This window comes from Fringilla coelebs, assembly GCF_963513975.1.
Source record: "Fringilla coelebs genome assembly, chromosome: 2".
NCBI lineage: Eukaryota > Metazoa > Chordata > Aves > Passeriformes > Fringillidae > Fringilla > Fringilla coelebs.
In genome coordinates this window covers 105,970,311-106,114,489 of record NC_140029.1, presented here as the reverse complement: position 1 = coordinate 106,114,489, position 144,179 = coordinate 105,970,311, and the positions used below count along the sequence as shown (strand labels likewise).

General features: G+C 39.2%; 1 protein-coding gene across 2 annotated transcripts; it reads left to right on the top strand.

Annotated features, from left to right (window-relative positions):
• Positions 1–50,584: 50,584 nt before the first annotated feature.
• Positions 50,585–138,942, top strand: USP25 (ubiquitin specific peptidase 25). Of its 2 annotated transcripts, XM_084226565.1 has the most exons (26): positions 50,585–50,809; positions 71,885–71,962; positions 73,060–73,204; positions 82,090–82,213; positions 88,177–88,339; positions 99,986–100,072; positions 104,635–104,772; positions 105,634–105,710; positions 106,490–106,563; positions 108,033–108,181; positions 110,410–110,537; positions 111,287–111,382; positions 111,683–111,844; positions 114,250–114,458; positions 114,667–114,737; positions 118,155–118,383; positions 119,642–119,839; positions 121,285–121,424; positions 124,137–124,250; positions 126,022–126,117; positions 129,414–129,592; positions 130,355–130,433; positions 132,284–132,363; positions 136,893–137,016; positions 137,693–137,888; positions 138,338–138,942. In XM_084226565.1, exons 1-26 carry the CDS (start codon positions 50,765–50,767, stop codon positions 138,508–138,510), a joined length of 3,354 nt encoding a protein of 1,117 aa, XP_084082691.1. In that variant the 5' UTR covers positions 50,585–50,764; the 3' UTR covers positions 138,511–138,942. The 2 variants fall into 2 exon arrangements, with proteins under 2 accessions (XP_084082691.1, XP_084082692.1); XM_084226566.1 differs by lacking the exons at positions 124,137–124,250; positions 126,022–126,117.
• The last annotated feature ends 5,237 nt before the right edge of the window (positions 138,943–144,179 follow it).

Sequence of the window (144,179 nt, the reverse complement as noted above, 5' to 3'; positions counted from 1 at the left end):
CCCAGTCTGCATATCAAAGAAGTTCTCATTACTAAATGAACAGAATGTTTCAGTTAATCCAGTAGAGAAGGGGTACTTAATTAATTTCTACCGAGGTCTGCTGGGAAATTCTTCTAAGGTCTGTTAATTCTTACTGAGATTTGATCAGCAGGAAGCAATGCACTGGTTCTGCTCTGCCTTCAGGATTCACAGCCACTTTCTGAGGGAGCAGGGTAATGGGAGGAACTCCTGGGCTGCCTGCAGATAACGTGAGGTTTGGGTAAAATATGCTCATGAGCTGGATGAGAAGCTGCTATTTAAGTACCAGCATAGCACCATGTCTTCAGAGATGTAAATTAAAGTTACAGGTGAGAGCACAAATAGAAATGAATGGTTTGTTCCACATTATAATTTTTTTCCAGCAGAAAAGCTTGCTTAGCAGGTTCCTGATCTCTCCCTTGTCTCACCTCCATCAAGGCAATGACCACCACAATTTCCCAGCCCTTCAGCCAAGCTGCTGCAGCTCTTTGTGAAGACACTCCTTGAACCCGGTCAGGGAAATCATCCATTTTTTAAAAGAAATCAGGAAAACAAAAAGGAACTATTTCAAGTGTAGCCACATATGGAGCACACTGAGCACTTACAAAACCGTGCTGCAGTGGAAGTGGAACAGGGCAAACAGCTGTAAAATCCTTCTATGAGCCTCACTCTTAGAGCAGTCTGGCACAGAAACACACAGATGACCACAGCTCCCAGCAGAAATTCCTCCAGATCATTGTTTCACGACGAGTCCCACATGCTTTCCATGATGAAACCCAGTATCATATTGTTTTTCAAGATCATTGTGCTTCCTCCAAGCAGAACTGCAGACACTGGAAGGATGAATCTGCAGAAAATTATTCATCAACAATAAGTCTGGTGTTTCCAAACACAAGGGCATAAGAGATGCTTTGTTTTAACCCTATGAAATTGTTCTTGCAGCCTTTTATTTGGTGAGGGTTTCAAATTCAAAATTTGAATTTGAATTTCCCCTGTCTTACAGAACCCTGATTCACACCCCACACAGGTACCAGGTGCCAAGGAATTGAGGCACATATCGAGACAGCACTATTAAGGTTACACAGGCAGCATTAATTCTGGCATTTCCCAGTTTTTGCATGATTGCCTGAACAAGCATGATCTACTGTCCTGTGGCCTGCTGGAGGGAACCAGATCTCAGCCACTTTTTGTCTTCACATAACTTCATTAGCTCTGTTATAGAAATGTCTAAATCAAAGTTGTTCATGTGAAGAGAAAGCAACTGCTTTAACTAAAAGCAAACTTTCTCTGATTATATACAACGTTATCTGCATGTAAGTTAAGCACGAGAACTGCAGTTATCAATACATCTAGTGACAACTCACTGCACTGTCCAATTGGTTTGGTTGCTTTGTCTCAAGAGCCAGCCAGGAGCTAAATTAATCCAGCTAACATTGCTTGTACTTTTAATCTAATGGAAAAACTGAATTTCAGACTTTTAAAAGTGAAAGGCAAGCATCTATCCATCAGTGGTACTACCTAATACTTGCTCATACTGGGTAACTGTGGGAATAATAGCAGACAATACATTTAATTTCTAAGGCTGAACAATCAGGAACCATTACAGGAATGTGGAAGACACGAGTAAAGCAATTAAGATAAGTGGAATGTCTTTCATTACTTGTACCAAACAAGGGAACTATTCAGAAAGACGGGCCAAGTTGGCGAACTTGCTCAAAATAAATGACCGATGCAACTTTCCATGTGTGCTTATTGAAACCCAGACACTGCTAGCTGGGCTGGCTCCTTGTCAGCCTACTCCTGTGGCACTCAGCTCCTGTTTAAATAAGAACATTACTTGTTTTGAGTGAAATGAAAGTTAAACTGGCAGTCTGAAATGTGAAGTAAACGACTACATTTTGTTTGTAGAGAAAGCTGAGCACTTATTTGCAAACACATAAGGAAGAAGTGGCTTCTGTTCAGTGGGACTGCTCCAGTGTGGGTAGGCACTCATTTGCTGAAGTGTTCACAAGATCAGATCACAACATCCAGAAACTCAGCTGCTACACCCAAACATTTTTCCCACAGCACCCAGTTCTTAGTCACCGCTCTCCAGGGAGAGCAGACGGTGTAGAGCAGAAGTCATTGTGGTCAGTGTGTGGCTTATTTAGCAAAAGAACTTATCTTGCTCATTTTCCATGATTCATATTTCAGGAATGCATTATTAATTTCTGTCAGACTAGATTTATACTAAATCAAGAGCTGCAGAAAGGCTTGTCACTTGTTCTAAAGCCTAGTGTGAGAACACCAACCTCACATATATACAAGGTAACACTTAATTTGGGATCAATAGTATTAAGTTTATCAGTGATCAGTATTTTCAAAAGATACAAATGATTTGGTGTAGCTCCTTTCCTTTAGAAAGATTCCTTTAGGCACTGTGACCCACTCAAAAAGTGAGTCCTCCACCCTTCTGAAAAGCCAGTGGCTCCCTGAGATGTGTCAGAAGGGTCTCCTGAAGCCCCTGCCACTTTGGAATATCTTTGCCAGTTATTTTAGTTATTCTGAAGAGAAAATGCCGTCTCACCTGCTGCTGTTTGCTACCACGCCTATGGAGCCTGAAGTGCTTTTGGACATGACTAAATAATGACATTATTTCCTGTCATGATGTTTATTTAGGCAGTAGTAGACCGACTGGTAGTGGACAGTCTTCAGACCAATGTTCATTCAATTCATGAGCCTGAAGGAGAAGTAAAAGGGTAGCTCTCAAACACCTCCACACCCACTCCCAGCAGATTCCAGTGGAGAGAGCAGCATTTCTGCCTACTCACTGCTGCCCAGGGAGCCTCCCTGAGCCCCAGGGCTCCTGGTAAGAACTGAGGGGAGAAGCAGTTCCAGCTTCCAGCAGCTTACAGGAGCCACTGGCTCTGCAGAAAGAAGTAAGATGCCTTCATTAAACAATGCAAAATTTACACTACAAACTACACCAGGAGAGCTGTGGAAAGAAAATGCAGTAATATTTTTTAAATACCTCGGTCAATTCATTCAAAAAATATACATTGGCAGGAGGAGGGGAAGTAGTTTAATAATTTTAATGGCCAATACTTAAGAAAAGATTAAAGGCTTAATACATTAAAAAGGAAACTCTGCTGATGGTAATCAGTTCTGCTGCTTTTATGCATCATTTTGTTCCGTGTTTGTGTATGAAATGAGGTGGGGAGGCGGGGTGAGGGAAATTTGAAGATTTAGGAAGATTACTGCTTTCATGAGAGTGTTTTATTGCACTTTGGCAGTTCTGGATTTAACCAGAAAATCCAATTGTGGAAAAAGGATGAAACAATCTGTTTTTCCTCTAATCAATCACAAGGTTGCAGGACACATTAAAATAAATTTGTGACCGCCATTCTTCTTCCTTCCCACTGCTGTCGTAGCAAATGATGATCCAAAAGCTGACTGACACTTCCCATATCAGCCCTGATGCCTGCTGCCCTCCTTCTTTTACCAATTCTTATTACTACAAACAAGTAACTTCAGAGCTGTTGCAAGAATATGGAGAAAAACCTTCTGGCAGATGAAGCATTTTAATAGTAATAAAAATGTGACCCAAAAATATCAGCAAAATTGCAATCAGTCACATGAAGCAGTATGAACAGAGTAACAGATACTGTGAAGTTCTCCACCTAGCTTTTGCCTACAGCTGCCTGCTATTCCTAAGCTAGTTGATACCTCAGATAAAGCAAGCAGCAATGAAAATCAAAAGCCATGTGCTCAGATCAATATGGATTGCAGAATCATTCCCTGCCATTGCAACAAACAGGAGCTGCACAAGCCACAGAGCTCCTGTGCAAAGTCTCAAATCCAACATAAGCAGAATTTAATGTCCCAACTGAGGACACCTGGAATGTGCATCACATGTAGACCACTGGCAGGCTGCTCTTGGTACCCAGTCAAGTTGGTTCCTGTGACTGCCCTGGAAATACAGACCAATGCTGAGGTACAACTCGTTGTCCTGTATTCAGGAATCTAAATTGGAATCATCTAGGCTATTAGAGAGTGTTAAAGGCACTACAGCAAATCCTTGCTGAGGAAGCATTCTCTTCTGCTGAGACCAGGTATAGAATAGATAATCGGTATTTAGGAAGTTAAATTCAGATTAATTCCATCCAACATTGACTTTTAGGAGAAGCAGTCATTTAGTTACTACTGTGCCAGTGATCCAAAATGAGACCTTTGCAAGTATGGAAGATTGCAGACTCAATTTTAGTTGATTGAGGTAATTAACACTATCTTTGGACAGCAATTTACAGTATCTCCCTAATTACTAGGAACAGTTTTCCCCAGTCCACCACAGATAGATCCCTGAACCCGTTCACAAGAGGAAGGTCCTCCCACACTTTTTTTTCCTGGGAACTATTCCCTGATTCTGTCAAAATTTGTGGACTTGAACTACTGCAGTATCAGAGCCCAACTGCGACATCTGCACTTGGGCTGGACAGCTGTGATGTGAATGAAAAAATCCCTTGGAGAATTCCAGTAACAAAGAAACCCATCTGGGCATATAAACATCACCCACAGTCAAAGGGTCTATGACCTGACAAGAAATCATTAGGATTTGTTAGGGCTCATATCCTAATACCAATGCTCACCCATGTGAACGTTGGTATTAGATGGTACTGAGTAATTATCTTTGTGCTAATGTCCAGATAACAATTAATTGGGAAAGTGAAACCACTGGTAGGTGTGGAAAAAAGTGCTGTGTTAGATTCTTGTGTGGTATTTGTTTTCTGCCATGTTTTCTAGAGCCTTCTCATTTATCTTTTCTCTAGTGCCTTTCATGAGCTAAATATAAAAGTGGTGTACAAAGGTTAAAAATATAGAGTCTCTCATGCTTCAATGAAAATGTTCAGGTGTAACACTGAAAAACATGGTTGAAAGAAAATCTTTGCCTTCCAGCATGGAAATAAATGCGGCATAAGAAGATAATTAAGCAAAATACTATGGCCTGTTGCTCCTCAAAACAAAAGCAGCAGTGGTCAGGAAGGTTTTGCTGAGTAACATTTTAGTGAAGGAGAGGAAATTCAAAAAGAAGCAGCAGACCATACATAGACAGCTTAAAGAAGCACTGGAAATGCACCCTTGAGAGAAGCCTTCAGACAAAATTCTGGGCTGAGAGCTGAGTAGCAGAGGGCTGAAAATATAAGAAAAAACCCCACCTGTTTGAAATCTCCCATGTGCAAATGAATGGCTGTGGTATATGTTTTGTGTAAAATACCCACATAAAAAAAAATCAGCAAAGGTACTCTGCAGATCATTTCTTTTTCTAATTAAGTCACATCCTTGAAAATTAAATAAATTTCCACACAAGGGGTAAGACCAAACTCTTACCATAAATCTGGCTTTATATAGGACACAATTTTTCTACTGTTCATTCACTACAATCTTATGCTTGCTTGTATCCTTAATAAAAATAATATATACCCCAAGTTTTGATAATACAGATATATGGTGAATATATGTTACTTCTAAAGTGCTCACCACATAAATATTTATCATGCACTTTTTTTTTCTGTGCAAGAGCTGCATTTAACTTCATCAATTCAATTTCATTTTAAAAAGACTAAGCCAGCATATTGAACTGATTTCTGGCACAATGGTAAGATTTTTTTTTCTTTACTGTCATTTTAATTCATTATATTACTGTGCTATTTTTAAAAGGTCCCATTTATATTGTACATTGCGGTTCCAGAGATTAACAGTTGGAAACTAAAGATTAATTTACAGGAAATGCAAGAAAGGTAGCAAAGTGTAGTGATACGAATTTTCTTTAGAGTTATTTTGGATATTGCACCACAAGATCTTTACCATGGCCTATTCTGTGCAGTTTTGATTTTAAACTTTTTAAGTTGGGCTAACTATTCTTGACACTTCTGTGAAATAACATAAGTATGCCATAAGTACAGCTTCATTCTATTTTATCAAATGCATTGCATGGTAAATTCTGCTTACAATTTAAAACAGGGAAATGAGTTGCTCTCAAGTACCAACAGTAAAGCTCAGAGTAGAACATTACAATATTTCAGTTACAATTACAAAAGCGAACCCAGTGCAGGTGAACAGCAGCTGAAATTTATCACCACCTGATGGCTGTTCAGTGGACCATGTGAAGGGAATTAACTTGTCTGTCCAGTTTGGAGCTGAAAACTCTCTGTATTCCAGAACCTGCCACCAAACCTGGCACATTCATTGGCAGAGATCAAGGGTTAGGTGGGTGTTGGCAACACAAGTATTGCTGTGCTTTTAACTGCTGACAGACTAAGTGCAGAACTTGATTTGTCAGAGAAGATGGCAAAAGCATTCAAAAGTTTTTTAATAGCCCAGAAAACAAACAAACAAACAAATAGAAAAACAACCAGCAGACAGTTACAGCATTTGCACAAATTTTCTCAATTATTTTTTACTTGCAGTCATGGGCCTGGGCACTGAAAAGAAAATCTGTCTCTAAAAGAATTATGTTCACGCAAGCATGGGTTATGGTCTTGGGGCAGAAATTAATGGGAGAGATTCTCTGGCCTGTGTGATACAAGAGGTTAGACAGAGCGATCATGATGGTCCCTCTGGCCTTTTAAATCTAGGAATCTGTGATCGGTAGATGGAAATCAAACTGTTTGCAAAATCAAGCAATTTCTCTTTTTGTTTGGTCTACACAATGGCATCTGCATTTGACATTTTATGCTGTAAAATAATACAGAGGTGAATAGGCTATTCTGCGCGTGTGTGGGCATTATCCATTCCCACAGAAAGCTTTCTGCATCCCAGGCTGTATCACAAGACCCATTTTAGGTCCCCTTCTGCTGTCAGTATGGCAGACAGCACTTTATCACTTGAGTAATGAAACTGCGAGAGGAAGCAAAATAGATCCGTCAGTGCTCTGTGGATTTTAGGCTTGCACTTGAGGAGTACATGGGCAAAGGCAAGGTTATTCTCTCTCTCTCCCTGTTCTTATTCTCTCTTCTCTCACTCTGATGTACGATCAGGCTCCTTGCATCACCAAAATAAATGAGAAGCAATTTCCCCACCGATATGAGGAAAGGCTGGATGGGGCTCTGAGCACCCTGGTCTAGTGGAAGTTGTCCCAGCCCACAGCACAGGGGTGGGGACTAGATGACCTTTAAGGTTCCTTCCAACCCAGGGCATTCAATGGTTCTATGATTCTATGATTACACATGTGCACAGAACTACCAATTTTCCAACCACTGTCAACAAAAGTAAGTTTACCAGTTCTCCTGACTGTTCTGTTGGTCCTGATGGAGTGGAAACAAAAAGTGACAGAATTAGTTTGGAGAGGCTGGATTTTCATTTACTAAGGCTTTGATTTTTTTCAAATGAGAAAAATTCCATAAAAAAAGAAGCCATAACACTGTCAGTTGGATAGAAGATAGCACTGCTAACATAAATTGATAGACTGCCTATCCAAGTGAAGCATACAATTAGTTCTGAATACCTTTCTTTCAAAATTGTACTGATAATTGGCAATCTTATTCACCTGAGTTTGCATTTGGCTAAATGACAGAGAATTCTATTAACTGATGCATTTTTTTAAAGTTCATTTTCAAATAGCAAGATTTACTATTTGTGAGAGGCCAGCTTTCTTTCTATTAAAAATAGAGAAAATTATCAAAACTATTCTTAAGGCATGATTCCCATTTCTAGTACACAGTGTTTATCACAAGATTTAGGATTTTAGAACATGTTTAGGAGTTGCAACTCAAGCTATGTGAACAGCAATATCTCCCTGTATTTTCTTGACCACATTTTTTTTTGTCTTAGTTCCTGCTTATTTATTTTCCTCCTCCCTGTATTCTGGCACCACTCTGCATCTGGTCATGTTGGGAAGCAGCCTTAAGAACCGACAGAGCTTAAAAACCCAACCTAAACTGAACAAACAATGAAACCCAAACAGTAAAAGGGAAAAATAAATAAATAAAAAAAAAAGCTTATTTCAAAACTTATTTTCCATGATCTGGGCGGTCATGGGGCAATGGATAGAGCCATTCTGGCAGAGCAGAAGAAGGTTACACATGGGGCAGGACTCCTTTGATCTGCTCCAATCATCACCTCTGCCTGGAAAGAAGGTATCTGGACCGTCTTCAGGCTTCATGAGTGACTTATGTAAGGAGATAATTTCAGCCTCTCTAGTTTTGCATGACAGGTATTCACCCTCTTTGCACTTCAGTAACTGGGCCATTTTCTCCTTGTCTTTGCTATCCCATCACAGTTTGCCACAAGCAGGTTCAGAATTTGATGGTCAAGTTATTCTTTGTAATATACTTTATTGCCACTGATGAAAACCACAAAAAGGAGAAAATATCGGCACTGTGTACTAGATGCTACCTGCAGTGAAGGAGAGAATAAACCTCCAGTACAGGACAAAATTGGCTATTATCTTTCCAAGCTGTTCTCAATGTCTTCTGTTAGTCTGGAAAGGAGCAGGATAATGGAAAGTTGTGGATTTAGCAAAACAACATCTCTAAGGAACAGCTTTTCAGATCAGAAGCCTGGCTTCTGTTCCCCCTCTTAGAACACACGGCCATACGACGACCTATGCCAGGTACTTCCCGGGAAGGTGTGTGTTGGGGGGGGAAGTTTTAGCGCCTATTTTAATCCTTCCCCTCGGTGACACCTCATTGTTTTAGACTTGTAGTGATAAATGTGATAATGAGTAATGACATCTATTCATGGAATGTGTGAAAGCAGGTCTGAAATGTCAGGATTTAGCGTGAGGAAAATGTGTCTCCAGCAAGGTCAGCTGCATTGACTTACTTCAGCCCATCCCTCATTAAAACACAGTCTGGATTTCTCGTAAGTCTGGGCAGAGCACATTCTCAGTCTCTCTGTCTCCTTCCCCCTGTGCCTGCAGTTTTTTTAGATGGTGCTCAAAGGCCAAATTATGGGAATTTTCAAACTCATTGTTCCCCATTAAAATGCTAATTCCGCCTGCGATTCCTATTGTTTAATCCCTTGAGTGCTCTCGGACACACAAGACAGAGTGCACATTCTGTGAAAGAGCGCTCACCCCGTGTGTTTCCCGTCCCACTGCCAACAGCCAGCCAGGACAAATGGTGTGGCTTGGCGAGGGGACAAGAGGCTTCTGTGAGGTGCAGCAAACGAGCTGAACCCACTTGTCACGCTGACTGTGCTTCTGGCACACCGTGGATGCACCTCCCCTCCTCCACGCTCATCGCCAGAGTGCAGAGTGCTTTCTGACAGTGCAGCAGCCACAGCACCCAACTTCTGGCACATCCTTCTCCTCTCACCCTGCCCCCAGGAAGTGAACCTGTGCAGAGAAAAACCTTTGGTAAAGGGAATTCTTTTTTATGAAAGCAAGATAGGGAAGGAGGATGGCTTTTAAAGTCTTTATTAGTGTTGTTGTAAATTTATATGGAGCAGGGGCAGTGGTCAAAAAATGTACTTGGAGCAGAAGGTGATGAAAGGATATGATGGTTCATGGTCTCTGGGGCATTTGACTCTACAGCATTGGTGGATTCTTATGGAAAGCCTTGATCTGAACACCCCTGTGCCACAGACCTAAAAGTGCCAAGCACAGTCCTGGTATATTGGAGTAAGACCAAGATTTTGAATCTGACACCCAAAATATCACCAGTGGTGAACACCAACAGCAGCAAGCTGAGCCTGTGTGGGTAACTACTGTTAGATGACATAATTGTGCTTCTCCATTGGTTTTGGTTCAACTTCTGTACACCTTAAGGCAGGTGAGACTAGACACTGACCTTTGCTTCCAAAGAAAAATTAAGATGTGACATTTTCACCTAGAAAACAGGATCTTTCCGCTTACCATGATCAGCAAAGGACTTATTTGCCACCTATGCATGTGCCTGGCAGAAATAAAGATGCCTTTTTTGCAAGAAGAGGAAAGGAATCACAGATAATGAATTAAAATCTCCATGATTGAAATATTTTCTGCAAGACTGTGTATTCTCATTTTCATTCTGATACCTATCACTGTAGAAGACATCTTCGTTCTACTGTATAATATTTTGCCATTTTGGTTACAACCATGATCTAAGGATAGAAGTGAGGAAAGGGAGAAAATGCAACATTTATTAAGTCAAATAATCTGGAAATTATGCTTCTGGATTTGGCCTTAAGGGATGGCAAGTCCAAAAGCATCTCCATTTTATTAAACTTTATCAGTTTGTCTAGGAAAATATGTACTTTTTTTCCAAAATACTGCCATTAAACTTTCCTTATATTTTCTGTGACTATATCTAGTCTTTTAGGTCTCCGTTAAACCACTGATAGTTCCTCCTGCTCTTCTGACTTCAGTAATTTCTTTATACTTCCTGGACCATTTGGTTTTTATTCCATAATAAAATTATCATCCATGCTTGGCAGACACTGCCTGAGAAGACTGCATACATGCTCACTAGCTAGCTTAAAAATGTATTTTGACAACACTGAATAGCTTATTGTGTCTTTTTGTTTGCTTTATATTAATTTGTTCTGATCATCACTGCCTTAAATTAACTCTCAGGAACTTTGGCTATATCCAGCTAAAATTATATTTGATCATATGCAAGTAGACAGGTAACAGAGTTTAGTTCTTAGGTTTGAACCTAACTCAAGGAGCCTTGCAACTGGACCGTGCTGCTCTCTGGAAATTTGCACTCTTTTATTCTCTGACTTCCTTGAATTTATACATAGGAGAATCCCTTTCTAAACTGTGTCCATTGTACAGACCATCCACGTCATCCAGCATCAGGTAATTAACACTAAGGTGATCTGCCTTGTTTTTTAACAATGAAAGATACCCTCTTCTTAAGTCCATCAAGAAGAAAGGCAAGTTAGTTAATTAGTATTGTAAGGTCTGGGTAATAGTTTGCTTTCTCTAAGCTTAGGTCTGCCTTTTGAAGATCTCTTTGCTTTTTATCAGTATTTTTCAAAAGCAATTACAAGAAAAAAGCCAGAAAATCATATTTAGCAGTAAATAATTTACATATTTTTTATGCTACTGAAAGAACAAACATCTGTAAAATTGTTGTAGACAAATATAAAATATCACCCTTGAAAGACAAAAAATATACAGAATGTTAAACCATCATTTTGTTGTTGCTATTTCATATGTTTTATTGCAATAATTATCATTCCGTTCTCAATAACTGCAGTTAGGACATGGTAAAAAAATCTGTTAGACACAGGCAAAACAACAAATCATCACACTGTGTTTGTGACTCTAATCCATATTAGTGTGACAGGATCTGGCTTTAACATAAATGTACCAGAAATGTAAGAATATGTTATAACTTGAATATATACAGTAGATGTTGCTCAGTCTAGTCTGTGCTATTTAGAAAGTGCTTAGAGACTGTTTGCACGAACTGATGGATTCCCAATATATTGTCTCCATAATTTTCAGCGGCTGCACCCCTTGAGTACAATCATTTGTAGTGTCATAGGGAACAGCCATGTGACTATAATGTCCATGAGGAGGAATAAAAAAAAAAACAAACCTAAGTTTGCTAACACATCTTTTATTGGTCTAATTCTCTCAGGCCACCTGTTCTGTAGCTGCATAAAACCAAACAGCTGTGAACCCAGTGAACTCCAGGAAAGTGCATGAATCCAACACTGCAGATCAGGAGCCTGGATGTGACCTAACTCCAGTTTCAGAAACAAAACAAATAAAAAACCAAAGTGGTGTTTGCATGACATTTTTAGTGGCCTGAAAATCTGCCATATCATGTTGCACCTAATCTGCAGCTGACAGCATGTCCTGATCCTGCCTGCCCTCCCAGCCAGTCCCATGGTACCCCCAGCTCCCTGGCAGAGAACCCAGTGCTCTGGCACCAGCTGCGGTGGGTTTTGTTCAGGTCAAGCCGGGTGATTAATTCAACTCACCTTGCAGCCACACAATCATTATACCTGCTGGAGGAAAGGAATAGGGGACACACAGTCAGGCACAAGAGGATTGATGGGGGACATTAGCCCTTTCATTAGCATTTCCCCATTAAATGGGGCAGGTTAACATGAAAATGGATGCTGAGAAAAAGCTACACTTCATTTCTCTGGTGTGTCAATAATCTGTATAAAGCACTAACAAATTTCCACATGCACTAAAGTCAAAATAAAACAATGTGGTCACAGGTGAGAATCATGTTTGGTAAACTTTTAAGTGTGAATGTGTCAAAACCAGAGCAGAATGATAGAAAAGGGTGAAGATATGTTGTAGAGTGCAACAGTATGTATAAAATATTACACAGGCATCAAAACAGAGTGAGATTTTCTGTGCACTTCAGTTCAATCTCACAGCTTGGTTAATTGATTTGGATGCTGCTTCAAAAATCTGCTTCCTATTTAAAGCTAAAGACAGAACATTTGAGACTTCACACGAGTCCCTCAGCATTGACCTCATTCACACATTTTATAAAGTAACCACTCTGACAGCAAGGACCAAAGGACCGGGTCCCGAAGTCTTTATGTGAGAGCTGAGCGTGCCATTTCAAAGAAAAGAGAGTCCTCTAGCGGTGAATTCCGAGTTCTACGCTCCACGTAGCCTTTGAAGGATTTAGTTTTTAACTGGGTTTCTAATGCAAAAAATACCCCAGCTTACAAGTCCGTACTTGAAGGTACAGTCAACATTTTAATACCTACGAGTTCATGCTCAGTGTCAGCTTCTTTGACAAAGCTTCTTGTTCCTTTTACTCGGGCTTTTTTTCTTTTATTCTTTGCTTGTTTCTTTGGTTTGGTTTGGTTTCAAGGGGATTACAGCTAGATTAACAATCAACAAATATATACATGCTTTAATAATCTTATTTTTTCTGCTATTAAAAAGAACTGTCATCTGATGCGACTCTCCCAACAACACGAACCATCAAATGAAGAGTTGGCAAATTGCTCAACCACTCTTGCAAATAGCAAATATGCTTCCAGGAACAAGAATTGGTTCACAAGTAATGTACCAGTAGCAGAAAGTTAAATTAGCAGTGAATATCAATCACAATGAAGCACTCAACCAGCTCTCGATGTGACACAACTTGAAGGGACACAATGTACTTTGAAAGGGCACTGATGTAATAGGATGAGACACGGTGACCTTTGTATGGTTGCCTTATTTGCTACACAGGCAGCAATCAAGCAACTATAAACAGCCCTGAGATTTTGTTCCTGACCTCTCCTGAACATTTTTCATTTAATAACGTGTCAGTGGCTTTTACATTGTCCCTTCCTGTTTGGACTGCACAGAGGTGGGGAAAAGAGAGACCAAGACAGATGGCAAAAGCCTGATCTGGTAGGGAAAGGCTCTCCCCTGTGAAAGACCTCTGTGAGTTACAGGGTTTAGCAGACAGAACCTGTACTTGCATCAAGAAGAAGAGCCAAAGAAGTCCAGTTCATATTCTGTTTTTTTTCTCTGACATATTTCATCTTAGTCTGGTGCTCCTGTTACCAGTCATTTATCTATCTTACACCAGATAGGGAATTTCCTGTGCAGGGTGCAGCCTTTATTGTACCAAATTTATTGACAACTCTTGCAAATTTATCCCAAGACCTGCAATTTCTGGAAATATTTGCAGAGACCAGCTGCCAGACCATAAAGTTTCAAAAGAAATGCCAGCTTTTATTTAAGGAAAAAGAGGAAGGTAAAAAACCAACCAAACAAAAAAAAAAAAAACAACCAAACAAAAAAAACCAATCAAACAAAAAACCAATCAAACAAGCAAATTAAAAAAAAAAACAAAAAAACCCCCACAAAACAAAGTTGAAGTCTCCATATTTAGAGTGTAAATGCAAAAATACAGACAATATTAGTCTGTTTCATACTTTTAAAAGCCCTGTGGCACTGCTCTGAGGCTTGAGCTGTGATTTCCAACTGTCTGGAGCTGCCAGTTCTGTGCCTGTGATAATTTCTCATGTGGAGACTTTATTCTCCACCACACAGCTCTGGCCACTTCTTGGTTGCAGGGCACAAAGTGAATTTGGCAGACAGCAAGATCTGTCTGTGTGCGTCAATCACGCTTACTAAAATGTCTCTCCTTATTCATTACATCCAAATGCTTTGTGAGTAAACTAAGAGTGAATCGCAGAGCAGAAGATGTTCTCGTGGTTGGAGGGCACAGTTTGGCTAGAAAAATGGAGTAGGAACACTTAATTCCCACAGTATTTTTTTCCTCCTTGCCTCAAATGCTGAAGTACTGGGAAACATAATCTCCAGCAGTATTCCAGAACATTTGCTTTTTTAGTATTGTACCTGTGCTATCTCCCCTTTCATTTCCTTCCATGGCAGCTATATGCAATTGCTCACCTGGGCAATTGGAAATCTGAAAATGCAAAGACAAAATAAGTATAAAACAGAATTTTTCTTCTAAGTTCAATGATGAATAAATAATAAAATAAAAAATCAAAATAAAACATTGTAACATCAAGAAATAAAACATTATAAACATAGTCTTTACATTATTTTTCTTCAACTGTATTCCTAATATTTTGCACCCTTTTCCTCTTTTTTATGTTCTAGGAGATGTCATCTCTGGGTGTATGTGCAGAGACACAGGACTCTGGCAGTAACCTGTGTTCAGTCTCATTTGTTGTCATGAAAATTCTCATTAGGGCTAATTTCATCCAATAAGAAAATTGAAGCCTACCTTAAATTACATGAGATTTCTCAAGTAAATTTTAGCTGGCAACAAAGTACACTGCCATTCCCATGACTTCTCACGGAGTTTTCAGCTCATGAGTTTTCTGGGTGTCAGGCATTTCCAAAACTACAAACTTTACTCTAGCAGGCCTCATCTCCCCTCTCAAAGCAGGAATAACAACTACAATTCTTCATTGCCCCATCATTACCTTAATATGCTAAGCTTATGCCCAGCTTAATACTTCATTAGGAATGGAAGGCACACCTAACCTATGGGGGCAGACAAGGAAAAAAAAGGATCTAAAACGCTTTGAATAAATTTGTAGAAAATGTACTTGGAGTTTTTTGAAGCCTAATTGTGCTGTGCTTCTAAGAGACTTTGAGGGCTTTTCCCACGGATCCTCTGAAGACTTGATCACTAAAAAGAAGATAAATTAGATTACAGCATAAAGTGAAGTCTGCATTTGGTGCTTTGGGACTGCATGTTATACGGTGCCAGAGGTTTCCACAAGCGTGAGCAAGCTGTGAATGCAGCATTATCACAGAAAGTAATATAAGAAGAGCAGACAGAGTCCTTGAGAGACAGCAAAGCTGATTTCAGGTCTTTTCCTCAATTTCTTAATATGGTTTTCTCCAATGAAAGATAACCACTACCCCAGCTTTGACTACTGGTGCCCTAGAAGAAGCAGAAACCACTCCCTTGCACTCTGTTTTAATCCATTGGCTTGCTCTCACCACCTTCTGGAATGACAGCCACAAGCACTCCTAGATTGAGGCACAGAAAAGGGAAAAATCAGTTTTCAATATGAAGGAGGGTTGTAGGCCTAAGTTTCAGTAGTGGACTGGTGTTAGGGTTCTTTTTCCTTTTCTCAGGGAATTTTCTTCCCATTTGTTGTCAGGGAGATGGTGAACGGACAGTGATCTAGAAACCGGATTTGGCTGAGTGCCTTATTTTTGGAATGGTGCTGGGGGAGGGGGGAAAGCAGGGTGGTTTTGGCAGTTTCTTGGCAGGGTGGGGAGCAGTTTTTGCATGGGTGGGACCATGGTGCTTCTTCACCTTGAACCTCTCTAGCACACCAATTTTCAACACTGCCTCGGGGTTCTGCCTGCTGCTGGCTTGTGAGCCCATTCCAAGAGTGGAAGAGAGTCCTGCCTGCTCCATTGACTGAGATTTCATCAGCTGTCCCTACAGGGAAACCATCCCAGCCCATGTGGGTGCCTGGGGAAGTTGTCCCCTACCCCACTGAAGCTGCAGTGTGGAAAGCTGCCTGAAGCCAGAGCAGCATCCCCACTGGACCTCTTCTCTGAGATGTGGGAGAGGATTCATCAAGGACTGTCCCAGTGGACGACAAGGAAGATGATGATGATGACACTGAGAACAGGTATGTGTGAGGAACCAATTTAATCTTTACTTATGCCTCAGCATTGTCTGGTTTTATGTTATAAATCCATTTTCTAACGCGGGATAAAATTACTATACACATATGGGGAGCCTTAACACATGCCACATGCAGGAGGCAGCTTGGCCATGTGAAGGGGCGGAGACCACTTATCACTGTCCTATTTGCTGAAAAATCTCTTTGCCCAGGATTCTTCTGGGAAGCTGAGAAGCCTCAGAGAAAAAGCAAAACAATATTATTTCATTGGCTTCCCCTGTGTTTTGCTGCTTTGGAATGTGTTTGGAGATTGTTTATCCAACAGGTGGTTGTTTCCTTGGTTTCTGGTGTGTTTTGATGTGGGGAGATGGAATGTAAGAAAATAGTGCAGAAGGTAGTCTCACACCTGAGGAGTTGCTGCAGAGCCAATTACTAAAGATTAGAAACAGGCCCCGCTCTTAACAAGCCACACCTGTATCCAATAAGGGCAAGTGCTACAAAAGAGCAGGTTGGCTAGTTGTGAGGAGAGAGCTGCAGTTTGCTGGCTAGCTGTGAAGAGAGATGGTATTTGTTAGCTGTGCTGTGAAGAGGGATGGATATGTTGGCTGTGAAGAAGAGGAGTCAGATGACTGCTGCAAGGACCGGGGACAGGTAGTGCATGGAGGAGCTGTGTTGCAAAGAAACTTCAAGGAGGTACGAAGCCTTGGAGGTATGAAATCCCTTGCACTGTAATGATGCTAGAATTCATGTTAAGATGACATTTTGACTTATTGGTCAATCATGGCCAAGCTGTGTCGGGACTCTGGAAGGAGTCACGAGTTTCCATTATTATCTTTTTAGCTTTCTGTAAGTATCCTGTTTGTATTTTTTAGTATTGCATTCTTTAATATATTCTAGTATCATAAAATAATAAATGAGCCTCCTAAGAACATGGATTCATAATTTCCTTCCTGATATGGGGAACCCCACTAATATAAGAACCACTGACATTAGGGTCTCTAAGGGGACAGCCCATTTAGAAAATGGAGGGAAGCTCTGTCTCTGGGGTGACTTTGCCTGGCAGCCCAACAGGGGAGAGAGAACTTCCACTACTGAGCTGCAAGCAATTCCCCTTAGAGGCAAGGAAACTCCTGTTGCCCAGGAAAATTTTCCATAAAAGCAGTAAACTGCACCACAACCGGGTTCCTGTGGTTCAGCTAACACACCTTGCAAAGCAGGTGTTATAGATGCACTGCAGCACTCTCCTCTGGCGTTTCTGTTGGAAGTGTAGGGTTCCTGGCAAGGATCTTTCAGATAGGTAAAAAGCTGCTTCTGCTAATTGTGAATTTCAGTGAATGAATTTCAGCCAGTTCTAGGAACAGAAGGTGACAATTTGCATCTGTGCAAGATGCAGTGCCGCAATATTTTCAGAACTAATGTGGTTACTGCTATTACTTAACATGCTTTTTTAACCTTTTTAAATAAAGAGAAAGCACAAGTGTGGGAAAAACCATATTAGATATTTTCATCTGTTAATTCAACTGATTTCTAATCCACTTAAGAGTACCTGAAGTCACTAATGTGAGTTAAGGCCTTGATTCTACAAGCAGTGTGCAAAGGCTCTACTGGTAACAAAGAAACTAATTATACATAGATATTTTAAGTCTTTGCATAGATATTTTCAGAATGGTGGCTCATATGTACTGCTTCAGTTTCAAACTCAATAAAAAAGAATCTCTGTAAGATACAGTAAGTTACCATGTCATATTGTACCAGTACCATTGTAGCTATCAAAATTAGCACAGTTAGAAATGTAAAAGCTTAATTTCCTAATGAGTAAAGGCACAACATTGTGTTGTTCAGCTCTGAGCCACAGTTCCTTTTTGCAAGTTATTGTAGTTAGACTGAAAAGTTGTTCAGTAGTTTTTATACAGTATTTCATTTTCTTTTCAGCCATGTAGCATGTGTGAGACCAGCTGCTGATGGAGTATTTTTCTGCTTCTGAGCCTTACTAGTTTAGAATATGGAATCTTTGCTTTATATCCTTTATGGAATCTTTTTGGTTTATATTCTTTATGGACCTCAGTTTGACATCAAAATGCTGCTGCTGAATCAGTTCTTGTGTGTTTTCAGACATTGAGTTTAATCCAGTAATTCAACTCTTAAAGAAAGATGATTTTTAGGGACTTCACAGCACAGAGTCATAAACATGTAAACTTTGGTAATAACAAAATTGAAGCCTCTTATCTGTATGGTAGTGTGACATTGCAAAAAAGCCTTTTTTTGTTCTTGTTGTCTTTATGTATATATATATTTAAAACATATATATGTATATGTAACATACATATATATGTATATGTAACATACATACATATATGTGTGTATATGTATATATGTATATATATAAAAAGAGAGAGAGATAGTCTAGTAAGGAAGTGTTATTCCTTTTCCATATCTTTGCCTGGAAGCCCTGTCACTTCAAAGTTATAACAATTTGGTGGGAGGGAGTCATCTTTCTATCCAGGAAGATTCCCACCTTCCTTGGCAGACATCTATGTTTTAAACCAGGACAATTGACTAATGGGGACACCTTGTGCCTCATCATTCCCATTGCAGTCCACTTTCTCCTCAGAAACAGGACAGGCTGTTGCCATGACCTTCTTCACTTTAACCTTTGCAGATTCTTTAGGTATCTGATCTAGTACGCAAGAGTGAAAAAAATCTTTTTTTGTCCTAGTAAACCCATAAACTCAGAAAAAATACATAAAGCACACAAAACTTCACATGTACTAATGTGTTTCTTGAAACTGTGGTGCTTGACATCACTCCATTTGCAAAAATTGTACAGTGGTACAGGTTAGTTTATTACCAATGCAGAACCCCTAAGTAACATGTATCACCTTTTTATTTGAATTGCCCCTTTGACCACACTAAACATTGTCTTTCCTTGATACTGGCAGCCTATAATGATATCTATCTGTACACAAGTCATTTTTGGTCATATATTGGCTTTTCTTGGTTAAGACAGTTCTAGGTCAATTGCTCAAGTGAAGTGCAGAAAATACTGAATGGTTTGAACATGTGTTTCTACACTTTCTGCTGGGAGGACTTGCTTTCTGAGGTGCCCCATCTGTATTTCATGTGCTTCTAAAGCAGAGCTGGATTATTCTCAACTATTATAGGTAGAACTGGGAGCAATATGGAAGATTCTCCAATGCCAGCTCTTACACTTTTGATTTGAAGCCCCCGCTGAGAGGACCTATAAAGGTTATGGTTACAGGAAAATTTCCTCTGGTTTTTAACAGGTAGAACAATGAGCTCTGTGCATTGTAGACAGTCAAATCTGTTTGGCCTGAATCATCAGATCACTGGCAATCGTGCTGACCAGCTTCATGCTAACTCTTTCCTCTTGCTAGTCTGACAGTTCATAAACACTTATTGGTTTTTTTTAATACTAAGGGGAGATAAATGCTTTTTACTTTTTTTTTTTTTTTTCCCCATTGAATTGCATTCTGGTCTTCATAAACAACAGGGTCCTGACATAGTACAGTAGTATTATTAACAAATAATGCAGTTTGACCAAGATGAAGTACATGAAATGAGAAAAAAAATCATGTATCAGGCAATTCTGACAGATTATTAGCTCATAATGTACATCAACTGCTTGCAATATGTAAAGAAAATGAGTGCCTTATGAATGGTTTTCTGAAGACACATCATCAATTGTTCAATTCCTCAAATATATTACAAAGAAACCAGAATCACAATGTTTTAAGATCACTTGCTGGTAGAGGAAGCAACCCCAACGTTCAGTCTCTGGCAACAAAGAAGGAAATGTGTCCTGTCCCATCCATCCCTCCCTGTCTCCCTCCCTGTCCCCACCAGCTGATGAAAACCAAACTTCTGAAAACCAAAATTCATTCTGACAAAATGAATTTAATTAATTTATTTACTGTCCTCTTTTTCCCCTTTGTTACAGGGATGCAGAAAACTTCTACAGTATGAGTGCTCTGGGCAAAATATATATGCTTTGTAATAAAAAAAGAAATGCATAGGTAAGGAATCTGGGCTGGAAAAGTATCACTGCAAACTGTTATGAGTCTTAGAGCTCATGAGATACAAAGCAGAGGGGGTGAAGGGTTTACAAAAGAGATCATCTCAGACAATCCTTTATGCAGGCAGTGTACAGGGGGGAATTTAATTGGTTCAGAGGTGGCTCATTATTTTTACATAAACAAGTTGTTTCCATTTCCAGCTAGCTGAGTGCTCCTGCTGCTGGGCACTGAAGGAAGCTCAGCAAGGGCACAGATGTTGAGAACTGTGGTACGGTAACTTCAAATGATTTAATGTCTATACTGTAAGAGAAGTTAATTTATCATCTGAGAATGAATTCAGAAAAGAACTTCTTATTTCTGCTAATAAAATATCTTCTTCCTAGAAACCTAGTTTCAGTTTTTCATGCAGGCAGCAATTTTTATTAATCTCTACCATTTGACTGACACATATTTCAATTTTCAGATGATTTTTCTGCAGTGCTGGAACAGTATATTAGCTGAAAAATACACTCTGGAATGTGAGTGTAAAGTATGCATCCATTATGCAGCAGCATCAAGGCAGAATTAGACTGCACTTTGAGACAAGATATAGTATCTGTCACTCCTGTGAATGAGCCTTGATTAAATTAAATTCCCTACAGGGACAAAGGTTCAAAAGTTCCTGGTTTAATAAAACATACGGCAGAAAATGTGGGAAATAGTCAAGTATGTGAAGCGTTAGCCCTGTAAATGGTTCTGTTTCCCAAGTACGTGCATTTCCCCTGTACACAGCTACAAATGCTTTGTTCTTAAATAACTCGGTGTTTGCACTACTCACAGAATGTGTGTGAAATATCCTCAGTGGGCATAGGTACAGCTTTGTGTACACTTGGAATGATGAACAGAAATTTCAAGATACCACTGCAAACTGGAAATTCTGGGGCCTTTTATTTAACTGAAATATATTTAAAAATATAAAAGCCATGTATTATTTATTTTGCTATTCAGTTCAACATAACTCTAGGCACATTTTCAGCCATTAGAGAGCCCTTTTATCTTCTCTGAAATCTTCCACAGATTATGCCTCAAAGAAAAGCTGAACTACTTGTAGCTTGGGAAGATGATGGGAGGTAATTATCACAGTTCAGGGTACGGATTTCACATAAGCATTTGACAGTGCTGAGCAAATATAAAACCATTACATAAACCAAATTTTATAAACTATATTATTATATAAACCAAAATACAAAATCATTCCAGGTTCTGGAATGGAGGATGACCTGCTCAGAGACAGCACTGATGATCCTTGTGCTACAATAGTTGGATGCATAAATGGAAGGAGATGAGAGATGTTTGGGGGTTTAACCTTCTTAACTGAAACTGTGGCCAACTGTAGTGCGTGTTGTTGAACTTTTCCTGGTTTTCCCATATTAAGGATTCAAATTGTTTGGTAATGTCTTCTGAGAAAAAAACTAAATGTTTTGATAAAAGAAACAGCTCTTCAACTATTAATAATTTTCATGGACTGCTTTTCAAACTTGTTGATGTCTCTGAATTTTGAGTCAAGTGGTTCAAGGAAAAAAGTTTATTTCTCATTCCTGCCAAGAGACAAAAATCCTACCCAGAACAACAACCACCACATAGAAACAAAACGCTTCCACAGGCTTGTATTGAGACACAACACCATCAAATATAAGAACCAAGAGGATAATTTTATACACCTTTTTAATATGCATTTCCACAATCATTTTTCCTAAAACCAGCAGACTTACCTTCCACAGAAGAGCATAACTGATCACCACAATCACTGTGAATTCTGTCAGGACACTGTCAGCATTAACAGGTCTTAATTGTTCCAGCTTCCCTGCAACCACCCTCCCTTCCCCCCAGACCTCCTCTGCCTCTGTTCTCCAACAGGGATTCCCAGGTGGGTCCCAGGTTCATGTCATCACTTTGTTTCCAATCTTGTCTCATTCCTGCTGTCCCTGGATGGCCCTACCCCTGGTTCATGCCCTCTCCTCTGTCTGGGCTCCTGACAGATGCTGTCACAAGCCCCTGGCTCTGCTCACCCCAGCTGGTGAGGGCATTGCCTGTCCTAAAGCTACCCTTGGCCCCTGCTCATCCTCCCTTGGGACCAGCCCCACTGTCACTGTTCCCTGACAAACAGGACAAAAGTTTACTGAACTTACAGCAAGGGAAGTTCTGGATAACCATTAAGAAAATTTCCCAACTATGCCTCTTTTTTTAAGGTCCCTTCCAGTCCTAATTTCCCAGAACCTGTGAGGTGCTTATAAAAGTCACAACTGAATCTAAATTCACTGGTTGTAAAGCTAAGGGATTTCAGGTTTTGTTGTTTGGGGGTTTTTCCCCCTTCCTGAGTGACTCCAGGCTGTATTTGCATGGTTCTTCACAATTACAGCTGACACCTCCTCTTCAAAACTCTGTGGAATTGCTGCTCTGCAGCAGACCTGTAACTGATATTATAACAAAATTTCAGTTAGCTGACAGCTTTGGCTGACAGTGGTGGTCCCACTAACCAGCAGCTCCTCTTTAGCTTTTCTCACAGAATACAAGCGGATCTGCAGAAAATCTGCTCTTGATGCCAGTAAGTACATCTTGAGACTTTTCTATCTGCCACTAAGGTATATTTTGGCCATTTTCAGAAAAAAAAAAAAAAGTAGACTAGATAAGCCCATCTGGGATTCTTAGAATATCTGTAACATTCCAGAGTAACAGATTTTGCTATTTTGCAAAATACCACTGTAAGCTTTCCTGCACAATGCATTTTGTATGAGGCATGAATAAATTTCCTTGGTACTGAGATACCCAGCTGGGGTGTCTTAGGCCACAGCTTGTGTGACACAGCACCATGGCATCAACATGACGGCTGCCTCCGGACAAACATGTTAAATTAAAATAATCATGAGCACAAACTGGAAAATAAATGAGTTAGCTTTGTATTTGCAATGGAAATCAATCAGGGCACACGAGAGCTTTCACTTTGATGTTCTCCCAGATTTGTATAATAGCTGTTTTGATGTTTGCCTGAGACATGCCTCCATATTTTTCTAGCCCTGTATCAGGAAGGTGAATACAAATGTAGAAACTGACTCTCTCTTCTCCTTCATTTAAGTCTTCCATTGCATATTAACACACGGAAAGCAACCCAAAAGATGTATTACTTCAATTAAAGGAGTCACATACAGGCAATATGATGAAGTAGGAGATAAGCACTATGTGTATGGTCAGAGGAACTATTCTGGTTACAGCTGAGCTGAATCAATATTTTACTGCCACCACCTACACACAAACACCCCCTCACCTCCCCAGAACTGCTCGTTTTCACCTTTAGCTGCTGCCTCAGCCAAAGATGCCTGCCATTTGGTTTGGGTTTTATTTGCTAGTTCCACTTTGAACAGGTTGAGGCATGCAGGCTCTAAATCAGTTCTGAGAAATGACCCAACAGAAAAAGAAGAAAGCTCTTTATAAGAAAAGGGTTGTTTCAAGCCAGCTTAATCTGTTGGCGAGAGATCAACCAGGCAAATACTTAAATGAATAGTACTGAGAGATGAAATCTCTGTTGGCCTTGAGGTGTGGAAGGAGGAAGGGGTCAGGGAGATAAAAGATTTCCTTGAATCTGCCACCTGCAGCACAGCTCGTATCTCCATTCTGTAAGGTAAAAAGCATTACCTAAAAGACAGAAATGAGAAGGAGATTCCCTTTATGGCACTCTCATTAGCTGTCTTATTCTCAAATGACTGAAAGGACTGATTAAATCAGTTTTAAGTCAGCTCTACTATTGGCTCAGCTCTATCAGTGTGGGGTTTTTCTGCAACCAGGAAGCTGAATCCAAGTGCTGCTAAATTAAGATATTAATGAAGTTGCTTTAGATTATGTTTATCATCAGGAATTTGTATCTGCCAGTTTAGCCTCTCCTTTGTGAAATGATATGCTCTTAAACTTGTCAAGAAAAATATTTGTCATTTTAGAAAAATCTCCAAGAACTAACCCATCTGTAATTATTAGTGCTCTATGCTCTTCATCTTACTGCCTGCCTTCCATGTCTTCTTTGATGAAGTTTTCTCTAGCATTCATAAATAATTGACACTGTTGATGATTTTTCTTAAAGTATGACATCTATCAAAGACCTTAAGAGAATGGCAAAGATAAAATAGTACATAGTACAGTTTCTTACCCAGAGGAGAAATAAAAAAATTCCAATTCCTGAAGATGCATGCCAGCTAGGATAGATTTTTCATTACTATTTCATTTCTTTACTATTATTACCTTCCTCCTTTGTCTATCTTCCTTTCTGTTTTTGTTTGTTTGGTTTTGGGTTGTTGGGTTTTTTTAAAACATTACTAAGGGTTGATCATTCCTGTTAACAAGCAAGGCAACACTTGAATTCTCCTGCACATTTGGGGTTCTGGCTTTTGTAGAAATATAAAGTAAATTCTTCTCAGAAAGATTTCTTCTCAGTAAAAATTTCTTCGTGGACAAAGTTGTCAAGCATTGGAACAGACTGCCCAAAAGTGGAGTCACCATCCCTGGAGTGACAAGAGTGACAAGAAATTACTGGATGTAGCACTCAGTGCCATGATCTAGTTTTCAGGCTGGAGATCTATGAAAGGCTGGACTAAACAATCTTGGAAGTCTTTTCCAAGTAAATGATTCTGTGATCGTGCCTGAAGGGGCTTCCTGCCAAATTTTCTGCCACTGAACTGAAAGGAAGGGGCTGATTTTCCTGTCAAAGAAGAAAACTCACTCTTGTAAGTTATGACTTTGGCCTTCAAAAAAATGGGCCTGTTTTCCTAAGGTGAATGCTTCCCTATGGTCTGAGACCCACAAACCCAGAGGGTCACTTTCCAGTGCATCATGTGAATACCCAAATACTGCCCACTAGCTTGGGTATGAGTGGGGTTTTTTTTCAGAACAAATTAGAAATATTTCTAGCTTGACCTTTGAAGACAGTCTAGGTATTACACGGTATTGCTTCTTTACTGTTTATACTGAACCAGATCCTTTTCATGACTGACCCTGTGTCTGAAAGTGAAGGGCTGACCTGTGTTAGTCCCAGCAAGAGTTACACTGGCTGCCAAGTTTAATCACACAGGACCAGGCACTGCACACTAAAAAAGGAGAACAAAAGTTACAAGATTCATACGCTCCACAAACTCACTGTAATCCTAAAACTAGCTATGAAAATTTAATCTAGTCATCAAAACAATACGTAACTTCTTGAGAACATCACTGCCTTGGCTGGTAAAAGAAATGGTCAAAAATGGTCTTCTGCAAGGTGTTCATCTCAGATTTACACTGTGGTTTAACTTGCAAAAATTTAAAAAAAATACAACTGTCAGACTGAGAGTAGTCTCTGGTAGTTGCTAACACCTCAGTGGAGAAAAGAATTAAGAAGCTATTCAAGAAGATTGGGCACACCTGCAAGATGTCTGTACTAATGTAAGTCAGGAATAAAAACCTGAAATTAGGTAGAGGGCAGTATTTACAGGTCTGAGCCTGAAAAAGGACACAGACTTTGTATGCTAAGACTGTAAGTTTTAGAACTAAGGGCCCTCTTCTGGAATTAAACAGGTCTAGCATTATGAAGGCAGTATTTTTTTCTGACTAGAAACTGCTATATTGACAGACAGTACAATTGTCCTAAGACAAGGCAGCCCCACTCCACTGTATTAAGAAGGAGATATTACTCAGGAGGTGATGGGAGGGTTTTATTTATTTATTGGTGGCTTGTTTTGTTTTCTCAGCATCAATGGTGAGATCACTGTCAAATGCTGTGTCCAATTCTGAAATTAGCACCTCTGAAAAATACTGAAAAATTTGGAACGGCCTCAGAGAAGAGTTCTGAGAATGACTGAATCTGGAAAGGTCAGAGAAGGAAAGAAAGGAAAACTGTATGTGTCAATAAGTATATAGTAGACTACCGAAGCTGCATACAGATAAATGAAACCAAAGGTTTGTTTTATTTGTCTTAAAAACAAACAAACAAAAAACCAAAACAACAAAACCAGCTTACTCAGGATTTCCCAAACCAAGCAAAAGCTCAGTTGTTTTCAGTCCCTGATGTTACCTCCAATGGGAACAGTGGTTTTCTGAAGAAAGAGCTGGGGTGAGACCCAGACGATCAAAGGCTAGGGCTGCCCAGCAGGGCAGGTGAGAGACCCAGGCAGCTCCTGCGGTCCCTGCCCGGGCACGGCAGGACACACAGAGCCTGCCTGCTCATCCTGAAGGCAGGACAGCTGCTCCCAACACACCTGGGGCCACACCTGGGCACGGCGGTACAGAGCCCCAGCCGTAAGAAAAGGGCTCAGCTCTGTCTTTGTTGCCTTTCCCTCAGCCTTCCTTGCCCATGGCTTGTATCCAGGTGCTGAGCTGGGATGAAGCAGTGGCATAAGAGGGCACAAGGGTATGGGTGAGCCAGGGCTCTCTTGTGTTCATGCACTGTCGCCCCAAAACAAGCCGATCAGTGATCGTGTTCACCCTTACAACCCAAAAGGCTGGTTGTAAATCAGCGAGCCTGACTTATGAAAGGCTTAAATCCGTAGTGAGCAAGTATCTCCTTCACCCCTGGAACAGGTGGATTGACTTAACGGCATTAACTACAAACATAGCTGCCTCTCGGGCGTCTCGGTAATCCCCTAGAAAACACTGCAGCGGGCGAGGCAGGTGTGTGCTCCCCGGAAATTACCAACGACTCCTTCGGCGGAATCTGCAGCGAATCCCAAATAGTGCTGGCCCGACCGGGGGCGTGAGGGCACCACTGCACCCGCCACTGCCGCAGCTGGGTTAGAGTTCACCCCAAAGCGGTGTAACGCGGCTGGCCTGGATTTCCTCCCGGTAGAATTTCCCCCTGGTGGGATTTCCCCCCAAAGCCGGATCCTCCTCACGGCCGGCGGACGCTCCGCCACGAGATGGCGGCGCGGGCCGGGGCTACGAGGCCGGGACCGCCCTTCTCCGGCCGCCCTTTTCCGGCCGGGACCGCCCTTCTCCGGCCGCCCTTCTCCCGCCGGGACCGCCCTGTCCCAGCCGCCCTTTTCCTGCCGGGAGTGCCTTTTTTGTGGGAGTGGTTGCGTTGTGGCTGTGCTTGCCCTCCGCACGCATCCGCCCGCGGGAGGGGGAGCCGGGCCCGGTTCGCCGTGAGCCCCGTGCGGAGCTCGGAGCGGGAGCGCTGTGTGGGCTCGGTGGCTGAGAGGGCTGTGCGTTTCGGAAAACAGAATCACAGGGTAGTTCGGGTTGGAAAGGGCCTCTGAGATCACCCGCTCCAAGCTCCCTGTCAGGGCAGGGTCACCCGGAGCGGGTCTCCCTCCAGAAAGGGAGACTGTCCCCTCCCTGGGCAGCTGCTCCAGTGCTCTGCGATCTCTAGTGCAAAGTTCTTCCTGATGTTGAGGTGGATCTTCTTGTGTTTTAGTTTATAGCCGCTGCTCCTTGTCCTGTTGCTGGGTACCACTGCAAAAAGCCTGGCTCCAACCTCTTGGCACCTCTTGGATATATTTGTATGTACTGATAAGCCCCCCTCTCAGCCTTCTGCAGACTGAGCAGGCCCAGCTCCTGCAGTCCCTCCTCATAAGAGAGATGCTCCAGACACATTATCAGCTTTAGTCATATGGGTATTGACCTATAATTATTTTTTTTTTTAACTATTTGGAGCATTGGAGATGTCAGATTTGTGAGGCAATAACACTCGTACTATGGTGCCATTAGAATACTGCCTTGGGGAGATGCAAATATAGAGAGCTAGCTTGTGTAAATTCCTCATGGTAGTGTATTTAGCTGGATTAGTTCCTTCAAACAAATCTCCTGAGGCTTAAGTTTTAAATTAAGATAATGAGCAGTCCTGCTGAAGTTGGACAAATCGAGAATTTGATATGGAAATTCACTGAATCAGGACTAGCCTTTTAAAAACATTTTCTCTTTGGAATGTGGGTGGAAAACCTGTTTTACCTTCTTTGGGTTTTCCCAGTGTGCCTGTATCCATAGCATGACTGGTCAGCCTGTCAAAATGTGTGAGAAAAATAGTAAAGATGCTGCCACAAGATATGGTTCTGCCTCAGCATGACCTTAGATATTTGTTGGCTTTAGCAAAGTTCTGCTCTATACAAACGAAGGTCTGAAAGGGATAGGGGTATTAATAATTTATTGTAAATCTGTTATTGATGGCAAGAAAAGTAAGGTCTCTAAAAATGATTGCAAGCCGTGGTGTTTGTCTCAAGGATTCTATTACTCAAGCTGAGATAGCAACAAAGCACTTTGAAGGTTAATTATGGGCCACATGATGGCAGCAACAGGTGAGATGTGGTAATCATGTCATCACCAGAGATGCTTTAGAGACTTACATTTCCAAAGGTCTATATTTAAAAGATGAAGGGAGATACTGCAAAAGGTAGGAAGTGGTGAGAGAGAAAGCATGAAGAAAAACTCACCTAGTGAGCAGTTAGAAGTGACTCCTGAGTCAGTGAAATACCATCCTGCTTATCTAGCATAGGGCATTTCATTTTAGCATATAAAAGAATTCAGGTGTCAGAACAAGCTTACAAATAGAGATTAAACAACTGAACTTCATTCACACTTTCAGTTGTTAAGGAGAATATATGCTGATTTACGGTGGCTATTAAAAATTACTGTATTATTTTGATGGCTTATATATGGTTCTAGCCCTTTATTGCTGACCAAAAATCTGAATTCTTAAGATAATTTTAAAGTCAATTTCCTATGGTGAAGGAAGTCTTGTCAGATGTTAGATGGACCCTGACTAATTAAGAAACTGCTTTCAGGCTCTGCTTGAAGATCAGGGGTTGTTCTTGATTTTCATCTTAATAAGAAATCATTGATGGTGTAAAGAGTTCCTTTGGTTATTAAAATATGACCTGAATATTGCAACCTGTTAAAGGTAAGGGTATGTTGATATGGAAGTGGCACAGAGAGGAAAAATTCATCACACTTTTCTATTTTTTAGTTGTTTCCAGTTCATACCGTCTCTGCAAATCAAATTAAGAGATTCTAACATTCTTATTAAATTTGCTGGTTAGGAGCTGAGGAGCATTATTAAGTGCTTGCATTTGCTGCTTGAAATATGACAAGAAGCAAAGATGTGTAAGACACCAGTAAAGAGCAATTTTATGCCTGGTGCTTTCAAGCTCAGCTCTTTAGATACTATTTACATGTCATTACTAGTCCCTCTTCATGTTCTTGCTACCTGCAGAAGAAGAGACACTGCACAGGCAGAGGGCATTAAATAATAAAAAGGATAAAATTCAAATGTAGGAAGAGGCAGAGTAATAATGAGATTTATATAATGCTCTTTATCTTGAGTACTTCTTAAAGCTGAAGTGAATGCTAACTGTAAATGAGGTGTTGCTTCCTTCCCTAGCTCAGAAATCCCCAAACTGTAGCGCTATTAGCTGTCAGTCAGACTGTGCCATAAACCCCTAATCTGTCTCTGAGGCCCTGTGCATGTGTTAGGTACTGAGGGCAGTGTTACTAAGAGGTTACTCATACCCCTCTCTCACATGATGTAATTAATACAGAACAAGTGACTCCAAAACCTAAGGGTGGCCAGAACGGAGTAGCTGTGGATTGTCCCAGATCTCTAAGAATGTGTGAGTGGATGGTGTTAATAGCCTGATTATGTAGCAGCAAGGGTTTAAACATAGATTATGAGGCATATGATTTTATTCCTTAAGGGGCAACTAATTTGACAGTGAGCACCCTTTGTGGGGGAAGATAGCTTTCTAGAGGAGCTGTGGGGCTGGCCAGCTTTTATTTCAGAGAACACGTAAGTCCTGTTGGATACTGCCAGTTCGTGCCTGATCTGTAGTGCTCTGAGAGCATTTACAGGCACCCTGACTCAGCAGGGTGTCTCCTGCTCTTACTCTTTTTTAGGGCTTAGTGTTTTACAAAGAAAGTTCTACCTTATTTATACCACTTCCATCTGTAGCAAGATTTGTATCAGATGTCAGAGGCTCACTCCTTAGAAATCTTGCATAGCAGACATTTATGTTTCAGAGGAATGGCACTTAAAAAAATCAGCTCCAAAAACTTAGTTGACCTTCTGTGAGCTGTGTTAAATGACCTGTATTAGAACAGAGAGGCAGTAATTTTGTGCTCAGTTTTAGTTGCCCAAGAAAAGGTGCAATCATACAGAAGGATTCTGAGAAGACTGTTCCTATAAAGTTTTATGTTTCTTAAATTTTTCCTTTCCAGTTATTGATGAGGTTGTCTTTGGAAGGTTGTAATTGTTTATAACATAATTTCTTTTCAGTAACACTGCTTCAATTCTCTCACTGTCAGAGGTTCTTAAAGCACAGTTGTGCCTAGTACTGTAGAGATGGAGCTGTGTCACAATTTCAGAGGAAGTTCAGCTTTCTTTGGGCTGAAAAGCTGGAAAAATTTTAGATACTTCATGATTTGCAAAAATGTTTCTGAGTTCTCCTAGGAGGTTTCTTTAAAAAAATTCATGTGATATCTGCACAGTAAACTAAATTATTATAACACCAGGAATCAATCAAAAATAATTTCAAGATACAAGAAGACTGTATATATGCAAATATCATACAAGATATTTCATAACAACCCCTTCAAAACTGTAATTTGCAACTTGAAAAGCTAAATAATCTGATTTTCTTAGAAGTGTATTTCAAATGCCTCTTGATTTGGAGCAACTGATATCTCCTAATTTGAGGGACCTTTTCAAGTCTGGACTAATCCCCATTTCCTTTTTAAAACCAGATGGATTGTGTAGGAGTTGCTGCTGTGAAGATGCATTACCATCTCAAGAGTGGCGGCTAAGAAATTATTTAGAAATAATAAACTGGAGTTATCAATACTTGAACTAGCTTGAATTTAGCCATTGAAGTAATGGAAGTGGCAATGCAAGAATTTGATAGGAATAATTGGCTCTCAGCAGGTAAGCTGGATAAAACTCTGTTCCTTCCTGCCATGGATGGCCTTTAATATAAACTTCTCACACTTGACCAGCCAGTTTCAGGTTAATTTGGCTATCTCTACGGTGCTGCTTGCTCTAGCTAAGTTCTCTATGTGTAAAAACTGCTCTAAGTTGCTGGCCTAAAATGGTTTCTGGATCCTCTTTTTTTCTTTCTTCTTCATTCCAAAATATAGTTATACATGCTCATTCATAAAGCAAAACATAGTTTTCTTTTAGGAGCATGGCATTTAATTTCTTTAGTCCAAGCCTATCTTGTATAAAAGTTAAATTCCCGTAGATTAAAACCCTGCCTTTTTTTAGCTGAAAGAAGAGATTCAGATGTCTCATCCTTGAGATCACCACCTCAAGCCTCAACGTTGAAGATATCTAAAAACAGCAGATGAATTCCTTACTGTACCAGCTGAAGCAGAATGAGTTAAGTATGGTGCCAAGGTAAATAACCTGTTTTAAGACATGTGTTTTATGTCAAAAGATCCCTAACATTGTACTCAAGTAATAGTCAATTATTGCTATTGAGAGTGTTTACCGTACTGGAGTGTGTAGTGGTTTCTTTTCCATATGCTTAGAAAATAGGTCCAAAGATAGACATTCACGTGAAAAATGTCCAGATTTTTATTGCTGTGCCATCTGCTCTGAAGAGGTCTCTAGTTTCTGGTTTGCATTAATGGCATCACAAAAACTTCTGACAAAGAGGAGGGAAATAGTGACAGGTGATTCAAAATTATTTCTGCAATAGCTGAAATCTGTAAATTTGTCAGATGATATGTATTTAAACATTTGTCTCAAGGAAAGTTAACATTTTGGAGCAGTGGTTTGAATGGAAGGGCAAGCCACAAATTTGGCTGAGAAGTGAATGGACCAGTCTGAGCCGTACTGTTCAGGTAATATGGTACCTATCATATTCCCTCAGAGCCTGCTGATTTCAAATTCTTCAAACGTGATTTTCCTTTTCTTCTACGTGACAGGAAAAAAGTATGTGTATGTATATTGTGTGTGTGTCTAGAACAGCTTAGTGGAAACTTTAGTTCAAGGAATGAGATCTTAGTGAGAAAGTTTGTTGGTATGGGATGAGATTTTGTCATCCACTTTTGCAGAAAAGGCTTCCAAAGCCTTCTTGGGAAAAGTTATTTTCCTTGCCATGATCATTTCTGTTAGGAGGATGTCATGATGTATTTGTAGCTTTCTTTGAATTCAAGAAAAAGTTTACATATACAGAATTCCAGTTATTTATAAAGATCCAAAATATTGTTGTATGGGTTTGGGAAGGGATGGCTAGATATCAGAGTTTTGATGGCATCATCATTTCTTTTAGTTTCAGCAAAGTGGCAAGAAGGGGTTGTGTAAGCCTTAATTATACCTATTAATTTAATTTCTCTTTCTCTTTTGTTTCTACTTAAATAAGTAACAAAAGCTAAGTAAAGTTTTAGAAATTCTTGTGAATGTTTGAAATGTTTTCCATAGTCTCTGCAATGTTTTTTCTGTAGGTGGAGTACTGGAGAAATTACTTTTTAAAAAAGAATGCTTAAAAAGATCAATGCTTTGTAACCGAGGGTGGGACAGAGTCCAGCACAGGGAGAGAAGATTCTCCCACAGGAACTACCTGATGTTGTTTAACAACCTGGAAAAGAATCTTGCTTGTTTGTGGGTCTTTTGCACTCAGAGTTTGGAATTTGGATTTCTAGGTTGTTAAAGAGGGTACATAACAGGTAGAATCATAGGTTTCAAGGGGTTTCAATAGTAGTTTTCAATAAATTCTGTGGTGTTATGTTGCTGAAAAAGCTCAGAGAATCTGGGCCATAAATTACTGTCTATACACTGCCTTATTGAGTGTACAGTGAGCTACAGGTTGGGGGCCGAATGGCTGGAAAGCTGCCTGGCAGAGAAGGATCTGGGGATGCTGGTCAGTAGTGGCTGAAAGTGAGCCAGCTGTGTCCAGGTGGCCAAGAGGGCCAATGGCACCTGACCTGGATCAGCAATAGTGTGGCAGCAGGACCAGGCAGTGATTGCATCTCTCTACTGGCACTCTGCTGAAGCCACACCTCAAATCCTGTGTTCATTCAGTTTTGGGCTCCTCACTGCAAGAAGGACATTGAAGTGTTGTGTATAGGTCCTTCTTGTAGGGGAGGTTTAGATCAGGTGTGAGGAAACTTTTCTTCACAGAAAGGATTGTTAAGTATTGGAATAAGCTGCCCAGGAAAGTGTTGGAATCACCATCCCTGGAAGTATTTAAAAGATGTATAGATGTGGCACTGAGGGACATGGCTTAATGGTGGCCTTGGCAATGCTGGGTTAATGGTTGAGCTCAAAAATATTAAATGTCTTTTCCAGTCTGAACAATACTATGATTCTACCTGGGGAAGAATTGACCAGATGGAAGTCAAGCTAGAACCTGTAATATCAGTTTTTATCCTAAAGTCAGGTACTTACTCCAGACAGTTCTAGACACCTGGTTTCAATGCTGAAAACTACACTGTCAATCTCACATGTTACTGATAAAGAGCTCAGTGTTCTGGACTAAAAATATTGGAGCTCCTGCAGGAGTCCCTCTCTTGTCACTCTGTAGCAGGGTATAGCTGACTGGATACCATTTCTTGATCACAAGCGAGGTACAACCATCTTAAAAACCTTGAAATAACTCCACAATAAAAAAAAAAACCCAAGGAGAATGCATTTATTAAAAAAAAACCCAAAAGTACGGCATTTGATATATTTTATTCTATGCTAAGCTGTATCTTTAAACAAAAAGGTTACAAAGGTAAACAATGTCTCAATTTTAACATCATAGTTACAGAGAAACCTACTGACTGATTTTCTCTGCCCTCCCCCTTTCTAGTTATACAAATGCCTTCATTTTGGAAGGGGGAGGGGACAGAAGCAGTAATAAGAAAAGAGAGATGTATCTGCAGAGTCTGCTGAGGAATAAATATATCCCATTGATTTCTCCATATGCCATATTTCAGCGAGGTGACTGCCTTTTTCCCCTGTGTGTGGATTAAAAAGTTGTTGTAGAGGCAGTGGAGGCCCAGCCTTGCCATCGCCCGTGTCTCACAGGGTTTCTGCAGAGAACAGGATCATACGTGGCTGATCTCACATCTTGTCCTGCTCTGAGTTGTAACATCATCACAGCTTCAGAGCACACAATGTGTGGGACCAGTGAGTGTCATTGCCTGACTTGGCCTGTGGGAAACCTGGAAATATCAGTGTGTCCAGTTCCGTTCTTCCTTGTTTGGGCTTTCTCTGCAGTCTTCTCTCCCAACCTTGAATGTTGCCATAGTGTTTCAGAAAGCTGCTTCATGTGAAAATGGCCTGGCCTCTCCTAATTACAATAGCTCCTTGTTCTGCTGCCAAGAAAATAGCATCATCAGCTACTTGGATTATACAAAATATTACAGAATGAAGACAACAACAGAAATGCACTGTTATTTTTCTTTCCTTATATCCTGCCTTGTGACAGGAATCCCTCCCCCTAGTAAGTTTATTGGTTAACAATAAACAAAGGTGCTTTTAACAGCTGCCTCTGTCCTCTGTGGAGGGGATAATACACTATAGCCATGGCAGTATTTAAAACTGGCTTACCATCATCGTTTTGTTTCTTATTAGGAAACTTCATTTGACTTATAACCTCTCCTAAACAGAGAGGTTATAACCTTTTTCTTGCCTCTATGTACAGTACTGACTATTAAAGAATAGCTTGAATAATTTTTTTTAACTGTTTTATTAACATCAGCAGAGGTAATTGTTCACTGAAGAGATACAGTGTCACCACAAAACTCCAGAAGTGACCAGAAGTTGTAGTTTAACTTGGGGATTTGGGCTTGCTTCTGCCTTTCATTCCTATTAATAGAAGGTATTGTTTCTCAATTCTTTTGGAAATTATGTAAATGTATTTGGCTGAATATAAAATTTTAATTTATTAGAAAAGTTTTTTTTAATAAAAACTTAGGAAATTTTCTACTTTGCCCATGGGAAATGCTTTGAGGAAGGGATAAGGACTTCACTTTCCCTAGCTGTAGGTTACTAATTTTGGTCAACAAAATTAAGGTTTTAATTTCCAAAGATCCCCATAGTAGTCCACAAAGAAGAAGTGGATCTCACAGGGAATTCTTGATCAGAAGTCTATTTCAGGTATTCTGTGCCACCCTTCAGGGGAGGCTTGTGGAGGGGAGGAGGGAGAGAATTGTCTCGGACACCCTTTGCAGTATGCGAGGGGTGGATGTGCCTTGGCGGTCTCAGTTTTTCAGTGCTGGAGGCTGGCTGGGGGCTCTCCTGACAGGCTGCCACGCACAGATGGAGAGAGAGGTGCCAGTTTCCACCTGCTGTTGTGCCCTGTCTCTTCCAGAGCTGCTGCAGAAAGCATGCTGAGTTGGAGCATCTTGTGAGCCCAACACCTGAACTGGGGGCCACCAGTTCACAGCCACCTTTTCTTTGGGCTATCAGTCCATCCTTTCTCTTCTCATACAGTTTCTCTGTTAACAGCTGTCTTTTGTTTTTCAGAAATATTGTACATGAGGTATCTGCCATTTTGGGGTGAGATCTTGCTCATGCTTACAGCAAGCAAATTACATGACATTAAGTTCTGACTAATGCTTTGTTCCAATTGTGTTTGTCAGCTGTGGGTGATAAAGTCTGCATTCAGAAAGCACTGGCTCTGCCTTTGTACATGAAGAGTGGTCTCAGGAACATGCTCCAGCACTGCAGCCCCTCTGCCCTGCCATGTGCTGTCCCCACAGCTGTCTCAGGCTGCCCATGTGGAGCCTGACCACTTGGGTCTATGAGAATGGAGCTTCTTAGCTGTTTGAAGTTGTGGGTGAATATTCACCCATAGGATTCAGATATTCAAAATATGGGTGAATATTCACCCATAGGATTCACCATATCCTATGGGTGAATATTCACCCATAGGATTCAGATATTCAAAACATCCCAGTTTTGGATCTACCCAAAACTGGACTTCGAGATGCACTGACTGATTTAGACAATTCTCTAGGTGGGCACTGACCTCCTGCATCTTTGTCATGAAAGTCCTGCAATTTCATGTTCTTTTGCACTGCACTGCTCCATCTTGTTAGTTTTTATTAAACTTTTGTTCAAACAGGATGCTTAAGTATCTGGATCTTGAAATTCATTGCCTGATTCTTTAATAGTCATCATTCTCATCCGATAAAATTGCTCAGCTCTTCTACAGCAATTGAGACAAATAAAACTTCCTTGATTCTGAAATTTTGATGGGTGCAAAAGTCGGAAGGATACTGTCTCTTCTGACTCTAATGGCTGTGCTGTTGCTTTTGATGTCAGCAGTGTTAATTAATTTGTATTTTATTTAAAGTAGCTGAGAATCAGATTTTGCCTAAAGAAAATTTCATTTATTGAAGGCTATTTGAAATTACTGGTTTAATGAATGTATTGCAACTTAGCCAATAACCAATAACCTCATCTTCTTTCTATGCAATTCCAGTTCTGCATAACAAAAAGAGGGCCATATGTATCCAGGGGAAACTGAATCACTTAAGCAGAAAATAAAGTCTGTCAAAACACTACATAACTGCTGCACACACATCTTTTTTAATTGAGTTGGGTAAATTGAGAGATTTCTGGTGTATTCTGAATGTCTAATCCCTGGACCAAGTCAAAAAATTATCTGCCGCTCCTCAAGCTAAAATATAAGTCACAAGTCAAACAATTAGTCCTTCAAAAGAACAGTGAATATTTGTAAATTGGTGATGGTTTTAGGCTCCTTGATTCAAGTCATCTCATGAATTTAGTGTATTGATTAAGAAATGCTGTGTCAGGAGCTTCACTGCCACCCTCCCCACAGAGATGGAACTTTATGTGCTAAAGTAAAGGCAGACATGAAAAGGGTTTGAAGTGTACAGAGCTAAGCAGACCTGTGCCTGTATCCAAGAGTAGCTCTTGTGGTACATTTGGCTTAGCACATGCAAAAGACCTCTAATATTTCTATCTTGTAATGAGAGCTTTAAAAACCTCCTCTCATAAAGAAAACACTTGAAGGGAGGTGAAGAAGCCTCTTAGTGATTCATTTCAGTGGGTCATTGCTCTGCAGTGGTTCTCTAAGCTGCTATGGATTTTAGCATTTTCTTGAACACAGCTGGGTTTTCTTTTTTCCCTGGCATTTTTCATTCAGATATAAATAGTTACTAGAGCAATATTACCAAGAATAACTTTAAAGAAATAACTGATGAAGCCATAAAAAAAAAATCCTTAACTAAAGCTTCCCAGAATGACTGCTATCATTTTCATGCCTCTTTTCTGAGTGCTCATGAGCCTGTCTAGGAACTGTAAATTTAGGGAAAGAAATAGAAAGGTGTATGATGAGTACAGCAGATGGGATTCGTGTATCTTTTTAGAGATTCTTTTTCTTAATGCAGCATTATTTCTGTCAAAATTGAAATGCTTTGAAAAATATGCTAAGTTTATGTAAGTCTGTTCAAAGGAGAACTGATAAAGCATTAAAAAGTCCAGCAAAAAAATATTTTGACCATTTTTACAAATTATTAAAATGTGAAATATGTTATTTAAAAGAATAAAAGAAATCTAAATTCTAGGAAATGTTTTACAGCAACAGAACAACAAAATATATTTGGTTTAAATGGGGAAAAATTGGAATTGGGGAAAAAAATTCTGTGAAACAGAAAATCCAGTTCCCAGGCCAGGTCTGTTTAGTGACAATTTCCTAAATCTGCAAATAGTTTTGATTCATAGAATTGTGAGTCATGATTCTGTAAATACTTTTGATTGATGGTTTTAAAAGGAGATAAGATTCTTAAATGTCAACCCAGAAATGTAAGTGGATTAAGATCTCCTGAGCCACCTGCTTGTTTTAGTGGGGATGGCTTGATCATTGTGTGGAAGCCCTGTTCCACATGTTTCTCAGAATGGTGCCTCAGCACTGAAGCTTAGTTGTGCTCTTCTCTGAAAACTGGGTGAAGAGATTTTCCCAAGCAATAAGTATCAATAGCCTCAGACTAATTATGCTTTTGCAATAAGGCATAAGGCTCTCAATTACCTGAAGTGTAGGTAGCTGTTTTGCAGGAGGAGGGGGAATGTTAGGGCTGATGGGGTTTCTCTTCCCGAGTTATGTGTGATGGAGCTCAGCTTTCCGGGGGATGGCTGGACACCTGCCCATGGGTAGTGGGAAATGAATTCCTTGTTTCCCTTTGCTTGTGCATATGGCTTTTGCTTTTCCCCATTAAACTTTTATCTCAACCCACAAATGATCTCACTTTTACTCTTCTCATTCTCTCCCCCATCCCACTGAGGGGGAGTGAATGTGTGGCTGTGCAGTGCTTAGGTGCTGGCTGGGGTTAAATTTTTGTGTATTTTCAATTGGGTAGTACCTTTGAAGCCTAAAAGCATGTCAGATAAGCTGTTACCACATCTCACATGTCACCACGGAGTGCTGCAAGACAGGTCTCACTGGGAGCTGGCCAGCATTGGCAGTGGAAAGCTAGGAAACTGTTATTATAAAGACCAACTTTATAACTGGAAGAAGTGTTGGTGAAGGCAGAAGCTTTTAATGTGAAGGAAGCAGAGCCCATTCATTAGCTCTTCTTGCTATGTAGAAATTCAAGCATAATATAAAAAGGACTAGTTGTACTGTGCAGCTCATCTCTGTGCGATGAGCATTGCACCATGCTTTGACTATAACACCCACCAAATGTAATAATCATCTATTGGCCAGATTATCTTTTTCCTCTGGGGAGTTTGACCTATTTCCTGTTGAAACAGATTTTTCTTGTGTCACATCCGTGCATTTCCCATCACTCTGTAAGCTGAAGAAGAAATAAAGTCTGACAAATTAATTAGCTAGAGTTCTCCTATGTAGGATACCATGTAGGAGTGTGTAGACCTTAGTGGAGTATTTGTCACCAAATGAACATGTCTGTGCTAGTTTAAAATGCCCTTCAGGCTATGCTTGAATTATTTGTCTGTTCAAACGAGTTACTCCTTATAGTGGGTGGACTCAAGAATCTTGTCCTTCATCTTCATTTGTATACAGCAGATTCATGGTGAAGTAACTTAGTCATATGAAGGAATGCAGATAACACCTCCCTTGTATACCATGCAGAGCTGCTGTAAGCCAAGGAATTGTACAGGTAACAGACTAGAAAAACCAGGCCTGGAATGTCTACCAAAACAATCGGGTTGCAAACTCTGCATAGTCAAGTTAAAAATCTAATTTAGCTATTTGTATGTGTTCTTAATCATACATGTAATGTGTACAAGTTCACATTAAAGTTAGTATTAATTATATCTTTCAACTCATGCATCTAAATGAACAATACTTTGCTTAATGAAGCTTTGTTTTTATAAATATCCTCCCATTATGCAGCAACTGAATATTCCTGTTTTACCTTGGCTTTTGTGTGTGGGAGAGGCACTCTGGAAACTAAATATATCCCATATTAATTAAACTATACATCTCAGAAGGATGGCAGGATAATTCTTCTTTATAGTTTTATAATGAGATTTTTCTGAACATGAAAAAAGCTCAGCCAATTCAACATTTTTAGTTCCATTTTAGATCTATCTTTACATCAGTGAGAGTGAGCAACAATTGGCTCCTGTATTTTACAACCTGGTACTTAGGAAAAAACACGGTTTTTGAAACTCAGTTTAGCAAATATTCAGAAAACAGGAAGAAACAATGCACAGGGAAAGGGGAAATGGAGAACAAAACATGAAGAAGATGGTAGACATTTTTGGCACTTAAAGAAATGGGAGGAAGAGAAATACTCATGAAATACAAATCTGAACATGAAGGTTGCTGAATCCTAAGAATGACTTGCAGTATGCTAGATTATAATTTTCCTTCTCTGTTATGTTTCTTGCCCTGTTAATGCCCCACATCTCCCACATTTGATGGCCTTTGTGCTTATCTCCCTTCCTCGTACCCCATATGAGCCAGCAAACTTACCCAGCCCACAAAGCTGGCATATCCCATGTTTTGTGCCACAAGCCATTTGCAGAGGGTTTCCATCATCCAGGATACAGCTGGTGGCTCTGATTCAGAAATGCTGAACACAAGGGCCGGATTTTGCTCTCAGGTGTCTGCAGTAACCATGGAAAGGTTTCACTTCTGCCTTTGATTTAACAGAATCCAAACCTGGAGGTATTGTGAACTGTATGATGTGAATTCAATGAACTAGAATTTTCCCACTGAATTACTCTACTTACAAATGGGAGAAGTTGCCAGTTTACTTCACCTGTCACACAGGTATCCTGATTCATAACTTTTGTTTATTCCTTGAACAAAGCAGTTTAGCCACTCTTGCAGCCCAGGGACAAGGAGGGGGACAGTCTTGCAAATTGTGCTGAGGTTGTTAAGAGGCAGAACCTCTTCAGCTGTTTTGTCTGCCCTGTCCCTTCCACAGCTGGCCTGCAGGGGTGGAGCACCTGCACGTGCCTCAGTACAGTGTCTTCTTTCTTGGCCCAAACCAGCTTTTGTCAGCACATTAAAGAAAATTGCTGGACTTTGCATCTGAGTCATGTACACACAGTCCCAGCAGCTGCTTTTCTGCAGGGATGGTTTTCCCTGGCAAACATGTGATAGCAAATTGTGAAGGGCCTAGAAACAGAAGGAGGAAATAAATAATGAATTTTCAAAGACTTCTGGACTTTTTTTTTCTGTATTTCAGAAGTCAATTTTCAGCCCCATATAACAGACAACAGACATCTATTACAAACATTCTGAACCAAATTAAAAAAATATGAGGCAAGCAAGTACCAAAGATTACAAATATATATTTTGCAAAACTGCCTGTAATTATGCAAAGTAAATTTTATGCAAAAAGTGGCGCCACCTAAATGGCAACATAACATATGCACGCATTCAAGAAAGACAGTCTTTTCAAACAAACTATTTCCACAGTCATGCAATAGCTTGAGTCTTTAATTACAAGTTAATCTATCCTAGTAAAATGAATTCTTTAATGTGGGGATTGGGGTTTTTATGTTTTTCACTACTAAGAGATTCTACTCTTCCAAGTTGAAACAGTAAAGAGACATTATAGGAGAAGGCAGAGGTACTTCCATGTGTGACAACATGACAGTAGTTTTGCTGCAGCTTTCCACTTGGCAAGGTAAGAAATCCAGTTTTAGATGGCTCAGATATTACCAAGGCCTATAGCTAAAGCCTATTAATTTCTCACCTTAAACTCAGACACAAACAGTAACTTTTGCAGTTACAAGCAGGAACACCCCCGATAATTATGGTTTTCTCCAAACTACTCTCTTTTCTGTGTTTCCTGACAAGTAGGACTGGTCTCATGGCATTGGGCTGCAGTGCTTTGCTGCACACCCAGAGATAGCAGGACTGTTCCAGCTGTGACAGTTTAAATGTGCTGTCTGCTTTTGTACCATGAGGCATTTTCTTCATACAGCCTCCCCAGAGATCTGGGCTGAAGTTAGAGCACTGTGGTTCAGAGTGAACCTGCCTTAAAAAAGAAGAGGATAGAAGTTTATATAGGTTGCAAACCCAGATGTCCATTTTCTAGTTGGTGCAATGAGATGGCTTTGTGTTGTGTTTTGAAAGGTTCCAGAAAAGTCCATGGAAGGCTTTTAGATATGTTGGTGCAGGTGCATTGATAGCTGTGTCAGAACCAGAAGATGTTGCAACTTCCTAAGTAGTATTAATAGAAGGGTTGATGCCATCCACTTCCCTAGTTTGTCTTTTCCTGCTTTGTCATGAGGGTGTCAGTCTGGAAGAGCTAGAAAGCGGAAGACTTCAGTTTTGAAATATTTGCAATTATAAGCAGCCAAGAAGGAAATGAGTGCCTTGACAGAGGCAGAGTGCTTCCCTGCAGTCTGAGTGACTAGCTGGGGTCCAAGCTCCACTACACAGAAGGGGGAGTAGTGGTTTTGAAAGTTAACAGTCTCTGTTGGCCTTTATAAGTTCTCCTGGTCATCTGTGGCAGTCTTAGGGATGTGACTGTCAGTAAAGACACAGCATTAATGAACCTGAGTTTGGATCACTTTAAAAAATATAGCAGGCTTGAAGAATGGATCAAAATTGAATGTATCAGAAGAAGCGACATTGATTCTGAGAAAACAGATTCCTTCATCTAGGAATCAATACTGATTCTGAGGAAATAGATGCCTTCATCTAGGGTAATTCTAGATTAATCCTCAAATCCATGACCACTTGAGTCAAACTGACGCAAAAATCCATAAAACCTGGTCTTAAAATAAAGATCCCAGAACAAAAGTTTTCCTTCCACTGAGTTCACCTAGTGAAGATCCAAACTCATGTCATTGTGTGAATTAGTCAATACACCTTTTGAACCTTACACAAAGATGTTGAATTTATTACATTGATCCACATGTCTCCTCTGTGGTGACCAGAGTCCACTAAAGAACAATTTGAATTATTTTTTTATCATATAGCTGAAAGAAAAACAACAACAACAACAATGAAACTCCCATATCATACAGATGTGTTTACCTGAACTTTTCACTTTAGTATAGATACACAGGTGGTGAGATGGGTAGTCCCGAGTCTCTTGTCCTGTTTCTCTTGCTCTGTCACCATGTGTGTGGAACTTGTATTTCCAGTGCAGCATTGTAACTTTTTGACAGGCCATGAAGGTGTGTTTGCAAAGGCTCCTAGTGTGGTGAAACACTAGCCTGGCCACTTCCCAAGCTGCATTCTGCACAGCTTCCACGCCAGTCACCTGCCTAACCTGGTGCAGAGAGCTGCTTGCCCTCATAGTGTGGGGTTTTCCCACAGTCCTTCCTTGTGTGATTGTGTCCTTCTACAGTTAATGCTTTGCTATCCCTGTGCTCTGTTTAGTCATTCCACCTCCTAGCCTTGGTTAACAAAAGTAGAGCAAGCCCTCAGAATGAATAGCTTTGCCCACAATTCTACATGGACAACTAAATTAAGTGTATGAGATGTCATCTCCCTGTAATGCTGACCAGCTACTGATGATAAACCTCTGTCTCTGCCTTCACACTTAGCTAATCAGTCTCCGTCTTTTTCATGTGATTAACTATTTTGTCCGGCTTTATAAAGAAAAAAAAGAGAAAAATCTCACTTTGGAGATTTTCTTGTTTCATTGACTCTCTGGAATACTATATTGAGCTTGTTTTAAATTGCAAAGCGTGCCCATGTGTACTGTGCCTCAATGAAACATGCATGAACTGCTGTTCTGAGCAGCTCCTGCTGTCAGTCTGTACGCAGTGTTTCTGAGAAGGCCGCTGCTCCCAAGTTCCCCAAAAGCTCTGCCTCATGTCACCACTTCAGTTCCTGTCTCCATTTTAAGCCATGGATTCTCCCTCTCCAAAGTTAACCCTTGCTGTGGCTGTTCAGCACAGAGTCCTAGCTAGTGTAGCACTCCACCCCTTCTGCATGTTCCGTTCTGTGGCAGGAAGGCTGACCCTGAGGATGGTTTCTTTGGAAACCTTTACCAAATGTGCAATAGTGTAAGAAGCTGAATAGAGTTTTACTGGTGCATACTAAAGATCATCAATGAGAAGCAAATACCACTGGAGATCATTTCCCAAACAGTCTGACTAATGCAATTTATGACCCCGTCTCATCTCCTCAGGCTCCTGTTTAGCTAATGTGTCATCCTTTCAATCTTGTGTTTCACCCCAGCTGTCCATGTTTTTACATTTAAAGGCTTTGCATCAGCTGTGCCTGATAGTGTAGTAGTAAAGGTCACTAAGCTGACTTTACTATTAGGTGGGTTTCATTTTTATACACCAAACGTGATGAGGAAGAGTCACAGTCAAATCTGTTGACAAGAGCAGCTTTAAATGTTGAACATATTAAATGACTTTGCTTTCAGTTGGTCTTCTCATGACAAGGGGGACTGGAAATCTCATTAGAATATATAAAGTGACAGATTTTGCGGTGCCAAGTGTACTCTTGGAGCCCAATATTGTCCCTCATGTGACTACACAAAGAGTAATTTTGTTGCATATTTATTTGGAGGTTGGCCTACAACTGTGTCTAGAGTAGCCACTGACAACAGCCACAACCACCCTCAATGCATCTCTTAGAAGGTTAATAGCAATAAAGAAGTCTTAAAGGGCTAATTTATATATATATAATATATATTGATTTAAAACTGCCTTTTTCTTTCTTTCTAATAGGTAACCGCCCCAGAATTAATTATTAAAATGAAAACTTTTTAATCATCCAAATGAACACTATGTTCAGATAAAACAAGTCAGATATGTCAGGTGAAATGGTCTGCAACTGTCAGCATTCTTCTGTACCATTCAGGAAAAGTAGGCTTGCTGGTTAAAACCATGACATGAAAACAAAACAGTTTTTTGTTTTTTCTTATGCCTTCTGACTTACAAAATTGCTATTGTTACAATCAGTAAATGTTGTCAGACACCATGGATCATTGAAATAACATGGAGAATACATTATTTTTTGTCAAAGAATATATTGTAAAAAATATTTAGTTTCTATATGCAGGTAAAAAATACAAGATGGTGTGAGCCTGACCATGCACACATCAGTAATATTTTGTATCTGCTCAATTTTTTTACATGTATCTTACAGTCAGTAGTAAGATACAAACCAAACTGACAGCTATTTAAGAAAATTAAGGACATGTTGTCCCATATCTGGATATAAAAGAGAGGAAACCTCTCAGGGAATGTAAAAATGTAAACATGCAGTTTCTTTTGAGGAAATTTCTACACCTTTTACTCAGTAGTTTTGTGTGATCCAGACTGAAAGCTATTAAGTTAAAAAAAAATCTTTAAATAGGCTGAGGGCATGAAAATTTTAGGCTATAAAAATCCTACAAGATCCTATTAAAATCCTTTCTTGGGGAAAAAACCCAGAAGCTGCAATTAAATCCTACTATGGAAGTCAAAGTCATTTGTGAGGGTCTTTCCCGATCGTTCCTTAACTTTTTTACAGGATGAATATAAGGAAACTTGTGCTAATGCCCACCATGGTCTATAGAAACCTGCCTGTCTACAGTTGAGTAGGCTGAAAATGAAGATTTATAAAGGAAAAACAAAACAAACCAAACAAACAAACAAACAAAACACCCAAAAACCAAACATACAAAAAAGAAGGCAAACTGCCATGTAAATTTTTAGACAAATAGTTTTCAGAAAAGTTTCCTGTGTGCTGAGGAAGCTCTTTCTGTGTGTGTGCTTCTACCCTGCTAGGGCTGAATACCTAGGAACATTCCCTAAATGGGAAACAGTGGTATTCCCCAGTTCATCTTCCCAGAGAGCACTTGATAGCTGAGCTCTGAGCATGCTGACAGGGTGAATCAACATGGCATGCAGAGCCTTGGGTTCTTCATTTAAAAATACAGCCACTGAGGGAGGCAGTAATGATGTTTGTTCCTTATTTAAGATCCTCGTATTTAGAGTACTGTCCCAGTAGATGGAGGATTTGAGTGCTGCTCCCTCCTACACTGTCAGGGGTTTGGTGTCCACATTCTCCTCATTCCAGAGGAGTGGCCCAGCAAGGAGGCTGCAGATCAGGCTGTGATAAGGACATGGGCTGGTTGGACCTGAGCAAGGATCATTAAGCTTTAGTTGTGAAACATGAATCCTTATGTAAAGCATCTTCACACCCATTCAAAAGTATCTTTCCTGTCCGTAGCAGGGCTAGGATATTGGGCACGTGCCTCCCTCAGCAATTTAGAAGGTTGCAGGTTGCTGGATGTTGTATGTCCCAGCTTGAAGCATCCAAGGCCATTCCATACCTAGGACAGGGAACTTGGGTAAATAGCTGAGGTATTTTAATATCACCCTGAAACCTATTTGACATTATGAACTACAGTCTAGGCCTTTAATTTCTTTATCTTTGATTGTGGGTAGCTAGAAAGAAGGGCATCCAAAACGACAGAAGCAAAACATGAGAATTTTGTGCTAGTCCTGCCAGCTTTGACTCCTAGTTTTTTGTGTGGATTACATGATCCTGATGGAGAACAACCCTGTTTATCCACATAGACCATCAAATGTAAGGTCATTGTCTAAGAAAACAATTGTCTGTCATTATTTATTTAAGGAAGAGTGCAGCATGTGTTTACATGACTGCATGTATGGGAATCTTGTCCAGGAATTGTGATAGGCTGTCATCATGGTCAATGAGCTTTTGCTTCAACAAAAAGCAAGAAATGACTGAGTAGTTGAATGGAAGAGAAGGACAGGGAGTTTGCCACTTGAAAAAATACATGCAAAGTAAGAATGGGGGAAAAAAAAAATAGAACTGGCTTGATTACTTTGTAATCCAAAATAAATTGTTTAGACCTCAAATATGAGTGTTACACACTATGGTGCTAAAAGTAATAAATGTTTGAGCTAAAATAGTTTCAAAATAAACATTATAAGTAATCATCAGGTAAAGTCTAAATCAGGGGGAATATAATTATTATTTTGCTTAAAATTAATTCAGTGGAAATAGTGATTTGTTGTGGAACAGGCTTGTTTAAATGAGTTACCTTTTCAATGACAGAAGGAAGTATCTTGGGAACAGTTCTGTAAGTTCTACTCCTTGAAAAACACTGGGTAATGCCTATTGGAAGGACTAGTAGTCATTGCTGAGCTCTAAATTACTTTCAGCCACATACAAAAAAATGTTATGGCCTCTCAGGAAAGCTGTGTGAAATAATATGATCAATGTGCAAGGGTGGTCAAGAAAGTAAATAAAATGTGACGATAGCTAGGGTAAAAATGGTGCTTTAACCAGGTTCTTGTAAAATCCATAATTTCTGTGGAATTCAGCTGCAATTCCATGAACTCAGGAGTCTAAATCTGAGAATTTTTATTTTGAATAGCACCTGACTTTAAGAAGGCATGTGAACAGACATCTGCTGTCAGGAAGCAATTAGAAGGTCAGGAACCTTCAATTTGAGATCAATAAACAATGGAATATGAAGTTGTGTTTTGTATAGCAACAAAACCTACGTTCACCTCATTTTAGTTTTACTTTTAGATTTTCAAAAGGCTTTCAGAAAACTATTGCTCTCTTTCCTGAGTTACAACTTCTGTTAGGTTTTCTTTTGGTGGCCTTGGTTGATAACCACCAGGAGATTTTGCAGGTGCCAAAGCAATGCTTGAATGGTTACCACTGACACAGAGAGTAATTGCCAAATGATGATTTCAAAAGTGTCATGCTATAAAAGCTGCTTGAATGGCCATGGTTTTTTCAGTTGGCTGAACTATTTACTGTAGAGCCAAAAGGCCTAAGTGAAAGTGCTCCAAGATGGGGTTTGTAAATGTGAATCCAGGGCAGCTCTTGTCCAGGGTTAACTACAGATCCTGTGTTGTAGAGTTCACTGTGCTTTTTAAAGCAGTGCTTTCTCATCCCCAATATAGCAGGTTACACACTTGGGAAAAGAAAACCAAAAAGTCCTGACTTGTACTTCCCCAGCTGTAACTTATGCAGCCACAGTCTAATTAAAGCCCTAAATAAATGTTGCACTTAATTAAGGACAAACCCAAGTCTATTGAAAATGGAGGGAAATAATGAGCTATTTCTTGTTGTACATGATCTTTGTATACAATAAAACATGTGCTAAAGTGTTTTGTGGTTGGCTGATGTTTGGCTGCTCTTTGCAAAAATGGGAAAACAAGGATTCCCGTGAGCAGGCACAGGCTTTCCCTCCAACTGGCAGTGTGCAGATCAGGAAGGCACGATCACTTACTGATTTGAGAAATAGGTGAAATGAAACTTGATGGGTACCCTCGCTGAGCCTGGGTCACCCTCTCTTCTGGGCCAGCACAGCTGTTCCTGCAGCCAGTCAGTGAACCATTTTGGGGAACTGATCTAGCAGAAGGAAACAACCAGTTTAGGGGGGAGGGGAGTCTGTGCTTGTGTTTCAGGTGAATCACTTCTCCAGCCCTGCTGGTGAGGAGGAGGTGCAGACGAGGGGGAACCTTGCTCAGGGGACCAAGCAGCTGGAGGCAGAGGTCGTGCAATGTGTCACCAATTGTTTATCAACCAAGCCATGTTTGGTAACAGCCAAACACTGTAATATTGCTAAAAGTGAGGAGCAACTAAAGGGAAACCTGACCAACTTCTGTGAAAATACACACACACACACACACACACACACATATATATATATATATTCTTCCTAAACTGTGGCCCTGAAAAAATCATTAGTGTTTTCTGATGAGGTACAAATTCCAGTCTTGTGCTCAATGTACTTCATAGAGAGCTTGAGCTGCAAAGAGAACAGGGAACTCTGCTCCCTCTGGTTCCCAGCAACACTGTAAGTATGACAGAATCCTCATTTGCATGGCTGTGGTTCAGAATATGTATTGCAATGGCAAATCCCTGTTTTGGGATTGGATTGCTCAGCCTTTTTTTATATTAAAGAAAGTTAGGAAGCCGGAGCCCTTAAAAGTGATAATTTTACTGGGGAGCAGAATTTAATGGAAGGTGATACTTTGTCATCCTATCCTGATTAAAAGAGAATCGAACAAAACATGCTATTTTTTCTTTCTTTTTGGACGCAGAAAAGCTATTAAATGAAACAGTGAAAACACTTGAAAAAATATTGCAAGACAAATGTATTTCATTTAAATGCTAATTTTGTTTATAATATTTTCAAATAATGTAAATAATAATTTTGATGAGATTTATCTGAACATAGAACATGTCAAAAATAAGGTGAAGAAGCTGTAAAAATGTATAAGAAAAAGCATGATTATGTAGTGGAAGAGGACGGAGAAATTGGACTGGAACTCCCACACAGCTGCTGCAGAAAAGGGTTTTAAGAAGAGCCCCAAGCTGCTACTGTTGCCTTTCTTACATGTAGCCATCAGTCTGAGTAGAGAGAATTTCCACTCCTATCTCCAGTAAAGTAATTTGCAAGCTATTTCTGATCCCGTTATATTATCTGCATGCTTTCTTCTCTTTTGCACAATAAATTCTTTGGGAACATTAATTTTAAAAATTGCCTTGCATATTGCAGCATAAAAGGAAAAAAACATTAAAACTGATAAAATCTATGGGCAACAAACCTGAGAAGTGCAAATATTGATTACATTGCAACATCTCCTGCACAGAATCTACAGTGAAATAAAGCAGTGATTGCAGGTTGGCATGAGTTGTGCTTGTGTTTTACTTAAAGTCCAGGATCTTCCAGTGATGTTATTACCTGATAACCTCAGTTTTAAAAAGATCCATACTCTACTGTGGGGAGAGGAGGACCTTGAATTACAGAGTCATAAAGACTGTGTATGACAGAAAAGCAGTAGCTGCAATTCATTTTGTTGCATTAGGCTCCCAGCTCATGTTTTATAGGTACTTAGGGCTCTCAGAACCATGCTGCTCTCTGCAGCTTTTCTAGCAGACTAAGCTCCACTGGCCTTGGAAATGGAACTGGGACACAGGTACCATGCACTGAGTAGGCATTCAGAATGTGGGGTGGGCTTCTCTGCTGCCCTTCACCTGCTTTATGGGCAAATGTGTTTTGGCCAGCCAAGTCACTTTGCCCTGCTTGTGCTGATGCCCAAAGCAGTGTCTTTTCTTGCCCTTTACTTGATACCCCAGAGCAGGGTGACAGAGGGACGATCTCTTCCCTAATACTGTTTATCTGTGGTGCCAAAATTCACTGTGGGCTGCCAAGACCAGCTACTCGCCCCCAGTATGTTAATGACATTCCGGTACAATTTGAATGCTGAACTGCCACCACCCCACGGCTCACCCAGTCAAACCTCAGGGAAAGGGAAGACCTGCAACTTTAGGATGAACCATTACTGTGTCAAGTTCTGGGCTCCTCAAGGAGCTCCTGGAGAGGGTCCAGCAAAGGCTACAAAGGTGATCATGGTCTGGAGCATCTCTTATGTTATGAAGAGAGCTGGGCCTGGTAGCCTGGAGAACACTGAGAGGGGACCTCACACTGAGGGGACCTCATCTCCAAAGCGGGTGCCAAGAGGATGGTGGGGCCCAGCAAGATTGGGGCCCTGCAACAGGGCAAAGAGCAATGGCCATAAACTACACCACAAGAAGTTCTACATCAACACAAGGAAGAACTTTTTTTTGTTTTCTCTTGAGGATGGCAGAGCCCTGGAGCAGCTGCCCAGGGAAGGTGTGGAGTATCCTATCTCTGGAGACATTCCAAACCCACTTGGACACGGTCCTGTGCCACCTGCTCTGGGTGACCCTGCCTTGGCAGGGGGGTTGGGGCGGGTGATCTCCAGAGGTCCCTTTCAACCCAAACGATCCAGTGATTCTGTGATTCATTTGGCGATACGGTTTGTCGTCGCTACGAGCAGCGACAGCGCTGGAAGCAGCGCTGGCTCAGAAATTCCCTGGCGATCCCCTGGAAAGCGGCACCGGTCGGAGCTGCTTTCGCTTCCCCCGCAGCGGGGCAAACTTTGCCTTCCCTGGGGAAGGACGCGGCGGGGCCGCCCCTGCAGCTGGCGAAGGACGCGGAGCCCTTCCCGAGGGAGGAGCGGGGCGGCCTCGGGGCTCGGCGGGGCCGGCCCGCTCCCGCCGGGCGCTCCCAAGATGGAGGCGGGCGGTGTGATAGGGCGGGGAAGGGGCCGGGCGGGGGCTGCGCCCGGGGCAGGTGCGCGGGGCGGCGCCGCCGGGAGCCGCAGCCGGGCCGAGGGCGGCGCTCGGCGCTCCGGGAGTGGCAGCGGGGCCGGAGCGGGGCTGCGCTGCCCCCCCGCCGGGCGGTGACTCGGGCTCCCCCTCCCGCCCCGCCTCCCGCCCCGCTCGCCCAGCCCGGGCCCGGCCCAGCTGCCGCCGCACGGCGCCGCCGCCACCCGCCGAGCCCGGGGCGCCGCCGGGAGCCGCGCGGGGGCCATGACGGTGGAGCAGAACGTGCTGCAGCCCGGCGGCGCCGCCAAGGTGAGTCTCCGGCGGGGCCCGGCCTGGAGCGGCTCCGCGTCCCCGCCGCGCCCGGGCCTGGCCGCGCCCGCTCCGGCTCCCGCCGTTCCTCCGCGCGCCCGTGCTGAGCTTCTCCCGGGCCTTCCCCGTGCCGCGGCCTCGCCTGGGCCCCGCCGCTCCGGCGGCCGCGGAGCCGCAGCGGGGGCCGCTGCCGGCCCGGCCCCGGGTCATCCCGGCCCCGGGCTTGGCACTGCCCTCGGGGGAGCCCCGGCGCGCTCCCCGCGGCCCCGAGCGGGCCTGTTGCGCTCGCAGGCTGCCGGGCAGAGTGGCGGGACCGGGGCTGGGCAGGAAGAGCGCGGGGTGGCGGCCGAGCCCCCCGTGGGCCCGGGGGAGATGCTGCACATGCCCGGCGTGACCCTGCAGCGCCGGCATCCGCGCCTGCCAAAGGTGAACGCTATTTCCAGCGAGTGACGCGCTCCTGCTGGAGTGAAAAAGTGCCGGGTTTAGGGACTCGTGTTAACGTGCATCATGGAACGGGGTTAAGGGAATGACGGCGCTTAGCAGGCTTTTACTGTGCGCCAGGACTCGACGGAGAATGTTCCTCTGTCAAAAGAAGGAAAAAAAAAAAAAAGGATACCTTCTAAAGCTTTCCTTTGCTTGAACTGAACTGTCAAGAGAAATGACCAAAATTAAATTGCAAAGCTTTTTAAATAATATGTTTTAAAGGTAATTTATTTGTAGGTTAACGCAACTCTTGTGGTTAGTGGTATGACTGCTGCCTCTTCCCTGATTTCTATTAGTATTTTAATGGCATGTACTGCCTTCATAAGAGGATAAAGGTGTAGGTGCTTTGGTATAGTCGGTGTGGAAGTTAAATGGCTGCAGCTGTAAGAGTGGACAGTGGGAATGTGCTGATTAGGGTATAATTGGTTAAAGTGGTACAGCTCGCATTTAAGAAGCTTTTTTGGAGGGAGGGCGTGTCTGGCCGAGGACTGCTCTCATAGTTGGAAGTAGTTTGCAGTGATTTTGGCGGCTTCAGCAGGAAGGCAAGGGCTGAACGGTCCTATTCTGTTCCTCTCTCAGTGTTTTCAGTTTGGGTTTGCTCAGAGATTAATGTAGCAGATTTGCTGCTACATGTGCCTGCTGTGTTTGAAAACTGATGTTGCTGCTGTGCATCTGACAACTTCTGTGAGCAAGTTTATCGTTTACAAAACCGCTTGTCAGTGGTTTACTTAATATATCGTAATTATCATGTCAGATACATAGTGCCTTCTGGACCCTGATCAGTGCTGCCTAGTTGTACTTTCTGACAATAATCCTGAAGGAGTAATGCTAGTTTTCAAGTTAACTAGAAAGATCCTTAGTTTTCAGGTAAACTACTGCTTGTGGGTCAGTAGTTCAGATTCACTTGAGCTTCAAATCGAGGATAAGCCCAAAAGGAGGTTGAAGATTGATTGTGGTATATGCCAGGTAATCCACGCTGCAGTAAAAAATACAGCTAGCAATAATTCTGAAGTTGTTATCAGCATCTGTGGGCATTGGTCACTTTTTTAAGTGTCTAGAGAAACTGAATTAAATATCAAGGTTTTTTCATGGCAGGGATTTTTTATTATTATTTCTGTTGAATCATGTGATTACTTTATTATCTGTAATTGCTTTTAACCTGTTTTATCCCTAATTGCATGCATTTAGGGAATGAGGGAAAGGCAAATCTTAAAAGTACTTTGTAAAAAAAGCTTTATTTGACTCCAAAGCCATTGTTAGTGAGACTAATGACTAGCTAATTGGATGACAAACTTTAACATTGATCAGGTATTTGCATGTAAGAAGGCAAATGGTGAAGGTGCAGTGGGCTGATGGATGGATGAAAGGTGGAGAGGCTAACATAGCAATAACTTACTGTTTTCCCTGAAAAGAGGAAAAACCCAATGTCCACAAATAAGGGAGTTTGTTCTGGAGACCTCAAAGTTTGTTACAGTTGTTTTCTGTTAGTGTGAAGAAGCCACATACAATCAGAAATATATTGGGTTTACAAGAGATGCCTGAGTCATCAGCATACCTTATTCGGAGCCGTGGTTCCCAACATTGTTCATCAGATGTTTTCTTACTGTCATACAGGAAGCGTGTGTCAAACTTCAGCAGCACTTGGAGATGTAGGTTTATATTAATAAATGCTCTAACTACAAACAGCCTGCTTCCCACTGAAGCTATCTTTAGTTTATTGTGTAGTTAAAGCAGCTGCGTCAGGTCAAAAGAAATTTTTTCTTTCATCTCTACTGGTCATCTTGACCCTTAGTTAAAACTTGTAAATTATGTCCTGAAGCAAATAATTAATCAAATTATTCTTGTTGCTTATGGCCCTTGTGTGCTTCTCTGACATTGTCCGATGTCTGAAGGTTATAGGTAACGTTCCCAGTAAGACTAAAGCATGTGAATAAAGGTAAACAACATGAGAAGTTAAAAAGAAGTAGCTTCTTGTTTTGTCCAATCTGTATTTCTGTCCCGTCCAATCCACTTTTTTTGGTCAGGCATTTTGCTGCTGAGGAAATAAGGCACGAGTGTTGCAGGATTTCCCATACTCCAGGCAGCCCTACATGGCTGAAGCCTGTGTACCTCAATTTTCCTCCTGGAGGAAGATCTTCCCAGGCTGTCCCATGTGCTGTGCAGACCCTTCAGTTGTCCATTGTCCAGTACACAGCGAGTTCGGGGGCTGGGTAAATGGTGATTTTTCTGCTAACTGGAAATTATGATGTGGGGAGATTAAACGTGTTTCAGCATTGTCTCAGCTCTGATAGTTACTGTGATGGTCATCTTGGAATGGCAGATTGAAGAAGCTGGGTTTTAATTGGTGGCACTTAGCTGGCCTCTCGGCAATGTGTATTATCAAGTTCTACTGCTTCTGGAGAGAGCCTGACATTTGGTTGATACATGGATTTAAAGGCTGTTTTATCTGTCCTTTGGTTTCCCACACCCACTGTTATTTCAGACCTGTGATTCAGCAATGCATTGGCAGTGTAATCTCAGGAATAGTAGAATAATAGTAGAATAGAGCTATGTCAGCTCAGCTCATTTTTCTTTTTCTAAAAGAAGCACAAACTTTTAAGGATATTTACCACTTGAAATAATGCCTGGCAAGGTCTGATACTAAATTCTTCTCTCTTGCTGTTTTTTAGTGTAAAAAGGTGAAAATTGTGTGAGCTTGTATGTGCTTCTGTCGTGCTTGTCCCATGGTTTTGATGTACTTATTATTTAAAGATTTAGCTAATAATATGGCACTGAGTTGTTTTTTTTTTCCTAAAAGCAATAGCTGCTTCATGCAGATGATGATAGAGTCATCTGTCTCCACCAATTGCCATGATGCATTCCTAAACGGCAGGAAGTGATTGCAAAGTATCTACTGAGCACATGGTACACAAAGAAGGAATCTCGGGAGCTGTATACTCTTTTTTTCTTTTTTTTTTTTTTCTCCATCTTAAGGTGGCAACCTTCCAAGGATTTAAAATTCAAATCTTTAAAACCTCTGTATCTTGAGAGTTGAGTTCAGAGTTTCCTGGTGGATCCAAGAGGGTGCAGGTTCCCTCTCTTTTCATGAGGCCAAAGCCACCTGTGACTAATGTGCAGGTGTCCCTCTGCACCTCAGAAATGGCCCCTGGGTTGTGGAGTAAGGATGGTTTCTGCATCTCCCCATGAATGGGGAGCTGTCTGTGTTTGGACTGTGTGACAGGGAAGCTTGGAGGGCTTGAATATGGGGGGTTACACCTGCCAGTGCTGGTATCCAGAGCTTTAGTACCTCTTAATCCAGAATGTGCAGAATAGGCAACACTGCTTTACTGAAAGTGTTTGCACCAACTACTAAGTAATTTGCAAACATTACTTGAAGTACTGTGGAGTTATGCTGTTAAATATATGCATCTTGTTCTGTATTTAAGAAGCTCATATCAAAAAAAGTTTGTAATACTTGTAGTTACACCTTTGACACAGATTCCTCTTGGTATTTCTGAAAGCTGGAGCAAGGTGCAAAGGCCAGTGATTCAAAGTAGTTTTGAAAGCCCTTGTCAAACTGGTCTGCTGAATGCCTTCTGGTTTTGTGACTGTTTTGATGGATTTTGATGGGAAAGGGTGGAGGTGTGTGTGGTTAGTTTTGTGTTTTGTTTTTTTTTTTTTTTTTTGTCTTGTTTTTGTTTAGTATCTATGCAAGATCTTGGAGGGTTGTGTTTATTGGTATGATACGAATCAGCAACTTTATGAAACCTTTAACAGCAGTTTAAAACTTTTTGCTTTCAGAAAACCTTTCACAGAAAGTCAGTAAAGATTTTGATTGTGTTTGCAGGAGTTTACAAGTATAGTACTATCGTTAGAATTTGTCTGAAATAATATCTTTAAATCTGTTCAGTCCACACCTTGAAAAGAAAATACTACTTCAGAATATGAAAGTGTAAAGTTTATAGATTTTCCTGGTAACCTTTGATAGTACTATTTTAAAATATCTGTAAGAAATTCTTAACACACATTCCCCCCTCCCCCCAATATTTTTAGGATAACCCCGTATTCACAGCTACTATGAACAGCAGCTACAAAAGATAGTAAAACCCATCGGCTTCTATGAAAAGGTCAAAAAAACCAAATTACCCATGTCTTAAAATAGAAAAATATTTAACATTTTAAAAAGTGCTTCATAAAGATAAGTGGAAGGATAATTGAACAGTTGCCTTTCTTACACTCTTGTGCCTAAGAAGATATTTGTGGCCGGCATCTCCTTAATTCTGTGAGTTCAGCTGGTGTCCGTGGACTTGAGTAACTGAAGGGGAATGAAAGGTAGAAGAAAAGATGGAATTTCTCTTCTGTTTCTGGGTAAATCTTCTCTACTTCTTTGCTGAAGGACCCATCCAAGAGTTGGCAGCCCATTTTTTCAGTTCCTGAGAAGCTGGCTCTATAGCTCCAGTGATGTGAGTGGTGAGGTTGAGGGATGTCGCAGGTGCTGGGTACTGAGTGGCCAGGTTTGTAAATCATCCTGAGGCCCCAGGGGACTTGGAGAGTGCCTTTTCAGGCTGGGCCCAGGTCTTTGCAGAAGCAGCAGGGTTCTCTCCTGGCACACTCACCTGTGCCAGGAGCTGTCTGAGGAGCTGCATCAGTCACCCCCTTACAGCCACTACTGGCAGTACAGTGACAGGGGGATTATTGAGGTGCCCAGAGGTGCCTAAAGATGCATTAAAATAGTGTTGCTCTTTACTGTCTCCAGTGGAGGTACCGATTTTCAATTCCCAGCTTATCAAGAGTCAAATGTGACATTCTTGGTATTCCATAGCATAAAAAGTAAACAAAAAGCTTAAGAGCTGTGTCGTCACTTACGTGTATTCATGTAGGAATAAATTCCTTTAAAGGCCTGAATTTTTAGTTTTGTTTAGTTGGTTGTGTTTTTGTGTTTTTTTTTTTTTTTTTAATTGATTTTCTGTTCTTGTTAGGGAACAGAACTCTTAAAAATCTGAAGGGGATGTGTGTGTGTGAGTTGCTGGGATGTGGCTGAGAGAGGAAAGTCTTTTCTACTTTCTCCGAGTAGAAAAGCCACAGATGTGGGAGCAGATTTTCTCGGAAATGAAAGTATCCTGATGGCTTTCACTTTCTAGTTCTCTTGTGATAGTCACTGTGATTATTTTAAAGTGGGTAGAGGTTGCCTTCAGTCACAGTGAAGGGTTGTTGTGTGTATTGGTGTTTGGGTTTTTTGTTTTTCTCTTTGTTTTTGTTTGTTTTTGTTTTTCTCTTTGATTGCTTGGGTTTTTTTTTTGGCTGGCCCTGTTATTAAATGTGACAATCAAACCCTGGTCACTGCATTACCAATATGATGGTCTTGAATCAGCAAATGGACACCTTTAAATTGAAAGAATTCAGGTTCTCAGCAGAGGCCTGTTGACTTGTGCCTGGGGTAGCAGTGTAACATCACTATTCAAATCACAAGTTAAGAGTATTAGGTGAGTAACATAGGAGAGGCTGTTGTGACAATGTATTTCAAAAGGATTTTGCGTATTCAGGGTAGAGTTCAGTCATCTTTTCACATAATGAAATAAAGATGGCTTTTCTTAGCTGACGATTACACTTTATCAGTTAAGGTGCTGTTAAAGAAGTCAACATCTGCCAAGAGTGGAAAATATTTGCCTGGAGTGAAAATTCAGTTTCAGTAGTCAAGTGAATCTATTGTCACTCACGTGTGATTTCTGCCAGGGAGCTGAATGTGAGATACATGGGATAAAAGCTCCCTCCATTCCCTTTGGGACTGTGATATGTCCAGGATTCTGGTTAATGGGTGGTCAAGCATAATTAATAGGGAAAAGCTGATACTGTGAATCACAGGAGTTAGTTGCTTGCAAAACCATGCAAGTTGAAAGCTTTCTCTAAGCTTATTCCTTTCATTATTTAAAAAGGGAGAGAATGCTAGAGTTGTGGGGCTGAAGGAAAGATGAGGCGGTAAGATGCCTTCCTGCAGAGCCTACCTTGCATGCTAGTACAAACTCAGGCTTTGTGCCAAGTAAAGGTACAAACTCAGGCTTTGTGCCAAGCAAAAGGAAATACTTTTTCCTGTTTCCTCAGGCTGACAAATGCCATCTCTTGCTGTTTTTTGTGAACACTTGTAGCTCTTACCTTGGGAACACAGTGTGTTCTGAACAGCACATGTCTGATTTTTCCATGTTACTTTACATTAATACTGTGCTGAATATAGATGTTATCATAAGCCGTACTGTGCTGGCACACCTCAGCCAAGCTTGCAGGTAAAATTGGGAGCAGGTGTAGTGTGTGCTGTGGTAAAATGGTAAATCTAAAATGTTACTTTCTTCCAGCATTGCAGTTTTCTCTCTCTCATTGTATTGCAGGGTTTACAGTTTTTCATTGCTAAATTTCTGTAGAAGTTCAAAACTTGCAATTGACTAAGAGCTCTACAGACCACTAGTGGAAAATTTTCAGGAAACTTCTTTTTGAATGATCCTGTCCCTAGCATCTCTGTGCTCTGTTACCCCCCCATTTTTCAGAAGTGGATAAAGTATTTCTTGGCTGCAGAGGGTTACACCTCCCTGCCTCAATAGTTGAGGCTAGTATGCCAGTCTGTGTTCTGGAGTGGCTGTGGGGGTGTGCTGACTCCTGCTGACACTCACAGGGCTCTATCTTCTGGTAGAGGGGTGGTTTTAGCTTACTGAGCTACACAGTAGTTTTCCTGTGGGTGTTGTGCAGAATCTGTGGGTTTGGGTTTTAAGCTGAGTGAAATGTTAAGCAACATTGACTCAAAATGTTGAGGTTGCTGTGAAATGCTGTAAAGGAAGAACTGTGTTTCAAGATGGTGTAAAGGACAGATTGACACAAAATATCATGAGCTGGACACTTTGATGACTTCAGATGTTGGTGACAGGCTGAGTTCTCCTTTATTTAATTGTAGGGTGGCTTTCTCATGTATTTGGTACCATCATTCATTCTAAGCATTTGAAAATCACAAGGAAAATAATCTATTCAGACTAGAGTTTGCAATTTAAGAAGGCACTGATTTTTTTTTTCCAGTTGGATTTTGTAGTTTTCATTGTTTTGTAAATGTCATTAGCTTTTCTTTGCCATAAAGGATGAAATTCAGGAGCATGTTGAAAGCCATCAGCAGGAGAGTTTCCCTGAAATCTGGTGTTACCTGGTGATGGGACTTCAACAAGGACAGCATTGTTGTGAGCAGTAGCACCACTGAGTGTCCACAGTTTTGAAGTATTTCTCCTTCTAATGGTGTTAGAGAGGTGGAATCCAAAGGACATGTGATGTGGAACAGCTTGATGGCTGGAGTGCAACTAGGTTAGCTTTGAAAACATTACCTGACACAGATTTGTGTATGTAAACCACTTTTTTTTAAGAGCATTTAAGGAAATATTGGTATGCAAATTCAAACAGGTTTTATTCTAAGATGCCCAGCTTTGACTTGATGCTTTTGTTTATAGCTGGTTTCTGAATTATTTTACCTGGTGGTTTCTTGCTGAAAAAAATTATACTCTGCACAGTATTTATTTTAAAATGTTTCTGTTATCAACTAATTGGCAGCAGTCAAGCTTATCAAAGTTTAGGTGCCAAGAAAATGGAGATCATGTTTAAAATATCCTTGACTACAGCTTTTTTAGCCATCGGTGAAAGCATATTTTCAGCTTTACAGTAAGCAGAGGTAGACAGAACAATGTATTTAATAGAAGCTTGTCAGAGAGGCATTAGTGTTTGCAAGGCATCATCTGGAGCTATTTAAATCTAATTGACCCTTGTATCTTACCATACACAAAATTTGTGGAAATAAATGCATGTGATATGATGGCATTCTATCCCCCTGTGGCTTTGTCCTGCCAATTGTCATCATTTCTCTGGTGTTGTACCCCAAAATCCAGAGGGCTTCCTTTAGAAGAGGATGTTCATTTTACATTAGGGTCTGAGTCTGAGGTGTAAAACTTTTGGATTGTGATTTATGCAGCTGTATTTCCTTCCAGTTTTTACTTTTCTTGAACAGTAAGTGGTAGGCTTGAGGTCACACATGGTTTATCTGATAACTGTCCTTCTCACAGTTTCCTTCTCAAGGAAAGTCAGATACCAGTGCTTGAAATTTCTATCCTATTCTCAAACCAAAAATGACACTTTCTCATTTTCAATCAAATTTCCATTAAAACATTAAGCCACTTTGAAAAGTTGAATTTAGTTGTATTTTTTCTCGGTTTAAACTGGAAAAAAAAAGGAGAGTGTCGCATGGAAGTTGAAAATAATATTTGCTTTCAGGTGTGTGCTGTAAGAGTGCTTTAAGCATCTGGAAAAGACTGGGTGTGCATTGGCACATGATGCTCTTCGTTGTCCTCAGAAGAGGAGATGGCAGGAACAGACTCTAACTCCACTTCCCTTTTGTTTTTTGTTTTATTTTATTCTTCTGAAAGTTAGTTACTTTGAAACAGAAATTTCTCTTGGGACCACAGTTGTTGGAAAAGTACTTTTCTTTTTTCCCCCCTAACAGTTTACACTGCGTAGGTATAAATATAGTGTATCCCAGAAATCTTGGGTTATGACTGAGAAAGCATTCCTATACTTTGCAGATTTTAACTTTTGCTTTGTTTTGATACAGAACTGTGGGAAAATATATGAGAACATTTTTAAGCTTGTAAATATGTTTTGGATTTTTTTTGAAGCTAAATAGCTTTATAGATGGCTTTCACTGGTATTCCCTTCCTGGTATTAGCTATTTTCCCATCTGTCAGGTACTTTTCTTCAAATTCTGCTTGTATTTCTTATGTAATTTCCCACCTGTTTGAGAATTTTTTTTTTTTTCATTTACAGACTTTCCCACTACTCTGTAGTTTTCTTACTTTAGAATCTTTTAATTATTTGGCGGTAGTAATTGGCAAGTTTTATTTAATTCTGGCATCTAAGCTTATAACATTTTTTTAAATGGGGTACTAGAATTAAATCTTCTCTGTCTATATCCCATTACTGGTTTGGAAATTAAAAAATAACTGACAGCTTACTGGCAACTTTTAAAAGTTCTCTCTGGTCTTGCATGTGTTTTATGGGGCTTAGCGCTGAAAGCCACAGAATGTCTCTTGTGACAGCCCTGTCTGGACCACAGTTGTCCCCTTGCCTGAAGCTGCTTGGGATGCCTTTTTGGTACAGTCTGCAGGTCTACAGGATAAGCTTTATTAATGGTGAAGACAGACAGATTTCCTCATTGTCACCAGCTCCAGCTCTTGTTAAGATGCCGTGTTGCCTTGAAGCTTTTTCTGGGCCGATTTCAAGGTGAGAGGGAAATGTGCCACCCGCTGCTGGTGCTGAGTGAAGGGTGTGTGCAGTGCCCAGGCTCTGCTGGGTTGTTAGAGGCCAGGGAAGGTATTGAGTGCTTTGTGACCTAACTGAATAGAAAAGGATTGGAGATTTTACTGTCAGACTTTATAATCTCTATCATTTGATGGAGAATGTATTGGCATAAGGCTGCTGCTAAGAAGTCAGCACAGAATTTAAATTTTTGTTTCAAATAATTTTCCAAAAATGTGAACTTGTTAGAGGAGTATTTTGTATTCCTTTTATTCAAGTCAGCTTCTGAAGCTTCAGGTAGGTGTGTGGTGATGGCAGAAAGTAATTTTTTGGTATGACACCACTGACACTGGGAAAACTGGCAGGGCTAAATTACAGAGAACAGTGCTTACGAGCCAAGGTGGTTGTAGATTTATTGAGACCATGTCTGAACATATTAGAATGTAGCACCTTGAGCTTTCTGTGGGAGGTGAGGCAAATGTGTTTCAATATAAGGTCCATTAAAAAGTGCCCCCCAAACTTTAAGCAATATCTTTCTTTCTCCATGAAAGAAAACGGCCTAGAAAATTTCAGTTGCCCTCTGTGGAGTGCCAGGCTGAATTTAGTATTTCTTTAGTAATAAAGAATTTATTCTTTCTTATTTATTAAATGATTAATTTACTCTTTAATTGTGAGGTAGTACAATTACATGGTGATCCCTGGTATAGCTCTCACCACATCTTTGAATATTGTAGTGTCTCTGTTGTGTTTGAGGTTCATTTCAATTCTAACATCACCTGCATCCATGGAGGTTATTACCCAATGCAAGTGAAAGCTGTTGGCTGCCCTTCACAGGCCATGGTGTGGCAGTGGCCTTTCCACAGGGACATATCACATGCCAGTGCCTTTCTGGTGCTTGAACCACCAGGAAAGGCTGTCTCGCCCCAGAAGCTGGAACTGCTGTCAGAAGCCTGGCACCTTCCTGGCAACCTGTTAAACACTGCCCCACAGATTTTATGTGGCTTAATGTTATGTAGGCTCATTCTTGTGCAGAGTTGTGCCTTGTGTCTGTCTGTGCCCACATGCCCCTCCCCAGGCTAAAAACATGTCTCTTCACATGATTTCTTTGTAGGTGGTTAGTGGAGGGCAGGATAAGATAAAAAATAATTTTACTGAATGCTGCAAATAGGGCTGTGTGAATTTCCTGATGTAATTTTGTCTTATAATGCACAACCGTTGGGGGGGGTGACCAGTTGTAGCTATGGGATGAGTTCACCTCTGGCAGACCTCACTGCAGTGGAGTGGAGGTGCTCCCCCTCTGTTCTTCTTCCCAAGCCCACTGTGTTGTCGTCTTTAACTTCTTGTGGCCCAAGATGTGGGCAAGAGCAGGCAGTGTGATCAGGAGCTACACACTGGCTGGCCAAGGTGCTGGGAAGCCTGCGGGTGCTGCTGAGGTTTTTGGGGATCCCTGAGGCCAGGCCAAGTTGCTGGAGGTGACCTTGAACTGGAGAGGTAGGAGGGTAGACGTGCCTGGGTACATGCCCATGCTGTGATTACAAGGCCTGTTTCTGTAGGAAATCATGTTACTAATTTTTTTTTTTAATTGGACTAAATGGAAGTCCTTTATTGAAAGGCTTTCTGTTAAGTTTGATTGGTTTTTTTTTCCTTTCCTATTCAAAACAGACAGCTGAACTCTTTCCCCAAATGTGTCCCTTCTGTTGAATACAGTAGACTCTTTGTAATACAGACCTGTCTGTGGAAAAGTGCAATTTAAATTTTATTTACAATTTCTCTGCTGTACTATGCTGAATTTTGTGTGGAAAAATTGTGAAATCTTCCTGGTATCACTTACCTAGGGCATGTAGCAGTGGTGTTTGAGGTGAAATGGAAGCTTTGATCTTTGTGCCATTAACAGCTGCATAAATGAAATCCTTCTGGATGTGCACAACTAAAGCAGGGAGCAGAGAACAGTGTATGGCATTTCAGCCCATGCAGGAGCAGGTCTGATTGTGCATGTTCATTTGTGAGAAGTGTACACCAGGAGCACCACATCTCTGTCACTGTGAGATTTTTAATTCATCTCCCATTGGTGGAAGTTTTCTGCTATAGTGCCTAAGTAGGATGGGGACTGCAGGAGGCTTTTTCCCCCATCAGTTTCTCTCACTAGATAAAAGAAGGATTAGAATAATGGCAGAGGAAGCAACTCATTCTTTTAAGGCTGCTGCTCCACAACAGTTGAGTTGGGTGGATATTGGCGCAATCTGTGTCTTATCCCCTCCCTTGTCCCAGCCCTGGCTCTCGCTAGGTTGGCAGGAAATCGATTTATGCAGAGAGTGACTCTGATGGTTTATTGGGACCCTGGCCTGGCTGGCCAGAGGTTTGGATGAGTGGTAGTGCTGGCTCCTAGGGATGAGTGGCATCTGGCAACACCAGCCTGGGCTGGCCAGCACTGGCAGGAGCCACAGCCTGGGAAGAACAGCTGATTCCTCAGAAGCAGCTTGTGGTCTGACAGTCCCTGTGAGTGTTATTGTTGCTAAGTATTGCAGAGCCTGGGATCCCACTGATCTGAGGATGCTTGGAATTTCCAGAGTTGGTTTGTTTGTCCCTAGAATAGTAGCCCTGGTTATCATAACAGCAGAGTGAGTGAGGAGCTAGCTTGGTGTTTCCTTGGGAGCTCTTTGGTATTGTGCAGAGCAGGGTGAGGCTATCATGATGTCTGTTTGGAGAAAAACAGCCCTGTGAATATGCTGAATGTTTGAACGGGCTAGTGGGACTGCCTTTTCCACTTGAGGGTTAGGCTTGTGAAAGGACTGTGAAGAGCGTCAAACATGAGCCAGAAGAATTTGTCTGTGGAGTGATGGGTTAAACTCTGATTGGGATGCAAAGGAAAATATCTCAAAGTGTAAAAAGGTGGATCTCATGGCAGTGTTGTTTTAGACCAGAAAGGCATGACTGAACTTTTTTAATAGTGGCTACAGCAAAATTATACCCTAGGCAATAGTCATTCCTATGAGGAGAAAGCTTATGTCTTGGTGGTGCTGCCTGGTCAGACACTGTAAAATGGGATGTTTGTGCATGATGGTAAATATCTGTGAACTGAAGAAAAAAATTAACAAAAACTTTTAGAACAGAAAGTAGCTAGGAGGAACTGGAAGAATATCATAGAACCATAGAATGATCTAGGTTGGAAGGGACCTCAAAGCTCATTTTGTTCCAACCCCCTGCCATGGACAGGGACACCTTCCACTAGACCAGGTTTCCCAGAGCTCCATCCAGCCTGGCCTTGAACAGTCCCAGGGATGGGGCATTCACAGCTTCTCAGGGCAACCTGTGCCAGGACCTCACTGCCCTGACAGTAAAGAATTTCTTCCTAATATTAATCTAAACCTACTCTCAGTTTGATGCCATTCCCCTTTGTCCTGTCACTCCAGGCTCTTGCAAATAGTCTCCTCCATCTTTCCTGTGGGCTCCCTGCAGACACTGGAAGGGCCACAATTGGGTCATCTCGAAGTCTTCCCTTTTTCAGCCTGAATAGCCCCATTTCTTTCAGCCTTTCCTCATAGGTGTGAATGTGTATCCTGCTTCAGCAGGGTGTTGATGATCCTGAGAAGCACCTTCCAGCTGCTCCCCCTGTGGTTTGTGTATTTATATACACACAGTTTGCTGTGTATCTGTCATCCTCCAGCATCCTCCTCCTTTCTCTCTGTATAATGTTGCCTCTGACTGACCCCACTGGCTTTAGTTTGCCATGGCTTGTGCATGTTTTTGGCAGGTGTTGAGGTGGGATGGGCTGTGAACCACTGGTACTCTGTCACTGCCCAGCTGTTGTCCATGGGGGTGCTCTTGAAGGAATTCTCCTTAATTTATGTGTAGTTTACAGATAGTATGTGCTGGTACTTTGAAAGACCCCTCCCACTGCTACAGGTAACTAATTACTCAACAAAATTAAACTGGAGCAGAGATTTTTGCTAATTACTGTCACAGTTACTGGAGTAGTAAGAATCAAAGCAATTTTTTTGAAGCGAATTTTCCCTTGGTGGTTCCTGTGAAAACAACCTGAAGTTTAACTTGTGTCTAGTTAAGTGAAACTGAAGATCTCATTGGTTTTAGTGTAGTTAATTAATTTCAGAACTGCTGTCATTACTCTTGGGAAGCTCACTGTTATGCTGAGCAGGTATAGAGAAATCATGATGGCTTAAAACAAAAAGACCTCAAAAATCTTGGTAATTTTGCATTTCTGACACCTGTTTTGTTTTCAGCAAGTACTAAGGTTGCTATCCTTTCTTGATTAGCATCCTGTCACTGAGGCTTATTTTGGACTAGCTATCAGTAACAGCTCGAAACACAGACTCAAGCAACAGTGTTCATAAATCAGTTCATAGGTGAATTTTAAAATTTAGCCCTGTGAACTGAGCATGTGGTTTTCCTGCTCATTGCGAGAGTATCCCCCTTGCAGGTGATTTGGCTCATAACTTCTGGGTGGTTTTATGTAAATAACTGTCAGACGTGGGTTTTACTTTATCTTTAGTGTCAGAGAATACAAACCCAACTCCTCAACCTCTCCTTAAAATATTATCTCAAAATCTTTGACTTTCAGCTTGAATAAAGACAAATGTATATGCTGAGAGTGAAAAAGGTTTTTTTTTTTTTTTTGCCACATATGAGGCTCAGAATTGTGAGTGTTTATATGAATGCATGATCTCATGTTGTGTAGAAACCTTAATATCAGACATTGAAATTCATTGAAAAGTCACTAAAGAATGAAAAGCATGGAAATCTGGTGAGGGTATTCTGTGTGTTGTCTAGGATCAGTAGAGGTTACATAAAGAAATGATTAAGTAGAATCCTTAATTTAATTTTTGTGAGAAGTAGTGCACTCACGCCTTTTCCCCTTGCAAGTTTTATTTGGGCTAGGCTGTGGTTGGCTGAAAGTTCCTGCCATACACTATGTCCTTTTGCTCCTTGAAGTAAGTTTTTGCTCTCAGTCCAGTTGCACTTTGTACAAGCTGCTGCTGTAATTGTCAGATTTTGGCAGCCTGTGCAGAGCAGTCCCAGAGTGAAAATCTGCTGTCTTTATGCATGTCCTTTGCTCTCCACAGGTGATTTTTGTCTGAACCAAAGCTGAGGTGCATTTGGCATTGCAGTGTGTGTAAAAATATATCTTTACCTACTTTCTTAGAGGATACAATGTCATGTAAGAGATTTCTCTTTTCATACCCGAACAAAAGGAAGCCCGGATAGCAGATGCTGGGCAAGGGAACCTAATTCTGTTGTACTTTAAGGAGCACCTTAGAGCTGGTGCAGAGATTTAACTTGGTCTTTGCATTGGCAAAATAGTGCTTTAAAATAAAAAAGTATGCATGTAACCACTTTGCAATTTATATATTTTTATAAATACATTTATTCTGCACATACATGGAGAAAATTCTTGAGGACAGAGCTGGGAAAAGCAAAGCCTTCTGGAGCTGACTTCATGTTTTGTCCTACGTTTCAGCTCAATATTTTCATGTAAGGAGTTAGTTTTTATTTGCCTATTTGGAACTTGACCAACAGCATATTTAGGAAATGGTTAATGTATCTGTGGTGCTGGAAGCTGTAATGTACAGCAGTGTCTGTGGGCCTTTTAACTATTCCTGGGAGATACGATTAATGTGGCAGAAAATTATATTCACAGTAGTAATTGAGGGTCTTTAGTATGCTTGTCCTTTGTATGCTAAACTATTTCTGTTTGTTTGTTTGTAGCAGAAACTTAAAGCCTCTTTATGGAGGATTACATTCCTCTAAGCTCTCAGTGTTCTTCTCATTACAGCAGCATCATATGGGGAAACCAGCTTATTAGCTACTTGTCTGCAAGCAATGCCATTAGCAGGTCCTCTGCAGCTCAGGCTTCATTAGAATTGTCTTTAATATAAAATATTTGTGCAGTGTCATTTGAGTTTTCCTCCAAAATATAGGTCTTATAAATCAGTGTTACACTAGAAAGTAAAGAAAGTGGTATTTGTGTGGAGGGCCTGAGTCAAAATGCCATTCTTGGCATCTGCATTTTCTTCTTTCTTTCTTTTTGTCTCTAATAAAAGTATTCATCCCTCAGGAATCAGAATCATGGCTTGGGCTGAAAGGCACCTTAAAGATCATCTAGTTCCAAGCTCCCTGCCATGAGCAGCAGCACCTTGCACTAGACCAGGGTGTGCAGAGCCCCGTCCAGCAGCGTGGCCTGGAACCTTTCTGGGCATGGGGCACCCACAACCTCCCAGGGCAACTTATTCCAGTGCCTCACCACCCTCACAGTAAAGATTCTTTTCCTGGTAATACAATCTAAATGTACTCTGTGTCAGTTTGAAGCCATTGCCCGTTGTCCTGTCACTCCAGGCTCTCGTAAATTATGTCTCTCCATTTTTCTTGTAGGCTCTTATCATGTGGTGGAAGGATGCAAGTTACCCCTAAGCCATCTCTGTTTGAGGCTGAACAATCCCAATTCTCTTAGCCTTTCCCCACAGGAGAAGTGTTCCATGCTTCTAATCAGCTTGGTGCCCCTAGTGCATTTTCATTGTGTAGTACATAATTGAAACGTGAACTGTGTAGTGAGGCCATAGATCCTGTTTTCTCCTCCTAATGTTTGGATCATCTCATTCATTCCTGAACATACAACTTTATCTGTGTTTGGAAATGGAAAAGAGTTGTTTTATCTTCTGAGTTTTTAAGTGCTTGTGTTGCAAATGCAAATATTTGGATGTTGCCATGAATAAAGCTGAAGTTTACATGTGCCTTTTCAGAAGCTGCAGAGAGGAGAAAATAAACAGATCAAGAGGTGGCTAATTTCCCCCCAAAATTTATCTTCACTGTAATTCAGTATTAGTCAGTTTATGAGATTTGCCTTGTTAAAAAAAACCCATTTGTGTAATTTAGCTTTTTGCTTTGTTTGTAGGAAGTTATCAGAGTTTACAGTACTGTCGTGGAACTAATTCGGATACAGTATCTCCCTAAGCTGATAGTAGTGCAGATCCTTTTCTGCTTCACTGGTGCTGGCACAGCTACTGAATATGCTATTGTGTGAGGTTATAAACCAGATAATCTTAATTGGGCATTTCCTCAGAGCAAGGGAGGGATGGCTGAAAAAGGAGAGACTTGGAAATAAGGGCATGCATTCCTAATACACAAATTTGGCTTCCATCCAGGAAAAAGGGAGAATTTCCTGTTAGTTAAAATCTTCCAAGAGCTGAAAGCCTGAAGATACAGTGCCTTCATACCTCAGGGAGCCGGAGGAAAGGGAAGGGCTGGGAATAGCTTGTGCATGAAAGCCCCAGGGAACAGACTGCTGCATGATATGGTGGGAACTGAGGGGTGTGAACAGCTGGATCCAGGGCAGCCATACCCTTCATCTCTTGTGAACCATCTCCTTGGTGTGGCCAAGGACTTTGGGCACCCTGCAGCAGCTGTACCAGCACAGTCTGGTGTCTGAGATCAGGTCCTGGGGGCTTTTTAGAGTTGAGTCAAATGCTCTTCAGACTTCATGGAGAATGTGTGTGTGTGACATGTGTGCACATACGTCCTAACACTGCAGATATTACTGCAGTCTTGACTCACTAAACTGGATCTCTGCTAGAGAAAAGATATGGAATCAGTCATGTAAATTTGAGGATAGGATAGCAAACAGAAGTGCATTCGGGCAAACCAGAAAGAACGAAGGTGGATTTCTTAGCACCTGGTTCTGTTGGAATAACGTGGTTAGTGTGTCCATTTGAAAAGAGAGGCTGTTTATTAAACTGAATTAAAGTACAGTGAGTTATAATTCAGAATTTGAACCTCTGCTGAGGCAAGGTTGGAAAAAATAGGGAATTGGGAAAGAGCTGCATTAAAAAGATATGACAGATTTTTTATGTTAGAACGGGTAGTTGTGATCTGAAACTTCCCTCACTGACCTGATTTCCTGAGCATACATTGGTGTAGGTACTTCAGACACTTGTAAATACTTGTCGGCTACCTTCTTCATTTCTTATCTTTGTTTTAGCATAGGGTGAGCTCTTTTGGGTATTTTTGGTTATAGCCTGTGAGGGAATTATTATTATAATTGTTTTATATATCTATTTGGTTTTAGACATTTGAGGGACTGTATGCTACAGTCACTTCAACTCAAGTTAGCCTAAGCTTCTTGAGCTTTTAGGGTAAATGTAATCAGAGTGAGCATTAATAGGAGTAAGAAGGGTGGTTTGCTTCATATGTAGAAGTCTGTCTGTAGTATTAAATATTTTTTACTATACAGAAGAGACTTAACTGTTTAGCAGTTGCACTAGAAATTGATCTCTAAGCTTCAATCATGGGTAATAGTAACATAAGTTTTCTGTATGCCACAGTAAGCAGAGCTACAGGAATATTATTCAAAACAAATAAAATTTAGCCATTTGACTTTGCAAAGTAGTACAGTTGCACTAAATAAAGTCATATCAGGAATTCAGTAATACAAGCTCTCTGAATGTGGTTGCAATTGTTTCATAAGTGTCTTAAGTGAAAAGAAAAGCAAAATGAAAATTGAATCTCATCCTCTGATAGTGAATGAGGAGAGGGTTTGACAGTTGCCTGCTCTGCCACTTGTAATGAAAAGAAATAGAATTACTTGTGTTAATAGTTTCATGGGTAATAACATACTGTTATTATAACAGTGAAGGAGACCAATGACAAGTTAAACATCCAGTTGCAAAAAAGGTCAGTGCATGGTAAAGATGATGGCTGCACTTACATCAGATCTGTGAGGATGAGAGCACGTGGTGAATTTGTGGAAGAGAAGGCCACAAGTTGGAGATTTTAGCTGCCTCATGCAGTTTTACGATTGTTTCTGAAGATCTGTTAGTCTATAAATAAGTATTAAAAGAACATGTTGATCAGGTGGAAATAATGTCAATTACACGACCCCTAGAAAGGGAATGTGTCCATTATTTAACTTCTGCATAATTTGAAGTAAATCAATTAGAAATTAGTGGCAACTTGTCCACATTTAGCTGAAGAAACAGTAATGTCTAAACCAGACAAATGCTACAAAACTCCATTTAAGGTGTTCAGGAGAACTGGTAATCTTCCTCTTAATTCCTGTCACTTCTAACAATGGTGCTTATGGATTCTCCGTGTTGTTCTTTTAATTACGAGTTAGAAATTCTGTAGCTGAGTACCTTGAACTCTTGGCCTTAAAAAAGTATCCTTAGATACTTAAATCATCTCTGGATGAGAAAGGAGCATCTCTGGGTGCAGTTCTGATCTGTTAAATATGTAAGTCCATGGGAAGGGGGCCTTGAAACACAGCTTTTACACTAGAATGCTGAAATGTGGATGGAAACTACAGATGTCTAAGTTTATAAGTCACAGCTGTACTCATAAATTAACAGCCAATATTTTGAACTGCTAAGAGATTGTTTGTTAGTAAACTGTCCCTTCTGTCTTTTCCTAGTCTCTGTGAACGATGAATATCCTCCCATCAGCCTTCCCAAGTGTTGTATATATTGTGGAAGATACAAAAATCTCTTATAACTTGTTGTTGTAATAATTTACAGTGAAACTATTTTCTGTTTTGTTCACCATTGTGTTGGTGGCAAATAGAAAAAGAAATCTACTTTATTGCCGTGCCCTTGAATCGGTGCTGCCAATTTTAATGCTGTTGTAATTATTTTTCCCAAATACTCTATTTAATTTCTTCAATTCTTGCCAGGCTTGGGGGCAGGAAAGCAACTTTATGGGGGAAACAAGTCGTGGCTTTGTACAGTGCTATGAAATGCACAGAGTAAACAAACGAGGGGGTGAGGGATGGGGATAGAGTGGGAGTTTGTTTTCCTGCATCGCTTCACTTTTCTTGTGCCAACAGAAGGGTTTTTAAAAGGAAAAGAAAAAAGAAAGAGGCAAATTGGATTGTTAGCAGTGTCTCTTAGGATCATAAATGAAGGGAAGATTGTGTATGTAATTCATAAACATCCTGAACTATACGCCTTCTATTTCAACTTATTAGGGCATGAAGTAGTGCCTGCCAGGTTAATTTCTCACTGGGGAATTCAGCATCCATGCAGATCTTAATTTCCTCTTCTATACAAAGCAGTGATAAGGGAAGAATAAGGGTATTTGAATATTTGATTCCAGATAATTCAGCTAAAAAATAAGTCTTTTAGAAGAAGCTGCAAGGCAATTATAGTTGCTATTTTAAAATTAACTTGGAGAGTAGCAGGAGAATGTTTATTTGTTCCTCATATAAAATATGCTTTTTGTCATGCGAAGAAAACCCTGTACTTTACAAAAATTTTCTCTTTCATAGATGAAATTACTGTTTTGAGTACAGGATGTTGTGGGCAAAGAATAAAAAAGAAAAACCATTTGCAAATATTTTTTCTCCATTTCCCATCTGCCAAAGGAGCAATTGAATTTGTTAGTATGGAGCAATGGTCAATGCTCTGTTTTTTTCATGGTTTTAATGGTTAAGATGCTTTTAATGGTTTACAGGAGTTCCAGCTTAGTGCCTGCTTTTTGCTTCTGTGATGGGATAGCTGAGCATGACCAGAGTGAATCATCTGTTGGCTCTAAACAGGGGTGGGACCAGATTTTTATTTAAGTAAAACAAAACCAAGCCTCAAAATTCTTATGAAGTGAATATTTAAGAGACCCAGAACCTCTTGTTCTTTTTCTAATTCCAAGTGTTGCTTTAAACTCAGTCATGGGTGCTGACTTATGTGATTTGGGAGAGTCGGATTCAGCTGGTCTAGGAAGGCAGTTTGGACAGATTCCTAAAGTTCTGTTTCAGTATCAAGAAACTTGTTTTGTTTGGAGTTTTTATAGTATTTCTCTTAAAACACCTCAGTGGTCAGCAAAGTTGAATTTCCAGGTTTTGTGTTTGGAACGATTAGGAATTGTTTATGTTAAGGAAATAATGGGGTTGAGAATAACTGGGAGTTAAAGAGGTTGGTTTTGGTGGGTGTTCAGTCAGCTATTTCCACTACTGCCGCTGGAGACCAAAGCTGTGGAGTTTTATTTGTTTAGAAGGGCCAACTGTGGCTTTCTATGGACTCCTTAAACCCTTGTTGCATAAGCTTACCCATATTTTTGGTTAAAAAAATCCAAAACCAAGCAAACACACCAAAATGCAAAATCATTACATTTGGGAATTAATGATTCCCAAAACAGTGCCCAAATTCCAGAAACTAAGCCAAACTTGAGTAAATTAGATTCTACCCTTTTGTGGTGCATAAACCTCCTATGGAGATGCTTTTAATGTTTGTGGAGGAGTGTACTCTGTTAAGACATGGTTTTGCTGGTTTTTAGCTCTAATCTTATTTTTATGATCTGTTTTTTATTTAGCACCAGCAAACATTTTTAAATCAGCTGAGGGAGATCACCGGTATCAATGACATCCAGGTACTACAACAGGCACTGAAGGTAAGATAAGTGACTTGTAGCTGAATGAACCTGAATGCATCTTAACTGCCTCTGAAAGCCATAAATCCAACCCTTTCTTACTCTGTCCCTCTCTTCCTTCCCTTCTTTCCTTTCCTTTCCTTCCTTTTTCCCTTCCCCACTTGAATTTTTTTTGGAGGGGGAAAAAAAGCTAATAATGATGGCTTGTTCACTTTGCATGGACTCTTGTTCTCTTTTGGTACTGACCTGAAAATTAATCAAGTGTTCAAAAATGAAAAGACAGGAATGTCATGACTTGCCTTTAACCCTTGTGTGAATTGTTTTGGGATACATTGGTGCTACTACAGATGATCAGCTCCTGAGGAACCAAGTGGTGCTTTCTAGTCAAGGTGTGGCTGTTTTCTACCATGCACAGGCCTTGCTCACTGTGTAGAATGAAGAACTGCTTGAACTTGCCAGCCTTTGCTAATTTGGTATTTTTTCCATATTCTTTCAACCATTGTAATTTATTTCCCAGCATAGAACAGTTCTTTGATGCAAGTAAAAAATGGAAGATCTCTGAATTCTGTTTCCCTTTGAATAAATATATATAAAAATTTTAAAATGCTTTGTCTCCCTCAAGCAGAACATTTTAGCCATTTATACATGGTAAATGAGGATTTAGTAATTTAAATCAAAAATATATATCTACACAAAAACAGGTAGTTGTTGTTAGCATGAGTCATGTGCACAACTGCTTTTCATAAGCCAGGATCTTTGGCTTTAAAAATGAAACTGTATATTTTCTGAAGAATTTGTCTGACTCCAGTGAATGTGCTGGTTTGTTGAGAGGTTGACCTACACTACAAGATAGTGGTTTTTTTTTTGTTCCTGAAATAAGTGAAAGGCCACCCAAAACAATTTTTTAATAAAATGTTTTATCTTTATTTTGGTTAAAAATACTAAAACATGAAGAATATGTCAAGTTTGCAAACTTTCTTTTTGAGTCAGTATTTTGCCTGACAGTACAATGCCTATTGATTTGAAGTTGCTAATCATGTCCTTTGTTTTTAAGAAAAATTAAAGAAAGGGTGAGAGGACTCTCACTTGTTTGTTTCTTTTTTTAAATCTTCTTAAAGGACAGCAATGGTAATCTGGAGTTGGCTGTGGCTTTTCTCACTGCGAAGAATGCCAAGGTTCCCCAGCTAGAGGAGGCAACTTACTACCAAACAGCCCTTCCTGGGAATGACAGATACATCAGTGTGGGCAGCCAGGCAGACACCAGTAGGTATCTTTTCTTTTCATAAGTTTAGTTTAAAGGCATGGGAAATAAAACCTTGCCGTGCAGATAATTCTTACTTATCAATTCTTAGATTATTATGTATTCTCTCTCTCCTTATCTCAGTGGGGCTTGTTTGGGTTTTTTTTTGGTATTCTTTTTTGTTTGTTTGTTTGTTTTTATTTTTTCTTTATTTTTTATTTTGGTTTTATTTGAGCTACCTTTAGGCATTACCTTTACATATGTGTCTGATACTGATCAAAGGGTGAGTAACTGGGTTTTCCCTCTTTTTTTACCTTTTTTTTTCCTCCCCCATATTACAGGTTTTATTTTGGGGTCATGTAGTAAATAATTTAAGGCAAAAGCTGGGTATTCCTCTGTCAAAACAAACTTGGACAAGAGTCTGTCATTGTTTGTCTTGATATGTTAGAGGTTATCATTGTTAAGAGTAGCTCCTCCCTGACAGGAATGACTTTCCCAAAGAGAGACGTGGGAGGTTAAGTGTGAATTTTGTACTAAAAGAGTAGGTATTTTATATATGAAATAAGCCTTAAAAATATACCTGATTTTAAACAATTTCATTTAGTTGATACAGGAGGTCCCACAGCCTATGTTTCTCCAAGTCTTGCAGGTTCTGATCCTCTGCTTTTGTGTATAGTTATTTTTATGGGGAGAAAAAAGTAAAAGTGTTCTGGGGATGAATATAGGAAATAACATAGAAGTAAAAGTCAAAGTAAGTTTTGTAGTGGGATTGATATCTGTAAAATCTTGAGTTTTTTGATGCTATAGTTACTTTACACTATTTGCAGTGCAGATGGAGAATATTTTAATTACATATCAGTTCTTTGGCCATATATCTAGTACCTCTATGTAGATTTTATTAAACAAGTAAGATTATTTAGTGCCTCCTGCAGTAGGATTTTTCCCTTGTTTTCCTCATGATGGCTTCAATGTAAAGAAGTTTAGATTTCCTTCTCACTTGTACAATTATTTTTTGTCTGTAGAACCTTGACATGAACTTTTTAAAATTCTTTCTTTAATTAGAGATGAATTTATTCTCAGCATGTCCAATCTGAAAACTGCATTTAAATCCTTGGTATTATTAGCAACCCTGTATAAAATGTCCTGAGTGCATCATAGGTAGTTGTGTTATCCATGCAGTAAGTTGTGGTGGGTGGCTTGAGGTTTTTTGTGTATTTTTTCTTTTCACTCCTTTGGAAAGAAAACACAAAACCTTGCCCACGTGTTTAATTTTCAGTGTCAGAAAATTGCTATTAAGGGAATGAAGCTATTAAGAACAAATTCACCACTGTATCATAGTTTCTAGTACTGATAACCCCCTATAGTAGTGGAATAGTAAGCTGGATTCTCTTGGAGTCTGTGTTTAATTAGATTTAATAGCAATCCCATTAATAGAAGTATTTAGTTTTGCTGTCACTTACTGTGCTGTACAACCTCACTGAAGAAATGAGGCGACAAGGGATATGAATCAAATCTGCAAGAGCTCACATTACCCACGGCAGATGGTCAAACTGAGAAGGGTAGGTCTTGAGTTGTGCATTCCAAGGTGAATTTCGGGATTCTCTTCTCTTCTCTGGAGACCTGAAGGCACATTCCTTACAGTTATACAGCACGACAAGTCAGTGATCAAGAAACACCAACTGCTGTGGGAAAAGTAGGTTTTGAACTTTTTTTTTTTAAACCTCTTTAATATCTGGTCAGGTCCTCACTGGCAACAAAGATGAGAGCCCTTAACCAGTCTTTGCTGTTTTAGTTAGACTGAAAACACACTATGAGATAAAGGCATCTTTGTGAACTTTTCATCCTTTTGGAGGACTTAAAAAGCAAGAACTGAACACCTACAGCAGAACAAAAGTCAAAGCCAGTGTGACCATGGAGCGGCCCCCCAAGCTCCTGTAGCAATCTAGTGAATGTTTCTGGAAGAAACCTTTCCTTGTAATGGCCTTGCCTGTAATTGTTTGGATTCTAGATTTTAAAAATGCTGTGTACCAAAAAGGCCAAGTCTCAGGGCCCTGTGTTAGTGAACACTGTCTTGTAAGGGGGTGTGAAAGGGCAGTGACTTGTGAGGAGAAAATGGAAGGGTGGGGAATCTTCAGCAGATGGCTTTGACCGTAACTGCTCCCTTCTGCAAAAGAACACGTATGAGCAGTTCTCAGTGGCTATGCTGAGTTAATGACAGGATCTTGTCTCTCAAATTTGATTCCCTTTATTATCCCACATGGGTATAATTACATTAATTAATTAAAACTCACCTTTACTGTTCCTTACTGCTTAACTACCTCTGTGCGTTTGGAATTTGGGATCTTAGGAGTCAAGGAGCTTTGTGGTCCTGCCAAGTTAAAGCATCCAAACTGGGAAGGAGAGAGTCACAGATAAATAGTAGAGCTGACTTTTCTGCCACAGAAAACCTCCAGCCATTTAGAGAGGCTGTTGAATGTATCAGATGTGAGCTTGACTGACTACATTTCTTTGACATGGTTACTTAGTTAAAGGGGTAAAATGTTACTGTGTACCATTACAGCCCCAACTGTGCCCTTCCAAAATGACAGTGGTCATTAGTGGTTTGGGAGTTGCAGCCAGGATGGTAGGAGGTGTAAGGAGACCTGTTTTGTCTTATTACCAAATGCAACATTTCAGCAGCTGCAAAAAAAATAATAGGTTTTCATTAAACCTGCTCCATCTGTTAAACAAAGACTGACTTGCAAAATCAGTGTTACTCATGATGCTTGCCTTTTTGTCTGTTCAAAATGGCATGTGCAAGCACCTGCAAATGCAGTATTTTCACATCAACAGTGATGCAAGCTTAATCTGATCCTTTAGCAAAGATGGTTTTAATATTTTGACTCTTTTCCTTCTTGTACTCTGTGAGGGGAAAGTGCTTAAGCATTAGGTTTTCAATGTACAGATGCACACTTTTTAGTCCAAGGTAATTTTAACGTTTCACTTGGTAGAGGAAATCCTAGGCATTGTACTTAAAGAAAAACAAATGAAGTTTAGTAGTACTTCCAAATATTTTAACTTTATTTATTTCTCTAGAAACCTTTTTATTCCCATTTGAAGTAATTTTGTGTATTTTCATCTATGGCTGCACAACAAAACTGTTGGATTGCTAAGAATGTATCCATTTTCTTTTTATTATTGAAGGAACTTGAAGAACCCAGGGTTAAAGTAAGGAACAGAGTGAAGAGATGTGTTTTGGAAGTTGTGTTGTGTTCCAATGAAACAGCTGTCAGGACAAATTCTCTCCTTCCCTTCTTTTGAAAATGCAGTTCTTTTTCATCAAAACTGAATTATTAGTCTTTGCAATTGCACATTCCATAGCCAAAGCAAAAGATTTCAAGCCCTCTTATAAGGGGATATTACAGTGTAACAATGAAATGCCACACATAGCAATTTGAGGATTGTAGACTTTATGGCTTCTGGCTTTTTATATCTTCCTGTTCTTACTTTGAGCCTTTGCATGTCTCAAAAGTCACTCAACTCTTGCCAGTGAGGTAGTGTTTAGGCTCAATGGTACCTACATCCTTCTGAAGTGGTGTTTATAAAATATTTCTTACTGTTCCATTCTAGAGACTGAAAATTTTATAGGGTAATTTCTTTTGGAGCTTCACTGCCCGTACTTTTAGGCTCCTAGTGTCTTGCCTAAATCCCTTTTGCTTCAGGTTAAGTCCTTTACTCCTTGTGTGCCCCTGTGAAAATTATAGCACACTTCATTTCTTTTATCTCAGATGACATGTTGCATGCTTGAAGACACTGTATCAAAAGACTTCTCTCAGATCTAAATGAAACAGCCTAAATTCCTTTCAAGTATTTGGATGCATTTCCTATACCTATTGTCATTTTTTTCTTCTCATCTAGGCCTTCTTTAGTATGCTTTTTTCCTGAGCTGTGGCACTCAAAACTATAATGAAGACATCAGCTTAGTTCTTAAGAAAAATAGGTGAATCTCTATAAATATCCATGTAGTACTCTGACAGAAGTGTAACACTTCCTATTTTCTTCAGTGCTGTGATGATGTGAATTGCAGATTGAACATGAGTCGGTTGTAGCTCCTGGATCCTTCTTGGCACAAGTCCTAGTCAGTCCTCATTCTCTAGCTCTTCATTTATTGTTTCTGGGAGTAGAATTTGACAGTGGCTTCTTCTGTCACCTTGCCTAACTCAGCCATCTCTGTGTCTTCATGACATTTCCTTCTATTTCAAGGATTATTTGTGTCATCTCCATCCAAGTTCCTGGGAGTTTTGTCAGCTTGGTATGTCAAGGTCCTCGCTTCAAAATGTTGGGAGTCTTGTACCTTGAGGTCCTCTTCATCCTACAGATTCACTTGTTGCTTTGTGTCATGATTGCCTCTCTCCTTCCCCATCAGCGGGAGAGTCTTCGGTTTAAGGTGTTATAATTGCAGGATTTTGTAAATACAGCTGAGATGAGGAAGGTGGTGGCCAATATTTACAAGCTCTTGCACCAGTACAGCAGTTGGAGTTGGCTGAATTGCTGCAGGGTTGCTGGGTGCTCTCCCCACATGCAGTTTTAACCAAAATTGACATACACAGCCACTTAAATGCCTTTGAATCTTCACGTTAGGAGCCTGAGACCACTGTGAATTTAACATCACAGAATAGGTGGCAGTATGTAGGATCTTGCTTAGCTCTGCTTGTAATAAATAAACCAGATGCAGTCTCAACTCCCTTTAAAAAACTTCTATGTTGTTTATGTGTTGAAATTGGAATGTTGCTGCTGAATTTTCATGCTTTGCACTGCTCTGTTGAACCCATGAAGGCTGCCCCTTCATTTTTTTTTCTCCCTGTTCCAGTTGTTGCATCACTGTGGATGTTTATTGCCTATCCCTGAGTTCAATTGCTACTTCTGATCTGTCTCTCATGCTGTTTCCCAGCCTACTTAAGTTTGAAGTTCCTGCTCTCTGCCTCCTCCTCATATAAGTACCAAGTCAACAACACAGTAATTATTTTAATGACCTAGACAATAACCAAATAAGAGCCATTTATTTAAATGATGATAGAAATTTCCTAAGTAAACAGATAAGTTGTTTTTTTTTTTAAAAAGGAAGATCTATGGGGATAGAAATATTGTGTGTATTTATTATACATACACTAGTATTTGTCTCAAATTTCAATATACAACTTAAAATTGTTTTGTAGAATTGCAAACAATGTCAAAATCTCTGAATCTTATGTATCAAAAGGACACATTATTATATAATAATAATGTTGTAAACCAAGAATACATTTCTTAGTAAAACAGATGATTGATTATGCATGTTAGTTTTCATTGAATAAACACACTAAACTAGACTGCATTGATAAGTTTCTTCACTTATGGAGAATTTTTTTGTAAGCAAAATATTATTAGTCACAGCCTGGTTAGGAATGTTTGCATTTTCTAAGGCTATTTGGCATTAAAGTAATAAGTACCTTTACAAGGATGAGCCAGTGAGAACTGAAGTGTTCTGTGGGCTAAATGAGAGGAGTATTACAAAGCTGGTATGTGTAAGTTAAAGTCACATAAATTTGGACAAGAGGCATTAGTCCCATACCTTTAGGAAATGCATCCTTCAGCTATCACAGAAAAAAACTTGTGTGTCTGATAAAACTTTGAGGAAAAGTCTTATTTTTTGTTTTTCTTCAAACTCATACTTAAAACAGTAATCTGTTGGTTGGATAGGAAACTTCAGCAGCTCGGTTTCATGAATGAGTTCTACTACTCATAGCTGCAATATTAAAATGAGAAAAAAAGAAAACTGCATTATTTTCATGTATTATATGTACATTTGCATAATGTGTAACCATCTGAAAGGAATGGAAAATGTGGAGACCAGGTAATATATATAATTTTTTTTTTTTGGTTTTTAACACAAAGAGTTTAGTTTCAGACTTATCCTTCTTTTGTGACTTCTATTGAAGTCTTCTTTATTATCTTGTGATTTAGGATTCAAGTTGTATGTGAGGTGTTGCAGCTTAATGAGTTACTGTGTGAGCTGTAAAGACATTAGCTTAAATGTCAAAACCATTTTTATGTTACATTTGCTATGAACTAAAAGCTTGCATGAAATAGGTTACCATGGATGAGCTGATATTAATAAATGTATTTTTTGACATAAATTATGCTAGGTAAACCCTCTGTGACTTGAAATGATTGCACCACTCATATGTAGTGGTAATATCTGGGAGTGTGTCTTCACTCTGTTGTCTTTTTTTCACGCAGAGCAGGAGCAATGTACGGATAGAACATTTCTAAAGAGAATCCTATAGTCTGCTCTACAACCCTTGCATGCCAAAACAAACTCTTTTGCCTCATCTGCTTTTGGAAAGCAAATGGAAGTAAAAGATTTGGAATTTTAATATTAAAATTACGTAACTTCTGGTAATATGAGTGGTAATAAACTTCTAAACACATAAGGTGGTGGTATAGATTAATAAAAATTAGAGAGCTAAGGAGTTGCAAAGAAGTTGAATATTTTAATGGAAGTGAGAGTTGGAGTTGATCCAGATAGATTTTTGTATAATGGAGGAGGTTTTGTTAAATACATCATTTTCACCTACATTGGATTCTTTTCTAGAGAATAGTCCCCCATATAGAGAAGCTGACTTCTTAATCTAGCTTTCTTTATTGTCATGTAAAAATGTCATCACTCTTACCTGACTAGACACTTGCTCAAGGAACATTCCTCTCTGTAAGGAAGTGCAATCCTACACTTGTCCATCAGCATGTGTGGCTGCTGGGTTGTGACCACTATTCCTACTTTGAGAAATGCAGCTTGGCTCCAGGGAAGATGAGGTGCAGCATGTGCCTCCTTGTAAACGTGCAGAAAATACAGCACAAGCACCACATTTTAGAATATAATAGGTACTGTGTGTGTGGTGAGGGGATCCTCTCATTTGTCAACCTTTCTATTCTCTTTCTGCTGTCAGACTGTAGGACAGAGCCAGGTTTGCATGTAACCCAGGCTGAGGTGGTATTTTTTGCCCAAATTATGTTATTCTCAGCATATTTATCAAAACTTCTCTAGGGGAGACTTCTGCTGGTGGTGGTTGTAATTGCTTTAGTACTTCTGGAGGAGAATTTCAGGCATCTGAGTTGAAGTACCCTTCTGTTACACTGGAAGATCTGAGCTGACTGCAGAAGGCCTAAGAATAAAATTAGGAAGTGCTGCTTTTATAGCAATAGTGTTTTTCCATACTTCTAGGTCACGACAGATTGCCCAGTATACTCTGCAGGTAAGAGCGCTCCCTTTAAAGGCCCAGTAAATAAAAGAGAAGTTCAACCATTATTTGGAGAAAACAGGGCTGAGTTTAAAATTAGGTTTTGAAGATGCTGGTGTTAACAGGGAAGTTTCTTTACAACTTGTTTTGGTTTCAGCTTTTTGCAAGGACAGGTTATCCCATTTTCTGTTCGTGTGTGACTATGGCAATGATTTTTGTATATTAAGTTTAGTGGTTTTTTCTGATCCACTGAGGAACATCCCAAAAAAGAAAGCCCAGAGGAATAGGGGAAGCTACAGTCTCTACAGTGGGCTGTCCCAAGTAGGAGAAGTCAGAACGTAGGCACACAAGCTTTTTGGAGTAACTGGGTTCGCCTGTGGTAGGAGAAATGCTGACCAGCCTCTTGTCTCTCTTTGTGAGCAATTGCCAATTTCAAATTTGTATCTCTTTCTCCCAGAGCCTTTCAGCTTCTAATGGCCAAACCCCAGGCTGGAGACAAGTCCCTTTCATAAGTCTTTGGGTAAACTTTGCCTTGGAAGAGGGGGCTCAAAGCAGCTGATGCTCCGTGTGCGTGTCTGATATTGCACGCAAGTGTCTCTTTTGCACTATTCCTTTCCTTCTGTCTGCCTGACTTGGAAAATGAGACTTCTGACCCTTGAAATGGTGATATCCAGTTGACCTTATAACCAGTTGACCAGATAACCTTGACTTTTTTGAAGGTCTTTTGCAGCTAATGGACATTCCTGTAGGCTCTAGCTGCTCGAAAAACTTGGCTGTGCTTGATGGGGACATGATTTCTGTTGTGGTGTGTAGTAGGATCCCACCTGAATTAGAAGCAGGGGTGTTGTTGTTGCCCACAGGAATTAAGGAAGTTTATGGGGGATATCAGTCTTTGATCCTTTGTATAATAAGAGCTCATGAAGAAGGCAGAAGTAGAGCTGTTTTCAGTCAGTAGTCCATCCAGAATTCCCCATTTATCCAAGTATGGATCCTCATTTTCTCTCCAGTTTTTGTTTTTTTTCATGTTGAGATGCGATACTTTCAGTAGATGAAATTGAATTCAAATATGTTCAGAAAAGGAATGTACCAACAGGATAGAAAATAATTAGGTTGAGTAAAGAACTGTTCCGCTTGTTATGAAACTGTGTGAAAGTATTTGGCTTACCAGGGTACAAAAATACTTGTAGAATTTGGGGCTGTGTTGGGAAAACACTGTTACAGATTCCTTCATGAGGAGGAAAAATCAACTATGCTCAATTAAGGTATCCTTTTTAAGTAAGGTCCTCTTCATCATGTGTTCCCTGAAGCAACTGATCTCAGTAGCTGAAGTAATGCATTTAAGTGTATTGCTTTAAGAGAACTTTCAGAAAACATGTATTCCTAAATTTGTCCCATAGCCTTGTAAAAGTTAAGAACATTAGGAGCAAGGAGAACTACAGCCCATCATGTCAAGAGTGAGCTGCTGAGGTTTTTATCTGGCTTGGAGGCAGAAGGGAGCTGTTAGCAGGGTTAGTGGTTGCAAGAGTGTAGGGCACAGGAGGGATGGACTGGAATGGTGCTCAGCAATCCACGTGGGCTCTCTCCTCTACAGTAAGACTTACCTTTCATTCTGTTTCACTTTTAATTTTGAGAAAGATAGTTTTGCTTTTCAGATGTGATTGATCTCACTGGAGATGATAAAGATGATCTTCAGAGGGCAATTGCCTTGAGTTTGGAGGAATCAAACAGGGCATTCAGGGAGACTGGAATAACAGATGAGGAACAAGCCATTAGCAGGTAAACAACCAACTTATATAAAGCAGAAATTAAATTAAAGAGTTGGAGATTGGCCTGTATTGCTTTTATAAACTTTTAACAAATAATAACTTGTTTACTTTTACTTGTGCTACTGATATGCCTGGCTTCAGGATGCTGCTTTAATGTATTGTATGTTCTACACTGGAAAATAATCTATTATGTGCGGACTAGGATTTAATAACATGTTTCATATTTTTGTATTTCTTTAAATATGGAGGAAGTGGATGGAGATAGAGAATGTGTGGTCATATTTAAATAGGAACTAAACCCAGAAGTTTCTCTTGTGTATCAGGTAAAAAGCAACAAAACCAAAATACAAATTAAGAAGCTAATAAATACTTTGCCCTGTTTTTTGCAGCGTTCATTTTACAATAACGTTTTCTTCCCTCTTTGCTAAGGATGAGATTGAGGGAGTGGGTAATAATATTGTGAGTTGAGGACACTAAGAGCAGCTGCTCTATTTTAGCAGATGAAGAATGTTATTAACTTTTTTAACAAGTAAGATTTATAGGCTTTGAATGAAGTTCTGAATTTCTAGTTTTATAAACATAACTCTCTCAGTTTGGGTGTGATAAGAGTCTTTGGGCTAACTTTTGGTCAGATTTTATGATAACTTTTTGTACAGCGTATTTTTTTTGGTAATGTTGATACAATTATGAAATATTTGTGACTTGAACTAAGCCTGGGTGTAGGGTTGTGTGGGAGGGATGTTGTTTCTTTTTTTCCATCTGTCACTGGCCTTGGGAGGAATGTTGAGTTTTTCATTTGTGGCTGGCCTTGTTCTAAGGGAAACAGGCAATGATTTGATCCTCGATAGGAGGCAAAGTACTACCTCTTCGTAAAAGACCAATTTTATAAAAAAAAATTTAGATGTGGGAGATTAACCACAATAATTCTTTTTCTCAGTTCACTGTGTTTGACAGGCCAAATGACTTATTAGAAAATTCCATCTCTGAGAATATGGATATTTTATTGCTTTATTTGTATTACTTTATCAACAGTAATTTTCTTTTCCCTTTTGAAAAATAAATATGCTAATTGTGAGAATAAACATACTCCTCTGCCTCCCCATTTGTGATAAAAGTTGTCTTGTTATATGAATTTAAGATAGCATATTTTAGGAGGAAAGGGTGGGATGAAAGGGATTTATATTCTCATTAACAAGTGGAAGAAAGATGTAAGGGGTTGGTTTTTTCTAAAACCTCAGTATGTGCATGTATGCAAGGGGATGGTGGAAGTTCTGTCCAGTTTTTTTTCAGAAGGTCAGCTCTTGCATGTTCCTTTTTGAAGGGCAGAATTGCTCTAATTGCAGAGTTGTGATTAAAGCTGGCACTCAGAGAGATGGACCTATTTCTGGAGATGGAAAATTTTCTCCCTCTTTTTCTTTACCCAAGCCTTGACTGCTTCTGCTGTGTTCAATTCTTGGGAGCCTTGAGGATTTAGGATTTTTGCTGTAGACTTTGTTTTTTACTTTTGAAACTAACCCCGCCCCCCCTTCCCCCATTTGATCCTACCTGCTTAGCCCATAGTATTATTAGTGTTATGAATACTTAGTATTTAAGTATTATAAATACTTTTACTTAAATTACAGTGTATATTTTTCTGGCTGCAGAAAATAACAAAGGATGCTTTTGGTCTTATGAAATAGAGACTTGCATTTTGGTCTTATGAAATAGAGACTGCAAAATTGCAGAGAGTGACATGTGCAATGTCAAATGAAGATCTTGCAGGTCATATCCTCCTTGGTGCACTGCACCACATGTTCTATGCTTGATGGAGGATTCTTTGGATCACTTATTGGACAAATTCGTTTCACAAAGCCATGCAAAAAATCACTGGAGGATCCATAGTATTTCATGACACAAGGAAGGGAATGTAACTTTGCTTGTGAATGGAGGCAGGGAAGAATGAGGATCTTGAAGGTTTTGGCAGCATTGAGACATTAGATCAATTCAGTAATTTAGCAAGAAGCACCCTGAACTGATGACAAATTATGTCAGTGTTGAACAAATATAGGAAGTTCAGAATTCTTGAATTCTTGATCTGAATTGTTCTATCAGTTTCCTTAAGGACAGAACTTAGACTGGTTTTATTACAAAAAGACAAAAGAAAAAAAACCACCCCATTTTGTAGTTAACACCCCACTGAAGAATGTTGGCATTCCAACAGAAAGTGCATGATCTGTGCAGAACTTTGCAAAACAAAAAATAGAACACTGTGGTTGTAAGCAAGTCAAACTACAGCCATTTACTTTTGATTTTCTAGATAAAACAAGAAGCAAAAATCAAATAGGAGGTCAATAATAAGCAAATTTAAACTGTGGAAATGTTTAATTTTTTAAAATGTAGGCCATGTGCATATTTAAATAGTTTTTGCTGCGGTGGATATTTTTTTCAAAGGTATTTGTAGTGGTTTGGAACCTAATTTGTGCAGATTTTGTTAGTGTTTCCAAGGGAGAATTAATGGAATTTCTTGACTTGTGTAATTAATGTTGTAATGCACATAGAATTTGTCTTCCTGAATGTAATTGCTTTAGACTACCTAATGAGGACAGATGTGATTCCTGCGTAGGTGTTGAGAGAGTGCATCTGAAATGTCCTAGTGTCCGAGCTGAACATCTTGTACATGGCAGGTTTAAAGTCTTTTCCTGTTTCCTCTTTAAATCCCTTAGAGAAATGTGCTTGATCAGTGTATTTCCTGTTGTGAAGAAGTTTCTCCTCTTTATATTACTTTCTGTGTATTGAAGTCTGAAGCTGGTGAAAGAGGGCTTCACTAGGGAAGCCAGTGAGATATTACTGGAAGGAGAAATCAGCTATGGCTGTGGTAATGCCCCTATAAAAATGAGTCCATGCTGTTAGTCCATAAAGGATGTGCACAGGCCCTGGTCTTTTTTTTTAAACTGCTTGGGACTCTGTGCTGTGGTTAGGCATTGTGTGTGTAGATGCAAGGTGGGGTTGTGGAATGTTGTAGAGTCAGGGATGTATTCCTGGATGTCCAGCTGTAAGACAGTCAGTCACAGTACAAATACCTTCCTGAGCTCTGTTAGCTGAGTAAGCTGACAGAGTGGGCTGTTCTGCAGCATGTTGAGTGGGCTTCCTTAGAGTGTGGTTTGGCAGAATCTTTGTGCTGTGGACTTGCCTTGCTGCGGGGTGTTTTGCTTTGTCTGGTGAACCCCCTGCAGTTCTGCGAAGATGCTTGGCTGTGCCCAGCTTGTTACAGAGAAATAAAACACTGCTTTCAAGTCTCATGCCAAGCCTGGCATTAATAAACCCTTGCTACAGAGGATTCCAGCCCTTGGAGATGAGGAAACTGTAGGTCCTCTGAGTTGGGGGCGTTGTCAAACTCTGCAGACAGCTAGCTGATGGCTCTGTGCTGGAGAGACTGTGCTGTTGTCCCCAAGGATCACCAAGTAGGGCTTCTGCTCTGTCATCAAAATTGCTAAATCCTTGTAATAACTCTCTGGAAGGATGCTTGTTTTGTCAAGCAGTGTAAGATTCTTGATCCAGGTGATGTCCCAAATTTGTGACACTATGAAAGTAAGACAGTGAGCATTTTATATGGGATATCCTCATTGTGCTAGTAAATACATTTAGTTATGTAGCATTCTAGCTGATCATTAGGTTTCTATTTGCTGTGCTTACTGCACTTTATTTCACTTTTCATTTTTGATTTGACTGCATCACGGCTATCATTATGTCGGAAAAATTTATTCAGCGCATAGAATGTACAGTTATTGCATGTGCTCTCTGAGGACAGATAATGTTATAAGTAGAATTAAGGAAAAAATACCATGATGCCTTCAGAAACAAATACTTTATTAACACATGGAAACACATTTTAGGTTGAGCTAGAGGGGAGTAAATCCCTTACGTTCTAAAGAAACACAAATTCCAATACAAAGAAATTTTAGCAGGTAATTAAGATGATGAATGGTAATACTCACGGGGTCAGGGAACTTTTTCAGTTTGAGAGCATTTATTTTTCTGAACTTGAATCTTGAAATACCTTGAAATATCCTTGAACTTCTGGGGAGAACAAAAAAAGAGTTGTTTTTTTTACCTGAAACGCAAGTTGTATGAAGTAGGTATTGTAATCCTGTTACAACATCATTTAAATTTATTCCAGTCTGTCAATCTTCCTGTCAGTTTTAAAGGTCCCTTCAATTTAGTTTAAACAAGATTTTAAGCAATTCTACCTGCATGACAAATTATTTGAACTATGTATGACATTTTTTTAATGTCCCCATTGACCAACTTTTGCTCTCAAACCAGAGATACACAGGTCATCCAAGAATTTTGAAGGACTGTATTAGTGAAAAGGGAAATGAATTTGACTGTTTCTTTATATTTTTGGGTTTTCTTAGTAGAAAAAAACTATCAGAAAAGACTCTTAGAACAATCAGGGTCAGGTTCCATCCCTATGCAGTGTTTGAAGAGATGTCAGAACAGACTCTTGTGGATTATATGCCTGTCCTTTGAGTGCTGTTTACAGGGTGGCGTAAAAAATAAATTGATTAATCCCTAGGAAATTACCACATTTAGGTTCTTTCTGAGACAGATACAAAAGTGGTATTTGTATCAAATGGTCTCTCAAATTTAGAATGCCTCTCTTTTACTGTATTTTTTCTGAAATAAGTATCAATGACAAATTAGTAATATTCCCCAGAACAGTTATCTTCAGCAAATTCATATGATGCTTCATAGTTCTTAGTAAGATAGCTTTTTTTTCTTTGATAGGAACATAGCTTGAAATAAAGATGTAGGTAGGAAATTGAGAGATTATGAGGAGGAGGGTTGTCTGTTTCTATGTTTTTTCTAAGAAGTTCAAACTTTATCCCTTAGGAGCTCCATTTACAGACCAACCTAAAGCTGCCTTTCTTTGGTGCTTAGTGACTCTAGAACTGAGAGGGAGCAACTCTTCATGCTGCTCAGACTGCTCAGATGCTTGTGATGCAGCCTGTGAAATCCTGTGGTTGGTGCTGGAAAGGAGTTCAGCCTTTTGTCTGAGAGTTGGACTGGATGGCTGGGGACAGTGATCACTGTGTCAGTAGTGCCCAAGCCAGACTCCTGGCTTATGAGTTAGAGCCACTGTTACATGACCTCAGTGCATGCATCTCCATCTTTCTATTTAGAATACACCTAACACAAATTACTTTTAAGGTTTAGTTTGTCACCAGGCTAAGCATACCTGTTGATACAGAAATAATGTATCAAATGAGGCTTAAGTTGGAGATCTTCACACCCATCAGATCCTATTTTCATGTGAAATATGGATATTCAGCATGAATCACACAGGAACAGTTTCCAGCAAAGAAAGTGGTCATTGAAGCATACAATTAAAATGTTGAGTGGCATTTGAAAAATTGTAGGGAGATGTCTTTCCATGGCTCATAAAGTAATTACTTGCCATGTAAAGTGATTAACACAGTTGCATAAGTTTCAAAGAGGAAAACTAAGAAAACTGCCTTTGTTTTTGAAAGCTGCCTTGCTAGCTTTGGCTTCCTGTCAGTAAATGAAAGATTGGTGACTTTGTGCTTCACGTAGCAATAAAAGCATTTGAGGATGAAAGCACTGTACTATTAGAGCTGCCTAAAATTTGTCCATCCTGTTTGAATCTGGTTCTTAAATAATTAATGACTTGTAGGCATGGCCCTTGTATCTAGTGCTCTCACAGGATATTCATGCACTCACCAATGCCATTTTCCAAAGGGTAATGGAATTGCTGTAGCATAGCTTAAAGTAAAATAGCATTTTTGGATACATGTTATTGCATATAATATAATGCATATATTGCTCAGCAACAATAAGTTAATGATGCCATTATTATGTCTGTATTGCTACCTAAATGTATTTTAATACTTGGTGGGGGGTTTTTTTGTTTTGCTTTTCTGGGGTCTTTGTTTTTTTTTTTCTCACATTTTTCCCTCCCTTCTGTTTTCAAAGAGTTCTAGAAGCCAGTATTGCAGAAAATAAAGCAAGTTTAAAGAGGACGCATCCAGAGGTATGGAGTGACTCTCCAAACCCTTATGATCGAAAGCGGCAAGACAACTGCCCAGTAGGATTAAAGAATGTTGGCAACACGTGCTGGTTTAGTGCTGTCATTCAGGTAAGCACTCTTCAATCAGCTGTGGGCATTCTTCATTGTATCTGTTGGGAGGTGAGTCTGCTCATTTGAAGTGAATAATTTAAAAAAATCTCTTTTCCCGGGTAGTTTAGGCCACTGCATGAGATATTTTTGCACATTATTTATTTATTGCATCTCTTAATGGGTCTATCCCTAAGTCAGATTGAAGTATAGAAGGTGCTGGTAGCATATGTAAGTGAAGCTTCAAAATGTTTCTTAAGAAGCTGTTGAAGACAAGGAGTTGACTCTCTGAAGATCCAGCGTGGATGGAGCTTATGCTGTCATCAGTGACGGCTGTGTCTGCTACAGACTACCCTCCTCAGGATGAGGATGTGCATACAGCCTTCTTGAAAAGCAAGGAAGTCTCTGGATTACAGTCTGTGGTTCCCATGGGAAACTTCAATAAACATCCTGACCCTTGCTGGGTTCAACAAAGCAGGACACAAGCAGACTAGATTTCTGAAGGGCGTGGGGAACAGATTCTTGGTATGAGCACTGATGGGCCAACTAGGGGTGATCCACAGCTGAATCTGCTGTTCCCAAAAATGGAAGAACTGAAGGTGGAGTAATGTGGGTGCTCTTGACTGCAGCAACCATGAAATAGCAGAGTTCAAGATGCTGCTGGGAGCGAGAAAGGAATAGCAGGACCCAGACCAAGTTCAGGAGAGCAGACTTTGTTTTCTTCTAGAAGTTGGTATGTGGTGTTCCATAGGTGGAAGTGCAGAAATGCTTAGGAAAGCTAACAACATTCCCTGATTGCCAGAAAAGTCTGTTCTGCTCTCAGGGAGCTCATAGCCAAGCTTCACTGCCAAGCAGGCAGTGTGCAGGATCTGGAAGCAGAGATGGGCTACTGAGCAGACTGAAAATGTTGTCCAGGCACGAAGGAATGGTATTAGTAACATGAAAGCTGACTTGAGTTGGTGCCTAAAAGGTTCTCTAGGGTAACAAGAAAAGGTTTTGATGGGTGTACTGGGTTTACTGGGTGTAAAGGGCTGGATGAGGAGAATATGTCTAAACAGAGCAGGTGAGGTGCTCAGTGCCTTGCTTTGCCTCAGTTTTCACCAGTGAGATCTATCTCTAAGGCCTCAGACCTGTACATAGTTGAGGGATCTCTGAACAAGGATTTGAGTGGGAGATTACTTGTGCAAACTTGACCCATACAAGTCCACAAGAGCCACTGAGCTGCATCCAGTGGTGATGAGAGACAGTGGGAAGAAGTCTTAGCAAGGCAACTCCCTCTCATTTTTGCAAAGTCATGGAGAATAAAAGAGGTTTCTGATGTACTTGAGCCAGGCTTTTTAGAGCAGTGCATACTGGGAGGATGAGAGGCAATGGAGTCATTGAGATAAGGAAGATTAAGCCTGGATATAAAGAAGCATTTTTCCTGTAAAGACAGGCAGGCAGTGGAGGTTGCCCAGAGAGGCTGTGCAGGGTTTGTCAAATCTGGGAAGGTTTTTAGATGCCTGAAAAAAAGCTCTGAGTAGCGTGGTCTGATCTCACAGGTCAATAATGTGAATAATGCTAGTTAGTTTAGTGCCCGTCGTCATCTATAAATTCCAGAGTTGCTTTCCACCATGTACCTCACTGTACACATAGCAGTTTTGAATATAATCTCATATGATGTTTCTGTCTGTTCATGCTTGCTGGCTCTTGTTTCTACTACACTGCAAATCTCTTTACTGAGCAAACATGGTTAAAACTTGCTGTCCTTTTTCAATCACTTCTGAATTTTACTTACCAGTGCAGAGTTGGTGAATTTACAATAACCTCCCTTCAGGCTGGAACAGATGGTTGGCTCTTGTTCCTCTCTTAATTTTTGATTGCCTCTTTGTACCTGGACTTTCCATCTCACCTCACTGGTGCTTAGTTAAAAGCTTTTCTTGGATGAATTCTTCCAAAGTTGCCCTGAAATCCCAATATACTGCGTAAATTGAATTATTGTTATGCATGTTCTGCTTGACTTGGAGGTTTTTTGGTTTTGTTTGAAGTGGTTTTGTTTGTGTGTTGGTTTGGTTTTATTTTTTTTAATGGGAAGGATTTACTTACCTGCAGATTCTGTTTAGGTAATGCTGTAGATAATGAAAGAGAAAGATTTCTTCAATTGTTCTGTGACCCCCCCAACTTCCCACTGAAGTTTTTATGTTCTTGGGCCTCTTTTCTTTCAGCATTTAGGAATCTAACAGGTATTTGAATTTTCTGTGTTCCTGGAGATCTTTTGATGTTTCCCTTGTTTCCCCTCCTCCTTTCCTTATTCCATCACACACTTAGCTCTTTTTGCAATAGCAGAAACATTGTCTTTATCCTAACAGAAGCAAACATTTTATTTCCATTAAGATCTTTATGGGGCTAATGTGACTTGGTGTTTTACCTTCTCCGTTGTGTAATCAGATTTTGTCCTAGCAGTCCCAAATCTAAAGGACTGATTTTATGTGCACGTGTGTTTCTGTTAAAGATTTTTTTTAATATAGGAAACTGAAAATCTTTAGGTAAATGTTTTTATGGAAACTTGGATTTTTAAATTTTTAATTACAGAGATAAGAGCAGAGGGCAGAGAATGTAAAAACCTGTGCTAGACCTATGATCTCATGTTATTTATAGCCAGTGTGCAACATTATACCTTGAAAACAGATTAGAAAGAGGCGTAGCTAGTTCTTATGGTCACCAGCCATACCATTTGAAAATCTGTGGTGTCTGGAATTATAATGGCTTGATCCTAAAACATAGTGAAACTTCTGGAGTTAGGTCTGTAGAATGTAATTTAAGCAAATCATTGAAAGATTTATAACTTCAGTTGGTTGAAAATTTAGGTTGTTATTATTATCTGTCCGCCAGGAAGATTTATGTTTCAAGCAACCATCCCAGGAAACTTAATGCATGTTAATTTAGAACATTAGCTAATACCATACTTATGTATCCACAGGGCAGATTGACTACTTGGGTTGCATTGACTATGTAGAAGTATTTTTTTGCTTTCTTTGGGCTTTTGTAACCTGACACATCACATAGGTCAACAATATCTAAATGTTAACTACTGTCAGTCACAATGATATATTGTGTAATATAATCTAAAACTAAATTGCAAAGAAAGAAAAGTCATCCTTCTATTTAAGGGGTGCTTGTTAAGGAAAAAAGAGATTTTGACATTTTGATGCTTTCCTTTTGCAATGTATGTTTTTATAGGCACCAATTAACTGACTGAGTGAAATGCAGTCATAAATGGTTTATGTATTTGCATTAAGAGTATGAAATTCCTGAAGAGACGTTTGTAGTGAGTGACAGCAAGGTTTAACAAGATTCAAGCATCACTGGAAATATTGCTTTTACCCTGTATTTATTTGTGCTGTAGAGAAATAGGCACATGAGGAAGGCATCCTCCTCTGCCCAGGAAGAGGGGAGTCTCTCTTCAGAGAGCTCCAAAACAAAGTTTTGCTTTCCACAGTTACATTCAGCAGCGTTAGAGTGAACAGTAATATTTTTCCCACAGTGTAATTTCTAAAAATCTGCCTTGCTGTGGAGGACTTGTGACTTGATAATAACATGAATTTAAAACTGAGTCCCCAAGACAGTATTTAAAAAAAAACTGTATTAAATCATGTTACCTGCCAAGAAATGAATCAAGTTCCTCAGCCTTTTTTCTACCTCTTCCTGAACTTTTAATAAACCTACATTTGGGACCAGAGTTCATCCATGCATGATTTTGCTACTGCTTAGTTAGATGAACATTTATAAAAGGACCTATAAATCTTGAGGCTTTAGAATATTTCTGTGTTGGTTGTGTGTTGGTTTTTTTATTTATTAATTTTTTTAAATTCTCATTATTGTCACTACATATGTCTGCTCTTGAATTAGAATTTAAGAAATCAAGTTCTTTAAAGAAACAAACACAAATACACCACTGTATGTTTTTACTTTTCTGCAGTAGATTTTAGTGCCCCCTTTGTGAAAAGGTAAATTCAGAGTTTTTCTTGGCTGTAAGAGTTTACAGCATGAAAATGGCTTAGAAATAATAAATTTATGGAGCCTGTGGAGTTGTTCCTTCATCCCATGCTGAGCACAAGTTAAGAGTTTTCAAGACATGGGATATGGAAAGCAAGTAAGGACAGGACATGGATGTGATGTTGGAATCATGTATTAGGTTTGCTGCCTGTGCAAGTTCTCCCCCAGGTGTTTTGGTTTAAGGCACTGCACCAGGCAGACTTTATCTTTTGGAGTCCCAAGTGGGGTTCTGCTCATGTAGAAGAAATGTCCTGGCAGGACCTGCCCTGTGGAAAAGGTGACATGGAAAACACCCAGATGGTTCAGAGGATGTCACAGTGTGCCAAGGTAGATTTCTGTGGGAGAAGGAAAGTGTGTGGGGAAATGAGTGAAAACTGTACTGTGAATGCTGCTGTTTCCTCTTTCTCCAGTGCCATTCCTCATGTATCACGTGCACGCTCTCCCCCAGTCTCATGACTTCCAGAGGGCCAGGTTGCAGCTTTTCCCTTTACCAAATGAGGTATCCCAACAGGACAACTGGGGCTCTGCATCCCCACATGCTTTTCCCTGTGAGTCTGTCAGAGGTGGATGCAATTTTTTTTTTTCCCAAAAGTGAATGTATCCACAGGGCAGATTGACTACAGCATAGCTTGCTGAATGAAGTTAGCAAGCATAAATCTCCTAGGGTGCTCTTTAACTTTTATTTTCAGTGCCCCTAACACCACTTCTGGCATTTTGCTCTGTTGCATTGTGCTTGGGAGCAGCCTCCTTGTTTTCCTGATGTCAGTGTATTTGGGGTTAGGATGTCCTTTGATCCTAGACTTCTAGTTCTGGGAAGAAATGAACCAACTTGATGGGTGGGAATCAAGGAAGTATTTTCTTCCCAGCTCGTAGCTCAGCTACTTACCAATATTGTTCTTCTTTAAAGCAGCCTACCACAAGTATCTAACTTTTAGATTATTTTATGTTTCTTATTTGTCATGACAGATGGAAGGGATTGTGATGGATGATGTGGTAGTGCATTAATACCAAAAAGCCTAGTATTATATTATTAAATGTGGACATTTATACATTGTACATGAGTCCCTTGCTTTGCTGGGCATGCAGTGCAGGTTGTAGGCCGAAGAACATTCAATGTTCAATCCCCATATGACTTAAAATGGTCATTGATGAAATATTTTCTTTCCACTGTTTTCACTGTGGAACAGCCTGAGGCAGGGGTTGGTGGGGGATATGATATAAACTGCTCTGTAGAGTTTCATGGGCAGAGCAATAATGATGTTGGAAATCTAGTTTCTTGCTTTTCATTCCTCTGTCACTCCCTTTGTTTCTCTGAAAAGTGAACCTGTCCCTTCCAAATTCAGTCATCCTATGCTGTTTGCTGACAGGGTATTCCTCTTCCTGCTTTTTGTGCTTCTATAGTCTCTGGCTTCCTCTGGTTGCTTGCATGATATTTCAGACTCTTACCTTACATTTAGTGATTTGTAATATTGCAAAATTTGTTGGGAAGGTATGGAAAGCTTTAATGGATCATGGCTTTCATTTTGACTCATAAATGGTTGCTCATTTAATTAAAATAAAGGATACAGGATGCATTGTTTAGGTGTGTTATTTAAATTTACATCACTCAATTTGGGCAAGAAGCTGAAAACTGTAACCATGTAAGGAAATGTTGGCTGTGATTTTTTTTTTTGTCCTAACTTTTTTTTTTTCTGGCTTTGACCATGTGGTAGAGGAGTGGTTGGATGGCATTTCTTAGTATGTGCCAAGACACAAGCATAAAGTGAATTCTTCTGGACACATATCATACTTAGCTGTCTTCTGAATTGTAGTAATGTTCTGAGTTTGTTGCTATAAACAAGTAAATGTTCTCTAAATGCAGGCTGGTAATTCCATGGTGAGCTGTTTGTTTAAAATGTTGACTTAACCCAAGCCTGCTAGAGGTCTTAGTTTGACTTTCAAGCTCAAACAGTATGCAAGCTGTTTTCCATCTTCTTCCATGTCGCACCTCAGCCTTCTGAAGATATAAGACATGATAGCTTAAAGCTGCAAATTGTACCTAGGTTTTCAGCAGTTTGGAATGCTAATTGGTTGTTGGTTTATAAATAAAAATGTACTTTTAGAGGTACTTTCCAAAGCTTTTGAGACCTGGGATTGAATCTGTGGTTCTCAAATCTGTGATTCTCACTACTGCTGTACATGTTCAGCCATCAGGCAGTGTCATCTCTGTCTGTAAGAGTTTGTATTTCAGAGGGGAAGAGCAAAAGAAAACTCCTCTTCCTATGCTTTCACAGTGAAGTTTGAACAGGAACCTGCTCAAGTCTCAGCTTTGAAGCTGCTTTGCTCACTTCCCTTCTGTCTTCTTTATGAGAATTTTCTAAAGAATGCAAGAGAAGTTTTGGACTGTGCCAAATCCTCAGTGTATATAAAGAAGCACAAAAGTATGTTTTGGGTGACTTCCTAATTTTCTTAATGCCTGTTATTAGTCTCTCTTCTGGAAACAGGATTTACCACTTAACAGGAATAAGACACAAACAGGTGGAGGGGGAGACAACCGCAAAGTTACAAGGAGGAGCGGGGTAGAAGGGAGCATTGTGCCCAGCAGAGTAATTGGTGCAGTAGCAACAAGCAGACACTTTATGGACTTTGTTGTGAGAAAGTACTTTGAAGAATATGAACCATAAAGGGAAAAATAATCAATAAATAGGAAAGGTCTGGAAAGCCTTAAAAAGGAGAGAGACGTGATTCTCACAAATTAGAACCAAAGAATGGCCTGGGTTGGAGGGGATCTTAAAGATTATCTGTTTCTAACCCCCTGCCATGGGCAGGGACACCTTCCACTAGACCAGGTGTCTCAGAGCTCCATCCAACAAGGCTCTGAACACTTCCAGGGATGGGACCTATGCCAGTGCATTATCATCTTCGCAGTAAAGAATGTTTTCCCAATATCTGATCTAAACCTGCTCTGTGAGTGGGAATCCATTGCCTTTTTATCCTATCACTCCAGGATAGTCTCTCTCCATCTTTCCTGTAGGCTCACTTCAGGTATTGGAAAGCCACAGTTTAGGGCACCCTGAAGCCTTCTGTTTTTCAGTCTGAACAATCCCAGTTCTCTCAAGATATAGGGATATAATGTCCAAAAGGCTTGCAAGTTGGTGAGAAGTGGACTCAGCTGTCAGCTGCTCATATTTTTGCAATATGGAGCTTTGGATACTAATACTTAATCAGAGAGTTTTAAATCACTAAATTTTGCAATATTTAGCAGAAATTTTACTTTGAACCTTAGCACTGCAAATACTGATAACTAGTAAATTTCAAATTCTTCATTCTATTGGATGAAACATGGCAATGCATGCAGGTAGGACCATACATTCCATGGCTCTGTGTTTTCCTTTGAATAGAGTTATTAACATGAATCAAATGTTAACCCTAATAATACTCAGTCTACCCCATTAAAACTGGCTCTATATACCTTAAACAACCAAAATTGTTTATAAAGTGAAGTAAGAACATAAATGTAATTTGTTATGTTGGCAGAGGCAAACTATTCAAAATAATATACTTTATGACATAGGGCTATATTTTTGCTTTTTATTATTAGAACAGTAATGATATATTCACTATTTAAGATTGCTCTCTGCTTGTTACATAGAACGTAGGTAGATATGGTCTTGGCTTTGTGGCTTTAAAGAAAAAATGAAATAAATAAATACATGTCAAGCTGAAGTGCATAAAAGGCTGCAGATGACTAAATGAGGAAAATGGGTGTTGTGCTGTGCTAATACACATAAATTTTCAACTCACACAAGATCATCTTTTAGCTAAATGCCAGTACCTAAAGGAATTTGTTTAGGAGCTGTGTAGGAATGAATGCTTTTCTTTTCCCTTGCAAAGAGTTGCTTTTCAAGCTGTCCTAGTAAGATATATTTAGTTTTAGGGTTTCTTCCTTCTGTCCTGTCTTCCCTCTGTCTTTCCAAGCTTAAACTTTGCAAATTCAATGGGAAGCTGTCTGCCTGTTCATGGTCTTAGGCAAACTCGTGTAAAGGTGATGCATATTAAAAATGCACAGTTCTTGTGGACTTTTTTTTTCCCTTTTTCTTGGTTTTTTTGTTCTCAGTGCTGGAAACAAATACAAAATTGGTAGTGAAAGAGAACCAAATGTTTTCATCAGTCTGTTAGTGAAACAGCTGGTTTTAGTTCCCAATGCTTACAAACTTGCAAGAATCCACCAAGAGCCTGTCTGAAGCTCTCTGCAGCAGCTTGTTGGGTCGTTTTGTACCTAGACTTTGAAGCAGTGTTTTCCTACTCTCTAAGTGTTATTGGTGTCAGTAACTTTATTAATTTAAGACTCTGCTGGTGGCTTTTAATGACCTGTGTTGCATGCCAGGCATTTATAGTGACTAATTTCTATTCTTGCAGCATTAAATCTGTTTATATTCTGCATCACTCTTCTTGACTGAATAAAGAATGAATTCTTAAATTCAACCTAAATTTTGGCAAAGTCCATAGGTTTGATAATCCTAGACTTTAAGGGGGGGGGGGGGAAGGAATAAGCAGAGTTTTTCTTTTAAAGCAAACCCAGGCAACTTAGATTCAGAAATTGTGTTTCAACTCAATGTAAATAAACACTACTCATAAAAGTCAATGTTTTAGTATCTTACAGTATAGAACCTACAGCTCTACCTAGTTCTCTCTGGTATGACTGAAAATACATATAGTAGCTGAAAAGCACCTATAGTAGGGGAAAGCCACAATGTCTTGTATTCGTTATTCAGTATTGTTAGTGTGAATGCCTTAAACTGAGACTGGATTTCTTTTCTTCTGTATTCTGTTCTGACAGAATACAATCCTTGCAGGCAGTAAGGATGCTGTTTATGTTTATGTCCATACTGTCTGTATATGTTCATGGCAATTTAAATGCACTGGGGAAAAAAAAAGCCACAAACCCACCTTGTAGAGAGATTTTCTTTCATGCAGAAGTTTTGCATGATTTAGTCAATTGTAAAGATATTTGATCAAGGATAGGAGATGTGAAGTGTCCACCTTTTAGATACAGCCTGTTTTCTTGCACTGGGACTCCTACACCTTCAGTGTAGCTGAAGCCAAGTGGGTAAGAGGTGAGGTGCTTCTCTGTGCAGTGTGTTTGGAAAGAAAATCTCTTTGGAGCTTTAGGCTAGGGCAGTGCGTGGCACTTGGGCCAGGGAGAGTCTCTGCTTTGTCTCTTGGTGGCTGCAGAAGAGCAGCTTCTGCCTCATGGGCCACTTACCCTGGGTGCAGGGAGCCTGGGCAAAGTTGGCTCAGCAAACTGAAAAGTGTTTTGCCTCACCCCTTTCTGGCCTCGTGGGTGGTTGGCCTTGGGAGGTCTCTGCTGGGCTTAGGTGAGCTCCTTTTTACCTCCTTACCTCAGGAACAACTTCAGGTTCCTCACTGAGATACTTCAGGCATTAACCAGTTGGTTTCAGGCACTTGTTTACACTTATACTAGGAAATGATCTTTTTAAAATTAAGGTAGAAGTTTCCTTAAGTTGACTTAGCTCACTATAGGAGAGCTACAGCCTGACGCTGTCGTCCTGTGTGCATTAGTGGTGCTGGCAGCAGATAAACTGGGAGGGTTCTGCTGTATCTCACAACAGCCATGCACATTGTAAGCCTTTCTGGCAAGAATTTTAACAACTAAACATCTTGCATAAGAAAGTCTGAATAGTACAAGGTTGAAGAAGAAAAGAGCAAATTGGACAATCCTCTTAATTACTCTCAGGAGATTGCACAGATGGGTTTGTTCAGGTCAGTCGGAGAGCATGGAATTATGTTCGAAAGACTTCTGAATTTAAGAAACTGAATTTTTGTGAAAAACTTGTTGGATTTAATGCCAGGCAAAAATGCTAAACTTGAGTACAGTTTTCTGTACATAATTTGTGTGTTTGTGTTATGAAATTGGCCTGCTCAGCTGCTTGGCACTTTGATGGCACTTAGATTAGTTATGGAGAGAATTCAGCCTTTGGACATTATATTTCAGCAGCTGGTTTATTTTGTACATAAAACATTGCTATGTTTTGCTTTCTGAAGAGCCCACCAGTGGAATGCTGTTACATCATGAGACATAATTTCAATTAGTATCAGCTTCTAGACTGACACTTGAATTAAATATTAACATTTTCTGTGCTTTGAGTAAGTAAACAAAGGACTCTGTTTTAATCTCCCTTCTCTGCAAGGATGGATAAAAGGGACACATGTATTTTGAACAGCAAAATAGGAAAAAAGTTTGACTACTCAGTTGTCTACCTTGATTCAGCAAGGTCAGAAAGATTTTTTTTTTATACTTTTTGATCTTTTTTGGATCTTTTGGATTTTTTGGATCTTTTTTGGATACTCTTTAAATCTAAAAAGAAGTGTGACAATGGAAGCCTCTTTGTTTTGATGAAAATGCTGTATACTGGAAAGGTTAAACTCTGTACGGGCTCTTTCACAAGGAGAATCAGGATGGCAGTATTTTACAACCTTTTTTTTCTCCTGCCACATATGTTCTAAATTACTGGAATAAGTGCAGAGCCTCTTCATAATTTGTGTTTCACTTATTTGGCACTGTGGTGTTGAAAACCTATTAAACTGATGTGATCTGTGACTTAAGTCTTTACATGGGTAGGACAAGTTTTGGGATCAAAGTCTATTGCTGGGGTAAGCAAACTCTGCCTTTCCAAAACAAATAGCTAAGATATGTGATGGAGTGGGAGGAGAGTTAATTATAGATTGTAAACCAAATAAAATAGAAATAGGAAGGCCAATCTTTCCTGTGCTTCTCTGATGAGCATGTTTAAGGTACTTCAGACCTTTCCTCCTACCCTGTCTTTGTCAAAATGCTCTTCTGTAATGTAGTGATTTTTAGTTAAGATGCTTTTTGTCTGTACAGAGAAGCAGTGATGCAGTTCCACAAGTTCTGAGGCCTCCAGTTCTCAGCTCAATGCATTGGACTTTTACTGTTTGCAGCCCAGAGTCGTCTTGCTCTTGTACTCTCTTGGCTCCAGGCTCTGTGTTACACTGTGGAGTCCTTTGTGGGTGTGCCTGCAGACACCTGTTTTCATGTCCTAGACAGACAGACACCTGTCTATTCATGTGTCCATAAAATGGGAATGTTATCAGTCCCTTACCTGCAAAGTTGTATAACCCAATTTCCTTACTCTAATGAGCATCCTTCAGATCTTGTAGGAATGGGAAGAGAGGACAGAATGCAAAATGTTCAGCTAATTCAAGTGGAATTAGGTTGCACATGCAGAGATGTAGTCTCTGTGCACTGAGGAGTAGATGACAGGGGAGCCTACAAGATAAATTTAAGATGGCTAAACAGTGTTTATGTCATTTTGAAAACTGACAGTTATACAATTCATAAAATTCTTGTTGTAAAATGTAATTCGCCTATTATGTAAAATTATTGTTCCTTTTATGTGATCAAGTGCAGAGTTATTTTTTTATTACGCTGTTTTCTTGGCAAAAGTAATTGTCTTCTGGTGAAAATATGTTTAGCAATACTCTGCCTTCTGAAACAAACTTAACATTGCATATGTTTGACGCTTCATTTGTTTTGCTAAGGCTTATTTAGAGGAGTTGTGTATTGTTTCTAGAAGTGCTTAAAGGTTTTCTTAATTATTTTTTTTTCAGTCATTATTTAACCTACTGGAGTTTCGAAGACTAGTTTTGAATTTCAATCCTCCTGCAAATGCTCAAGATTTACCCCGAAACCAAAAGGTAAAACGAGAAGCTGATTTCCTCTTGTGGCTGATGAGGGCATTTCTGTCTTGTACTTGAATTTTGCACTGTTCTCTAGCTCATATCAGTGTGGGTTTTAGAGCTGCCAGTTAACAGTTCTCTGAGCTTCCTGTTGCGGATCTTACATAAATGGCATCAGCCTGGCAGCAGAGTCTGGGGCAGGATGCTGAGAGAGGCAGAGCATTTCTCATGTGAGTGTAGCTTGTCTTAGCAAATGTATTTTATTCCAGTTCCCTCCCACTCATGATCTGACATTGAGCTTTCATTCATTAGCTTGTCTCTTCTGCCTTTTTCAGGAGGTGATTATAAGTATAAATTTTCTCATGCTTATCCTGGTCCTCATATAGGATTGGGAAGGGGAAGGCCTTGGCTTAGGTTTCTTGTGGCTTCAGACTGGCAAGGAGGAATGGTCATGGAGTGGGGGAAAAGACAGATCAGGTTTTCTTCCTTCATGAGCCTCCTTTGAGGACAGATACAACGGGGGCCCTGTGGTTTCTATGCTATGAAATGAGAAGGAAGAAATGGAAAAGGAAGTGTCTTTATGAAGATGCTTTGTTGCCTTATAGACTTATAGAGCAATGAATTTTTTCATACCCAGAAATTAGAATGACTTAGGTTGAAAAGAACCTTAAAGATTAACTACTTCCAACCCCTGTGCCATGGACAGGTGCACCTTCCACTAGTTTAGGTTGCTCTATCCAAGCTGGTCTTGGAACACTCCCAGGGATGGGGCATCCACAGCTTCTCTGGGCAACCTGTGCCAGGGCCTCACCACCCTCACAGTAAATTGCAGTATTGCCTGTTGCCCCTCTCTGTCAGATTTAAAGAAGCAAGTGTGTTGTCATCCTGTTCTTAGTTGTTTGTCCCTTCAGGATTATCTGGAATGTTCACTATCAAAAGTAAGAGATGTAATTAAAGAAGCAAAAGAAAACAAAGAGAAGAACAGTGTCCATTTTCTAAAGCTCTGGGTATGTTCCATAAAAGGGAAGTTGAATGTTCAGTCAGGCCTGGATAGTTTCTCTACTGCCCTACCCCCTTCTTTCCTCACCACATTCAAAGTGCAAGAGGTCACTTTTTTTGGTTGGAAAGCATATTTGCATTAGGTCATGAGATGGTGTGAAAAGAAAACATGGGTAGTGTTCCCAAAACAAGGTAGGGATGGGGCAGTGTATTTTAATGAGAAAGGTAAGTCATGCTTTACAAATAGTTGTACTAATTTTTTATTATTTTTAGATTTACTTTCTGCTCAGTGTTTAATTTTTCATCATGCAATTTGTTTTAGTAATATCCTTCAGTACTCAGATATTCTATGTTCATTTTTCAGCATGGAAAAAGCAATTGGCATCTAAAAAGTGATATGAAATAGCTGATAACAAGCTGTTGGCTTCATAAACATCTTGCCCAAGCATTGACACTTGCAGCCAAATGCCTTTAGCCATTCCAAAGTGCTTTATTTTAGAAATTCTGACCATGACAGGCAATAAGTTTGTGTGAAATGATGTGACACAGGCAAGTGCATGGATTTGGGCAAGAACCTTGCTTTCTGCAGGCCTGCTAGAAAGAATCTCTGGCAGGAGTTTGTGTCTTCTCCTTTGTTAATTTACATGCCAGAATGAAGTAACATTATTACTTGGTGTACTCATCTGTTTTATCTACAGCTGAAAAAGGATTGAGGAGAATTTAGGATAAGGGATCACTGCGCTTGTTGGAATTTAGTCAGATAGAAGACATAAGCATGCATGCCCCCAAATATGGTGCCTTTATTTCTTTGTAAGTGAAGGCAATTAGAGGCAAATTGATTCAGAGTTGTAATATAAGTTACCAGTTGACAGTAGAAAAAAAAGTAAAGCCCTGGAATTTACTTCCAACTGCTTACTTATTTTGAACCTGCTTTGCCTCAGTTTTGGTTTTGTTTTTATTTTTATTCCAATATGAACTACCATATGTGACTGACATTCTCCAGGATTGACTTTTCTTGCTAATAAAAGATATGTTTTAATAATCCCAAATTTCGAATACTTTAGTTTACATCCTGTTGTTCTACCAGTTGGTGAGAATTACAGTTTAATGTGGGGGTCATGACAATCTCTTGATTTAGAATTAAAGCATGTGGTTGTACTTCAGGGAATATTGCAGAGCAGGGTGTTTGTTTTATTTCCTGTCAATATATTGAATCCAAATGCTATGAATAATTTGGCATGTAAACTTTTTAATCCAGAAGTCATTGGTATAAATTTTTACTTCAAAAAACCCCCAAACAAACAACAGCCCCACCCTGTTTGTCTCAGCTAATTGGGCTTTTATTTTCTGGATTTGGGCATACACTTCAAATCTTCAATTTGATCTTGCTCTTTTTAATTTGAAAATCATTTGTCTTCCTTGGTTTCTTTCTGTAGAACAAATGCAGTTCTCTGTAGTTACTGCAGCTTCTTTGCTGTCCCAGTTCTCTTGGCTCTTGCTGTCACATGAACAGATCTTTTTGCTGTACACACTGAGACCAGCTAAATACTTGGCCTCAGTTATATCTTCAGAAAACATTTTATTATCAGAGGGAAGGGGTTACTGCACTCCAAGTTAGCACATCCTTCCACCTGTTCTGATATTACTGTAATATTATCATTACCTCACTCTCCTGGCAAACTGATTTGTCATAGTGGATGTTTGCAACGTATTAAATATGCAGACTGCTCTATAATAATAAGTTATTCTGACATGTATTAAGAAATTATTTATGCAGGCAGGATAGGTGATAAAATGGAGAATGTCTTTGATTATGAAATTTCCATGCAGTGCTTAGTTAAAAACTTACTTTAATATTTTTTTGTGTTGGTGCATTTAGAGGGTGCTTTAGAGGTGAGAGCTGTATGCTGTGCTGTGTTCACGTTATCAGTTCTTTGTTTTAATGTGCAAGTCCTTTTTTGGAAGTCAATACCTTATCTTAGGGATTGGCCCACTTTATTTTGAAGAATTTAGGGTTTGTTATGGTCAAGGGTCATGTCTATTGCATTAAATTGAGCTTTTTCAAAAACAGCAAGGATTTCCCTAGTTTTAGGGTACTTGAGTAGCCTTTGTAGATATTTTTTCTAAGTAATCCTACTCTACGTTGGTAGGCAATTGTTCAAGCTAACTTTGGGTAAAACTCAGCCAAAGTTGTAGTGTAAATTAGGGTAATGCAGTAATGTACTATGTGCATTATAATAATGCCTATGTACTTCAGATTTCATAAAAAGAGTATTCTGTGGTTAATAATTAACTCATATGAACTATCACTGGTACTGAAGCATCTTTATAAAATGTATCTAAAAATTGAAATACCATTTGTTTTAATAGAACACTTTAAGAGAACAGTAAGAAGAATACAACTTTTGCAGTTTATTTCCTTCTTTTGTTGCTATATTGTGCTTTAAGTATCTAAATGGGAGACTGATTTTGTTCTTAAATTAGGAGGATTTGATGCTGAATTAGGTTGGCACTTGAAGTGCAGCCTTTTCTGTCAACAGTGTTTATAACTGGCAGATATTTTGCAAGGTGGACTAGAAGAGCAAGTTAAATTCAGAGATTTACATGACTAAAAGTATTTCCTAAGTATTATGTGGAACACATGGAATTCACTGTGCACTTTTGAAATCTGAAGTAAATCATATTTTACATACAAAAAGCTTTATGCCTCCTGGATTGACACAGGAGTGACTAAACAAGTCTGCTGTCTGATGAGTATGTGAAATAGTTTGTCATCAAGTAATTCCAGTTTGACCAGTATCAGACATCTGTGGTGCCTTTGAATGATACTTTGTTCGAAATACAAGTGAATATTACATGGGGTTTAATTTCACAAGTATTTGCCAACTATCTACTCAGGAGTAGATATCCAATCTCTGCAGCATTGGTACCCTGTGATTTAATCTATGGTATTTCTGTTTCAGTTTATTTGTTTTTCATCATGCAGGCAGAAAGTACTTCTTCTCTTCTGGAAACCAGCAAAAGAATGCCATAGTCACATGAACTGTACTTCAAAGTTGGGTAGGAAGGAGAGCAGGCTATTTTACTTGTGTCAAGAGAAATAATAAAGGTTAATTTAGACCTTAGAAGTTTAGTTCTTCAGGAAAAAATAAGCTTAAAAAAGGTGCTTAGTAGTGTGTAGGCTCACAAGAAATTCTTCTAGAGGTACAGAGGAATACTAATTTCAATAAAATAATGCATATTGTTGCAGGGTGTTACTTTAGGCTTTTTAAGTCTTGAGAGAAACATTTCTGTCCTAAATGCAGCTCTGCTTGTCCAGTTTTCAGTGCAGGCCTACTTCAAAACAAACAGTATCGTCTAGATATGATTTCAGGGAACCTTTAGTTTCTGAAATGGAATTTTCTTCCTAGAGAACTGCATTATTTTGTAACATTGACAAGTAAAAGGCATGCTGCATTACCTTGGTAGTACTGCAAGTAACCTTATATATTATTATGACATTACTCAGGTTATTGGGTAACGTTTCTGTTCAGTATATTTCTGTTACCGCTTTGTTAAATATTTTTGTTCTTCACGTACAGGAACATAGGAATCTGCCTTTCATGCGTGAATTGAGGTACCTGTTTGCACTTCTGGTTGGTTCAAAGAGAAAATATGTTGATCCATCAAGAGCAGTTGAAATCCTTAAAGATGCTTTTAAATCAAATGATTCCCAACAGGTAAATTCCATGTATTTTCAATCAATTTTCTGCATGTTTTTATATAGTCATATTGTAATAGGAAATACTTACTGTAGACAACAGAATTTCAAAATGCCCACAGAAAAGCAACTTCTAATTATCACAGTTTTTGAACTTGTATGGTTTCTGGTTACATTTATTTGAAAGATGGTAAAAAAAAAAAATTTCCAGACAACAGGACTATTTTATTCAATACACTTTCTTCCTATTATTTTAGAAATGGACTAATAGTTCAACATTCTTGCTTTTACAATTTAGTTTAGCTTCTAAGTCTGGGGGTTTTTGAAGGAGAAATACTATTGTGATCTAACAGTACACCCAGGGCTGTACTGTTAATGTGCAGTGTCATTATACTGCTTGTTTAGGTACTGGTTTAGAGGATCTAAATATTCGTATTCAGGATTATTACCCAAATCTTGATGTGCATATTCTGCTTATTTTTGAGAAATATTCTGTTTCTTTAGATGCTTTGTTTCATACCATGAGGTTATGTGGCTGAGGTGTTTAATTACAATAGCACACTGAATTTAGTGCTCGATGAAAGTAATATTAGTCACCACTTGCTAGATACCAAAGGGTTTGGACAATGGGATTCAAGAGATGCCTTTGGACTAGCGTGGTGTGAAAGCTGAGCCCAAGTAACGAGGATCACAGGACAGTGTCACTGCTGAGGAACACCAGAGCCACTCATAAAAAAAACAATCATGGCATAGTCTGAGACATTGTGTGACTCTGGAACACTGGTGGAGGGGGAAGGGAATTCTGCTCAACTGGTCTTGTAAGGTGACACTTTGTTGTGTTCTGTTGCATATGTGTACTGATCACTTGATTTTTTTACAGCAAGACGTTAGTGAATTTACACACAAATTATTAGATTGGCTAGAAGATGCCTTCCAAATTAAAGCTGAAGAAGAGAGGTAAGATTTTTTTTTTCTAGCTCTGCATGTTGTACATTTTAGATGAGAGAAAAGCAAACCAAATGACCAAAAATTCAATTCTCTGTATGGCTGAAAAAATTTTGACTCTGTAGCTTGTTTTAGTTCAAGTGTGATTTTTTTTCCATTCCTTACAGCAGTATTTTCAGGTTTTTTTCCACGAGTTGTCTTTTTTCATCCTCTTATTTTATGTTAGAAGTCTAGCTCCATGAAGTCCAGAGTATATAAAGAGTAAAATAAAGAGGTGTTTTGTAGATAGTCAATTAGGCTTTTTTCATTTTAATGCCATTTTGCTTTTCAATCCTGTGGTTAAAGTACTTCAAAACCTTGCTCCTCTTTCTCATCTCAGAAGAAAAACTCATTGTTTGTATTAGTGAGCATCTGGAAACTCTTTTGAACACATGATTTTTTTCTATAATGTCTCAAGAAGCAGCTTTTACAAGGGTTTTGTAGAGTTTAAACACTCATTATTGAATCTGGTTTGCACAGATTGTCTTAAAATGAAACACTTCTGAAAATTAGTTTTCAGAATATACTTTTCTCTGCAAATATCTGAATCATTGTTATTGTCATCAGAGGAAAGTACAAAAACAAATTAAGAGTAAAATGGGCATAATTTCTATAATGAATACAGAAGTTTTTAAACTTCTGCATTCATTCATTCTGAACTCTGAATTTGAGAAGAATTTGTAGTTTTATAAATAAAAGGTTGTAGCTTTGACTTGGATTTTTTCTTTGCACTAACACATCTGTTCTTTTAGGGATGGAGAGAAACCAAAGAACCCAATGGTGGAGTTGTTTTATGGACGATTTCTAGCAGTAGGTGTACTTGAAGGTATGCATCAGAATTTACTTGGACTTCTCTGGTCATGTCTGATCTGTGCTTGTCTAAGCACACAGATGACTGATGCATTTTTAGGATTTTAGCTACTTCTGGAGAAGCAGATATGGAGAACACACATATATAAATTTGTCTGTGACAAATGGTTGGTCAGGTATGAGGCTGAGGAGAAATGCAGTAAGCTGCAGGGATCCACAAAAACTGTTTTCATAACCTTCAGGAGCTGAGTGTATGTTCTCAGTGCAGCAGAAGTTGGGGTGAGATGCTGAGGAAGATGCTTGGAAGAAATTATTGGGGTGCTATTACCACTTACCAGAAGGCAAGATACTGTATTTCACTGAGCTGTTCTCTTGTGCTCCTTCTGATTCATTTAATGCAATTTAAAACTTCAGTTGCAGCATTTCCTTATGCACAATTTCTTATATGAAAAACTCACCCTCCTAAAAGAACAGTTTGTTGGAAAACAAGTCAGTGGAAACCTGCTCAAGGGCAGTGTTGGAGAGAGTGCTAAGGAGGAAGGGACTGTACAACAAGCTTCCCTTTACCTTATTTGTATGTAATTAGTAGATCTGCAGAATTGTACTATTCTCTATTTCCAAAAGGCTGTGAAAGTATTTTTGAGTCATTTTAATGTTGGTGATTCTGTCTCCTATCCAGATGAATTACTTTTGCATTTGAATGAAGCAGGTGTAGTCTTTTAAGTGGCTTCCAGGTTGTTCTGTGACTTTGAACATGTTTCTAATGAGTTGTTGCCAGATTTCAGAACCATTCTGTAGATTTCTTCCTAGTAGCATTCTTTCTTCTTTATATTTAGCTACTTTCATCCCTTACATTCTCATTTTAACGGAGGAGATATGTAAAAATCAAACAACTGAAAAGAAACTAGGAGATGCAAGACTTGTTACTGACTTTAAGTTGAAATAAATTTAATTTCTAGGTTGAAATCACTTGTCCCTCATATTTCTCTTCATTTCTGCATTTACATCTTTATACAGTGTTACCAAATTGTCATCTTGTTTTCAGGACAGAAATGAATGTTCTCTTTTGTGGCTTATTTTTGCAAAATATACTTATACAAAGGGCTCTTTCACACCAGCAATTCCACTGACTTTGCTGATACAATACACATTTGTATTATGAAACTCCTATTTGCAGGGCAGTACTTTGATTTATATGTGTAAAACTTCCCATATGTCTGTGGTGACAAGTAATTTTCAGTTTTGCTTATTAACAAAAGATGCTAAAAAAAAATATAAAAGCGGGCTGAAGAGGAAAATACAGTAATTTTAAATATTGCTTGAGCAACATTTTTGAATAAATTGTCTTTTGGTATATAATTAAATTCAATGAGAAAATGTGGATATTGTTTATTAGACTAGATCAATTGACCTAGGATAGATAGGGTTTTTTTCAAGGTAAATTTTTTGTTCTAAAACATTAACTGTTTAATTTTTCATGTGAAGGTAAAAAATTTGAAAACACAGAAATGTTTGGCCAGTATCCACTACAGGTTAATGGCTTTAAAGATCTGCATGAGTGCCTAGAAGCTGCAATGATTGAAGGGGAAATTGAATCTCTCCATTCAGAAAACTCTGCAAAGTCTGGTCAGGAGGTGAGTTAAGTGCTCCTGTGGACTTCTCTTGGGATGTTATTGTAGTGCCCTTTATTTTCCTTTGGGTTTCATGTCTGGTTTTTATGGTTCATGGCACCTGCTGTATAGATGGGAATCCCCATTGCCTGTAAAGGCTGAGCTATTTTCTCTTTATACAGCTGTTCATGTTTCATCACAGTTGTTTTAAAGATGTGAAATCTTAGGAGTTTTTTTCCTACTTATGTTAAAAGTTCAGGTGTAATTTCTTCCTTGACGTCAATCTTTTGCAGTAATGCAGTTTTACATCCTTTAATGTGAAGCTTAGTGATGCATGCTGAAATCATCCTCCAGTCTGAAGTTCTGGTACCAATTCTGTGTTTTAGAACAAATGTTTTATGGTATCTCTTCTACAATGAGCATATTTCCTGAAATGTAATTTGAAGAAAACAAAATCTCATAAATTTCTTGGTACAATCCATGCAAGGTGAAACCTTGTATGTACCTACTACAAGAGCATAAACTCTTTCATTTTAAGTTCATTTTAAGAACTAAAGGTTGTCTTGCACTTACAACCTGTGTGTATTCATGCATAAAATGCCAGTTCTGTTATAAATGCTTGACTAGAAATGTCAGACTTGGGTGTTGTGGGTTTTTTTGTTTTGGTTTTGAGGCTTTTTTAACTTGTAATATTGGGAAACAGCAGGATAGTGATGTACAGATATATACTGTTAAGCTTTGACTTCTGTGAAATTGTCAGCTTTGCTTCTAAGCATGTAGAAATAGGAGTGAAATAGTCATATGACAGATTGACAGTGGTGGAAAAATAAGAAAAGCAATGTGTTAAGGCCTACTCTAGAAAAAAACATTGCTTCATTATTACTAGAGCCAAGTAAATTCGTTATGTGTCCCTGAAATAATCTATAGTGATGTTGCTTCTTTTAGTAGCCATGTTTAAATAAAATGCCTGAAAGAGGTTACAGTGCATTGGAAGGTTTGGAAGTACTAAAGGACTCTGAATTTCTTGTAACTTTAACATTGTCTGTCTCAACTGAACAAGGATTTCAAGTAACTTTTCTCTGAGTTGATTGATATCAAAGCTTAAAGAGAATAATAATGGGGTACTCAAATGTGTTGAAAGATCCTCAAAGTATCATTCTGGGTTTTTTTTCCTTTTTCCTACCATTGTCTGTAATGGGGTATTTAGCTTGGCCATTATTAGCATTATTAGTATTGTTATCATGATGCCTAAAAGCCTCAGTTACAGAGCAGGCTGTCAGCTAGTGAGCTAATGTAGGAACAGAAAAAGGACACATCCTCTGTCCTGAGGAACTTAAATCCTGCTTCAAGAGAATTTTAGCCATGAGCACTGGAAGAAAAGGTTGTTTGCCAGTTATTATGTGAAAAGACTATTCAAGACATTTGGCTGGATAGGAGAACTTGAAGTGAGCCCTGAGTCAAATGCCACATCTGGGCTATGGCACTGAAAAACCTATGTGTCAATGGTGCCATCAGAGAAACTTCAAGTGGTGGTTAGATGCCCCAAACTTATTTAAATGGGTAGACTGTGGTTATTATGTGTGAGAATGGAGAGGAAAAAAAAGATCTTCAGTGCTGGAACTGGATTTGTATTGTAGTTGAGAAACAAGGTATGTAAAAAAAGAGGTGAGGACTATGGATAGACCTCTGCTGAGTAGTCAAAGACAAATGGGGTAAGATGATGATAGTAAGATGATTAGAGACATGAGTAGAAACTTTAAGCTGTTAGTATGCAGGAAATGTCAAACACTCACTGATCCTGTTTCAGAGAGGATCTTTAGAAGCTTTGAATGTTGCTAGGTGAATGAAAGGATCAGGAAGCTGAGTCTGAGAGAACTATAGCAGGAAGAACACTTGATAACAGTGTAAACAACCCTTTCAATATCATTGAGGAGTTAAGGAACAGAACAGTTGGCAAGACAGGTAGGCTCAAGCATGAGCTGACTTCTGTATGAGCAAAATAAATCTGAGTGGAATAAGTATTTCTGCCTTCTCTGCTGGAACACAGATAGCAAAGCTCTTATGCAGCATGGACAGCAAATAGTCTGTGTTTACATTGAAGGGAGGGGGTGGTAGCATTGGAAGACTTATGCTGATCCACTCTAAAACCAGTTTCTGTCATAGGTGTGTCATTCTGCAGATATTGTATCATTATTACTGAATTTCTGCTATTGGAAGGTATTAATTTTGGGGATTTCTGTTTCTTCCTCCAGCACTGGTTCACAGAGCTTCCTCCTGTCTTAACTTTTGAGCTCTCAAGATTTGAGTTCAATCAGGCTTTGGGGAGACCAGAGAAGATACACAACAAATTAGAATTTCCTCCTATTTTGTATCTAGACAGGTATGGTATATTATTATCAACAAAATTCTAGTGTGGATATAAAATAAGCCTTGTAAGTTTGTTCAAGTTGATGATGTGTCTTATGCTTGCTTGAATCATAGTAAATTTATGTTCTATTTACACAAGTTAGAGTTTTCATAGGTTTCATCTGTTTCAGAAAATACACATAGATCACAATATAAGACATACTGCTGCTTTGTGTCAAAAATCTGCTTCCACTTTCTTTTATTGCTAGGTACTTGTGTACACAGGCAAAATACTCTGAAAAATCATACCATTTATGTTTCCCTTTGGGAAACATGGTGGCAAGTTGGATATTTTGTGTTGTTCCAGATACTCTTCAAACATGCAGTCAGTTAGCATGAATGCATGCAGTTTCTCTGTAGAGCAGAAATACCAGGATGGCTTTCAGTTAGCTGTTGAAAGTTATTTGTGAACCTAAATAATGAAACAGGAGTATTGCTCTGTGGTTGCCACTTGAACTACTTAATTTAGAATCTCTCTAATAGCGGCTTTCTAATTTGTCATCCATGGTATCAACAGAGCTTTTGACACTGGGGAAAAAGCATCTTCTGAAAGTTGTGGAAGGGAAGGCTCTTCTTCTTCTCAGTTCTGTTTTAGTGCTGAGTATGTTGCAGGTTCTAGGAGGTGTGAGTTTTTATTAGTATTGAACTGCATGGCTGATGAAGACAGACCTCAATTTCACTGTTGGGATAGGCTGACAGTACTTTCTAAATTTTGTTTTACAGGTATATGCACAAAAACAGAGAAATAACAAGAATTAAACGAGATGAAATCAAGAGACTCAAAGAGTACCTCACAGTTTTACAACAGAGATTAGAACGGTACTATAGATAACTGTGTAAATGCAAATAGTATTATGGGCTGCATAGAATAACTCTTTGCAATTATACATTTTGTGTATAGTTATTTACCTGACATTTCCTTTCTATATCACTTTTTTTACCCTTTCTTTGGAAGCTGTGTATAAGTTTTGTAATTCTGATTCATGAAACATGCTAGGAAAGATTTGCTTTAATTAATTGCAATCAATCAGAAAAAAAATATTTTTTTCTTTTTTTTTCTCTTTTTTTTTTTTTTTTGTATCTGTGAGTCATGGCATTAATACGTTTTGTGGTTAACAGATATTTAAGCTATGGTTCTGGTCCTAAACGATTCCCCTTGGTAGATGTCCTGCAGTATGCCCTGGAGTTTGCCTCCAGCAAGCCGGTGTGCACGTCCCCCGTGGATGACCTGGGTGCCAGTGCCCCCGCCAGCGGCACACTGCCACCACAGATCCCCCCCAGGTAAGGGCTGCCTCCTGCTCCCCGGGCAGAGACCAGAGCCAGCCAGCCTCTGGGAGAGAGGGAGCACGTTCAGCTGCTTTGTTCACCAGACCAATAAAATCAGGCATCTCTAGGGGGTGTAGCATAAAGTTTCTGTTCTTTTCTTTCAGCATGGCAGGCTTAAATAAATAAAAATGTTAACGACCTGGGTTTGTCTCATGCGCTTAAAAAAATGTCTTCACAAGGAGATTACCGTTTTCAAGCACAGCCCAATTCTATCTGCAATTCTAAATAGACAGAAGATTCTGGTGAGGTCATTGATTCCCATGTGTATTGTTTAAGAATCTGAATTGGGCAGTGTGGATGTGCTGCATAGCATCAAGGTTTCTGGTGTGCAGTTCATCTGTTACTTTTTGCCTGGGAGCTAAACTCCTTTTCCGCCATGCAGTTTGCATGTCTTACCAAATTTGTCAGGAACCTGAATTATCTGACTTTTTAAATGCAGAGTAGCTAAAATACCAGAGATCTCAATATCCAATAATGTTTTTCTCCCTATTTAAGTTAGTAACTCAGTGTAGGGGATTGAGTGTATGCTCAGTCAGTTTGCAGATGATGCCCAGCAGTTAAGGACTGGGTTGGGGAGGGGGGATTGGTGCTGGTCGGTGACTGAGCATGAGCCAGCTGTGCCCAGGTGGCCAGTGGCACCTGGCCTGGATCAGCAGTGGTGTGGCAGCAGGACCAGGCAGTGACTGTGCCCTTGTGCTGGGCACTGCTGAGGGCACACCTCAATCCTGGGCTCAGTTTTGGGCTCCTCACTGCAGGAAAAACATTGAGGGGCTGGAGTGTGTCCAGAGAAGGGCAATGGAGCTGGGGAAGGGTCTGGAGCACGAGTGTGATGAGGGGGAGCTGGGGGGACTCAGCCTGGAGAAAAGGAGTCTCAGAGGAGATCTTATCACTCTCTACAACTGCCTGACAGGAGGGTGTAGCCAGGTGGGAGCCAGCCTCTTCTCCCAGGCAACAAGTGACAGGATACAAGGAAACAGCCTCAAGTTGTACTAGAGGAGATTTAGATTGGATATTAAGAAGTATTTGTTCACAAAAGGGGTTGTCAAATGTTGGAACAGGCTTCCCAGGGCAGTGGTGGAGTCATCCCTGGAGGTATTTAAAATATGTGTAGATATGGCACTGAGGGACATGGTTTCATGGTTTAGTGGTGGACTCGGCAGTGCTGGGTTAATGGTTGGACTTCATCATGTTGGAAGTTTTCTCCAACCAAAACCATTCTTTGGTAATAGAGTACAGTTTTGGATAAGTGGACATTTACCAGTTTGTAGCATAGCTTTGTATGTTGTATTTGGACAGTAGGGTTCTGTCTTCTGGGTCAATCAAGGTTGTTAGATTTATCATTCAGAGAAGTGAAGTACATGAATCTAACAAGGCTTTAAAAAGATGGCCAATGCCTTACTTGTATAATGTCAGCAGAAATTGTGATGATTGGTAAGAGAAGACAAACTTTTAAAAGTTACCATTGCTTCCATGAAAAGTAATGAACTGGTCAAACTCCTGTACAGGAAGTTTGTTCTGTAGAAATATAAGTATTGTGGCTTTTTTGTCCATCTGTAGAAACACCACACATGTTATATGGAGTGATAATTTCAGCTCTTAACTTTTTTAGAATTTTCTAAACTCCTGAAGAATACAAATTCTGCAGGCTGTATCATGATGCTGTACACAAAGTAAAAATTCAGTGGCATGCAAGAAAGATCTTCAGTTTCCTCTTATGCTTTGTAATTATGTAGAGGTGATCTTGTTGATGGGAAGAGAAAAATCTGTAACAAGACTTCATTTTTATTACCCTGCTGTGCTTGCAGAATTCTCCTAAGGTGGCTGCTTTGCAGTTTGTGTTAGAGTGGTTTGGAAGAAATTCAGATGGGTTGGTAGTGCATTTCCAGTGTGGCAAAAATATCAGAGGTCCCTTCATTACTGCTGTTCAGCTAACATAAGTTGTAGGTAGGATGTTAGAAAAAGTCTGCTAGGCGTAAGACATATGAGGGAAGTTATTAAACTGAGCATTTGTGCTTATTGGATTTTATGGTTATTGGCCATAAGACAAACTACTGTGACTTCTCTCTGCCATTTGGCTGTAAATGTTTCAAACCACAGTTATTTACATGTATGACGTGATTTGAAATTGTTCAGTAGTGTTTCAAATAAAGCAAACTTTGTTATTGTGCTAATATGTAATGCACCGCAAAGCTTTCAGAATTTCAATACTAATTCCATCTGCTATTGTAGTTATGTGTTCTGAATTGGACTTTGGGAAATTATTACTGTTAAAATGCCCATTTTCAGATGAAAAGCTTATTTTTGTGGTATTTTCTACATGATGATTCAGTTTTTATAATTCATGTTTTGAATGAATGCAGCACAATAGAGCAGCAGGGGCCTTCATCATCAGATGTCCCAAGCACATCTCCTGTACAGAGATCAGTAATACATAAACCATTCACACAATCACGGATTCCCCCTGACCTGCCCATGCATCCGGCACCAAGGCACATCACGGAGGAGGAGCTGTCTGTCCTGGAGGGCTGTTTGCACCGCTGGAGGACTGAAGTTGAGAATGACACAAGAGGTAATTCCACACACTGGGGAGTGCATTTGCTCTAGGAAAGGATTTGTGCAAATGGGGGAAATCTTTCATCCCAGAAGGTTTAGCATTTGGCTTGTAGATAGATGTACCGCATGTGAAATGCAGCCCTGTTTGGCTTTTCATGAGATAAAGATGTAGTCATGTGCATACAGCCTTGTGGAAGAGAGGGTCTTTCTTCTTTGTCTTTCAGATTTACAAGAAAGTATATCTCGAATACATCGGACAATTGAGTTGATGTACTCTGACAAAACAATGGTCCAGGTAAGTACAGTGTTGGCATAACTGAAAATAGATCTTTTTTGGCACGTTTGAAAACAGAGCAAGTATACAATTTTGTAGTGTTGTGAGAAATTTTAAGTCATAATGGGTTTTGTAAGCCTTTAGTTGTGCACAGTCAAATGAAAGACAGCGTTGCAGTATTTTACTGTTGACATGCTTAAATTCAGGCAAATATGATGAAAAGCCCAAAATATGTTCTACATCTGATCCCCATTTTTTACCTGAATGCAGATTTGCACATCAAAATTTTCTTGCCCTGATTTGCCCATTATTACTCAGTAACCTTTTTATAACTCAGTAAGCTTTAAGGTGGTGAAGCATTAGACACAGGAAAGTACAATTTACTTTGCTGCTTAGGGCCACTGCGTATTGCAACTTCCATGCTAAAACATGGAAATTCAAGGCTCCTGATTTTGATTTGTGGTTAATTCCAGTGAGTGGTTTTGTTGCTATGGCTTGTTTTATTTTGTTTTCTTGTTGTTTTTTTTTTTTTTTAACTTTGTCTAGATTTTGTATCACTCACAACTTTGATTATTAGCCTAAGCTATCTTCTAGCAAATTCTTATTCTGTGTAATCTGAACAGTGTTTTTAGAATGTTTTGCTGTGGAGTTGTGGCTCCTCTGCTGTTTTTTATGTTCACATACTCATCTTCTCTCACTCTGGTTTTAAGGTTAAGAATTACCTCCTCTGTTACTTTCTGTTAGTAAAAAGAACTATTTTCATTCCAAATAAGATCTGTTCAGCTTAGAGTTTTTCTTGAGGTATGTTTTCATTTTGTACATGGTTCCTAATAGTTACTGGCACCTGAACTCTGATGTTAAGGATTTTAGGCAGATTTGCCTAGATGATGTTCTTTAAGCTTGCTACTAGCAGCTACTTTTTTGTCCTTAATACTTGTGTTCGAAGAAGAAAGCCACAGTCACCATGACATCTAACAGTAAAATTAATTAATTTGGTAATTAATTAATTAATTCAGAACTTGCATCTGAATAGGCTACCTGTGTTGGCTTAGGTGTTGCAGGAAGAAATACCTCTTGATAACAAAGATACTAGTCAGCTGTCATTACAAAAGAAAAAAGAGATTACTTAGTAAAACACAAAGTAGGTGCTGAACCCATCTGAAATCACAGGCTGGAAGGGAAGCTGCCCTTCTGCAGCTCACCTGGTTTGTCCCTGTTGCTGTTTTGGCATGATAGGAAGGAAGCAGGTATGCAGAGCTGTCTGCTTTTCCCTGCTTCCTCTGTCTCTGGGTGATTTGATAGCTGGGTATTGTCCTATTCCCTGGGAGCAGTTTCCCTCTGCAAAATACAATTGCAGGATTGCAGTCTTGAAGTCAAATTCTATGCACATAAAACACATTTTTAAGACAAACATACACTAGGAAGCATCCTGCAAATATTATATTTATAAACTATTTGATAATCTTTTTTCTTCTTCTTTTGTCCTTTTGGATTCTAAGGAGATACAGTAGTCCATAAAACCGTTGTCAAATTGTCATATGAGATACATTCCCAAAATCTTTGTTTCATTCTCCTGAATGAATGTTTTATCAGCTGCTTATTTATTTCCTTCCCTCTGTGAACTTGCTGTTGGGAAGGAGACACAACTGTTTTTTCTGTGGGAGTTCATCTTGGTTATAGCAGCTTTGACATATCTGTTCTCTAGCTACATGTCATGGGGTTGGTGAAGCTCTATTCCTGATTTACAAGTAGTAAGTGTAAACTGAGAAGTTTAATGCCACCCATGTTTGTGTTGCCTTGTGCTATTAATTACTGTTGATATAATGGCTTATCACAAGAGATGCCTGTTGGCACTGAACTCACCTGTCCCCTGGTCACAGACCTCTGTGGGGAGCCTTCCTGAAAGCTCAGTGTGGGTGACTGACAGCTGCTCCTCCTGGCTTGGAGGAAAGGGTGGGGACCCTCAAGCTGACCCAGTTTGCATGGTTTTAAGTAAAACAATTTAAATTCAATGGGAATTTTTAGTTCCTGATTTTAGGGTAAGAAAATTTTGTTTTGACAAAGTCTAAGAGACACCTTTTTTATTAAATAAGGATATGCATACATTTTTGTGCATATACAGAGGCTTGCAGTCATGTTAAGGAGGCTTTCCCACTGGTTTAGTAACAGATGTTAAAAACCCCAGAGCATTCAGATTTAAGGACTTGTCAAGATTTCTTCTGTGTATATTTCTTGTGTTTGGGAGATTTAGAGTGCGGTCTGGTCTCTGGAAAGACAGGCTGTTTGATTCTAGCTGCTGTGCAGTCACTCTGCTTTACAGTTCAAGGGGAGTTGCAAATCTCCAGCACTTGCATATAGCCTGGACGAGAATGATCAGCTTAAAAATAACTTCAAGGAGTTTCTCCAGTCACAGATATGTGTGTGTTTATGATTGTTGCAATACTAAAACGATATTTGCAAAAAATACTGAGTACACCTTGAGTTAAAGAGACTGTTTATCTTCAGTCCAGATTGTGACACCAGCACAAGCTGGTTTTGGGGTTTTTCATCCCAGCTGAGCTGTTGTCATTGAGACACAGTGTGCATAACAGAGAAGCTCAGCTTTTCCTTTTATGTTGTGTGTGCTATTCCAGCAGGTCAATCACTAAGATGTTCTCAAAGGACTTAAAAGAAAGAAAGAACTCATTCATTCTGCTTTTCTCTCTCCTTCAGACTCCCAGTTACTTAGGTAGAAACTAAGTTTCTCATTGTTTTTACTTGTTGGTTTACAGATATAGCCTGGAATTCATTTTCCACTGATTCTAGAAACTGTTATCATCCTTTGCCTCAGGAGGAGGAAGGGACCTTTTCAGGTCTTCCATGCTTTATTTAGCTTTTCCTGATATGGTTAAAACACTGGAAGACAGCTGTATTCCTATTTACTGTGGGAATTCTATTTTTGGGTAACTGAAGCAGATACTAATTTAAATAAATTCTTTTACTGTCACACAAAAAACACTTGAGTTTGAATTTGCATGTGCCTTTCCAGACTTTTTGACAGGTTTGCCAGGTTGGAACTGAAGCAAATCAGAGACAGTCAAGGCTGACTTATGTGAGGGTATTTTTGATAGATACAATGAAGGTAGGAATATTAAGGAATTAGAAAAGAGGATGAGTGGCAGTAAGATAGCAGAGTAGACATATATGTCATACACTAATACTTTTAAGATCTCCTGTAACATAGGAGATCTCCTGTAGTAGTGGTAAGTAACATAATTCCAAACCCTAATGCTTAGTGGGTAGCTAGTTTTACTTGTTTTTCCTCTGTGTTGTGTTTTGATTCTGATTAACTTTATTTCAGTCACCTTTATTTCATGTAGCAATTACTGGTGGCATACAGTAGGAACTAAATACTGTCAGGGAGGGTTTGACATTTATTTCCTGTTTTGTTTTTTTAAGGTTCCTTATAGGTTGCATGCTGTCCTAGTTCATGAAGGTCAAGCAAATGCAGGACACTACTGGGCATATATTTATGACCACCACCAGAACAGATGGATGAAATATAATGATATTTCTGTGACAAAGTCCACTTGGGAAGAGTTGGAACGGGACTCTTTTGGTGGTTACAGGAATGCCAGTGCATATTGTTTAATGTATATCAATGACAAGGAGCAGTACTTGATACAAGGTAATGTTCTCTACACAGATTCTGCATGATATAAAATAGCTGAATACATTGGTTAAACAAACTTCTTTCAGATGGATTTCCAGATTTTTGAAATATTTTTAATAGTTATTGAAGGTTTTATTCCTGCTTCTGACTGTTAGATTGTTTTTGTGGGTGGAACAATTGCTGTTCAGCTTATAGATCAATAAGGAGAATGCCTGTGTTTCAGCATTATTAAGATTTAAAAAAAACCCTGTTTACTAATTTGTAAGTATTTAGAGAAAGGGTTGCAGAATTTTGGAGGGTTTATCTTAAGATTAGGAGAGAAGTATGGAGATAGAGAAATGAGCCTGTTGACATTAAAATCCTCGTGTAGCTGCTTTTTTTCCCCATAAGCTTCAGAGCCCTGATACACTCTACTGGAGCGTGGAAACTTGAAAGCTTATGCAGTAAATTGAAATGTGAATAACTTAGACCTAACAACCACACATCAAACCTAAGTAATACATGGATTGGGAAATTTTTTTCAGATCATATAGGAGTATGCAGCTATAAGGCTTTGTATGGAAGTGATTAAAGAGAGGACAGCAATCTCTTAACACAAAGTTTTGGATAATGGTAGACAGAGTGCTATGTGTGAAAGTGTCCAGTTATTTAGTAGAATGTCATGGAAAATATTCAGGTTCCTGTTTTTTCATAAGACAGGAGGCTCAAGTACTCAGTTGTTAAGTTTTTAAATGAGAACCAGTATTACTCTTGACTTTCCTAGGTTGCCACATTGGTGGTGCACTTGCAGCCCAAGGGTGTTTGGGCCCTGTAGATTGCCTGTGCCATTCCAATTAAATCAGAGGCTTGCTCACTGCAGGGCAATTACTGCTGGTGGATCCCCTGGGATGTGAGATACCCCTGCAAAGACCAATCTCAAAGCAAAATGAAGATTAATCAATTTAGCTAGTATTCTTATCAGCTAGATTTCTGAATTCCTGTAGGTCCACTCTACTAATCTCCTTCCCCTTTTCTCTTGAGAAGTTTAGTTGTGTCCAGTCTCTGTGGCAGTAATACAATCAAGCAATGGTAGGGATTTTTTGAGTATTCTCTGAATGTTCACATAGAATGCTCAACAGATAGTAAAACCAGTTAAAATTAATACAGTTGTGGGGATTTGGTGCTACACTGTACATTTTTGGTAATTCACTTGTGGATATCTGTTGAACATACTTTTCACTTTCTTTTATCCTGTTCTTTCTTTTTCTGAAACTTATATTTCATGTTACCACAGAGGAGTTTAACAAAGAAACAGGGCAGATGCTTGTTGGAATGGACACGCTGCCTTCTGATCTAAGGGATTATGTCAAGGAAGACAATAAGCGTTTTGAAAAAGAACTTGAAGAGTGGGATGCAGAACTTGCTCAGAAAGCACAGCAGGAGAAATTGTTATCTCAGATACCCAGGGCACCAGCACCCTCACCTGCTCCAGGTTAGCTGCTTCTACCTGTTTGGAAAGGGAGTAGGACCAAAAATCTCACTGGTGCTTGTATATATATTTTAGAACATAAGGAAGGAAGAAAAGGTTAATTTGTGTAATCTTGATTACAGCTATTTACTGGGCCAAGGTAACTATACTTCAAGTTTAGCCTGTTGGGGTGGGTTTTTGCATTTCATTTTTTATTTAAAGAAAATAATTATCCATTGGTTCTTCTGGCTTTTACCTCCCAGTTGTCTTGAGCATCTTTTTTCTTTTTTTTTCCCCCATAGAAACTGAGTCTTTTAAAGATAGGTCTCACCAGTCTGTTTTGAGGACTTGTTAGCCTGTAAATGATGTATTTCTTCTATTCAGGATGATTTGGTTTGAGACCTACATTCACATTTTAAATCAGAGTAGCATTTATATCTGAAGAGCAGAGTACTGTATTTAGTGCAATGCATTGAATAGATTTAACAATAATGAGAGTGGGACCTGCTTAAGAAATTACTCTGTGGCAATTAGGGTGTTAAAATTGCAGAAAAGATTCTGACCAGCAACTGTGAGGCCAATGCTTGTTGGAACCCAGCTAATAAGGACCACTGGCAATCTGATTATAAAGCAGGTTTTTGGTAACATTCACCTTTTGCTCCATTGCAGTAGGCAGTGTATATTATGTGAAAGATGACATGATGACTTTTCTGTCCAGATGTTCTTATTGCTGTATTTGAGTCCTAAAGATTGAGCATACATTTCTCATAGCCATGTGACTGCAAAATGAGTGTAAGAAGTGCAGTGATTTAATGGGATTGTTTGTTTTGCATACTCTACAGAGAGTTGCTTCATCTTTTCTTATGTTTTGAGTTCACAAACACTTTGAGATTCATGCTATTTCTTTTGTTAGTAATGGAAAGTACAAAATTAATGTTTAGTCTGCCAAAATTTGGTTTCGTCATGTAAGGAATATAAGACGCTATTTATATTATATTTAATCAATTTATTTTTCTCAAGTGGAGAGACTGAGATCTCCCTTAAGGCAGAAAAATATAATGTGTTTATTATTTTACAAAGCAAAAATAGATCTTGCGCTCAAGTGGCTAGAGGTCATTCCATATGTTGAGTCTGTATCCCTCAGAAACTCCAGCTAGAATCTCACCTTTGTTCTCAGTCATCCCTGATGATTGGTTGATGAATACCCCTCACTCAAAAACCTTAATGGGTCTATAGATAGGACAGGTCTATTGTTCCTAATATAAAATCAGGGATCTATTTATAGGGAAGTGTTTAAAATTACCTGAGACATAGACTGGTGTAAAGTTGTATTTGTGAATTGTGTGACCTACCCTGCATTTTCTGTGTGCTTACCTTATCTATGAGACAGTGATCTAAATAAAACTAATCAATTTAAAATTCATGCTTCTGTTAACACACAAAATTGTTGTCTTATTTCTGTCACTAAGTTCAAGCAGGAGAACCAGAGTATTTAGAGCAGCCATCAAGAACTGATATTTCAAAGCACTTAAAAGAAGATTCTGTACAAGCAATCAATAAAGCTTTAGCTGAACAAGAAGATAGAGGTCCAGAAGCTATAATGGATACGGTGAGGACATTTTGGAGCTTGAAATACTTCTTTTGCTTTTATTTTGCAAGCGAAAATGATACAAAAACTGATAAAAGGGTGTGAGTCTGGAAACTTTGAACTGACAACTGCTTTTTTTTTCAGGGACTGTCCATCACTAAAGTCCATCCAGAAACTGTGTGCAATGATAATGGATGTAGTGCAAAAAAAAAATAAATTACAAGATAGGTGTTCTCTATGGGATTAAAATGCTTGTCAGGAGTACAGCATATTGTTCAAATTACAATCAGCTGTTTGTGCCCACCATCTTTTAAAGATTTTAGATGATTCCATGTATTTTTGAGGAGTAAACATTGACAGTCCATGTGAAAGACTTGAAAAATATTGCTTTAGACATTCAGGTTTTTATCTGGGAAATGTAAGAATATAATTGAGTTCCTTTGACAGACCTGTGGAAGTTAATGTGGCTTTCAAAAATAAGGGCTTTTTCAACAGTATCCTGTAGCTTTAATGCAGATTTACAACTTGATGAAAATATTTTTTTGTGATTCATAGGGTGCCTATATTAATTTAAAATTTCTGTAATAATCAGTGTTGGGTGTTTGTGCTCACTTTCTACAAAGTATACTAAGAGGAATGGAACATTAACTATTTTATGGGTTATTAAAGAAACTATATTTGACATTTTCTTCTTTCAGCAAATTCTTTCTTCCTTCCCTATAAGCATGTATATAAATGATAAATGCGTTTGCCACAAAACTATGTGCCATTAAAACAATATATGCATCTGTCTTGGAACTATATCCATAAATGTACACTATAGCTTCCTTAGGCATCCCTAGTAACCACTTAGGATATGAACAGTTCATATCTGTGTAAAAAGCTTCCCAAGATCAGGTGTGAATCCTCATTAAACAGAAGCAGTCTGGCCCCAGATACCTTACAATCTTTGAAAACTATATGACAGCTTGTTGGCACCCTCTTAACCTGCTGTGTTTTCCACCCCTTCTGTGATGGCAGGAAGGCAGGGAAGCACACTTCCTCTGCTAAACTGAAATTGAAGCTAACAGGGAAACTCATCTGACTCTGGATGAGAAGATGCTCTGCCACTAAAGCCTTAGGCGGCTGCGTATTGGCCTTTTTTGAGTTCTCAGAACAGCTTAGTGGAGGCTGTTTAATATGTGTTGCTCCAGCTGAAAAGGTGGCTGTGAAGATACCAAAATGCATGATAAAATGTCTTTCATAAGGCTGTCCTTCTTCCAGGGTTTGTGGACACCATCCCAGTGGGATGTGAAAGAGTCTTAGACTTTTTTTCAATTGATCAAGTGTTGTAGTTCAGGATAATGGTACTTGGCACAGTGGTCAGCCTTAGGACTTTACATGATTGTGGCTGGGGAACGCCACGATCTGTTTAATGAGACAAAAGAAAAAAAAAACTGTGCAAACATTATTTAGTAACAAATGTAGTTCAATTTCTAGTTAATCTGAAGGTACTCTGATAACATTTAAAAGCAGTTTTCTGTATCCCCAAATTTCAATTCTTCAGAATTGTGCTTCCTTCTCAGTGTATCAGCATGCTTTCTAATTATTCTGCTTCGATGTGCATTCAGACATGCAGGCATATATTCCATTACTTCCCTTTTTATTTGTCTGTTTATAAAAGAAGGAAAGCAAACATCAGCACATGTAACAGGATTGTAGGTTACTCACCACATGTTCATTTTTTTCCATTTTATGCCTTTTGTCCTTTTTTCATGCCTTCTGATTGCACAGCCCTCCTTTGTATTTATACAGTGTTAGGTGTAAACAGATACTGTGTTTTTGGAATCTTTGTTAAAAGGTGAGGCTATTGTTACAGGTGCAGAACAAGTAGCATAGCACTTGGCCATTGCTTGGATTAGAATCAAGGTTTAAGTTCTGCAAATGTTTCAAACTGCCTGTTTTTCAGGGGTAGACCATAGAAGCCAATATTTGTCTCTTGTTGTTGTTTAAAACTTAGTCTAACTTATCAAGAATTTTAGTAACTAGGATAGTCTTCTCCTGATTTTCTGTTTAATCACTCTTCTAAAAAATAATCCAGTTTAATGTAATGCTCCTTTAAATGTTCTTTAAAAGGGCTTTTTGTATTTTTTTCTCTCCCAGACCATTGGGAAATGTTAGCTTTCAGTTTTTCTCTCTTTTAGTATGACTTTATCAGGTATTTCAGATATGAAGTATCTGACCTGGCCTTCTTCAAGGCCAGACTGGAAGGGTCCCTGAGCAATCTGATCTAATGGGTGGCTTCTTTAAGACTAGATGATCTTTGAGGTCCCTTCCTAAACTATTCTGATATTTTATGATATATTTGGTAATTTTGGGGTGAAGTGTACAAAAAATGGTGGTTACAGACTCATCCTTTGCCAAGCGACTTTAATTTGTAATGGATATTAGAGTTGTAATACTGGTATATTAACCTGTAAAGATATAATTAGTGAATAAAGAACAAATTAAATAATTTCAGTAATTATGGCTTAATTTTAAAATGTACTGCTTAAAAAATGATAAATATCAATTATATTCTCTAACTAGATACAGCTTCGTAATTTTTTCAGAATTTAAGCAGTGGACATCATTGTACTAGATCAGCCCGTCAGTTTGCATCTCTCCATAGTTTTATTGTATTTTCTGATAATGATTATGATTATTCTTTTTTTTTTCCCCCAAGCATGTACTGATAATGGTTTTCTTCTGCAGAGCTCTGATAATGCCCCAGCTCAAGCAGCTCCTACCCAGCGAGTGGTAGAGGTGGCGATCCCCGATGTGGGGACTTTTGTGATTGAGTCAGAGGAGGGGGGTTATGACGATGAGGTACCTCGGATCGCACTTGTGTGCACCGCTCCTCCTCGGTGCTTCCTTGTGCTGCCTGATGAGAATTTTTGGCATGTTTGCACACTGTGACACCTAACAGATTTCTGCAAAACTAAATGCTTAGCGATTTGTGATCTTTAACAATGTCATAGTTTGTCGTGAAATACAGAAGGAAAGCACTACAAACTCTTAATTGGGCACGGTTTGCATGCTACCTTTTACACTGGAGGTGTATCTGTCTCTTCAGCTGTGGAGGTTGAATGTTTGTGTTAGGCCAGGTAGCATTCAAAATGCTGGTGATAAGACTGCACACTGCTGCATTATTTAAAAGGGGACAGGACGCTGAGAAATGTTCTTAATGTTTGTGCTTTCTTGTCAGTCCAGTAAAGTCTGATCTCTTATTTGCCAAGGTTAAGCTTTTCAGGCTTGGGGGATTAAATTAGCCATGGAAATAACCTGAAAATTATATGGCTAGTAGAACTGAATCTTGCAAATATCAAAACTAATTCAGACTCATTGTGGTACATGTACTTGCTACTACTTGAGGAATTATTGAGGGGCCTGTTGTTTTTCTGAGGAGCATTTTTTTTGCCTCCCAGTTTCAGCAGTAGAAAGCAACACTGCCGGTCATCAAACTGCCCTGCTTTGTCAATGCTTACTCTGTTTGTTTTGGGTGGGAGTAGAGTTGGTGCAGCCCATATTCTCAGGGCTCTGAACATGGTTTCTGGGGGAGCTTTAGCTTCCCTAGGCAAATGGATATTTCAGGTCATTCTGCCCTGGAAGTGTGATCAGTTATAACTGGGAGGATGGGGTGGGGAATAAAATGTTTTAATTGACATTGTCACACTGAGTTTAGCTTCTCCCAGATGTGTAGTCTCCACCTTGAAAGAAATGCAGATTTAACCTCATATAATGACCTGCTTGTTTGTTTTTACTTCTGTCCCTATGCCATTGTCTTTCTAGAGATTACTTTCTTGCCTATGTCTTTATTCATTTTGTGAGTGCATTCACTTTTTAAAATGTTTTTGTGTGTGGGAGACTTGCAGGGAGTTTAAGATCCTTCATTGTTTGTTGCTGTGCCAGCAATATCTTGGCCAGGGCGGGAGTGTTTTCCTTTGCTTACAGATCAAAAAGGAGAAAGGCTTTTCTGAGTAACTTGGATGTATCAAATTGTGTGTAACGGATGTGAATAGCAGTGAGAGATGTCTTGTGTTTGGCTTCATGTTTGTTAATTGTTTTGGATTTGATGTTTAAGAAATTGTCTGCAGATATTTCAGGGATTGATTGCATTTGCAGCAGTGAGTCTCTTATTTTGACCTTGAAATATGCATAAAACACAGGTGGCTTTAGTGCAGTATATCTCAAGTGTGATTGGATGATTTTTCTACTTGAAACTTTTTTTAAAATCTTTTGATGGCCATGGGCAGCACTTACTCAGTGTGCAGTTTCTGCTTGGTACTAATGCTGAACTGTGCATGTTCCTTTCCTGGGAAGTTTGGTCCATGTAACTTTTTTGACACAGATTTTTTTTCCTTTTTTTTTTTTTTTCTTTTTTGTAAGATTCCTTTAATGTTGTTACAGTAAAACTATATATACACATGCCATGATTTGATTTGCAGAATATGCTCACCAGATCTGTATTGAAGTGTGCCATATCAATGTATGCATGCATTAAGTTGCTTTTTCATTTTGCATGAGACTAAAGGCATATTGAATTTAGTCATTAAAATATTAATCATTCAAAACTTTTACCTTAAATCCCTTGTGGCAGGTCATGCTGACCCCGAACATGCAAGGTATTATCATGGCTATAGGTAAAGCCAGGAATGTTTATGACAGGTGTGGGCCAGAAGCAGGGTTCTTTAAGGTACAACTAACATTTTCAACTTTTTCTCCTCTGACTTTCCCTGTTAGATATGCTACTGCCTCTACCCCTTTCTGTATATAAAGTCATTTCCAGCATTTATGCATTCTTGTCTTTATCAGTGCCTCATTTAGATGTTTATCCCTTGAAATATACAGATATTTGCCCTGTTGATGTCAGCAGCTCATAGACCTTTCTGCATTTTAGCTTTTGAGTAATAGTAGTGAGTAACATATTAGTAATATGAAACCTAGATGTGTAATAAACAAAAATATATAGGCTTTTTCTCCTGCTAGTAATAAAACCCATGCCTTTGCTAGACTGTGGGACATAAGGAATTTTTTTTTACCCAGGGACTTTTAGTCATTTGTTGTTTATTTCAAAGAGATATTTTTGGTTTGTACTCTTGAAAAGATTTTTAATAATTTTAAATTGCTTTCTTTTGTGTAACTGCATGGATGTCAATACTATTTATTTAAACAGTGTTTTATTACTGGGAATTAGACATTAGGCTTTTTATGGTGATTAGTCTTCACTGTGGCATCAGAATTAGGAATGTGTTCATTTTCTTAAATACACAAACTTCTGAGCACCTTTAGCTCCAGGCCTTTTGAATTTTCAGGGTATTAGAAAGGGAGTTGCTTTGACATGATGTAAAGTGTAAAATCCTCTCAAATGTGATTTGGAGATGAGAAAGAAGTTTCTTGCTTGTCATTGAGTTAGCAGTCTGTTTTCTTCTTAATTGTTATGCTGTAGAAGAAATTCTAAAGCCACAAAACCCCCAAACAAGCAACAAACAAAGAAAAAACCCTAACATCACCCACAAAAAGCTCTGCAACCCCTTGGTAAGGAAACTGAAACCTCATGGATTGGTTTCTTGGTTTGTCTGTGTGGTTGTTTGACATGGATATTTAGAGAAGGGTTATAACCATAATGTGTGTGCTGGGCTGTCTCTGTTAACTGTGCCTGATCGCAGGGAAGGGAGAGACATCTGCCACAGCCTCTATTCAGTGAAACTGGGTTTGCTTGGGATTCAGTGTTGGTTACTTTTTTTATTTTCAAATTTATTAATGAAAATATGTAAAGTGTTCTTCAAGTTGAAAAAAAAATCCTCATTTGATCAAATCACTCCTTGATTTGAACCAGAAAGTTCAATTATATCTAATGATATTTTTAAATATGAAGGATGTTTTGATATTTTTAAAACAGAAAATTACTTCAAAATAAAACTCTATTTAATGCTTTAGAGCTATCAAAAAATGCTCAGTTGAAATGATTTTGTCTTTAATTTTGAGTCTTTAAACATTTAGGCTTCACGGGGCAGAATGTCTTTGAGTGAGAAAATGTTTTGACATAAAATAGAAAACTTTCCATACTCATTTTCTGCTGAATCGTGTTTGTAATAGCTTAGAAGATGTGAAATATGGTTCATTTTGAAGGAATGCATTAGTATGAATGGATGCAGATGAAGTGGGGTTTTTGGGAGCAAAATTTTAGGTTTGGGACACATCAGATGAAATCTCACTTTTCCCCGTAACTTAATATAAAAGCTTTTATGATGTGTTTTATTACTGTTGCTGTGTTCCTTTACGTGTTTGTTTTTGATGAAATTAGTGTTTTCAAAAAACTGGGGACATGGTTTTAATGTTACTCAGGTGTAACTCCTTTGGTGTGGGTCGTTGTTACAGCCAAGGTTCCACTTCCCCTCTAGACCTCAGGTTTAAGACATGACTAACATTCAGATATTTCTTGGTCAGTGATCTCTTCCAGTCATTGTTCTTTAATCTTTATAGACAACTTATTGCAGAATGTTTCTTTTAAGATGTTTGTTATCCTTAGTGAGAAAATGAAAAGCATATAATACTTTTTTCTACTGTCCATTTTTTTGTGTAGAGAAATAGTGTTTTTTTCATTTTGCTAAAGATTTCTGAATCTATAGAATAACATATTATTTCTAAATTATTATAAAAATACAGGGTTTGTGTTGTATTTTTCCTACTTCTAAGTAATTATATGAAAAATTAAATGTTTAAAGCAGTTTATTTTTGCTTCCTCAATAAACAAAGTTCAATTGTTAGCCATGTTGACTTTCTAATGGTGGGACTTCTGATGTAAGATAATCAAAACTCTGTGGCTTTTGGCATTTATAATGTTGTCCTAAACATCCTTTTTAATGGCAATGCAAATCATGAGTATTTAAAGATATTGATGCAGAACATTCTCCTAAGTTTTAAAGGTCTCCACGTGCTCTGTGTTTAAACTGTATGATTATTACCCTACATGTTTAGTCCTGAAACAAAATGTGTTATTAGCAGAGGATGGGAGCCCAAATTTCTGATAGTTAACTGTCAGGTTTTGCAGCATAAAGACACTTGAAATACTGAGCAGGGTTTTTTTTGGTTTTTGTTGGTTTTTTTTTTTTTTTGTGACTGCTTTGATGCTTTATTTTGTGCATACGTTGTATTTAAACTTTGCTAATGTGTTAGGAAACCATCTGATAACCTCCCTGTTTTCAGAGGGAATTTACAGAATGTCTGTTAACATTTGTCACCATTTTTCTAATTCCTTTTCTTGTTGCTCCTTTTTATGCTGCATAGTGTCAGTGAATAAAATCTAATAAACATATCAAATGGTGTTCATTAAAATCTAATGTGCTGGCAAAGCTGGAAAAGTAAATTACTCTGGCCTTTAAAATTTCTCTAAATTATTCAGGGAAGGCTGCAACCTGCCCTATAGGGCAGTACTGTTCATATTGAATTATTATTTTCTTCAGAAATCCTATCAATTGTTTTTCATTGAAGTACATATTTCGTTCCACTTAGTATTTTCCAAATCATACACATTCACTAAACTTCCTGTAGGGTATTATTTATTTATGTCTTTGCATTTAACCATGTGTTAGAGGTACTTTTTCTGAAGTCTCGTAAGGTAAAAATTTCTTAAGGTCAAGTGTCTGGAATCTTATACTTGTCTTGGGCTTAAAGTAACCTCTCTAAGGATTGGATAAATCTCCTCTCAGGGAGACATAGCACAGGATTGGAACTACTTTTGAAGGGAAGGTTTACTTGGGATTTTGTCAGGCTTAACTGGTGAGAGAGAGTACCAACTTGACAATTTATCTGTGGGGTTTTTTGTTTTCTTTTTAAAAATACAGTTTAGACTTTTTAGAAGGGTGGTCTGTGGAACTGCTAAAAATTTTTATAGGCAAAATGTCATGGCACATAAAGTATCTTGTATCTTTGATGTTTGAGTTAAAAGCCAGAAGGAATAATGTCTATTTTTTTTTTTTAATTATGTAGGCAATTAAGTTGGAGTACACACGTCTGCTAAAATTAGCCCAGGAAGATCCACCACCTGAATGTGATTATCGTTTGCGTCATGCAATTGTTTACTTCATCCAAAACCAGGCACCAAAGAAGATAATTGAGAGGACATTACTGGAGCAGTTTGGAGATCACAATCTCAGCTTTGATGAAAGGTAATAAGATCTGCACATCTCATTTCCTGTGTTCATGAATGTTCTCTGATGTGTGGAAACACCCCTTCATATTTGGCTGGTGCGTTTGGCTTTATTTCCTAGTTAATAGCTTGCACACTTACATTGTAAAACAAATCATCTTTATAAAAATCCCTGCTAAAAGACTAATCAAGAAGTTGAGTTTCTACTCCTCTAAAATAACTAGAAATGCTCAGTGTTGTTCATAATTTTGCACATAGTTTTCTGTACTTTTTTTCACTGTGTTTTCTTACTGCCCTGACAGCCAGTAGTAGAGAGCAAAGTCTTTCCAACTGGGTGAGTTACTCAAGAGCAAGACTATGTCTCTCTTCCACTCGAAATTTCATCTCCTAACTCATATAAAAAGGGAAATTAAAAGTTAGAAAACAGCCTGATTTCTGTGTAGGAAATAATCTTCTAAACTTCTGCAAAGTAATAGTCAGGGAGTTTCAAACTATCTGAAATTTAAAATTAAAAGAAAGACTAAGCAATGTGGCAATGTAGTGAAATAAAAGAAATAATCCTTTAAATAGCACAAGTTTCCATCACACATACTTCAAAAGTGTGCCCTCTCCTGCTGATTGTACCATGCATAATAAAATGTACATTTTCCAAGGCATTTTCATACTGGTTTTGATAAGGCTGTAGCTCATACTGTTTGAGGCTTCTGTCTTTGTAAGGATAATACAGTACTCTGTAAATTTCCAGTAATACTTAATGATTTCTTCTTTTGCTTTTTGTAAGGTGCCGTAACATAATGAAGGTTGCTCAAGCCAAACTTGAAATGATAAAGCCAGATGAAGTAAACATGGAAGAATATGAGGTCAGTATTGCTTATGCTTTAAATTAAGCTGTAATGTGAAATAGTTATCAGTAAAGCTGAATTCTGTCTTCACAAATTTCTTCTTGTCTCAGACTGAGAAGTTAAAACTGGCTATTTATTTAAAGCCCTTATTTGTCTAAAGGCTGCTCTTGAGCTAAAGCAGTTTTTTCCACATCTGTAATTCCAGTGTTTGAGTCATTAATAAGTGTCAGGTTGGAATCTGCTCTTACTTTGTTAACGAGTCTTGACGTCACTAACAATATTTTGTAATTTATCACCACATGAGCCACATGGCTTTTTCTAGGCAGCTGGCAAGGAAGGAGGAGAGTGGTCTGTGCCCAGCCTTGCTCATCTTGAGAGCTGCATGGCAGGCACAGTCCCATTTGTGCTTCTCCTCCAGCTGTCTCTGCAGCTACTATTCCCATTTTCTTATGAGCAGCAGATTCTTTTCTTTGCTGAGACCATGCATAACCAGCTTATTCATTTAATTTCTCACCTGGAGCATTTACCTGTAAAGTGAACCAGGAGTCACTTGGTATAAATGTTTTTTTTTCCTCCTGTGCTGTTTAGAAAAACTTGGAGGGAAAGTGAGAGCGAATATTGGACATTAAATAATCGTGACTAATAGCTGCTAAAATAATTCATCTCACATTTAAAGCTAAGCCTGTAGCTGATTTTCCAGCATCAGTTTCAAGTCTGAGTAATACTGTTCATTAAGACCTTTTAACTGCGGGTATTTATGTCCTGGGCAGATTGCAGTGCACCACCTGTACCTCCTTGTTGTGTTGGTAGGTCCAAACAACTTGATCAGGAGGGTAATTGAGAGTAATCTTCCCTCACAAATCCAATGAAAAATATTTTAATTTCCACTTCTCATTACCAGGTTTAGGACCTACAGTAGATACTACTGCATTACAGTTTGCCTCCCTACTCACTGATAGGGAGGGACCCTCAGAGTGACATTTTAATTGCATTTTCTTGGCTGTGCAGGGCTCAGCATTTTACCATTTTCTGGATGATGCTGCACAGAGAGAACAAACAATTCTGGACTTAGCTCAAAGAGTGGGGAGTGGGGGTAACTTCTGTTCCTCTGCAGAAAAGTGCCCCTTGTTTAGCTCCTGCAATAGGTAGTTGGGGGTTTCTCCATCGATTGTGTCAGTCCCGTATAGTGAGCTGGCATTTTATGGCTGTTTTCTCAAGCTCTTTCTGTTGAATCTGCTTGTAGCTGTGCCTTATGATGTTCTGTCCCCTATTTTGTCTTTAATGCACAATTGAAAGTCAGCACTTAACCCTCTGTAGAGAAAGTGCCTTTCTCACCTGGAGCATTTACCTGTAAAGTGAACCAGGAGTCACTCGGTATCAATGGTGATGCAGTAAGATAAATGTTCTGCTTCAGCAAGAGCAGCTTATCAGAGTTGCATTTGGTTTTTTTGGCACTTCCAATGTAAAGTGTTCAGGCTTTTTCTATATAATTCTTGTATTGAAAATTAAGCTTAATATTTGGCATATGAAAAAGCTTTCCAACACTTCCTGAGTAATATAGGGAAGAAAAAGAAAAAGATCTTGTATAATTTTACCTGTGGTTCTGCAAAGATGCTTTGTTTCTTTCAAATGGTAATAGGTTCTGTAAGAATAATCTCGTCTAGAAATGTATAAGATATGTAAAAATTTTGTTTTTATTGAGGGAGGGGTGGATTCTGGTGGACTTCCCTCATATGCAAGCCCACTGGCATCCTTAGTACTTACTGTGACTGGACACTAAATTTAACTGGAGGGGGGTATGTGTTTTTAAAAAAAAATTATATTTCATTTTTGTGGATGAAGTTCTATTTACCCTTTCTTACATGCAGAGATGGCATCAAGACTATAGACATTTCAGGGAAACAACCATGTTTCTCATGGTAGGATTGGAGTTTTTCCAAAAAAAGAGGTAAGTGGTAGTATAGAACTCAAATGTGGTGGAATGATGTGAAAGCAAAATGTAATATTGATAAGTAGAGCTGTTTTTTAAATTATGAAGTGTTTAATTTCCATTTCCAATTTCTTATACAAGCCATGGGTTCTTTACAGCCCCCTCCACATGCACCCCTGTTCTTCTTTCTCTTCTATTCTTAAGAACTCTGGATGTCACTCTGTGCACATACATTTGTCTGCTTTCATTAGCAGACGCAATTAGTCAAGTCTGTGTCTTTCTGCTTTTTGGCTGGGTCTTCCCACTGAGGCAGTTTTACCTTCTGCATTAGTCTGAGCCAAAACTCTACCTACAGTAGCCTTTAAAGGTCAGGAAAACAGAACATATTTGAGAAAAACTGTCATGCATAGCTGTCATAGTTGTAGCTGATTGTCCTTAACTCAATGGTGATTCATTCCCTTTTCTTTTTGAACCAAGTCAGAAATTGTGGCTGTATAAAATGGGTGACATTTATGTACTTAATTCAGAACAGCTCATATTTATTCTGATCTATACATGCAACAAGAATGGTGATTACAGTGTAAATGTAGTCAATCACTGATTTTTCATGTATAAAACAATAGGTAGGGAAATTTGTAGCGGGAGTCAAATTTCATTCTTTTTCTCTTTGTTGAGTAGTAAATTGCTCCATATTTCTCATCTTATATCTTCACAAAAAAGAAATGCCCCAAACAATACAGGAAAATTGATTGCAAAAGACACAGCCTTGCCTTTGTGACATGATACCTCTCTTTATACAAACTAACACCATGAGCCCAGAGTCTTGGGTTGTCTTTGGGTTACCACCATGTAATAAACAGTACATTTACTAATAATCTAAATTGAAATATGCTACACTATTGGTCTTAAACAGTTTGTGTACAAATGTTAGTCAGAAGATTGCCTGGCTTATTTGAAGTCTGGTGTTGCTTCATTCCTTAAAGAGGCAAAAATGTTACAGGCATTGGTGTGGTTTATAGGAACCCCTTTGTGCATTCTCTTAAGATTACAGCTGGGGTGAAACATCTTCAAGTTGTTTGGCACTGGGACTCCAGAGTGGCACCTTCAATTGTAAAATACCAATGTTTTCAATAAATTCCTTCTTGCCATAACATATTCTGGTTATGCCATGGAGGAGAGAGGGAAGCACAGGTTTCTGCTATGTGCTAAATGACGTTCTCCACTATTTGTAATAACTTGCAGAATTAGGGTGAGATGTTCGTTATAAAGCACCTTCATAATTTAAAAAACAAGCCTATTATCACCAATGTGATAATACTTACACTCTAATCTGGAGAATATTAGAAATAATAAATACCTTTTATTAGAAATAAAAGGTAAAATTTCAGAAGTGCTTCATGAAGCTTTTAATACAAAGATAGTAGGACTAAAGTATAGTTAGTGGATGAGTGAGATCTGGCTATCCAGTGACCTGCTCCAAAGGCATCTTGTGCAGATACATGCCTGTGTTTCAGCTTCAGGTTCCCAAAGGTTTCAGAGATTTACAGAGATCCCCACCTTGCACACTTGAGAGAGCAATGGTACCATCCTTATGCTGGAAACAAGACTAAACTGTGGATCCCTGTCTGTTCATTCAACACTAAAATCCTAAAAACATAACTTCAAAAATATAAATGAAAGGATAGACTTTCATAATAGAAATATGATCTTCATTAGTAGGACTGTTTTGAGGCTTTTTTTCCCCTACAAACCCACCTCTCTGTTGACAAACTTTTCTCAGCTTCAAAACCACTAAATGATAACCTAGCAGCACTCAATGTCTAGTTGGAGCCAAAAGTCAACCTTTATTCAAGCAGTATTTATTTCTTTAATTGTAATGTGTTGAACAAACACAGAAATCAATATTAGTTTGGTGTATCTTTTTCACGCCTACTTTCAGTGGTCACTTGTCATCCCTTATGGTGAATGACAAGGCCCAGTTTTCACTGCAGGTGGAGAATTAAGGGGTCTTTCAGGAAGATCTCCTCTGACTTTAGTGTGGAGTAGTAACCTACTCTGCCTGAGAACCCAGGCAGCTAATGAGCCTTGGTAGGAGTTTTGCCTGCAGCTCACTCTTGTGGTAGCAACTTAAAAGTGAACAAACTGTATGCTTTGCCAGTTGCCTTTTAAGTTTCTTGGAAAGCCAGTACAGCTTTTCAGTTTTGACTGAAATGCCTTTTTCAAAACAGTGCTAAAATTTTGCCTTTCTGTGCTTTCTGTGTCTTTTCCAATGCCTCAACCTAGTGAGCTCCAGACTTTCCAGCTGTCTGGTCAGTTTTATTGGTAAGCAGTGGTATGAAGAGTTTTCATAGCTAGGAAAAATGGACTTCAAGTACCTTTTCCCTTATTTTTATATTGTGAGCAGCTTCAGTGATTTTAAGTTTAGGCTGCACACACTTGAACTTATGTGCAGTTCGTCTGTGAGAAGGCAGAAAGCCAACCATGTCCTGGGCTCATCCAAAGCCCCGTGGGCAGCAGGGCAGGGAGGGGATTCTGCCCCTCTGCCCCCTCTGCTGAGACCCCACCTGCAGGGCTGCATCCAGCTCTGGGCTCCCAGCACAGCAAGGACAGGGACCTGCTGGAGCCAGGCCAGAGGAGGCACCAAGGTGATGAGAGGGATGGAGCACCTGCCCAGTCAAGACAGGATGAGAAAGTTGGGGCTGTTCAGCCTGAAGGAAGAGAAGGTTGCATAGAAACCTGAAAGCAACCTTTGAGTATCTGAAAGGAGCCTACAATAAAGATGGAGACCTTTTACAGAAGCACGGAGTGACAGGACAAGGGGGAATGGCTTCAAACTGACAGAGAGGAGGTTTGGATTAGTTATCAGGAAGAAATTCCTTACACTAAGGGTGCTGAGGCACTGCAACAGGATGCCTGGAGAAGCTGTGGCTGCCCCATCTCTGGAAACGTTCAAGGCCAGGTTGGATGGGGCTTTGTGCAGCTTAGTCTAGTGGAAGGTGTCCCGCTGCCCATGGCCTTCAACCCAGGCCACCCTATGATTCTGTGGATCTGTTTGCTAATTTTACTGTAGTCCATTCCTCAGACCCAAGATATATAAGGAGTCTGAGCTTGGATATACAGTCATGATAATCTAAAATAACTTACCTTGGTGTTAAATGGCACCACAGTTGTTTCAGGAAAGGGCGAGGGAAGGAGCAAGAAGAGGGTGACTGTAAATAACTACCACCACTGAGTTGTAATTTGCATCAACAGAGCTATTGACACTGTAGCTTCAACCTGCAGTTTCACAAAGAACTGAACGAAAAACAGGAGAAGGTCCACCCCCTCTGGCTTTATAACCAGCAGTTTCAGTTCTTGTAATCATCTTTTCTTCCCCTTTCCTCCTACATTGAATTTCCAGCTGTCTGGTCAGTTTTATTGGTAACCAGTGGTATGGCTTGGAAAAATGGACTTGAAGTAGCCTTTTCCCCTATTTCTATATTGTCTCATTGGGAGGTATTACCTTACATCTTGAGCTATTTACTATATAAAACTCTTGACTTGTATTCAGATATGCTCTGTGTGTCCACATAATTTTTAGCCTTTTTCAGTAGCTTGGTAGTTCGTTTTGGTAGTTTCAACTTGACACATGAGCTCATACTCTCATCAGGAAGGAGTGCACAATTTCATGTTCCTTTAACCACTCCCTTAGGAAATTTCTCTTCCTAGATTTTTTTTTATTATTATTTGAGTAAAAATGAGATATAAAACTGCCTGTTTTTAGGGTAGCTACTGGAACTGCTTTCAGTGCTTGTCTGTCATAACTGAGTAAATCAGAGAGTCAACCATTTCAGGTGTTTGCAGGAGATGATGTGCAGCAGTATGAGGGGAGATTGTTCATCTGTGCGTGAAGGGATCTCTGTCAATTACTAACTGATAGGTTCTTGGGTGCTCTCTTATTCCTTCTCTACCAATTAGCCTTGCATTTATCGTCTGCATTCAGATGAAAGACAGGAATATCAAAAGTCTGACAGCACTTCTGCTGTTGAAGTGCTGTGATGGCTTCTTCCATCATATTAGATTTCAAGTAACTTGGAAGAACTTTCAATTAGTAAAGCTTAAAAATTCACAGTTTTTGTTATAGAAATAAGGCGACAGCTTTAAATCTTATTTGCTGAGGTGTAGAATGCTATCAAGATATTCATGGCAATGGAAACTCAAACCCAATGTGACATTAATTCAGTCAGGAAAAATTAAGTTTTCATAGATACTCAAGGCCAGTCTAACATTGTTTTTGAAGTGAATGAAATGATAACCCTTGGTTTCAGTGAGCTTTGGATCAGACATTGTTTGTAATGATCTAACCTAATAATAAAATAATTTGTTCTAGTGTGTGTAAAAGACAAAATCGTATGGTTAAAAAAAAAAAAATTATGAAGAAATTGGTGGGAAGGGGTGGACTTGCTCTCCAGCAAGTGGAGTTACTTGTCCTTGTAGGTACACAGTAGTTACCTTGAGGCAGGTGGTATGTGGATGTTGCACCTAATGCTTTTGTTTCTTCACTTCAGTTACATGGAAGCCTTGCTCTACCTTATCTATGCTTACCAGAATAACAAAGAACTCTTGTCCAAAGGCCCCTACAGAGGGCATGACGAAGAGCTGATATCTCACTACAGACGGGAGTGTTTGCTAGTAAGTGAAGGGGCAACTATATGTCTCAAAATGTTAAGTTCGCTGCGTAGCTCTAATAAAGTTAATTAATAGAAAAGTGTTGCCATCATGTACAACAAACATCAAACCTCCCTGCATTAGTAATTTAATACTGAGGTTGTAAGAGGAAAAAAAAGCAAAAGTAAAGAAGAAAACATTGTTCCCCCCATTTATTGTGAATAGCCAATAATTTTCTTTATGATTATAGTGGGCTCACTGCAGTCGTATCTGGGCTGGGTGGGAGCAGTGGTTGACAGAGCAGTGAGAGGACTCACCCTGCTTTGACAAGGAGACAAATATTGGGAAAGACATCAGCAATGATCCCTTGCCTGAAACAAGGGATTTTTTCCTTGTTATGTCACTTTTAACAATAGTGAAAAAATAAAAGCTGGTGATAGAATCTCAGTCTTAACAAAACAGCTGCAAAATTGGAGTTGTCAGGTATGAAATGAAGTTGCTTGAGGAACAGCACCAGTTCAAGTGGATTAGTACAGCATATGCATTGTGGAGTAAATATTAAAATACAGCTGTGGTTAATACAAACTGCCAGGTAATTCTGTAGGAAGACTGTGCTTTGAAACAAATTGATAATGATGCATGGTAGACTGTGAAATGCTGTGTACTAAAATGCTTTCCTTTTTTGTGGTGGTTTCTGAAGAAACTAAATGAACATGCTGCAGCACTGTTTGAATCAGGAGACGATCAGGAAGTAAATAATGGCCTGATCATAATGAACGAGCTTATTGTCCCATGTTTGCCATTACTACTGGTGGATGAAATGGAAGAGAAAGATATTGTTGCTGTGGAAGATATGAGGAACCGTTGGTGTTCCTATCTTGGACAAGAAATGGAACGTAAGTCATTTATTATTAAGATAAAAGGCCCTTGTGCACCTTTTTTATGAGTATGATGTTTTCAATATCTGGAATTAAACCTGTATCTTTTTTGCCTTGGTAATGTTTTTTGAGCTACCTTGACTTTTGGATAATTCTGTACACATTTAAATAAAAGATTTTTCCATATGTTGCACTGGCGTATCAGGCTGTAAAGGAAACATGCTTTTTGAATGGGAAAACATTTGTGGTGTTAGGCTATCTAAAGGGGAGTTTATATCAACATCTTACTAGGAATTGGTATGTCCTAGTTATTGCTTGGTAGGTCTAAAGAATCTGAATTATTCCAAGTGAAACTCCTCCTCCTCCTCTACCCGCTAATTTTAAAAGAAGTCAACATTGGGCAGAAAAAGAACAATTCTACATGTGGACATAAATGCTTACGTTTGTTTTTCTGGTTTGATTTGCAGCCAACTTGCAAGAAAAACTGACAGATTTCCTGCCAAAACTGCTAGATTGTTCTACAGAGATTAAAGGTTTCAATGACCCGCCAAAGTTACCCTCCTACTCCACACATGAACTGTGTGAAAGATATGCCCGAATCATGTTGTCACTCAGTCGAACTCCAGCCGATGGAAGATAAATTCTGCAGACCTTCCTAAGCACATTGTATAAACTTTTTTAGTTCTTAAACCTTGCCTTCCTGTCACAGGGTTTGCTTGTTGCTGCTATAGTTTTTAACTTTTTTATTTTAATAACTGCAAAAGAGAAATGACTGTACAAACTTTAGCCAGACTGCAAACGATTAAAGCTGAGAATCGCATGGCGCTCAGTCGTTTCAACCAGAATTGATGCAACATGCAAGTCTGATCATTATGGCAAAACTGCTTTTTTGCCATTTATCTGTTACAGTATTACTTTGCTTTTATCTTAAGATCCTTTACTTTATCAACAGCTGTCTGGATCATTTTGTGACTGCAACTACTTTAAGTGTCCAGTGCTGTGTAAATACATGGTACTTGGTAGCTTGTAAATGAAAAGAAAGAATAAAGTTTTATTTATGGCTACTTCTGTGTTTGCAAGCAGATACCTTGTATATTATTGTAAAATACGGGTATTTTTAGAAGAGATACAGTATATTGATGGGTTACTCAATTTTATAGACAAGGTTCTTTAGGATTTATGGCCAGTTTCCTTTCAGGTACTCAGAGATTACTGTATGTGAATATATTGAAAAACTGTCACAGTATTATACACAATGGTGTTTTGTATATTCTTCACTGGTCTGTTTGATACTGCACCTAAGCACTTTAGTGTGCGTGTGAATGGCTATGCCAAGTCTTTTCTAATGATAGGGACTGGCTTCTGAAGCAAAACAATAATGGCACCTTCCTTCTATTCTTACAAAAAAATTGAAGGAAAAAAGTTAAAATATTTTCAGTATAAATATATTACACCTTCTAAGCAAAACTTCTTAAAATTGGTCTAAGTAGAGAAAATAAAGATTTTAAAAAGCTGAATTTATGAAGCTTAAGGATTAATCCATTTTTAATTGGTATTTGAGTCATGTAAATGACCAGAAATGAAATCTTAATTTTAATTCTTTACTTGAAACGGGTTGCTATTGTTGCAACAAAATATCTCAAAAATCTTTTATCTGTCCTAATTAAATTTCTGTTGGAAGTAAAAGAACATATCTATCTGGCTTGTTTTGTGGAACTGAAATACTGTCTGGTTTTAATGAAGAAACTTAATTATTTTGTGGAAAAAGAGATTTAATGCGTCCTTAGGTAATCCTGTTACCTGACACTATTTTGATTCCTTCTCTTTTTAGAGAACATTTTGTGTTAGATCAGTAAAATATGTGAATATTTATTTGTATGTTTTTATTGGAGCGACACAACTTTTCCTTACAGGTTTTCAAGTGGTGTTTGAATATCTGCTAATAAAACCCACAGAGGGAAGGGAAGGCAAGGAGTGATGAAGTTCAGACCACCCAGAAGTGCAGTGGGCAGAAATGTGGGCATCTCATAAGCAAGAGGCAGCCGAGTTCAATCTTAGCACGTATCAGTCTGAGAATTTGTTTGCTCTGGAGAGACACTGGATCACAATGTACAGGGAATGGAATGTGGCCTTCAATTCCAAATCTGTTCAGGACTGTTCTCCACTCCTCTTTTCAGTATTGCAGTGCTTCATGGTTTTTCAAACCAACCATTTATTTTATCAAATTCTTTTTTTAAAAAAGAATATTGACCTTTTAGAAGTGAAATACTGCAAAGGAGCATTATTTTAGTTCTGAGACTGTTTATGTGTGAAATATCCCTCTTAAAGAAAAAAAGGTATGCTTACTATGAAGTGGGAGAGGATATATTTTAAAAGCTTTTACATTTTGCACCTGTTCAACTTTGATTTGAAACTCAAGAATATGCCTACTTAGTGCTGTATTTTTAAACAAGGGTTTGAACAGATCAGACTTCCTACTTTTTTAATAATAGTAAAAATAATTAGAAGTGAAAGAGAAACTTTATTTCATTATGGCTAACAGGTTTTGAGTTTGAGTGTTTGTGGAAGCTTTTAAGGAAAGCTCCCCTCTTACCCCAAAGGAGCCAGTACCCTCATCTGCCTTATCTTTCACAACAAACACATGGGGAAACACATGGGGAAAGGCACTCTTTCTAAGGTAAAAAAGAGAAATAAATTATTTCATTTGGGAAGAATACCTAAGATTTTTCAATTAAAAGAAAGACAGGAAGGATGAGAATTGGTTTTTGTTTTTTTTAAATTCAGTTTCTAAAAGTATGAAAATAATCCATTGAGGTTCATAGTAATAAAGATAAATGTGTATTCCTTTGCAGAGACAAATTTTTGAGTTGAATTGAGAAGGTAGAAGAGCAGAAATAAATATATATGTATTTTGCTGTTTAAATATATTTTAATATCTGAGTTTAAACCTTCAGTGAAATCATGAATAGCTACATTAACTTTGTCTTAAAAGCCTTGCTTTTTTCACTGCAGTAAGGCAGTTGATAGCTTGGGTTCACAATGCCCAGCACCAAACCTCTACAAGTAACTGTAAGGCAGTAAAGCATACAGTCCATTTGGCTACCTGATAATCTGTGGCTGAGTTATGTAAGGAGGTATGGTCTCTTCAGCATGGGGATTATGAAGAGTTTTTTCTCAGTTAATGGAACACAGAAAGATCAAGGAAATTTAACCAAAATTAATTTACAAGACCATCGAGTGAAAGGTGGGGTTTTTTCCAGATGTTGCTTCATAGTGAGAAAAAGCCTGAACTTACCCTTTTTCAGTTAATTGCCTTTTTTAAAATTTCTCTCAAACATGTGTCTTCATTTTAGCTGCCCAATCTTATTGCCTTACTTGAAGTGATATTTTGGTAGTATTGAGGATCCTGTTGTTTCTAGTTCAAGCTACCTCAGGAGGTCTGTCAGTCTCAGCCTAGCAGAGAACCATGAACAGCAGGAGCATTGAGCTCAACAAAAGGAGAGGATGGGTGGATGGGGTCAGTTTGTACTTCTTAGATGTGAGATATTGGGAAACAGCAGACACGAAGAACTTGACCTTCACTAGTGAGTCAGTGTTGTTTTGTGGGCAGTCTGTGCTTCACTACAGGGAACAGGGTTGCTTGAGAAATCCTGAAGTATGAGCAGCCCCAAAAGCACATGCTTTGTGTTCAAGCATTAACATACCACAATTTCATAATATTAAGTATCTTTCAGGTTATTTTTAGGCTACTCCTGTGAAGATTGCAGCTCCCAAAAGGAACTGGACTCCACCAGTAGCACACGGGAGACAGCTGGATACTGTCCAACAAATGTAAAGGTTCATAAAGGGAGACAATGGTTGCTGCCCATATTCTTCATTTTGTCACGTTTCCTTCTCTCAATCTCCAGTGACTCCAGATGTCTGTGGGAGGCCTTATATAAGCATAAGGTAAAGAATTTTGATGGAACAATGCACCACTCAAGGTCTTGCAATGAGTCACCTCATCTGTGCAGCATTTCTCAACATAAATGTGTGTTTTTAAAAAAATATATATTCTAGGTGTGAGCCTGTAGGAATACAAGAAAAGTGAGTATCAGTCTTTGCAGTGAAAGTGGTTGCATCTTTCCATTTTTCTTTTCTGGAGAGGACAATAATATGGATATGAAAATGCTCTTATCTAAAGAGGTCTTTTAGCAAAATGCAGTAGGTAGAATTCCAAAGGGGAGTGATTCAAGTGAAACAATTATTTTTCATAACATGTGCTTGGATCCAGTTTTTCTTTATGTACTGTGTCCTTGAAGATCTTTTGAGGTCCTGGTCATAGCAGGTAAGTTATTAACTGCAAACACTTTTAACTCCTAAAGAGTGTCTTTCTTTGTAGGCAAGAATCAGCAGAACATTCCTGCTTGGTTCAGCACTTCTAGTTTGGTTCTGATCCATATGGGAGCAAAGTCTCTGAACTTTTGCAGACATGTCTGCCATACACACGTGTGCTCCAGCTTTATTGTCATGCCCCTAAAATCTTGGCCTTGGCCATGGAATGTTCTCAATTATGAATTTCAGATCTTCTCTGTAAATAGCAGGAAAGGACTCGTACTTCTCAAAAACTGTTTCTTGAGGTGGCAATTTTAAAGAAAAACTTAGCTTGTTTTCTGGTGGTTGGGATCAACACAAATCCCCTTCTCGCAGGCTAGGAAATGCATAGTGGGAAAGGCTTTTTTTCAGGATAATGGTCACAGGATGGGTTCATCATGAATGTTAGGATATGGTCATTTTTCATTGCTCTCTTCATATCTAAACTGAAGTGTCTCTAAAATAAAGTTTGGGCTCCATGGTTCATTTTTTCACTTTTTATTTTCCCCTCTCCTGTTGTTCCTCAGTGAAGGTCATGTAAATATTGACTTTTCAGGCTTTGTAGTTGATCAAGTCTTTGATTCACCATCAGCTTGAACTGTACCTTCACCACCAGGATACAGAACCAGGATTCCTCTGCTTCCATCTGATTAGTGTGGGCTTCAGTTTCTGTCTTGCTTTTCCTGGAAAGGCCTGGGCAGAATCTGCAGGTCATATAACACCATCCACACACACTTTGGCAGCTCAGCATTTGAGAGCCTGAAAAAAGAAAGTTATGGATTGTTAGCCAAAGCCAACTAAACGGCAGAGTTTTTCTTTACCATGTCTTGCCATATCAAGAGAAAAAAAAGAAAAAATGAAATAATTTGTTAGAGCCTGACTTAACTGAGCACTTAAGGAGCATGGGGGTGTCTTGTGCATTGTATGTCAGTACTATCCTGGTTTATGAAGGTCATAGAGGCTGTTCCTATTGGGTAATAGTTTTCAGTTTACCCTGATCTTTACATTTTGTCTTGACTTATTAAAACTACATTCAAACAACTTCTGGCAAAAAGCAGCTTTTCCTGCTATGCTGATTTCAGTCAGTAACTCTGCAGTCCTTACCCATGTCTGTGTTCTGTGTTTGGGTGTTGCCTATCAGTGCTCAGGACTGTATCTGCTTTGTTATCTGTGTAGAAGTTCCCTGGACCCATTTGTACTTTGTGCATATACAGACAAAAGGGGAAGGGCACTAATTCCTGTAGATATTCTTCAAGAAACAAAATTTGCATTTTGTCTGTGACCTTTAATCTGTAACAGCAGAACTTTCAGTTGAATGTGGGCTAAGGGCTTGGGAAACCTGTGGGAGTTTGGGGAGGGGTTGCTTTTTAAAAAAATTATTGATAATACAGGATCATGAGATGGAGGGAATTGCTGCGTAAACATAGTAAACTTTTATGTGGATTAGAAAAAAATCATTAGTTGATTAAGTTTTAAGCCAAGAAGTCAGTGTTACATAATGCAATTTGAAGAAAACCTGTGCTCTTAGGGAAGAGGTTGGAGTGTTTGGCTTTTGTTAGGAACTTTGTTCGGTGAAACTGAAAAACTTGTAGCTTTATAATAATACGTTCCTGTAATCTGCTTATGAAGTCTTTTTTGTCTGGAAAGTAAAAAAACCAAAAAACAAACTGTCTGCACAAAATCAAATGACTCCCCCCCATTCCTCCAGGAAGATAATATTGTTCTGTGAAGTCCAAGTTTAGTTTCGATATTTAAAAAAGCCTTCTTATTTCCTCCCTCCCTTGCTCAGTCTGTTTCAACAAGTACATTATGTTTTGAAATGCATATAACTTCTCTTTGAATTTCTGAAGTAAAATTTGTCATCTCTGATACTTTTCAATGTGAGATTAAGACCTGTCATTGTATTTGGCACTACTGGCACTTGTTCCACTCTCAACTGATGGTGATTTTTAATTA

Coding starts and splice junctions, on each gene's coding strand:
- USP25 (XM_084226565.1), top strand. CDS start 50,765: ATGACGGTGGAGCAGAACGTGCTGCAGCCCGGCGGCGCCGCCAAG. Junction 73,205..82,089: donor GGGCAGCCAGGCAGACACCA/GTAGGTATCTTT, acceptor TTTGCTTTTCAG/ATGTGATTGATCTCACTGGA. Junction 137,017..137,692: donor ACAGACGGGAGTGTTTGCTA/GTAAGTGAAGGG, acceptor TGGTTTCTGAAG/AAACTAAATGAACATGCTGC.